This window comes from Harpia harpyja, chromosome 23, assembly GCF_026419915.1.
Source record: "Harpia harpyja isolate bHarHar1 chromosome 23, bHarHar1 primary haplotype, whole genome shotgun sequence".
In the NCBI taxonomy this organism is placed as follows: domain Eukaryota; kingdom Metazoa; phylum Chordata; class Aves; order Accipitriformes; family Accipitridae; genus Harpia; species Harpia harpyja.
Genome location: NC_068962.1, coordinates 1153590 through 1287345, shown reverse-complemented (window position 1 = coordinate 1287345; position 133756 = coordinate 1153590). Strand labels below are relative to the sequence as shown.

The window sequence follows — 133756 nt, the reverse complement described above, 5'->3', positions numbered from 1 at the left end:
GGTTAGACTGGTCTCTGTTTCTCACAGACCATGGCCCTGCAGCTCTAACCCGCTGTGTCCTCTCTTGGTAGGCATCAAGATTACAAAAGAAGTTGCCAATGCCTTTGTGAAGAGGCAGAAGAGATCCAGCCTGTATGAATGGTAACAACTCACGAGTCAGGCTGAGCGCTGGACTCTGGACCTGTTCTGAAGAGGGGGTGGGAAGGCAACAGGGCATGATGAGGCATTAATTTGTTGTACATCTATGTTATTACCTTCACCTGTTGAAGCAAAAAGGCTATAGGAGACACTTATTGATAGACAAATAGTTCTTTTTTCATAAATATCCTTTCGAGAGCTCATAGCTGGACTCTGATATTCCTCCCAGGCAGGAAGACAGTACTAGCTGTCTGGGCTAGCCATGGGGACACCAGGAATCAAGTTAGAAGCCGCTCTAACCTGTAGGGTCATCAGAGCCAGTTTCCAGGATAATGAGCATCACAGAGCCTTGGTCATTGCCTCTGGCTCCCTAGAAAGGAAGCAGAGCTCTGTTGCAGGGATGACGATCGGTCAGAATGGCTGTTCTTTCTGAAGCTGTAGATCCTACATCCATTTGTGCAGAAATCCTAGGCACAAAGATTTGGAGAAATCCTAGCTATAAACATTTGGAGAAATTTGAGGTCATCCAAGAATGTTCTCATATGTTTCCTGGAAGAGGTTGTTAAGCCACCGTCTCACGTAGGCCTGTGCGAAAAGAATTTTTGTTCAATCCGCCTTTGGACTGCAAGGGTAATATTGTTTTTTAGATAATAGAAGATTGGGATGCCCCATCTCTGGAAGAGAGGATCAGAATATTGTAGCAGAGGAACTGGGTGATGTTGAAACCTGCAGTGATTAAAACCAAGATGAAAGTCAGTAGTAGCAACTGTACTGGCTGTACTGACTACCCCCTTACAGGTGAGGCATCATAAAAGTAGCTTCTGCTATAAGCATTAATCAGGAAGGACTGAGGTAGGCAGACAGCTCAGGGTATTATTTGATTGTGAGGTAGGGTTAGTCTGGAAATATGGATGCAACAAATGGAATTCAAGGGTGCTGCAGGGTATATACCATACAGAAATAAAATAACAATTAATGAGATACCGGTGGGACTTCTGTAGCATTGTGTACAATCATCAGGGAAGATTAACCAAACCTGGGACAGGAGCTGAGAAGGGCATCCAGGGTGTATAGCTGGGACTAAAAGATTTGGGCTTGCTTAGCCTGGCAAAAGAATAGCTGAGTGGGGACAGTGTTGTGGTCAACAACAGAAGTGAAGATGATTAGAGGAAATTCCTTAAGCTAAAGCAAAGTAGTGGCTAGCAGGAAAGTGAGCAGAAACTGGGAGCAAATAAAGGTAACCAGGTAATAAATAAATAAATAAATAATCAAACAACAACAACAAAGATTATTGGGTATTTGGGGAATGAGATTGGGGACAAAAAAACCCCAACACTAAATGCTTCTGTGGTCTCCTTTGATGATAAAAAACTCAAGAGCAATTGTTTTGAGGTGGGTTCGGTTCCAACTTTTCCCAGCATTAATCAAGTAGTCTATTCCCACGTAAGTAGATGTTTAACTTACCATGAGAAGTCCCCTGTTGGGGCACCCTGGGGAATCACTCTTCTCATGTTAGTGTCACGGATGTGAAACCTCTCCAACTGCATCAACTGAATCTGCAGAATGGCATCTCTCTCTTTGTCCACTCCAGGTACTCTGAGCATTACAGAAATCCAATGGAGCAGATGCATGAGCGTTGTGAAAACTACCCGCCCTGTGACTATCTCTCTGACCAAATAGGATTTTCCATGGCCTACAACCATTTCTTTAGGAGATACTGAACATGGGATGGTCACTTGGTTCATTTTGCTTGGGACCACTCTGAAACCCCCAAGAGAAAGAAGGTTGTGGGTGGGAAGGAGGGAAGAAAAACATCTAGACTGGGCCCTCCTTCCGTTGTCTCCCTAGCCAGCTGGAACACCAAGGCAATAATTATCCCACTTATTGAGCTTGCGTTAGCTTTCTTCCTTTCATCAAAAATGTTTCTTTTCAGTCATCTTTTGTGGTATTTTGAGTTTCACTAGAAATGGTTGAGAAGAATCTGTCTTACCTCCTTCCATTTGAATCCCCATGATGCAGTAGGTGAAAAGACTGTGATTCCTCTCAAGAAAATCAACACATGCCTTAGAAACATAACAGGACCTTTTGTCCTCTTGTACAAAATGCAGCAGTATTATAGAAGGAGAATATCACAACATGTGTAAAAGTGATGGATCTGATCCCGGGATGCTCACTGGGAAGAAGGCAGAACAGCTGCCTCCTGGTACAGTGACTGGGAAAGTTCAGTATTTTCAGGCAGTATAATTACCCTAAATATGTGCCAGTGTAGGATCATTTTGTAAAGACGGAATTGTGGAAATACTATTACATAGCCAGAAATCAGGTTCTGGTACACTCTGCTGATTATTCTGTCACAAAATTTGCCTGTATAGCAACAACAGATAAATCCCCAAAGGTGTGTTTAAAGAGTCCTTTTAGATGAGCTCTTCCATTTGTATGCTGCACTCAGTGAGTGTCTGTAAAAAGTAACGTGGAAATCTCTTGTTGTTTTTGTTACAATTGGTTTCTGGTGAAACTGAATATACCCAAGCAGAACAAAAAAATAATCTGTTCCTCTCTGATGCTTTAGCACTGATACTTGAAAGTAAAAGTGTCTAAATGGCTCCAAAAAAAGCAAAGAAAAAAAGCAAGAAACTTCATGAAATAAACAAAACCAAAATCAGCTCAAGGATGGATTGAAGTTGGATTAGCATTTGGTTTATTCAAGGCAACTTGTATCTCTTTCATGCTTATATATATATATATAAAAAGTGTATTTATATACATATCCTCTTCCCTCTGCACTACTTCATTCTGTCCTCTGCTGTGAATATTATACCTTGGCAACTTTCTGCAGCGCCTCCCTTGATGTGCTCTGTCAGCTTTTCTTCCCTGAGAGGTGGATGGCAGATCCCGTCTCCAAGGACAGGGACTGCTGACCTTCAGGAGACTGAGAAAGACCGAGTGAATCTCTCTGGTTGCATGTAAGCTGGTGCAGCCGTCCCCAGCTGCTGACTGCAATAAATACTGCTTATGTAAAGCAGGTTGGTGTGCTGCTTCTCTCTGTTCCTCTGTACAGCCTTTATCTGTGGTTAGGGATGCCCAGAAGATAAAGCCTGCTTTTATGAACCTTGAAGAGCAGGATCCAGGTGCGTGAGGCTTCCGTCTCCCCTCCTGTGCCCCGGTGTGAATCCGAAGTGACTACACTGAAATTCAGGTCACGGTCCCAGTACACGGTGACAGTGAGGGAGAGGAGGGCAAGGCTCTGCCCGATTCACCATCTACTGACTTCAGCAGTTCTCTGAAGGACCTTGCCCTGAAGTAAGGACACGGGTTAAGCCCAGAGATGCCAGTGTGAGTGTGAGCATCTCTTGTTTGGCAAGCTGCTATGACTTTCACTGGCTATGCTGACCTTGGCCAAGGAGAAGACAGTTAATAAGTACGTCTGCTTGTCTTGGTCAAACACCTGGGACCGGTTCTCCTATGGGCATAAACTGATGGGGCTTCACTGCTCCCAGCAAAATTCTCTCTGAATGCCATCTAATAAAAATGAACAAAGGGCTCATTGAAAGCAGTGAAAATTTTGCTGGAAAAAATACTAGAGAGATTAGTGAAATCCTAATATCTGCCATACTAACAAGTCAGGGGGTTTGTTGTTGTTGTTGTACAGAATTGTTGGCACAAAAAGAAAATGAAGCTTCCTGTCTGTATTTGCATCTTTCTGTTAGTTTTATATTTTTCTCTCCCTTTCAGTAAATATTTTTTTCAGGGAAGTTGCACACGAAGACCTCAATCATGTCATCTGCTCTGTGCCACCAGATCTCTATATGGGCTGAAGTCAGTACGACCTTTGGGGATCTGAGCGCACAAAACACGTTACAAATTGAATGCGGGAATGGAGGGACTCGATTTTCGCCTGCTTAATGCAGATTCAAGTACCCCTAAAATCCTCTGCTGCCATCTTATGGCCATTGCATTTATTGTATTTAATAATACACTACGTTGCTTTTCAAGCATTTGAAAATGCAAATGTAAGCGAGTGGGCTTTCTTCCTCATTCACTTCATCCTACAACATACACTAAGAGGCCAGGAGGGAAAAAATAGGGACATAATCTGCAACTGGATTATATGCAGCTGAATTGACATTTTAGTGGGGCTGGTCATTCCGATTGTCAAGTTCCCACTGGAGCCTGTCACAGTTCAGCTCCTTTTTGTCTCCACACAAACAGGAGAGGAGATGCCTTTGAATAAAGTCACAAGCCCTTCTGTGGTCTCACTTTTAGAGGCTGAAGAACCACTTTCTGAAATACAGCCCAAGATGATAGAGCAATTCCAAGAAGAAGTAGATAGGCTGCATTTATCACTTTGCATCAGCCTTCATGCCATCATCTCGTATCACCAGTGGCTGCACATATTGTCAGCAGCATTAGCTGGTGCAGTGTAATAGATCACTTTGAAAGCAACCCTGTATGAGACCTTCATGTCATCTCTCACTCTGTTTCAGCAATACTTGGCAAATGCTCTCTGTCCACAGAATCCAAGCAGCTGCACAAACTTCTCTTTTCTCAGGGAATCGCACCGTGTCTGCAGGTGCCCCCACTCACCCAGCCTATCACTGGCAGGCAGTGGAAAATGGATTTCACTTCTCTGTAGTCAGAACAAGGCCCTGACACCTCGTCTTGGCTCTTTTTCCTTGCAGAAGAGTTATCAGAGGCCATGGGGCTTTGCAGGTGAGTAACTCACTGCCATTATTTGGAAGGGTGACTGGAAAGCAGCTACTAGAGAGGGGTTAGTCTCAGTAGAGAATCTGTATTTACACACTCATTCTGGGTATACCCAATGTAAACAGCTCAATAACAGTGCCACTCTGCAGTGGTGGAAGGGTAGGATTGGCAGCAGATTATTAGAAACCAGAGGGAGGTAAGGAGGAGGACAGTTACGTTATCTCTGCTTCCAGATGGGATCCCAACCTACCCTGCATTTCTGTGTTGGCTTTATCAGAGCTCTGCACTTCTTTAAAAGGGCTTTTTAAGCTCTTGACCAGGGAGTGCTCTCCACCTCATCCTGACACATCACTCCCCAGGAGAGAACTGCCTTAGACTTCTCCAAGCCAGGATTTTCTTCCCTTTGCAAGAAGAACACCAGATACCTTGGAATTAAGAGAATGATCAAGGTGAAGGACATCTAACCAGTGGGAGCTGGTGCAATCAGACCCTTCCTTATGGATTGTGGGCACACTTCTACCAGTAAACTGTCTGTTTGGTTTGATTAACAACCTCTGAATTGCTGTAAGAATCTGGTGAATGATCTTTGGTTGAAGAATTGTCACCAAAACCTGAGTGCAAATTACAAACAGCAGAATTTTCCAGTTCAAGAAAAAAAGGAAAGAAACAGATGTAAATGACCTCTACTTGAGCTCAATGTTCTTTACAGTGTCTTGGGTGGACTCTAGGATGCCAGTGCTGGTGGCCAGCCTTCTGTTGCTGATCTCCATGCAAAGGCTGGTAAGAGGGGGTAAACATTGTTCTTTTTGTGAAATTGCTCATCCTACTGAGAAAAGCTTTTTTTTTTTTTTTTTTTGCATTTGAAACGTATTCTTTAAGGAGCTCTGGGTTCAGCTTAAACTCTTCTGCTTTCGGTTGCTCTGGTCAATTTCTTACCTGTCCTAATTCCTTTTAACTGCTTGGTTGGAAATTTCCTCTTGTTTGGAGCCAGGTAGTTTCCCAGGGTGTGTTTGTGAGTACATCTCATGGAATTGTTCCTCTCCTTTTCCAGCCAGTCTCAGTCGAGGCTCTGACAAAAGCAGTGTGTTGTTGGATAGGACAGTGACAATATTGCTCTATTATTTGTGGCTGCCTTTTAGCTTTGTCTCAAAGCAATTATGGTATCAAGGAGAAATAAACTGCATCTCTGTATAGTTTATGGGCCAGTATAACTTGAGGGGTTAATAAAAGTATCAATCTGATTATGCGTAGGTCGAATATTTGAGATGACGTGAATATCTACATGTAGAATTCAACTATCAACCGACTACAGTACTTGACTAGTCTACTAGGAGATCAAAAAGCAAAAAGAACAATGTCATAACTCAGAGCATTTCTTAGGTCTTATTACACCAGGTTTTTATTAATTAGAAATGCTAGAATCAGATAATTAGTGTGTGTCATGGTTTAACCCCAGCCAGCAACTAAGCCCCACACAGCCGCTCACTCGCTCCCCCCCCTGGTGGGATGGGGGAGAGAATTGGAAAGGTAAAAGTGAGAAAACTCGTGGGTTGCAATAAAGACAGTTTCATAGGTAAAGCAAAAGCCGCATGCACAAGCAAACCGAGGAATTCATTCCCCACTTCCCATGGGCAGGCAGGTGTTCAGCCATCCCCAGGAAAGCAGGGCTCCATCATGCAAAACGGTGACTTGGGAAGACAAATGCTATAACTCCGAACGTCCCCCCTTCCTCCTCCTTCCCCCTGGTCTATGTGCTGAGCATGACGTCCTATGGTCTGGAATAGCCCTTGGGTCAGTTGGGGTCAGCTGTCCTGGCTGTGTCCCCTCCCGACTCCTTGTGCCCCCCCAGCCTGCTCGCTGCTGGGGTGGGGGGAGAAGCAGAAAAGGCCTTGGCTCTGTGTGAGCACTGCTCAGCAGTTAAAGAAAACATCCCTGTGTTATCAACACTGTTTCCAGCACAAATCCAAAACACAGCCCCATACCAGCTACTGTGAAGAAAATTAACTTTATCCCAGCCAAAACCAGCACAGTGTGCCATTTCATAGATAGGGTATATTAGAGGTTATTTTCCTGTTATAGCACCCATTTGTGTAAATCCCTACTCATGTGTTTAATGTTTATTTACATGACAAGCCCAGCTGGCCTCAGTAAGACAAACTGGGTGAACGAAAGTTTTGGCACAGTGCTACTATATTGTAGTACTGAACATCATTCTCTGGAGCTGAAACACGTCCAAGAGGTATGATGAGACAGGAGGAAGAAATTCACCCCTGAGATGTGTTCAGGCTGCACTGCCTTGAGCATGTTGTTTTGCTTATTCTTTCTCTCTTCAAAACCACTTACTAATCATGAGCACAATATTGAAATAAATGGACCATGGGTCTGTCCTGCAGACTTTATACCCCCACCCTCTGAAGAGCAAACTCTCCTGAAGATTTTAATGCTACTAATCCACATAAAAGAAGAACTCTGGTAACCTAGCTGGCATATGCCTGAGGTGGGGCTTGGACAATAACCTGAGGTTGCTCAGGAAGGGCTTGTCAAAGATGCCTACCTGCTGTGCTTGCTCTGCCAGTAATGACAAACAGCAAGAAGAGGGTAGGGAAAAACCTGGTTTGCATCCATAGAGGTACACAAAAAGTTCACACTTCTGATGCTAATCTTCCTTTGCTTTTATGTTGCAGGTTGTGTCCCACCTCATGATGGATATGGCTCTGCATTCCTTTGATGACCAGTACCTGGGATGCAGAGAGCAGGTGATGGAAGAACTGGAGCGAGGAGACTATTTCCAAAAGGAAATAGCTGCTAACAAGGACTATTTGAGTCTCTGGAAGAAGGCTCAGGAAGCTTTGTTAAAAAGCCCTGTAGGTCTCCTGAGGGAGATGCATGAGAGCCATGCCATAGTCCTCATGGCTTACACCATGAACTCTTCCCTGCACTCTCAGCTGAACTGGGCCACATCTACGGCTGGAAGCTCTCCAGAGTACTACAGACACAACTTCAGTTTCAAATATTTTCACTTTTACCTGACGACTGCTATCCAGATAATGAAGCAATGGCAGAGCAGCAAGGAGAGCATGGGGAAACGTAAGTGCTACCGGGTGCACAGGGGTGTGAAAGACTTATATATTGAGGCCATGGTAGGTAGCAGGGTGCGATTTGGCCGTTTCACTTCCACCTCCCACCTCTGGAATGAAGCACGGAAGTTTGGGAATGAAACTTTGTTCACGGTGACAACCTGCCTGGGAGCAGCTGTGCAAGGCTTTTCTTACTACACATCTGAGAAGGAAGTCCTCATTCCCCCTTACGAGATATTCCTCGTCAAAAGCTTCTTTCGGACACAGCACGGTAACCGGCTGCATCTGCATTCCGTGGGGAACTACAGCAAGTACCAGTGCCAGCTCGTGGCAGGTATTGTATACAGCCTTTCATGCGGGGGGTGCAGAACAGTCCGGTCCCAAGTACCCCAAGCAGCCCTCAGCAGCTGCACCTACATGGGGCAACACTCAAGGCCAAATCTGTAGCTTCCCCGCCGTGTTTGCCTGCAAGAGGCACATGAACCAGTTTTCATCCATTTGTCATGAAACCTGGGAGCACCCCACAGCTGACTAAAGATGAATCCCCCTGATACATAGCAGGTCTCAGGGTTCTTTGCAGCTTCCATTTATCCCATCTGCCATTGCAAGGATGTCATAGGACACAGGCATGTGGGTCCCCAGCATTCCTACTGCAAGGGCAGATGAGATCTGAAGGCAGCTTGATTTCAGATATTTATTCCGGTGGCTTGCAAGGCTGCCACACTTCAAGCGTCAGGACAAAACTATTGCTGCTTTAGTTGTGTGTTGTCTCCTGTGGCAGAAGGGATGAAAGGTATCCTTTGGCAAAGCACACACTGTAGTGTCCTGGCTACATAGATAACTGTTGTACTGAAGACCTCACCAAGCCTGTTCCACAGCCCTGTCCTTCTGTGAGTCCACCACCAATACAGGACTCTTGCTTTTGTCTTTCTGAGCAATAGTGTGTCAATGCAACCTTTAAGCACAAAATAATCATTCAGGAGTGAGAGTTTGTGCCTGGACCTGAGCCAAAGTAGTAGGTAGACTTGAGGAAATGGCTCTTCTGGGCAAAGGCTGTGTTAGCAAGTGCAGGAAGTTTTAGGCAGCCAAAAGGGGTCTAAATGACTGCTCTCTTGACTTACTTTCAGCTTCAAGAAGCAAGAACAGCGGTTCCACTGCCCTCGCCTCTGCTGTTCTTCCTAGCATAGTTGGAGTTTTCCTGTGCTTGGCCCACAACAACTGATTCTCTGGCTGCATCTAGATATATTCACTGGAACAGCGGGCAAGAAGAATTCACAGGCAATGAGTCTCTGGAGTTCCTGTTGTTACAGAGGTTTCAATCCTCCCTTTGCTTTCAGCTGCAGCTCTCCAGCTGAGACTGGAACATTCAGCCTCGTTTATCAAAACAGGCGTTCCCTGGACCCATTCAGGCAGGAGGGCAGTTATCCATGGTCTTTCTGAAGAGTAGAGCAGTGACGACCTTCACTGTAGGCAGCTTTTCCCTTAGGCATTCAGGAAAGACACACATGGACTTTGGACTCGTTACAGATCTCTTAGTAGCTTTATTTTTAGTGAGAAAGAGTCTGTCTGTGGGATGCAAAAGGCACCATGGCGGTAAAGTTGAGCGGGTAAGTGTGCAGCCTTGCATATCTCCTTTGAGTGCAGGGTCCCAGGGGACAGTAAAGTCAGTGGCTGCTGCACGGCGGTCTTTCCCTGCTGCATGACCTCCTGCGCCAAAGCCATAGCTCTCATCTCAAGCTGACTGTCAGCATCTCGCACATGGGGGACAGAAGCATGAAGCTGCCTTGAAACATGAACTTAGCAGCGGAGGATCACAACACTCGTCAGGCCTGTCTTCAGCTTTCATGCTTGACTTCAGCATTTTTTCTGAAAAACTCAGGCAGATCCTGTGTTCATAACAGTACTCTAGTGGCTGATGAATACATGCTGGTCATTTCACACCGAAACGAAGGAGAGCCTGTGGAGCCCACTGCTGTCTTCTTGGGTGTTGGATGTGACTGAAATTCATTTACCTGCCTTTCTACTTTGCTGGTCCGCAATGTCTAATGCTGGAGGTTGAATGAACATCACAAATTGGAACTGGAACTTCTGGTTTAGCTATAGACTCCTTTCACTTTATGCATTCATTTAGCAGTTCTGGAGCCTTAGACACCCAAGCCAGAACAGCTATGAAGTTCTCCCATCTCCAAAAAGTAAGTGTGGAAATGATAGGAAACATTTTCTGCCTGCAATTCCCCTTTCCAACATGCCTTGCTTGTTTCTTCACCCCCCCGTCCCTCACCCCCACTGACACTAGCCCTGGGCTGAGGCTACAGTCACAGAGGTTACCTCACTGGTCCAAGGAGACTAGTCATGGCGATTTAACTTTGCAGTGGAGTCACCAAATAATTGAACTGAAACTCACTGACACATTTCACAAATGACCCCAGCTTTCAGCCACTGCTGACCTTGGCAGGAAGCTGGAGTTCTGTACTCACCATCCCCTGTGCAAAACAGTAAGCGACAAGTAAGCTATCCGAACAAGATCTGAACACGAGGGCTGCACAAGTTGCCCATCAGCTGGTTGGTCAAAAGTAAGGACAGCGAAAAGCACCTGTGTGAACTGCTCGACTCTCAGAGCAACTCCATATAAGCTTGGTGCTGCCATTCCTTTGGCAATCCTGTGGCAAGGAATGCAGAATTTAGGCACGCGAGAAATATTAACATTAGAAAGGTAGGCATTTCAGGAATTTGGATGTCTTCAGGTTTTAGCAGATTAAATGGAGGATTTTGAGGCTCAGCATCTTGTGTGTCAGATTTAGGCATCTGTAATGGCAGAGGCCATCCTCTAATCATCTAAAACCTAGTAACATGTTCTGTGAAACTGAACTACTGTCCCTGAAATCCTGAGACATGCTTGCCCAGGCAGCTAAACCAGATTTAATACAGAGCTGTTTTACTATTAGCTTGTTTTCTATCTATATTTCATGTTACTTTCTTGTTGCTCTTGGTTTATTAGTGATTTCAAATAATAAGTTGTCAGAACTTGGTTTTGCCCCCTAAATGCTCAAAGATACTAAGCCCAGATTTCAAAAAAGATTAAAAGACTAGAAGCAGCTACTGCAGATACTCTTGTACGTGTGTTCAAACATGCTTAAACTCTTTCCTATGTAAGAATTACAGGAATCAAGATGGATTTCTGACACATCAGCACATTTATGTCTCTTGCTGCTTATCTGTTATCACTGGAATGCAGGCTTCAACCATTTTAACAAAGGTTTGGAATGCTTCACAAGGTGGCTTCAGCACCCTGAAAGCCTCCTCTAAGTAGTCAGCTGCTATTTTCAGGCTTTTCTTTATGGATCTGTGTCCTCCAAGGATAGCCTGTAGGAAAACAAGAAGTGAAGAGGAGGAGGGTAGGGAGCGAAGCCTGAGATGTTGTGATGTTCCACTCGAGGAGGGGCTGCTTTCTGTGGTACTTGGTGTCTCGTTTTGTTGCAGCGTCTTCACAATATCAGCATAGTCCATGAGAAGATCTGATACTTGGAGGGATAAGGCAGGTGAACTCAATAACTGATGAACAGCAGACTCTACTGTGTCAGGGAAATTGTCATGTTTCAACATCACTGCAACGAGTACACCCATGATACTTTCTACAACCCCCTTGTAATTCTCCTGAAGTTCCTTTACTGCAGTGATCTTGTCCTGCAGGGAGGTGATGGGACCAGCAATCTTAGCATGCAAACTGTGGCTGATGCTTTCCTGTACGTCTTTGTCTTTTGCTTCCACGGTGGCTTGCATCTCCTTCAAAGCACTGACCAGGAGCTGCAGATTCTCTTTAATGCTGAAGTTTTCTTTTACTGACATTATGGGGAAGTTGGTGCCAAGATGAGCATTGAGGAGTCGGGATATTGTGTTGGTTGAAGAGACATAGATGTACACTAAGTCATGCAGATTCTGGCAGGCCCTGACCAGCCTGTCTTTATCACTCTTAAAACCAAGGCGGGCTAACATTTCTGGAGTGGGGTCTGACTCTGAAACAGAGGAAAACCAGAAGACACAGGGGAATAAAACTGGATATATTTTCAGCTAGAATGTGACGTTTCCAAAACTAATATCACAGATTATCAACCCACCTGACACACCCTCCCCCAAGCCATTAGTTAGAAAAAAACACAGAAAAAGCTCTCTGTCAGCCTTTGCAGGGGTCTTACCAAGCAGGCCAGCAAAATATGGTGTAAACAGCTGCAAGTATCTTTACTGCGGGAAGTATGACTCTGACCTTCAGCACGCAATCTCAGAAGCAGTGGAAGTGGTGTAAGTGAATCATTCTTGCCTTTTGGTGTTTATTGGTAAATTTATGGGAGTCCTAGCAAACAATCTACTTTATCCTTAGAAATATAATCCTTCAGTTTGTATACACTGGTGGGTCTACACAGAATTAAACTCATATTCTGGAGAGGGGGGAATAGACACAGCAAAGTCAGATGCATCAAACATCTACATTCAAGAGGCAAAGCAACTGAAGACTGAGTAATGCAATGTTTTGTCAGGCTACAGTTTCCCATGAAGTGACCCATATCTGTCAGTTCATACAGTGGCTAGATGTTGCAAGCATCCCTTGATAGGTGGAAGCACAAAACATTCTCCTTGCTTGGGCTCCCATCTTGCTACTGTTTTGACTGCTAAGGAAGTTATGTCCTTCTGCTTGCAACTAAGAGTTCTCCCAAAGCCAACTGCAGGTGCAGTCCTGGGATAGCATGTGGCTGAGGGGCTGCTCCTGATGTTGCATTTGCTTATGCCAGAGCCCTGGAAAGCCAGACTGGTTGCAGTAGACAAGTTTCATCAGCTATTGCTGTGGTTCGATGTGCAGTTAGATGTGTCCAAGCAGTTGCACCTTCCCATCCCACTTCGTGCTTTTTAAGGCTTTTCTCTCAGTGCTCAGCTCAACACTCTGGCTCTTCCTCCTTTCCCTTCCCGTGGCAAAAGTGGTCTGAAATTGTGTGAAATGGCAAAATTGATTTTAGCCTCCACTGCTGTTCAGCCAGAGCTGGCTCTGGGGCTCCACACCACTCCTTCCACTCATGGGATCAGAGGAGAGGACCTGGCAAATTGCAGCACAGAAGGATGACAGGCACTCCAGATGAAGTCCTTCCCTCAAACTTAATAGGTCTGAAACAATAGCTGTTAGTCTTCCCTAAAGACCCAGAGTAAAGCAGGAACAAAACTGCTTGCGTATTGTTTAAATGATCTTCTGTCATGTTCCAAATGATAGTGACTCTAGAAGGGAAGAATTTGCATACACTGCAAAACTTGAAGACCTGAAATCAGTTTCCAGCCTACAGAATGTGACACAGAGGCAGCTGCCAGCCTGATCAATTCAATTCAGTCCAATATTGGAAGAAGTATTTCAGGACTACATGGTATTCTCAGTTAAGAACAGGAGTCACAACTAATTGACGACTGCAGAAATGTAATAGTTAAATCATTAGTGTTCTCTCTCAGCTCATCTCATGCCTACAGCTCTGAAAACAAGGAGAGTTTGGTACTCTGGCTCAAATACAATAGGTCAGCTTTCAGGGGAAAACAAGCTGGCAATTGCAGAGTATTCATTTGTCCTGGTTTCAGCCCAGCCGGCAACAAAGCACCACAAAGCCACTCGCTTACTCCTCCCCCTCGGGATGAGGAGGAGAAAATATAAAGAAACGCTTGTGGGTCGATACAAGGACAGGGAGGGATCACTCACCAATGATGGTCACGGGCAAAAGACAGGCTCAACTTGGGGAAGAAACAAAATCAATTCAATTTATTACCAATCAAATAAAAATAAAGATATTAGGAAGTAAAACCAAACCTTAGAACACCTTCCCCCCCTCCTTCCTGGCTCAACTCCACTCCCAGTTCTCTCCACCTCCTCCCCCCCAGTGGTGCAGGGGGACGGGAATGGGGGTCGGGGTCATTTCATCCCACCTTGTCTCTGCTGCTCCTTCCTCCTCAGGGACAGGACTCCTCACTCGTCCCCTGCTCCCACATGGGGTCCCTCCCACAAGAGACAGTCCTTCACCAACTTCTCCAGTGTGGGTCCTTCCCACGGGCTGCAGTTCTTCCCAAACTGCTCCAGCGTGGGTCCCTTCCACGGGCTGCAGTCCTTCAGGCACAGCCTGCTCCAGCGCGGGCTTTCCCATGGAGTCCCGGCCATCCTGGGGGGCATCCCCCTGCTCCGGCGCTCCTCCTCCCCTCCTTCTTCACTGACCTCGGTATCTGCACAGGGGTTCCTCTCACATTCCAACCTCCTCCCCTGCTGCAGGTTCCCCTCTTAAATCTGTTCTCCCAGAGATGTTACCACCATCGCTGATGGGCTCGGCCTTGGCCAGAGGCAGGTCTGACTTGGAGCCGGGGAAGCTTCGAGCAGCTTCTCACAGGAGCTGCCCCCGCAGACCCTCCCCTGCCATCAAAACCCTGCCACACAAACCAAAACATCATCTTATGCTTGATCTTTTACTTTAACCTGAGAACTCATCCATTTTCTACTGGGGAGGCAGCATTCATGACCAGAGCCTGGTGGGCAGCAGGTCCATCTTTCTGAGGATCAGAGCATGAAAGATGTCTAGCTTGGATGAAAGCAGAAGTACAAGCTTGTCTTGCTGGGACAGACAAAGCCTGTTTTCACTGTCTGTGGTATTTGTTTTTCTATTTGTGCAGGACTGTTCAACTTTTCTTTCATAATTCACAGATGTACAAAAGCAGTCATGACAACAATTCATTATTTCAAGGAATAGCTTGATCAAATAGTATATTGTTTATACTTATAAACAATAGAAATTTATAAATCCCAGTACAAACCCTAATCCTGTACCTGTATGAATGAACAGTGCTGTCCAAGATGTTTTAAGTTCTGAGAATGGCAAGTAATACCATTCCCTTTCAGCCATGGCTGTAGGTACCTGTGATGGTACCTTTGACGTAGGCAGGAGGATTAGTGCTGTACCTATTACCTCCAGGAACAGAAGGCCTTTGGAGGATCTAACCATTGGGAACTAGCATTAAATAAACTGAAATCTGTTAGAATTGGAAGGAAGGCAAATGGAGGAAGAAAATAAGATTAATTTGGGTAAACAGCACACAATAGAATTAATGATGAACAGGCAGGCAACAGGACCCAGCTGAAGGCCAGCCTCTGGATCCCCAACTCATCACATGCTACTGGAAACCACCAGAGGAACACAGGGAAAAGAGGATGAAATCACTGTCCCATACACATTTCAGCTGATTGCAGAAGCACTCGGACAAAATCAGGTAGGCAGTCTAAATGTTTAATTAGAAAAGCTTCTGGAGAAAGTCTCCCTGGAGCTGGAGAAATAGTCAGAAATATGGAAATGTATGTGGCCTGCCTAACTCTAGAAATCAAATGTAAAAACTAGCAAAAGTGTTAATGTGAAGAGTAAAAGATAATTTTAGCATTAAAAGACATAAAATCTAGAGCAGTTATAGGAAGCTGAAATACTCATGCATAATGAAGAGATGCTAAAAGTCTCCTGCACACCTGTCTAGTACATAAAATGTTTGTTGAAGTGCTATTCCTCTTAGAACATTTTGTCTTCTCAGTTTCTACAAATAAGGAAAACTAAATGACCTTTCAACAAAACATCACTGGAGTAGAAATGATCTAATATCACACTGACTCAGAGAGCAAGCCAGCAACATCCCTGAGGCAGGACTGATATGAAATCTTACCTTGCATTGACATGGCTTTATGTTTCCTGAAAATCACAAACCTTTACTGTATATGTACTTTGCTCCCTCCAGCTTGAAGAAAAAGAAAGATGTGTTAAAGAGTTTATTCTCTTGACAGAGCTACAAGGTAAGTGGCTGAAAGAATTGTACAGTACTGTGCAAAATACTGTGGGAACAATTCTCTTCAGACTGGCTTGTATTTCAACACTGAGACTAAAAGTTGGCTAGGGGACTGTTGAAATCATTCTGTTTTTCTACAGGGATCTTGTGGGGAGGGTGTGTTTAGTAAAATACAGCTGGGTCAGTGTCAGATGGTTTGCAATTAGCAGATAATGCAAGAACTACAAAGGACCAAAATGACACAAAGTTATAGTTATCTTTTTAAGAAGGAAAATCTAGCTAGTCCCTCCCCTACACATAACTATTAGTAGCTATAACTCTGATATGTAGCCACCAACAGCAAGAAGAGGTTTGTCTTGGAAAAATGCAAAGCACTGCATAAAAGTGGCCCAGATTTGCAATAAGAGGGCCAAGAACGCATAAGTACCAACAAAGAAACTAGTCATCCTACTCATTCATAGTTAGCCCCTGTTGCAAAGTAAGACATATGCATTTAAGTCAAAATCGTGCAAAGCATTTTTACTTTGCAGCTGGTGATGTGTTAAAGGGAAGTGGCACAGAGTTGGTTACAGAAGCCTAGTGATAAGGAGTAACTCCATGAACACCGGTAATTCAGTCACTTTGGACTCTGTATGTTGACATGCACGTAATGAAGAAAAATGAATTAAATATGCCCTTTTGCTGGCAAACGAGCGACAGCTCAGAGAATAACGGTGCCCATAAGGATTAGACACAAGTGTTTGGGGTGGAGGAATCACAGAACTTAAATTTCATGCTCTGGTCTGTACAGTGGTAAGGGACGGCCAGATTCTGTTCAGGCGTGTCCTAGGAGCTTGGTGAGCACCTCCTGATATTACCTCCACGCAGGACTCCCTGGCTGTGGAGGGAATGTGGTTCCAAGCTGGCGCCTGCTGCTCCGAGGCAGTCTGCCATCACAGACATCCTGCTGCACCTCACGGTGCTTACACGGCACGCTGAACATCACGGGGCTGTCGGCAGCTGCTCGATGTTCACGGGTGAAAAAAACAATGGGGAATCGATTACGGAGTTCGGGAGGTGAATAAACAAAGAGGGAACGGGGGCTAAATATCAGGCAAGGAAACACAGTGGGAGGTGTGTGTAAGGTGATATAGGTTAGGATGGGTTTATTATAGATAATTTTACTATCCTCTGTGAATTCCCAAGGTGAGTTTATTAGTATAAGCACAGAGTGCCAATATTAGTAACATTTTCTCTCAAATGTGAGGAGAAATAAGCTACACTGGTATAAAACACCCTTGTGGCGATACAGACTGTGCCCACTCCACCAGTCATCATAGTTGTTGAAAAATTACATGTCACTAACTGAAAAAAATAGGCTGATACAGAAGTGTGTCTAGAATAGGCCTTTCATTTCCACAGCTTATTTTAGATTTTGCTGATTAGATAAGATTGTTCCAATGTTTAGTGAACTAGTTCAGCTTCTACAATCTTCAGTTTCCAAGGTGAAGAATGATCCATTTTCATTTTACCAATCTGCTGATTACATATTTGTTAGCTGTTTTTGTTGCTCTGAGTATGTCCAATGTCTCATAAGGTCCTTTTCCAATCATTTGGCTAAAGATCGAAAATGGGAATTAAGATTTCTACATTTACAAGCTATGCTCTGGGATTTGACTTGCTGAGTGTAAAAAGAACCAGTGAGGCAGAGACAAGGGACATTTCACTGCTCTTGAAGCGCTACGGTTATGGGTGTTGAACCGAGTAAGAGATTTCTTTTCTCTCTTGAAGTAGCCTATTTCTGAAGAATGGCGCTGAGTGACCTCCTTTACCCAGATAACCCCAAGAGAAGGCAAGAACTGATCCTTCTGCACCAGGAATTGCTTGATTGCATGTCCACAAATTTCCGTGCAACGAACGAGCTGGCTGGAGTGCTGAATGAACACCTGGGCTGTACCATTACCCACATTCAGATGAGAGAGCACAGCACTGTCAAGGAAAACTGTGACATTATCATTCAAGCGATGAGTGAGATTCAGCATCAGGTACAGAAGATTGATAGTGACATGAAGGAAAAGCTAGAGCCTGTGCTGTACCAGAAGCTGTATGACATCAAAGAGCCCGAGTTGGAGAAAATTGCAATAGCTCATAAAGTTTTTTCCATTGTTCTTGGAGAAGCGACTTCAACAGCTGGGATGGTAGCTATCAAACTTCTTGGCTCCAATCTTATAACTCTCACTGTGAGCAAGCTCGTCAGTCTCCTTGCGCAGATCGGGGCATCTGTTCTCGGGGGAATCAGCATCACCATTCTCGGGCTTGGCATTGAAATGATCCTCCACGCCATCCTGGGAGCCGTGGAGAGGAATCAGCTTCTGGCAGCTGTGAGAAGCTACGAGAAGCACCTGGCTGAGTTTAAAGCAGCCTCAGAAAAGTACCAGCGTGCCATATGGGAAGTGACTTCTTTGGTGAGACAGCAGGTTCAGTGAATGAAGCCGGAGTTCTCTCTCCTGCTGTGACAGTGGCTGCAGCAGCTACACCTGCAGAATCCTTTTTGATTTGTAATGGTAAATGAACTACTGATGGCTTTTTTTCTTATTAGTGGCAGCAGAGCAAGAGATGTGACAGATCAGGTAATTGGCACTGAAATATATTAATAGGTAACAGGCTTATAGGTGCTTCTGGGAGGCAACGCTTCAAATACTTCACACCTTTCCTCCAGTTATTTTCTGGAATGCATTGTAGATAACCTTGAACTGTAATTCATGCTAGTGACAATAATATTCATTCCCGGAGCTGTAGTGGTGAGAAGGTGTGATTTTTCTCTTACTGTGTTTCTATATCAAAGATGGCAACATGATGCGAGGAGACAATTTCATCAAGCCCGTCCGTGTCATCACTTGGAGGGCTCATCAGGACAGCTGTGGATGCGAATCTCTTAGTGTGGATTAGTGCTAAATCTGGTAGGCTGAATTCCCTGTTCATTGAACTGCTTACAAGGACTAGCTGAAGCATATTTAACTGATATTTCCTGTCCCACCCCTGCCTAAGGAGCCAGCCAGAGATCTTCTTTAAATAAACTCTAATCCCAATAGATTAGCAGTTAAGAGAAGCATGGGCCTACAGGCAAACACGCATAACCTTGCCCCCAAACTGAGAGAAACCAGCTACAGTGTTCCAGGCATGCCTGGCTGTGAATAACCTCTTATGCTCAATAATGCCCTGCTCCTGTCAACCCACAGGTAAATATTTCTGTGCAGAGTTGCTGCTCTGTTGATTGGAATGGGATTATACACACGTACAAGTGTCTGTAGGATTACAGCCCTATTAATGCACTAAATTTATTTTCACATGCTTTACCCAGTCCCACCAATGTGGGACTGCCAAGAGCCTGCTCAGATTCTGCACTTCACAATATGTTGCCAAATGTCCTTATTTTTGAGATTTTAAAAACAAAGCTGGAGGCAAGAACATGATTTGCAGTCTCTTGCTCTGATTTGCTGTGGTTTGCTTTTTTTGCTTTGATATTTGAAAAAAAAAATTAAGAATTAATAAAAAAGTACCTGAATATTGTAAGACCTCTCTTTCCTGTACTTGGTTTGCTTTTTTTTGTTCTGTCTGAAAAACCAATCTTAAACCAAATCATGAAAAAAGATTAAAATCTTCATTACAGATGCAATTTATAAATCCTTTTTTATCTCCATGATAGACTAATCTAGTAGGATTGTGTATAGGTTCCTTTTTTAGTACCAGCTTTCCCCATACTAAAAGCATACTCGAATTCATACTTGTTTATTAATATTCAATATTAGCAATGTTAGATGATTATATTAACTAGGTCATGCCTGTGAAAGTAAAAAGATGGGTGAGATTACAACAGGGAAGCTCTCCATTGGCTTCATAACCCTTCCATTCTGGGTTTTGGTGGGTTTTTTTGTTTGTTTTGGTTTGTTTTTTTTTTCCCTACTGTTCCCACCTTTAATCATCTTTTCTGACTCCTCTTTGCTTTTGTGCTCAAAAGCCACTAGATGGCAATGAAGCTGCTAGCTCTCAAGCAGTTCTGCCAGCCATCGAGGAGAAAGCCCAGGGTCCAGGAGCAGGGATGGGTGCCAGGGACTGACAAACTGGGACCAGCACAAGCCATAGACTGGGCGATGTGGGTCAGGAGAGGCAATTCAGAGGAAGCAAAAAGCACTGCCTTGCCTCACACAAGGTATTGTGGTGGGTGACATGGTGACCTGAGACACCATTTCTCTAAGACGTGACATCTCCCGTCTCCTGACACGAGTGGCACTCAGTTTAGAGGTACTTGTTTAGAGGCAAGAGACTGTCAATCAGCAGAACAGCAATATTTGAGTGTTGGAGAGGCAGGAGTCCCTGGCTCCTGCTGACTTTCTACATGCCAATGTACATTCTAATTTAGGAAGAAAAAACACCAGCTTGGTACATATCTTTGCGAGTTTGCCAATCACTGCTGTACGAGAATAGCGGAGACAAATAAAAACAAATCTCCTGCACTTTTCAGGCAGTTTGTCCACATTTTCTTGAAAGCAAATTCGAAGCAGTGTCAGGGGAAGTGGGATACGCAATGAGGAACATAAAGATATACAATTTCTAGTCACCTCTTGATAGATCCTTGTTCCTGGTGGGCTTAAAGGAAAGCTGGCTTGCCCGCGACAGCAGGGCTGGCGGGTGTCCTCGTGCCCATGAGACGTTGGAAGATGTTGAAGATGTTGGAGGCTGGCGGGCGGCAGCCTGTCCCTCTGCTCATGAGGTAGGAGGTTGTGAGGTCACTGGGTCCGGGCCAGCATCCCCAGCCAGCTCGGAGGGCCACCCATGACCTCATAGAGGGGTATGGCAACATCTAGCCACAACAAGGTGGTTTTGAGGTAGAAAACCTGACGATCAGCTTGGGACCTTCCCAAACTCTTTCCCCCCAACTCTAGCGATAAGAAAATCAATGGGATTTACTTGCATTACCGACAGTTATATACTTGAACCGACCAGCTAGATGCGAGGGAGAGCACCCGGTGGAGCAGAAACAGCTTAGCTCTGTTCCTGCTTGGCAACTGAAACTCTGTCCCACAAAATAAGAAATAATTCCTGCTCTCTCTAGCCCTCTGACCAGTCTTACACTTGGTCCTCCAGAGATGCCATAACCGGTCTGGGGTTAACCAGCCTGCTGATGCTTCTCCTCTGGACTCCCCGGCGCTGACCCTTGGCGTGACAAGCGAAAAACGAAGCGCCAAGTGAAAAACGTGAGCGGTCCGTTGTCCCGCACGCCAGCTCCGGGTCAGCAGACGTCGCTGGGAGGAGGCCGCTCGGGCTGCGGCAGTACGGCTGTCCCCACCGAGCCCAGTATTGTCACGGCAGAAGACCCCGTGCCCCGCGGAGGAGCGGCCAACCTTCACAGCCTGGGCTGTCCCCCTCTCTGGTGACCACACACCAGGGACGCGCGTGGCCACGGCGTCCCCATCGCACCCCCTCAAGCATTCTCCCTCTGCTCAGGCGGTTGTTCTGGACGAAGGATTAAGGATTAAAACTGTAGAATATGGGTGTTCCCAACAAGAACAGCCCCAAAGGAGAAAAGAAACTCCAACAGCCTAAGCTGCTTTCAAACCTGGGGTAGAAACACTGGATGGTTGCAACCAAAATCTGCCCTGCAGCACGTTCTTTCCGGTAACAAAAACAATATAAAAGAGCAGGCCAAGGCGGGGAGGACTCGGCTGTGTGCGTGGTTTGCAAGACTCCCTCAGGCGCCGGCAGATCCCGAAGCCCTGGCTCTGAGGACGCTCCCGGGCTGGCCGTCTGCTAACTTGGATTTTGTGCAGTTAATGCAATGCGCGGCTTACAGCCGCGCTTTTACCCACCCTGCCGCGATCTTTCATAAAGTTCCCAGTTTGCCAGCTAAATCTCCATTATTTGAAAAAAAGGGAACGAGATCCTGTTGCACGGCATGTTCGCCCCGGGCAGGGGCTCTACAAATCCTGCTCAGAGATCAGACCACCTCTGCTCCCAGGTGGGAGAAAAACGTCCGTAGAAAAGTAGGCATACTACAGAAAAGTATGTCTACTTTTCAGAAGAGAGAAATAATTGTGGATCCCTGGGGTTCTTGGTATTTTAAAAAAAATATATTCTACTCTCTGAGGATAAGCTAATCATTCCACTCACTAGGTATATTGGGTCCCCACAAACCTGCCTCCTGAAACTAATGTTATTTTGAGTAATGCTTTAAAGAGACACAGTATCCGATGCTGGTGACACATTCTTCATGCAGAAGAAATGACAACTTTTTAAGGGTCTTTAATACTTGGAAAGTGCAAACACCTAAGGAAAAAAGCACATTTGTCAGAATGAGGAAATACATTCAGCTAGAAGTAATGAGCAGAGAGATTGGGCTGATTCCTTCTCTAGTATATGTCAGATATATTTATCAACTTGCAGTATATTCTGCCTAAGATTCAAGCTTAAAAAGGAAAATTCTAGCAAACAAGAAAAGTTTTATCACAAAAAGATCTGTTAAGCTTTGGATAGCATTTTTGTTTGCAGTCAATAACTGTATTAATTTTAACACTACAACTTTTGTAAAAGATCGATTTTGCTTTAGCAAATAGAGGGACAGGTTCTGTAATGTTAATGACTGACGTTGAACCCATCAAACAGGCTGTAACGTGCCATTACTTCTCTGCAACGTCATTAGAAATTTGTGCAGAAGGAAACTGGTGTAAGGTGAACTTGTCATCTGTGCGTAGAAAAACGTCCCTCCCGCACCTCCCCTCGCCCGATAATTCTTTAAGCCTGCACCCACACTTTATTGCCTGCCCTCTCCTTATTCACAGGCATGCAACAGGTATCCAAGGGGACGTTCCATCTGCCTTTATCCTGGTTCTTCATCTGCCTGGGGAATTTTGCTGGGAGAGGCACTTTGGGCACAGAGGCACACCAGTTCCTACCGAGGGTTCACCAGTTTCTGCAAAGCGGGTTCCCAGCTGCGGCCCGACCATAGAGGGGGGGCCTCCGAGCGGGAGAGAAAAGAGCAGCGGAACCATAGAGTCGGAGAGGGCGCGCTGAAGCGCCCGCTTCCGGAGCGCGGTTCCGCGCGGCGCGGCGGTCGCGCTTTACGGCGGCGCGCCACTCGGTCCCGGCTCAAGATGGCGGCGGGGCCGCGGCGGCGAGGAGCGCCGGGGTTGTAGAGGCCGCTGCGGCGGGAGGGAGCCGGGCCGCCCCGCCCGGGCGGAGGGGTGAGAGGAGCGGGACGGTGCTGGCCTGGGAGGAGGAGGAGGAGGAGGAGGAGGAGGAGGAGGAGGAGGAGGAGGAAGGCGGCGGTTTTGCGCTCCCGCCTTCTCTTCCTCCGTCGGGGGAGGAGGGGAGGCTTTCGTGTGCCTCATGGGAGGCTTTCTGCCTCGTTCCCCAGTGGCCAAAATATCGTAAATTTAACGGTTGGGTTTTTTCCTCCTTCGGCTGTTAACTTGTTGCGTTGAAGCGCTTTGCGTTGTGTCCTAAGAGGATTTGGGATCGAGGTTTCAGAAGTTTCTTCTCTTTCCCTTTACCCTTTAAATGTTAGGAATGTGGGAAATACGGGATGGAAATGCAACTCCTACCTCTGTTTGGTGAGCTTCCCACCTACAGAAGTGATAGTGTCTTGCAAAAAAAAAAAATCAGTGTAATCTTGTGAGTAGGAGGTATGTTATTGGCGATCACAAATCATGGGGTGCTCTTGCAAACAGCAGGCCAACTGTGAGCGTAACCCGGTAGTGTGAGCCATGAGCAGGGCTCTAGATTTTTACTAGTCAGTGCATTGAATATGGCCAGTGCTTGGAGCTTGGTAGGAACACCTTAGTGGTTTAAAAGTGGCACTTTCTGTAATTAGGGAACAAGGATGCACATGGCGACTGCAGTGAGGCTGCAGAGAACTTCGGACTGGACTTGTGAATACTTTCACTTTGGTCACGATCTCTGTGGATGCAGCACGGTGACTAGAAAGCTGCATCCCGTCCCCTCCCAAATTTCAGAGGATGTTTTAGATTTTGGGGTGGAATCTGTTGTGTGTTGTGTTTTTTGGTTTTGGGTTGGTTTTTCTGGTGGTGTTTCGGCAGGGAAGTAGGGGTGGAGGTGGGGGGAGATTAAAGCTGTGAGAGGCACCATCCTTGGCTGTAGTTTGGACACTTATGTAGTTGTCTGTAAATTGAAGAGATGTTTAAAGATGGGAATAATCCTTTCCAGAGTAACTTTTTCTTCTCCGGTCATCATAACACAGCTTGCAATATTACTGGTGGAGGTAGAGAGCGTAAGGGCAGTGGTCTATGGGGAGGAGAAGACGACATGGATGTGTGCAGAACAACTGCTGATGGATACAGTGGGTGTTGGGGAGAGAAATCAAGGGTAGCTTAAAAGCCTGAAGAAGGGAGGAAATTTGTGGGAAACATTTGAAATAGAAAGGAACGGAAAGGTAAAAATTGGAGAGCTCTTATGAGAGTAAATGAAAAGGTAGAATGGCTCTGATATGCTCTTAGAAAAATCGAATGTGTATTTCTCCCTCCCCTGTGCCCCTCCATAGTGTAAGCAAGAAGCTTCTTGGTTTGTCTTGGAGTCAATAATAACAAACTAGTTGATTAGTTTAAAACAGGTACTTAGTAAAGTAGTAGTAAGTAGGTACTTAGTTAAATAGTAGTACTTAGTTAAAGAAGGGTGATTTTTGATGTGAATGCCTGAGCCTGTAGTAGTGTTTGAGGACCTTACAAGTATTTGAGGTTTTTGAGGGAGGAACCTGCTGATACAGAGAAGAGAAATAAGCATACTTGAGCTACTGGTGCATAGGACCTGAAACCATGTCATCTTTTCCAGGTCTCTCCCTCTTTTTTTAAAGTTTTTTTTTCTGAGGCAGAAGGAAAAAGGTCAAAATGGGGCGGAGATCCACATCATCCACCAAGAGTGGGAAGTTTATGAATCCCACGGATCAGGCCCGTAAGTATCTGTAAAAGCTAAGCAGATGGGAATGGGGGGGGGGGGGGGTGGCGATCCTAGGGAAGCAGATAAAAAGCTTTCTCTGAGGATAAGATCTTCACTTGTGAATCGGAACTGAGTTTCCCTAACTTGAAAAATATTATCTCAGTTTTGGCTGGTATAAAAACTTCTGAGGAGGCTGCTTGCTTTCATGCTGTTGCTTCTCTGAGTATTTAACTCTTAGTTTTTACTGTAATTATCAGTGTTCAGAGGTATTTGTACTTAGCTGTTGGCTAAACTGCAAGCTGCTTCTTGGGACGTAGTTCATCTGTCCGAGGCTAGAATTTGAGGAACGTGTCAAATTTTGCAGATGCTCTGGTTAGATGAGGGAGTTGTCTAACTGTTTTTCCCTTTTGGTAACATGCCAGATGTTACCAATGCTAAGCAGATAAAGAAAATCCAGACTTCCATGGTGAATATGCTTTATTTCAGATATATACTCAAAGCCTACATATTTTTAAAGTGTGTTGTCTGTTGTTGACTCCATTTCAGCTTCTGGGCAGCAATCCTTTCATGACCGCACATATGACTATGACTTTTGCTGCCTGTTGTTCTTTTTATATAGAAACACCCCTGCTTCTCAGAGACTGCTATAGCTTCTTTTCTTTCTGTATAACACACATGAAATAGCAATCTATTTCATGCTGTATTTCTCTCTTACTGCGGAGATGAGTTAAGCAGTTACAGTATGTCGTGGTTTAACCCCAGCCAGCAACTAAGCACCACGCAGCCGCTCACTCACTGCCCCCCCCAGTGGGATGAGGGAGAGAATCAGAAGGAAAAAGCTAAAACTCATGGGTTGAGATAAGAACAGTTTAATAGAACAGAAAGGGAGAAACTAATAATGATAATAACAACAATAACAAAATAATAATAATAATAAAAGGATTGGAATATACAAAACAAGTGATGCACAATTCAATTGCTCACCACTCGCTGACCGATGCCCAGTTAGTCCCCGAGCAGCGATCCACCCCCCCAGGCCAACTCCCCCCAGTTTATATACTGGGCATGACGTCACATGGTATGGAATACCTCTTTGGCCAGTTTGGGTCAGCTGTCCTGGCTGTGTCCCTTCCCAACTTCTTGTGCCCCTCCAGCCTTCTTGCTGGCTTGGCATGAGAAGCTGAAAAATCCTTGACTTGGTATAAACACTACTTAGGAACAACTGAAAACATCAGTGTTATCAACATTCTTCTCATACTGAACCCAAAGCGTAACACTGTACCAGCTACTAGGAGGAAAATTAACTCTATCCCAGCTGAAACCAAGACACAGTCTTTGTAAAATGAGTGAACTGTTGAGAAACAGCGCTAGTCTTGATGAAGGAAAGGTTCCTCATAGATTTGATTGTCTCTTTCAAGTTGTTATTTTCTCTTTTCCCCTCCTCTCTAGGGAAGGAAGCTCGGAAAAGGGAACTAAAGAAGGTAAATAAAGAGATTGGGAACGTTTACTTGGCATTCCCTGTACTATGTATCATGTCTGTGATTGTAATGGGCCATGGCCGATGAATAGACTACAGATGTTTTGGTTGATATCCTAAGATTGACTTTGGAAAATAATAGTCCAAACAAGTAGTTTAAGAAAACATAGTAATCTTGTTTTGAGTAACAATATCTCATCATCTGCTATTTTTTAACTTGTGAAGATTACAGCTTTTTGAAACATTATTGTAAGTACTTGGGAATTAAAAAAAAAAAACCCACCACCCAATAAATAAAACAAATAAACCACCCAAGATTCACATACAGTAAAATACACTAAAAAGTATACCTTTTGTCAGTTGATTACCTTATTGATTGTATTTGTCTTAATTGGAGTGAGTGAACTACAGAAGCATTTGTAAATGTCAAGATAGTGGAATTAAAATTCCCAGAAGTTTTAATTACCTTTGCTGCTGATTTGTGCCATGGTTAATATTTGCAGGGCATTTTGAGGCATATTTTTTTCTGCAGAGTGGGAATATTGAGAGGGGTGTTTGTATTTGGTACAAATGTTCTATCTCTTTCTCCTGTGACACTTCTCTGATCTGCTTGATCTCTGATCTTAGAACAAAAAGCAACGAATGATGGTACGGGCAGCTGTACTGAAGATGAAAGATCCAAAGCAGATTATCCGGGACATGGAAAAACTGGACGAGATGGGTGAGTGAGAGGTACCAGGTGTTGGACTTAGGCAGTGGTTTATGTAGACGCATAACATAGTTTTAAGGGACAACTGTGACCTTAAAATAGAGTAACCTTTTTCCTTTCCTGTTAGAGGGGAGATTCTGTGACTAATTGGGGATTGATTATGATTTGAGGTGATGTGGTGCCATCAAAGATGACCTTTTTTTTTTTCCCTAAGAAGATGGCTGATAAAAAGAATGAGTAGTGTGCCTGGTAGTAACTTAGAGTTGAAGGAGGGGATTGTCATAAGGCTGAGGACTTCCTGAAAATAGGGATTGGAAGTTGTTTGCTTTGAAGTTGTTTCATTCATCACAGTTATGCAGTAGAGTAACTTACAAATTTTTGAGTTGTTTTTTTGCTGTCTTGGCTTAGAGTTTAACCCAGTACAGCAGCCACAACTTAATGAGAAAGTGCTAAAAGATAAACGCAAAAAACTCCGTGAGACTTTTGAGCGTATTTTGCGGCTCTACGAGAAGGAGAATCCTGACATCTATAAAGAACTGCGCAAGTTGGAAGTGGAGTATGAGCAGAAGAGATCACAACTCAGCCAGTATTTTGATGCTGTCAAGGTAATGCTTATTATTTCAGGCTTGTAACTGTGATAGTGTATACTCTGTCTGCTTGTTAGGTGTGACTGTTACGAAGGAACTTTATAAGAGACGAGTGTATATGTTATATGGCCCGTGTTAAGTACTTATATTAATTTGCATAGTATCTCCAGTTACAGCATTTCAGCAAGGACAGCATGGGGGTTGTCAAGTCTGTATTTGTCTCTGATAAACTGATTTCATGCAACGTGAAATTAGAGGGGAGAGGGAAATTTATGTTGCAAATCAGCAATATCAGAATTTATTTTCTTTATTAAAGAGAGAGCGAGCCTGTGGGTGTGCAGTTGATATTTCTGTGAATTTCTGCTAAATCTGTTGCTGGAAATAATGAGAATCCTTTGGCAGTCCTTTAAAGAGTTTTCTTTGACATTCTTCCCTACCATATTGGAGAACATAATGTTGCCCAAGTGCAAGTATCTCTAAGATTTTTTTTTTTTCCTTTGGAATATGCAGCAGCCTGTGATTTGTGCCTTCCGGATACTTAAAAAATACAGGCATACTTGTCTGCAGCCTCTTTGCTTTGGGGAAGGTCTAAAGGGAGGTGGAAACCTGACTGGGTTTTAACTGAAATACTAAAGCCTTTAATGGGTGTGCTGCATGTGCTTTGTTTTGCGTTGAAAGCTTTTACTGTTGACGGTTTCCCGAATGTCTTTCATGGACTGCTGCAAGATAACATGCCCTAAGAACAGACACCTTTGGCAAGTGATGGCAGGTCCCATGTGTTGTGTACTCTGAAAGGTAATGAGGTTGTGCAGTAGCTTCTGTGGGAGTAACCCATTCTCTATTTTTCTTTTTTTCCCCAGAATGCTCAGCATGTGGAAGTGGAAAGTATCCCCTTGCCAGATATGCCGCATGCTCCGTCCAACATCCTCATACAGGACATTCCCCTTCCAGGGGCCCAACCACCTTCTATCCTCAAGAAGACATCAGCCTATGGGTAAGCAGAAAAAGAAACTCGGAGGGGGGAGTAAAGAAGGAGCACTCTTATTACTGGGGAGGAGCTAGGGGTAGAAGCAGAGGTAATAGTGACCAGCAGAAATCAGGAATTCTGTGTGAGTGAATTGTACTTTCTTTTAACCAAAGCCCTTTTCAATCTTTCCCTACTATTGCAGGTTGTTGCTTAAATTGCTTTGAGTAATACACTATGTCTTCTAGCATTTGTCTTTCTGCATATCAGTAAAACTTAAAGCCCTGCCACTTTGAACATAAATGCCCCTTAAATTGACATATATGTTTTTTTTGTCTTGCTAGTATATTCAGTTTAAGCTTCTAGTTTATTTGTTTATCAGGTTTCTCATTCTAGTGCTAGTTCTTTCTATTTCTTTCTGAATAGCCTTCTGTTTTCACCAACTTTGTGATTGCTTCATTCTGCTTCTCTGGTGGGATTCAATCCTTGTTGGTTTTTTTTTTTTTTTCAGTCTTCTCTTCAGTTGCCTTCTGAGAAGCTTGCTTTTCTCTCATCTTCAGCAATCATGTCTTCCTATGAGGTTGTAAACTCCTTGGGACAAATCTATACTTTATAAATGTTCATGTTTCTTTTTAAAGGCTGCTGTCTAAGCAATGATGAGAGAAGGCTAAAGAATTTTATTAAGTGCATGTTTGGTTTCATTTGTTTGTGTTCCTACATTTCTCATTTCCTTTATTATTTCCAGACCACCAGTTCGGTCCATTTCTGTACTTCCTCCTCCTGGGCTTGGTGTTCCACGTTTACCTCCAGGCAGGAAGCCCCCTGGACCTCCTCCAGGGCCACCCCCACCTCAGGTCCTACAGATGTATGGCCGTAAAGTGGGTTTCACCTTGGAGATGGCTCCTCGAAGGCGAGAAGAGGAGATTTCTTACAGTTCTGAAGCAGGTAAGGACTTACCTATTCCTGTCTGGGGTTTTCCTTGACCTCTCTGTTTTGCTATGGATAGTACTGCCGTGAACTTAGTGTGCCCTACACAGGGTATTCTCTGGGCAATATTGGTGTTAATACTACTCGAAGGACTCTTCTTAAGTGATTGATTGCACTTCTGAGGTGATTCTGGTGTATTTCATAGTATCTGCAATTTTGTTATCAGCTATATTTTTAAATATTGAAACTTCTAATTACAACTTTCAGATTTTTCTTTTGTTAGGTTGCACAGATTGGATATTTTCCCCATGTACTCTTAACAGTGCTGAAACATTGTACATATTATCCCTTAAAAAACCCCAACCATTTTCAGAGAAGTCTTCCTTTAAAAAAACCAAACCCAAACCACAACCAAAAAACCAACAAAAACCCCCTCCACCCCAAACCAAAACCACAACAACAAAAACCCCAGCCAACCCTGGGTATGCATTTGCTAGGAAAACTTAGGTCCTCCTTTTCACACAGGTACTTTATCATCCCTAGAAACTTTTGTGAACGGGTAGATCAGCTTTATTGCATACCAGAAAGCATCAAAGTATTTAAATGGTGAGCGATTGCTGAATAGAAGTGAACTAATGAGTTGCAGATGGGAGTTGCCTTCACTTGTTTGCTGTGCAAATTAACCAGCTGGTTAATAGAAAATCTTATAAATAAGACTCTCCAAAATACTCTTTAAGAATATGTGCTAAACAGTAAAGGGTTGACAATATGCCCATGCTGTTGCTAGGGGGATTTTTCTAACTGTAGACATACACTGGTATGAAAGACAGAATATTTTGTATTTGGAGTTTATGCATTTCCTAATACTTTGCTTCCTGCAGGACAGCGAGGGCATGATGATGATATGTCCAGTACTAGTGAAGATGAAGGTTATCCTGAGGATATGGATCAAGACAAGCATGATGAGAGTAGCGATGATAGTGACAGCGATAGGTCAGATGCAGACAGCGAAGGCGAGGACTTCCTGCATCGTGATAATGACAAGGAGAGGGAAGGTGGTGAAGAAAAGAAATCAGGTATGATGGGAAGTTACAGACTGGGATTTGATTTTTCAAAAGAGAAACACTACTTAACAGAGTTTGTGTCTGTTTTCCTGACTGGGAGGAAAGTAATTTGTTTAGCCAGCTAGCTCTGTTCTAACTCACCTAAATTCCAGCTGATGAATTTTTATTAGTGAACAGATCAGAAGGAAACTAGAAGTGAAGCGTCTTTCAGATGAACCTGTTCTCTTAACAGTTAAGTTAACTTGGTAAGGTCACTAGCCATTTTTCACCTGAAGCATTGATTGGCAGGGTACCCTACAAAAATTAAGCCTCAGTGTAAAATATACTCACTCTTTAGTGACTTGAACAACTAAGACAACTAAATTTCATACTACTAATGCCTTTGGATAATATTTTTTTCTTCATTCCTTGGGGGAGACCAATTGATAGAGAATACTAGGTTAGCAAAACTTCAAATAATCAGGAACACCAATGTTAACTCTTATGTAAGGAGCATCCTTATGTAAGAATGACACATTATCCATACCAGGTAGAAGACTTAAATCTATCTGATTTTTATTATTTTCTTCCCACCTCCCACCACCCTTGTCCATGCTTTGCTTTCCCCAGGTCATAGCGTACGGTTTGCAGACATGCCTGGGAAGTCACGGAAAAAGAAAAAGAACATGAAAGAACTGACTCCACTCCAGGCCATGATGTTACGAATGGCAGGTGAGTGAGATGGATGTAAGTGGAGATATGCCATTAGGCTTCCAGTTAAGCTTTCTCTGGTAGGTTTACTTGGTTGGCACAGTTTTTATTTTATAGAGTAAATGTTTTACTCTACAATGTAAGCTCTGCCATGAGTATAAGCTGTGGTTAGGTATTTGTTGGGTTTTTTAGTCTAGTAGTGTGTGTTTTGCATAGCAGAGTTGAAGTTGTAGTAGCAACTTAAGGGGTTTTTTTTGATGTACTGGGATTTTTTTCTTCTTAATTTTATCTTGCTTTTAAACAATCGCTCAAACGAAATACGAACCTCTTGGTGAAAAAGGAAGGGCGAGATTGTCTGTGGGCTCAGCCTGTAACCTGTAAGGATTTGTACTCCCTAAAAAAATCCTTTTGCAGAAATAAGTTAACCATAGAGTGAAAATATTTTGTTTGTTTTGTTTTTTTTTTTCTTAGAAAGGCACCCCAGTATCTTTCAAAGACACTGGAGTTCCTTGGACATGGGGATTATGTTTATTTTGAGGTCATGTTCCCACTTCCATTCCCCGCCCCCCCCCCCCCCGCAAACTCCCACAAACCATAGATCAAATAGCTGCAGTTCAAGTTGGTATAGAAGTTTCACCTCCCACAGGAACACATAGCTCTTGGTGGCAGAGCTCTATCTAGAACTGTGATTTTTTTTTTCTTAAATTTTTTTAATTTTCATTTTCTGTTTAACAGTAAGATGTGATCAATTTTCTTTCCTTTGCAGTAAGGTTTATCTTTCTTTTTCTTTTGTTTTGCGTGCTCAAGTTTCTCTGAGGTTCACAAAGATCCCACCTGTGGACTGATTTTATAAGTATGTCTCCATTTCCAGGTCAGGAGATTCCAGAAGAAGGGAGAGAAGTGGAGGAATATTCAGAAGAGGAGGAGGAGGAGGAAGAGGACTCAGAGTCTGAAGAGACATCACAACAGCAGCAGCAGCAACAACTCAGTGAGGAAGCTCTTGCAGAGACTGGGTCATCTACTGCGACTTCCCAGGCACAACAGCAGCAACCGCCTCCGCAGCCTGTTCCTCCAGCTCAGATACAGGCACCTCCTATGCCTGGGCCACCTCCGCTAGGACCACCTCCGGCCCCTCCGCTGAGGCCCCCAGGCCCACCCACCGGCCTTCCTCCTGGCCCTCCGCCAGGTGAATACTTGATTTACTCTGGTTTGAAGGATGCAGGCTCTCGGCTCTCAATTAAATGCCAGAGCGAAAAATTCTTTCACTTTTAGCTGTTCAGATTCTAACAACCTCACCTCAGTAGCTGTTCTCTGCTATTGTTTCATTACGTGGGGAAGAGCCCTTTTTACAGGTGGGAGAAGATACTTGACTACTATGAAGAAACTTTCCTTTTCAGTCTAAAAACTGCTGCCTCTTTTTGATTTTTTTTTTTTTTTTTTGTTTTTGTTTTAGAAGATCTGTTTAATCTGCCAGCTGGCTAGCATTAGAGCAGCTTTCAAGTTCCTGCTGAGGATCTTCAGTATTAGCCAATAGGATAGTTTGGGGTTTTCTTAATCATGAACTAAATTTCTCTTCACTTGTGTGCGTGCTTTCAGGAGCTCCTCCGTTCCTGAGACCTCCTGGCTTACCAGGACTGCGTGGGCCTTTACCTCGACTTCTACCACCGGGCCCTCCGCCTGGGCGACCACCTGGCCCTCCCCCAGGCCCCCCCCCAGGTCTGCCCCCAGGTCCTCCTCCTCGTGGGCCTCCTCCTCGCCTGCCCCCTCCTGCCCCACCAGGTAAACTGTTCTGTTTGCTTCAGCGCCAAATCTGCTTTATTTTCCCAGTTTTTGCTGTGGTGACCAAGCCAGGAAGTATAAGGGGTTACTAGTTTGCCTTTGTTCCTGTCTCTGTAGCTGCATTGTGCTGTATCTTTTTCTATGTAATAACAAGTAATTCCATACTGCTGTGTGTAGTTTGGTAGCAAGAAATCTGTCTTCAAAAAGGGAGTTTCAGAGTTTAAATCTCTGCTGAACTGTTCTGAGCAACCCAGGGGTGCTATAATGGTGCTTTGCTTAAGTTGGAGATAGGGATGGTTTTTTTTTCTGCATGGTCATACATTTCTGATGACTCTGAAATTCCTGTGGGATGGATCATCAAGAAACTTTATTTTCAGATTATAACTTCAAAATTTGCAAGGGAGCAATAGGCAGGCTCCTGTAGCTTTCGAAGACTGAGGAGCAGCAGCATTTTCAACCTGGTAGTTGGTGCAGGGTTGAAAACTTTTCTTCTTTTTTTTTTAAGCCAGTGCTACTGCATCTTGTTGGGTGTTCTTGTTTTGTTTTTCCTTCTTGGCTTTCTGAGCCTGTGCACTTTTTTGACCAAAGATTTTAAGGCTCCCAGGTGTGGAGTCAACTCATGCTTTCTTTTCTTCTTACAGGTATCCCTCCTCCTCGCCCAGGCATGTTACGGCCACCTCTGGTGCCTCCATTAGGACCTGCCCCACCTGGGCTCTTCCCACCAGCTCCCATTCCAAATCCTGGGGTACTGAGTGCCCCACCCAGCTTGATTCAGCGCCCCAAGGCGGATGACACCAGTGCAGCCACCATTGAGAAGAAAGCCACGGCCACTATCAGTGCCAAGCCGCAGATCACTAACCCCAAGGCAGAGATCACTCGCTTTGTGCCCACTGCTTTGCGAGTGCGCCGGGAGAATAAAGGGGCTTCAGCTGCCTCCCAGAGAAAACAGGATGATGAGCCTGCTCTCCCATTAACCAAAGCTGCCCCTAAGGCTGGATCATCTGCCCCTATCTCTGTACAGACAAAGGATGATGTGTATGAAGCCTTCATGAAGGAAATGGAAGGTCTCCTGTGACCTGTCATAGTCCTAGTCAGCTTTCCTGCCCCTCTGAACACAGATCAGACCACCGCGGAGGGAGGAGAAGGAAAGGTCCTCCTGCAAGCAACGAAAGGGCTCGCATGACAGGGAATAGTTCCTTACCCAGAGGTTAACTTGCCAGTATGCTCTGCATAGAGACCGCTGCAGATGAGGTGTGGCTGGGGACCTCCTTTCAGAGCTAGCATGTCCGCTTGGTGGAAGGAAATTAAAGAAGGTCATGCTGCTTCCCCTCGGGTCCTCCCCCTTCCTTGGAGGGAGTTAATGGTACTCTGGGGAGGGGGGCGTGGGAGCGGGGGGTGACTATGCTCTGCCTGAATCCCTGCACATCCTGAATGCTCTGGTGAGGGTAGCGGAACAGGTTTTTAAGGAGCCGGAAAAGTGTTAGCAGCATTTCATACGCATATGGTTGTCCAGTTTTTATTTTCTGTACTGTTCTTTTCTGTAAATATTTTATAATCCTGTTTTTTAGTTGCAGTGAGATTGATCAATCATCTTCCAGGGCAGTCAGGGAGGTAATTTGTTGCATATACTGTACACTGGAATTTTGCACCCTATCCCCTTTATGGTCATCTTGATGGCTTTTCATCGGCCGGGGAAACTTCATTTTGTCTTGTGAAAGACAATAAATGTTCAGTGTATCAAAATACTGGTTTCTGTGTGATTTGTCTAAAACTAGTATGTAGGTGGAAGGGGGGGAGGTTCTTTGCTGGCCTTGGGGGAAGATAGAGGAAGATTCTGAACCTCAGAAAAGAAAAGCAATAACTATGTTATAAATAATATATGCTTTTTTAGACTGAAATTCTGCTATATTCTTGTTTTTAAGTTCCTAAATATGCCTTTCAACCTTTGTTGATAGCTAGTAGAAACTTAAGTCCTGAAATACTACTAATAATTACAAAACAATTTTTTATATACTCTTATTGAAAGGTTTACTTCATGTCAAGCAGCAGATACCCACTGGATGCATCTTGGACAGGCTACCTTAAGTGAAAATTGGTAAACAATTTGAATTCTAAGAGCTTGACAGATAATTTTACTTGTGGAAAGTCTCTGATTTCAAATTCTACGAAGTTGGTGCTTTTAAGTTGCAGACATTTTTAAAAAAGGACTTTCACATTTCCAGCTTAAAGAATTTTTCTATTTTGGCAGAAATATTCCTTTAGCTTCATCCACTGTGCTGACAGAGCCAAATATTCCAATAACGCTTACCACATGCAAGAAACAAATCTTTATTCTCATTTGAAACGGACTGCAAAAACTGTTGGGATCTTGCAGACAAGACCAGTGGGATCAGTTGTGTTGGCAATAAGTCTCTCCCGAATGAGCTGCTTCTTCAGAGAGATAATAAATATTTCAAACATGCAAAGTTTTGTCTGGAATGCTGAATTTGGGTACAAGACCTAATACTAGTAGTTAGCTATTTATGTAGGTGCCTTCATCCTGTTAAAAAAAAAAAAAAGTGTGAGTTAGTGTTGCATGATATAGTATGAAAGAGATTGGGAAAACTTCATTGTCCCTGTTGAAGAGCTTGTGTTGAGTGTCTTAGTGATTTTAAGAGCGAGTCCTCTAACAATGTATCAATTTCTAGGTGACTATATCCAGACTCACGGATATTTAGATTTTTAATAAAGAGAATTTATGTTAGGCTGCCAGATTAGGAGGTATCTCAAACAACACCTTTAGTTAGCTATAAGCCTCAGACTTAGCTGAATACTCAATGTTTTGAGGGTAAATCTGTTTTAAGGAGACAAAATTATTAGCTACCCAAAATTACACTTGAAAACTTTGATTCTGTTTTCACAAATTCTGAACACAAATTGGTTTGTACAACAGTTCTCTTCCTGGTTCAGGAGTTAATTGCAGTTGTGTCAGTAGTATCTTAAATCTTTTTTGCTTTAGTTATATTTATGGAATATCGTCTTTATATTTTAGCTTTTTAAAAAAATGCATTTTTCTCTTTATTTGTTCTTTATTCTTTAATAAGTGAAATGTGTGAATGGTGATTTTTGGGGGAAGGGGCATCATTGTGGTACCTCTGACCTCAGTTTAATAATAGTATTGGCCTTCCGTCCCAGGAAGCAGCCTGAGGAGAAAAGGAACTGTGTTATGGGGTAAGGACCTTTCTTAGAAGGGAGAAAAGAACACAATAGAAAGCTTGTGGCATATTCAGCCTGAGGAAACAATTGTGTATTTACCTTATGATGGCACTGGTCAAGGACACAATCCTGTAATGCCATCTTCTCTACAACTCCAGAACAGATATTCTCAGCTCTGGACAACTGGTAGCATTAACCCAGGCCAATTTGTTTTTATTTTTGTATTGTGGTCATACAGAGTTCTAGGATTCTTCTCAGTAATACCACCTCCATCCTGTGGTCACATTTTTCATCTGTGGCTCTGAGTAGCATTCACAGAAGAAAAAAATGATCGTGGGGAGGAAAAGGGCTGGGAGGGGTCTGAGCCACAGAGAAGTGATGTGACTTGCCCAGTGCATTGTTGAAGATTAGTGCTGCATAAAGATGGAAATAGGAAAAGACTCCTGAGATTAGTTAATTTGGCATAATCCACTGAATCACACCACTAAGGAAAGATGCTTCCTAAATGTTACTGAACCCTCAGAACATGGACTTGGTCTTAGTTACCCAGAAATAAACAAGTTGTGACAGTACTTTGTGTGTGCTGTGAAGTTCTCTTTATTTTGCCTCGTTTGTAATCCTCCTGCGGTGACTGGCATACGCTGAACAGCTTAGATCAGAATTCCTATTATTATACCCTTCTGGAAAGAAGGATGTAGGTCTCTTGATCTCCAAGTTGCAGAGCACAGATGAAATGTTGTCTTGTTTGTTTGTTTGGGGTTTTTTTTTTTCGTAGGCTATCATGGATGGCCTGGTGGGAGTCATGTCCTTGTCTTTCCCTGAACTATGACAATGCTAATATCCGGAGTAAGCAGCAAAGTCTGGCGCACGTACTTCTCCCTTCACTGTAGTTTTATGACATCTGTATCATAGGATCAGGGTGCATTGCAAAGAAGAACCACACGTTAGAGTACAAAAGCATCAAGGAATGAAGATGGGAACAAAAAGTCATGCAGAACTGGAATTTAGGGAAACGAGAGCAGACTCCTACGCTGTGGGGAAAATGGAGGAAGAGCCTGTGTGCAACACCAGGGTAGCAGAAGGATGTGGTTAAGTCCAGGGTGCAGGCTCCTTCAGTGCTTCGGACAAGGATAGTGTCTGCTCTTGCTCAAAATGTACGGAAGAATGAGAAAAAGATGTCAGGGAATAAAGAGAAACCATGGGTAATTAGAGCAAAGGAGGAAAAATGAACAGGAATCTCTTTGTAAGACAGGGCCAGACTGTCCAGGCAAACATCCTGAACCTTGAAGACGTCACTTCAGCTTATTGGTGCAGTGAGATGTTCTCCAGCTTGAGTAAAAGTGTGACAGCCTGACGTCTAATGCTCTGCTGAACAGCCTTGCAAATAGTACCGTATTCATTTGATTACAGTAATATCCGAGTAATTTGTCTCCAGAATCAGCCAAATTTCCCATGTTACGTGTTCCTGCCTAGTTTCTGCACCTATTGGTAGTGCTGGGTTGTGAACGTTCCTACGGAGAGGAACGTTTCTCCTTTGTAACAACAATAATTTTTTTTTTTAAAAAAGGCAATCCTGTGGTAGTATTTCTGAGGTCCTAAACACAGGATGATTTCTAAAACGACAGCGACGGCGTCAGCAGAGGTTCCCCCCCCACCCCGTTCCCGGGCGGCTCCGCTCTCCCGAGGCAGGCGGGGGACACGCTTCCCGAGAAGCTGGCCTTCTGGAGGGCCTCTTGGGCTCAGCGGCGGCTGCTTCGCCCGGCCGAAGGGAGCCGCGGGGACCGGAGCCGAGGGGGGGGTCTGACCCGCCGCTGCGCCGGGACGGCCCGGCCCGTTCCTCCCCGCTGCCCTCGGCGGGCGGGCGGGGGCAGCTGGGCGGGGAGGGCCAGCCTCCTGCTCGCCCATTGGCTGGATTTGGATCCGCGGCGCCATTGGTCGGAGCGAGGGAGAGCGTGCGACAACCAATCAGCAAGGAGGCCGGGGTGCGCGGGGAAGCTATAAAAGGGGGGGCGGGGGCCGCGGGAGGCGCAGCGACGCGCGTCTCACGTCAGGGCGAAGCGTCGGGAGCGATGTCCGGCCGCGGGAAGCAGGGCGGGAAGGCGCGGGCCAAGGCCAAGTCGCGCTCGTCGCGGGCCGGGCTGCAGTTCCCCGTGGGCCGCGTGCACCGGCTGCTGCGCAAGGGCAACTACGCGGAGCGGGTGGGCGCCGGCGCGCCGGTGTACCTGGCGGCCGTGCTGGAGTACCTGACGGCCGAGATCCTGGAGCTGGCGGGCAACGCGGCCCGCGACAACAAGAAGACGCGCATCATCCCCCGGCACCTGCAGCTGGCCATCCGCAACGACGAGGAGCTCAACAAGCTGCTGGGCAAGGTGACCATCGCGCAGGGCGGGGTGCTGCCCAACATCCAGGCCGTGCTGCTGCCCAAGAAGACTGACAGCCACAAGGCCAAGAGCAAATGAAACGGACCTGAGGAGCGTTCCCACCTCAAAAGTAACCCAAAGGCTCTTTTTAGAGCCACCCACTTCCTCAAAAAAGGAGCTGCAGATCCTAACAACAAAAAAAAACCCCAAACCCCAACACTTTTTATCATTTTTGTATTTGAAAATGTTTGTTCATTTTCTTTAAAACCAACATTACAAAGTAACATATTGCTGGTAAATGTGTCCTAAAACTAACCAGGTTTACTCCCTGTGAAAAGAATCATTTTGCTCTGGCAAAGGTGAGAAAGACACAAAGTTGATGATTTATTGCAGGAAGGAACCCACGGCCCCCCCAGGCCTCTCCTGTGTCAGCTTGGCCCGGTGGGAAGTTGAGGTCACTCAGGTCTTTAAAAACCCCTCTGAACAACCTTCTGACCTACAGACCTCATCTTCATAACAACAGGCATTCTGAATTCTTAATTTTTAATACAATTTTGTCATGGCTTTGAGCTGCTGTGCCCATTTCCTGCCTGAAATCTGAATGGGTTTGAGAATAATTGGTAATCACTGGAGAGGCAATTTGAGGTGAAAAGGACTGTTGCCAGTTTTCATCCTACCTTATAAATAGTGCTGAACATTACCATAAAGATGTTGAAATAGAAACAGAAAATCAGTGGTTGTGGGTCAATAAACACGTTTTAATAATTACCCATTTGAAAACATGAAGTATGTGAATCATAACATCATACAAAATTTTAGTACCACTGACAGTTACAATAACAGGAGGTAACAAGCAGTTTGCAGGCCTCTGGCAAAACAAAGGGTTGTAGGCAATAATGAATATATCAGAGAATACTTCTTTTAATTCTCTGTACTCTGAAAAATAAAATGCATTTTTTTAAAATTTATTTAAGCACGTTCTTGGTAAAGTGCAGATGAAGACTTTCCCCCTCTTGCTAGCAGCCGGTTGTTTTACTATAGCAGATACATCAGTTGGATAAGCCCTTTCTAATATTACTTCCGATGCCGGAATCAGTCACTGGACAGTAAAAAATGGAATATTTTGCTGTCTGCTGTGAAAGGGGAGTCCCAGCTGATAACTCGAGCAAGTTTTATTGTGTAGAAGCATGGAAAAATCAGCAGCAGCAGTGTCTCCTTAGATAATGATGACTCAGATTTTCACCAATCAAGCTGTATCAAAATAAAAACTCTGCTGAATTATAAAGTGATAGGGCACTGATTATAATTATTAACAAAAACTGGCCTTGTTAAGTTCTTATGTCACCCGATTTATTAAGAAAATACATATTTCTATAGCAGAGCACGAGGGAACCATGCCTGTATTGTGCCCACTGAGCAACACAGTACAAGCTGCTATGCTGTAAAAAGTCATCTCCTTCTGGGGCACAAACAGCCCTTCACGGCACTTTAATCTGCTTCTTGCCTTGTTGCATAATGCACTAATTTAATTTATTTTAATTATTTTGAAAGGGGTAAAGGATTTTGGACAAAGAAGCTAATTTCTAATCCATATTCAGTGCTCAAGATGAGCCTGTGTTACTTCCTCCTCTTTGAAATCAATTTGCCGTTAAAATACCGACTCCAATCCCCGATTTTCAGTTCGGATCGGGAGAAGACCCTTTGAAGAATAATAATTAGTTACTCTGGAGATTCGGTTGCCCACGTCGCGGATTTTATTTAGAAGGAAAAACAAAAGTTTCTGTCTCCCGAGGTCTCTCCAGGTCCAGGACTCAGGGTTTATCGCCTCTTTTTTAACTCACCCTTTGCCTCCTCGAAGGGAAACTCGGCCGAGGGGAACAACAGTCTTCCTTCTCCACGCCGCTGCGAACCGGGGGGGGGTCGGGGGCAGAAATTCTGCTAAAAACCGGCTTTTTTGCCTCCTAAGAAACACAAACCGAGCGGGGCGAAGGGCCCTTTCTGCCGTGCGGCGGGGCGGGCTCTGCAGCGCACCAATCACCGCGCGGCTCCGCTCTATAAATACGAGGCCGCCGACTTGCTCCAGGCCCAGTGGTTCCCCCGAGCCGTGGACGAGGCCGCCGCGATGTCGGAGACCGCGCCCGTTGCCGCTCCCGCTGTCTCTGCTCCCGGCGCCAAGGCCGCCGCCAAGAAGCCGAAGAAGGCGGCGGGCGGCTCCAGGGCCCGCAAGCCGGCGGGCCCCAGCGTCACCGAGCTGATCACCAAGGCCGTGTCCGCCTCCAAGGAGCGCAAGGGGCTCTCGCTCGCCGCGCTCAAGAAGGCGCTGGCCGCCGGCGGCTACGACGTGGAGAAGAACAACAGCCGCATCAAGCTGGGGCTCAAGAGCCTGGTCAGCAAGGGCACCCTGGTGCAGACCAAGGGCACCGGCGCTTCCGGTTCTTTCAAGCTGAACAAGAAACCGGGTGAGACGAAAGAGAAGGCGACCAAGAAAAAGCCGGCGGCCAAGCCCAAGAAGCCGGCGGCCAAGAAGCCCGCCAGCGCCGCCAAGAAGCCCAAGAAAGCGGCGGCGGTGAAGAAGAGCCCCAAGAAAGCGAAGAAGCCGGCGGCCGCCGCGGCCAAGAAAGCGGCCAAGAGCCCCAAGAAAGCGGCCAAGGCAGGGCGCCCCAAGAAAGCAGCAAAGAGCCCGGCCAAGGCGAAGGCGGTGAAGCCCAAAGCAGCCAAGCCCAAGGCAGCCAAGCCGAAAGCGGCCAAAGCGAAGAAGGCGGCGCCCAAAAAGAAGTAAAACGCCTGAGAAGGAGTTACAGAGTCTAGTCATTTAAATAAACCCAAAGGCTCTTTTAAGAGCCACCCACTCAGTCTCGAAAAAGAGCTGGAACGCTGCGGTAACGGTAGTAGCAAAAGCAAATCTTCACACGGTTTTAGCAGGAATTCGTACGGAAAGAAAGTTAACATTTTCAAAACGTGCGCGTTCGGTACAGCCTGCGTGGGAGACTCGGGCTTCCTTAAAGCGGAAATGTTTCCCTACGTGCAATTCGGGAGACCCGCGATATCGCCGGCGCTTGCTCCGCCCCCCCCCCCCCCCCCCCATTGACCGGCGCGGCCGGTCCCGGCGGAGCAGCGATCGCCGCGGTGCCCGGGGGAGTTTAAAAGTCCCGCGCTGGGCCGGGATTGGCGCCTTCTGCCCCACCCAGCCCCGCCCCTCCTTCCCGCCAGGCCCCGCCCACTCGGGCGGTGACGCCCCACCCCGGGGAGCGATCGCCGCTTGCTCCGGGACGTGCGGCAACAAGTCGGGGGGGGGGGAAAGGGGATCGGGGGACCGGGGACGCGGGGGCCGTGTCCCGGCTCTGCCTTTGCCCCGCGGAGGGAGGCCGGCGGCACGGCTGCTGTGGCGGGGTGGGAGAGCCGGGGGCCCGCGCTCCCAGCCCCCGGGTACCTTGCCGACCCCCCCCGCCAGCTTCATGCCCGTAACTTTTTTTTTTTTTTTTTAATAAAAAAGGGAGAGAACCAACTCCTGCGCAAGTTTGGACAGGGGCGTTTTAAACCGGAAAACCCCTCGGAAATAAAAATCCTTCCCTGTTGCCTAATTGGGTACAGACAGGTACTTCCACTGAAAAAAGCCACAGTGTTGGGGGCGCGCACTGGAACGTACGGCGAAAAAATAAAAAAGAAACCAAGCTACAACTACGACTGGAAGACTTGCTTCAGAAACTGCTTTCAAAATACTTATTAGTCCCTGAAAGGGGCAGAAATACGATTTTTTTATTTCGTAGGTATAGTGTACAGAAAGCCAGTTCTTAACAGCATCTAGGATTTTCTACCGGATCTATCCGGTAAGAGAAATTAAAACCCTTAGAAAGTAAAAGGACACCTACCTTCCCCCGCGGGACTCCCGAGTTCTGAACAGCGAGAGCTGGTAAAGCACTAGGACAAAGTTGCTGCTGCTGTTTAGCCACGTTCAAGACCAGAGACAATAGCACGTACTCATTTCTTAGTTTTAAAAAACCAAGTATAACTCTGCATGCCGAGCATAGGTGTTACTCGAGAGCCCTCCGCTTGAAAATTAACATTTCAGTTATCTACAAACTGAGTACTTAACTCTCCAGTGATGTGCAAACGAGCAGACTATTCACGTACCTCCCGAAAAAAAAAAAGTAATTCAGCCCTTCTACTTGAAAAACTTGGTGGCTCTTAAAAGAGCCTTTGGGTTAGAACTGAGGATCCGGGAGACGCTCTACTTGGAGCTGGTGTACTTGGTGACGGCCTTGGTGCCCTCCGAGACGGCGTGCTTGGCCAGCTCGCCGGGCAGCAGGAGCCGCACGGCCGTCTGGATCTCCCGCGAGGTGATGGTGGAGCGCTTGTTGTAGTGCGCCAGGCGCGAGGCCTCGCCGGCGATGCGCTCGAAGATGTCGTTGACGAAGGAGTTCATGATGCCCATGGCCTTGGACGAGATGCCCGTGTCGGGGTGCACCTGCTTCAGCACCTTGTACACGTAGATCGAGTAGCTCTCCTTGCGGCTCTTCTTGCGCTTCTTGTCGCCCTTCTTCTGCGTCTTGGTGACGGCTTTCTTGGAGCCCTTCTTGGGCGCGGGGGCGGACTTGGCCGGCTCGGGCATGGCCACAACTCTCAGGTTGCTCTGGAGCACCGGAGTGCCCGATAATGCGATTACTCCCGTATTTATAGGGACCTTATGCAAATCCCTGGCCTCAGCTATCAGCGCCTGTATTGGATAAGGGCGCCAGTGACATCACTCCCCGTACGAACGGCTTTGTCATTGGTCCTTTTTAAATCCCACGCTAGTATTGGTTAATCATTCCAATCCTATCAACCAATCACAACAAGCTCTTTCAATCGCCCACTTCGGTGGTGAAGCTCGTCCTCTGCGCTCTGGCCTCGCCCCGCCCCCGGGGTCACCCCGGAGCATCCGGGCTCGGTGTCTCCGGCAGCTGCTTCCTCGGGCGGGTCTGTAGGTACAAAGTGTGGTTATCGGTAATTTCTCCACAAAAAAAAAAAAAAAAAAAAGAAACCTAGAGAAAATTGCAAGGGGTTTTGCTACTCTCTTTTTTCCTTCAAGGAGAAGTATACCTGCATACGTCATGTAATAGCCTGCATTTGTAACAGCCACAAGTTAAATAGAAAAGGGAAAAATGACAACCAGAAAAGATACAGAGGCTCTGGAATACTAAGCTTTGTTAATTGTGTTTGGAATTAATTCTTCTGGCCCACAGAACATGGCTTGTTTTTCAGGACTCTAAATGAGATGGAAGTTCTGACTTAATTTGTAAGTTGAAAGAATGTGGACTTCTTTTGGGATATATTAAAGATTAGATTAATTTGTTTAAGTTAAAACCAAGATATTCCTGGTAATAAAAATAAATCGTGGATTTAAAATTGAATTTTGAATTTATTATGAATCAGAAATTCTGGCTGTTTTCTTGTTGACTTAATCGTGCAAGAAGAAAATACAATTGTTTAAACAGACTAAAATGATTTTATGGTATTAGGAACTCTGATGTGCTAATTTTTTTTATATAATAGAGGAAGTCTTGTTTAATATAGTGTTAGCCTGTATGTTTAGATAAAGGGTAATAATTTTTTTAATTAAAATGCTGCGTGGCAACATTATAAATTACAGTTATAAATTCATTCATCAGTAAATTAGAACACTCTAATCCACTTTTAAAGGGATCAATTTAATTTGTGGTTGAATGAAGCTAGGACTGGACAGTTTGCTATCATATAGCCAGTGCTATAATGAAGCTGTTTCCTTTTGGAACCCTTAAGGGCCAAAGTCTAGACTTTCTTGGTAGCAGAGGAGACGGATGGCACAGGCACATACAAGAAACCTATCTAGCATAGGTAAATGTAATTTAAGTGGGTGAGACTGCTAAAATCACAACAAACCAATTGTTCAGGGAGATTTGTAAGGATAGTGAGAGAGATTCCGGACACTGGTAGAAGAAATAAAAAGATCTATCACCTTACCAGGCTGATTTTGCTTCTTGTTTTTTTTCCTTTTACTTTGCTGGGCAGAGTTCTGGATGCACAACTATTTCCAGCCTACGTCCAAAATAGTACTGCCTGAAGAAAGGGAGCCATGTGAGGAAAGCGTGGGACCTTTCTCCTTCCCAGTGAGTAACGCTTGCTTGCAAGTGCTTCTGCTGTGCTTAACACCTAAACTGGGGAGACAAAAGCAGCCACCCGTGTTGAGGAGAACAGCTTGGTGCTGCCTCTGTGATGCTCTCTGGTTTCGTGTCCATCCCCCCCCCCGAGCCCTGCTCCTCCTCATCAGGAACAGAGGTGGGGTAGGTGCTCATCCATCTCCATTTGCTCTGCCTCCCCTGCAGCTGCCAGTAGCAACTCGATCAGCTTGGAGAAAATCTAGTAAGACAGGAGGGCATTGTATCTGCCTTTTAAAGTGAAGAAAAGTAGTTTTCTCTTTCAGCAAAGCAAGAAGAGAAGCCAGAGTGGCCCACCGCTAAACATTTAGCTCCCCACATATGCTGTGAACCTGATGAGTTTATTTTGGCATAAACATTACCTGGAAAAGCAGTTCACTGAGAACACCTCTGCCTGGTAACAGGACTTCTCTCATGAACGTCTGAGAAAGTCCACAACCTGACATGCAGCTCCGGGACAATGTGGTGTAGGATCTCTGGTTTTGTCTCCACAGTAGCAGACAAAGGCTGTTGCTTTTGTTACACTGCTCTGAAAGAGAAAATGTAGAATAACACAGGGCAATCTCAGCAATGTGAAGTCCATAGATCAGAAAGCAGAGGCATTAAAAAAAAAAAACCCACCCAAAACCCCAAACACAAAAAATAGCTTCTGGACCCCCACCCCCCCTTGTTAACCCTTTTAAGTCTATTGATCAGTTCCAGACAAAAGCGACAGTTGGTCCAGGTCTTAGAGGTTCTTAGTTCTAGCAAGTTTTGTAAAAATCGGCTATGGAGTAGAAAGACATCCTCCATCAAGGAAAGGTGGCTACTGTGAACTGAATAGCTACTGCTTGTTTTCAGCCTTCCAGCTGAAAAATGTGTTAAAACACCCACAAAACCAAACCCTAGCCCCCAGAAATAAACAAGCAAACAAAAAAAAAGCAGCAGCTGAATAATAACTGAAGGCCAGTCAGTTCTGGTGTGCATACTGCCCCTTCAGAAAGAGGTACAGCCGGAGAACGCTGAAGGCAAAATAATTGGGGAGAGGAGTAGGGAGAGATTTAGAAGTTTATAAATGGAACTCAAGTTCTTGGAAAGAACTGGTTGTGGAAACCTTATCAATCATGGCAGAAGAGCTGAGTTTATTGCATTGTTTAGACAGTCAGGATATATGGAAAAGGAATCCAGACATTCATATTTCTCTCAACAGTCTAAAATAACCATGTTCACTAAAGGAAATGGATGGAAACTTCATCCATCCCACTTCAAAAACAGTGGAGTTTCCAGGGAGTGACCAAGGCTTTGGAGCATCCAAAAGAAATAGTCCTTCAGAATCAGGAAACCCAAGTGTGATGGGCAGGAACAGAGAGAACCCTTCAAGCACAGCTCCAGAACAACTCGAGGATGTCAGAGCTTGAAGGAGCCACCAGCCTATTGTGTATTATCAAACACTATAAACTGTGGGACTCTGTCTTTTCCCCCTGGTTGGTGTACCTCCTCCAGGTGAACAGGTTGTGCTACATGCTGACAGCTTTCTCCTGTTCAGGTAACTGCTCCATCTAGAAGTTTCTAGGAGGCAATGGGGAGACATAAAAGCAAAGCTGTGGTTAGTGTTTTGCTGCTACAGCTCCTGGGTGAGCTCTGCATAGATTTTCCTGAAAAATACTCTTTCTTATTCTGAAATCTCCAGTTAGAAACATATATATTTTTTTCCTGTCTGTGCTTGTTGCCTAAATGGGCTTCAAGAAAAAAAAAAAAAAAGGAATTTATGAGTAGTATCTTGGCTCCAATTATCCCTCCTTCTGCAGCATCTTCAGTCAGAAATGCTGGAGGACCACTTATCTGGTAAGAGAATGTCAGTCACCTGTGTATTATCTTTGGCTTACAGAGTATACCTTGCCAATGCCAAAAGCTCCTGAAAAACAAACCAACAAAAAACATTAACCAAAGCAAACAAGCAGAGACAAAAAGACAGACTTTTAAGAGTGGTAGGGTAAGAGTTAGAGATTTAGATTCGTTTCTGAACATCACTTCTTTTTAGTCTCACATATTTCTCTGTGTGGAGCACAGAGAAAAGAACCGAGGAGAAGTACCCGGGAAAGTTATAAAACAACTAGACCATTACAGAAGATACTTAGCGCATAGCATTTGGGGTTATTAGAAACATATTGATGATAAGGCACACCTGCCTAGCAGTTGTGATCATTTTGGAAAATTTCTAAAGTGCATGATTTACATTAGAATCACATTTGAGAAGTCTGGTTTTAAGGTTATAGGTAGCTACTGTAGACATTTTATGTGTTGATACTGAAATATGAAACATAATTGTATTATATGCTGCATACATTGCATCTACTGCTGCGAGTATTCTAGCTTGGTAAATTGCTGAGTGTCACTGTCATCTGAAGACCTTATCACTACTTAGAGAAACAGTAAATGTACAAGTCGTATTTCTACAGCATAAACTAACTGTACTGAAAAAGCAACAAGCTGAAAGGGAAGGATAAAGGGGGGAGAGAAAGTTGCCATGCAGTTTTTTAAATAAATGGCTTTTGGAAATTTGAGATTTCTAAAGACGATTAAGATGAGGTAACTCGTTAAAATGATGTTTTTTTCCCTCTGAGTGCAGATGTAGATGACAGCTGGTAAAACATATGGTTTGGGTCCAAGGCTATGTGAAGGGAAAAACCAGCAAAAGAAATACGTTGAAATATGATGTGTCAAAAAAGAGTAAGACCATGAAAAATGCACACACACATGCCACATTGTTAAAAGCACCAGAAACAATCTAGGTTTTTTTCATGGGCATATTAACAAGATACACAAATCAGTTCCTTCAACAGCACCTCGGTCCCGTAAACAAAAAAAATGCCGCGCGATCACGCAGTTAAGGGACCTGGGAGACAAGGGCTTAACCCCCTACAAAAAATCCAACGTGTCGTCCACACGGAAAAACAATTTAAAAATGGAATGACAACTTTACTCAGCATTCGTTATAAGCCAGCGGATTTACGTGGGCACAGAGACCATCACGCCCGCTCGAGTCCCCCCCCACGCCCGGCGGGGCTCTTTGTGGGAGCGCAGCGAAATGGCGGCGGCGGCGGCGCGGGGCGGGGCGGGCGGGAAGCGGCGGTCCCGGCCCCGCCGCGCCCATTGGCTGGATTTTGCTGCAGACCCGCGGCCGGCGGGGCCCGGCTCCCCCACCGGCACCGAGCGCCGCGGCGGCGGCGCCGGGAAGCCGGGCCGTGCGCGGCGGGAAGGAGGGGGGCGTCCGTCCGCGCTCCCGGCCATTTGCTCCCGCGGCGGCCGGGGAAGCCGGGGCCGGCGCCGCGCCGCCCGCCCCCGTCCCTGCCCGCAGGGGGAAGGGCGCGGAGAAGAGCCCGCCCTCGCCCTGCCCCGCCGCAGTCCTCAACCAGGTCGGGCCGCCGGCAATATAGAGAGGCGCTGGCGCCCGTTCCCGCCACACGCTGCCTGGGTGGAGCGCGGCGGGAGCATGTCCGGCAGAGGCAAGGGCGGGAAGGGGCTCGGCAAGGGGGGCGCCAAGCGGCACCGCAAGGTGCTGCGCGACAACATCCAGGGCATCACCAAGCCGGCCATCCGCCGCCTGGCTCGGCGCGGCGGCGTGAAGCGCATCTCGGGGCTCATCTACGAGGAGACGCGCGGCGTGCTGAAGGTCTTCCTGGAGAACGTGATCCGTGACGCCGTCACCTACACGGAGCACGCCAAGAGGAAGACGGTCACGGCCATGGACGTGGTCTACGCCCTCAAGCGCCAGGGACGCACCCTCTACGGCTTCGGCGGCTGAACTCGGTTCCTGGGATAGCTTACGTTTCTAGAACACAAAGGCTCTTTTCAGAGCCGCCCAAGCTTTCAAAGGAAGAGCTTTGATCGCTGTTCGTGTGCGTGTCGTTGTCTCGTAGTTGCCATGGGGTTCGGGGCGGAGGGGAGGGGAGCAGAGGCTGGGCTTTTGTTGCAGTCTGCACCTGTAGCCTACGGGTCCTTCCCCAGCCCTCCCAGGCTCAAACAGGACGGCGTGCAACGGGAAGAGGGGAACGAACGTCCCGATCGTCCCCCGAGAAGAACACGAGGGGGACGCGTGGGGCTCCCTGGGTTAGGGGAAAACATTCGGGTTCTGAAAGACAGGTGCGTCCTTTATCCACCCCCCCCTTCTGCTTCCCCGTTCTCCTCTCCCGTCCCGGTCCTTCTTCGAAACGCGAACGGAAGAGGCGGGCAGGCAGGCGAGGAACACCGGGGGCGAGGGCTCCTGCGCCAGCCGCTCCCCCGCCACCGGCTTCAGCGCGGCAGCCTGAAACGCGAAGCTCGCGAAATGGCGGCACTCTCCTCTCTGCCACTCGGGGGGCGGGACAGAAGAGCGGGAAGGCGTGGGGGGGTAGAGCACTCGCAGCGCCCCAGGGGCTGCGCTGCAGAGGAAAGAGGCCGCGAGCCCCGCGCGAAAACGCCTTCCCTTACTGCCCTGCTGCTGCTGAAGGGCTGCCCGGTCTCTACAGCAGACACCGCTCTCGACTCCCCCTCCTCCCACCCCACGCCAGCAGCGTGAAGCGCGGAGCCTCAGAACTGCCGACACAAGCAGGTCAGGGGTGGGGGGGACCTGTTGGTGTCCCACGCTACCTGCTACTGGCAGCCCCGAACCTCCCGCAGCTATCCCAGACTCGGCGCTGCCGTGAGCACGCACAAGAGCGCCCGGCACAGACTGGGCCCGCGCCCGCCCCCAAAAAGCAGAGACACAGCTCTCTCCCGTGGCCACGTGGTGGCTCTTAAAAGAGCCTTTGGGTTTGGTGGTGGCAAGGCAGGAGCCTCAGGCGCGCTCGCCGCGGATGCGGCGGGCCAGCTGGATGTCCTTGGGCATGATGGTGACGCGCTTGGCGTGGATGGCGCAGAGGTTGGTGTCCTCGAAGAGCCCCACCAGGTAGGCCTCGCTCGCCTCCTGCAGCGCCATCACGGCCGAGCTCTGGAAGCGCAGGTCGGTCTTGAAGTCCTGCGCGATCTCCCGCACCAGGCGCTGGAAGGGCAGCTTGCGGATCAGCAGCTCCGTCGACTTCTGGTAGCGCCGGATCTCGCGCAGCGCCACCGTGCCGGGCCGGTAGCGGTGCGGCTTCTTCACGCCGCCCGTGGCCGGCGCGCTCTTGCGGGCCGCCTTGGTGGCCAGCTGCTTGCGGGGCGCCTTCCCGCCCGTCGACTTACGCGCCGTCTGCTTCGTGCGCGCCATTCTCTCCCCTGACTTCGCTCACTCAGTGAAAGAAGCAGCGTTCTCTTACGGGTCGTATTTATAGCGGGTGGAGGCCCCGCCTTCTCGTCTCTGATTGGTCGGAAAAGCGAAGAATTTAATTGGGTAATTCGAAACATCCTGTAAGCACGACGGTACCGCCCCGAGCCCTAGCCCATTGCAAAGAGAAACAGTGGTGGTTTTTTCTTTTTCTTTTTTTCTTTCAGGGAAGCCTGAAAGGCTTTTAAAGTTTTATTTCTCTAGTGTTTACTACTTCTGTTTTTTACGTGAGTTGCTTGAGACTCTGAATTGTGCTTACCGGGTCTACGTTGTAAGTATATTATGTGATAACATATGTGGCTATCTACTAGAGAGCTAAAGTAGTATTGGAGTTTTAGTTTTGAATTGTAAGTAAAGCATTCAATTCCTCCCGAAATACTTCACCAATTAACTTATAACGGTTACATATAAGTGACCGACCTTTTAAATACTTAGGTTTTATTATATAAATGTAAAAAAAAAAAATCAGGATTGTCTTTCTGAAAATTGTGGAAAATACGTATATTTTGTTTCTATAAACCTTTGGTAACAGACTCCTTTTGCAAACTCTGTGAGATGAATTAACTTGATGAAGGGCAAAATTAATAAGAACAAATTGTTAACAAGAAGATAAATCGTTTTCGAACAAAGTCAAAATGAAAACATCAGGCCTGTACTCTAAGTACTAAAGAGCGCTCTTCAGCACAGAGGGGGTTAACGCGGGATTTTCAAATCGGCCCAATGGGATCGGCCCTTTCCATCAGCCAATGAACAAGCAGCGCTAGCTATAAAAGGCAGTCCGGGTGGGGCGCGTTCAACAGTGCGCTGTGCTCAGTCGTGTGCTCGTAGGAGCGAGAAAGCGAGCGGTAATGGCGCGCACGAAGCAGACGGCGCGTAAGTCGACGGGCGGGAAGGCGCCCCGCAAGCAGCTGGCCACCAAGGCGGCCCGCAAGAGCGCGCCGGCCACGGGCGGCGTGAAGAAGCCGCACCGCTACCGGCCCGGCACGGTGGCGCTGCGCGAGATCCGGCGCTACCAGAAGTCGACGGAGCTGCTGATCCGCAAGCTGCCCTTCCAGCGCCTGGTGCGGGAGATCGCGCAGGACTTCAAGACCGACCTGCGCTTCCAGAGCTCGGCCGTGATGGCGCTGCAGGAGGCGAGCGAGGCCTACCTGGTGGGGCTCTTCGAGGACACCAACCTCTGCGCCATCCACGCCAAGCGCGTCACCATCATGCCCAAGGACATCCAGCTGGCCCGCCGCATCCGCGGCGAGCGCGCCTGAGGCTCCTGCCTTGCCACCACCAAACTCAAAGGCTCTTTTAAGAGCCACCACGTGGCCACGGGAGAGAGCTGTGTCTCTGCTTTCTGGGGGCGGGCGCGGGCCCAGTCTGTGCCGGGCGCTCTTGTGCGTGCTCACGGCAGCGCCGAGTCTGGGATAGCTGCGGGAGGTTCGGGGCTGCCAGTAGCAGGTAGCGTGGGACACCAACAGGTCCCCCCCACCCCTGACCTGCTTGTGTCGGCAGTTCTGAGGCTCCGCGCTTCACGCTGCTGGCGTGGGGTGGGAGGAGGGGGAGTCGAGAGCGGTGTCTGCTGTAGAGACCGGGCAGCCCTTCAGCAGCAGCAGGGCAGTAAGGGAAGGCGTTTTCGCGCGGGGCTCGCGGCCTCTTTCCTCTGCAGCGCAGCCCCTGGGGCGCTGCGAGTGCTCTACCCCCCCACGCCTTCCCGCTCTTCTGTCCCGCCCCCCGAGTGGCAGAGAGGAGAGTGCCGCCATTTCGCGAGCTTCGCGCTTCAGGCTGCCGCGCTGAAGCCGGTGGCGGGGGAGCGGCTGGCGCAGGAGCCCTCGCCCCCGGTGTTCCTCGCCTGCCTGCCCGCCCCTTCCGTTCGCGTTTCGAAGAAGGACCGGGACGGGAGAGGAGAACGGGGAAGCAGAAGGGGGGGGTGGATAAAGGACGCACCTGTCTTTCAGAACCCGAATGTTTTCCCCTAACCCAGGGAGCCCCACGCGTCCCCCTCGTGTTCTTCTCGGGGGACGATCGGGACGTTCGTTCCCCTCTTCCCGTTGCACGCCGTCCTGTTTGAGCCTGGGAGGGCTGGGGAAGGACCCGTAGGCTACAGGTGCAGACCGCAACAAAAGCCCAGCCTCTGCTCCCCTCCCCTCCGCCCCGAACCTCATGGCAACTACGAAACAACGACACGCACACGAACAGCGATCAAAGCTCTTCTTTTGAAAGCTTGGGCGGCTCTGAAAAGAGCCTTTGTGTTCTAAAAACGTAAGCTATCCCAGGAACCGAGTTCAGCCGCCGAAGCCGTAGAGGGTGCGTCCCTGGCGCTTGAGGGCGTAGACCACGTCCATGGCCGTGACCGTCTTCCTCTTGGCGTGCTCCGTGTAGGTGACGGCGTCGCGGATCACGTTCTCCAGGAAGACCTTCAGCACGCCGCGCGTCTCCTCGTAGATGAGCCCCGAGATGCGCTTCACGCCGCCGCGCCGAGCCAGGCGGCGGATGGCCGGCTTGGTGATGCCCTGGATGTTGTCGCGCAGCACCTTGCGGTGCCGCTTGGCGCCCCCCTTGCCGAGCCCCTTCCCGCCCTTGCCTCTGCCGGACATGCTCCCGCCGCGCTCCACCCAGGCAGCGTGTGGCGGGAACGGGCGCCAGCGCCTCTCTATATTGCCGGCGGCCCGACCTGGTTGAGGACTGCGGCGGGGCAGGGCGAGGGCGGGCTCTTCTCCGCGCCCTTCCCCCTGCGGGCAGGGACGGGGGCGGGCGGCGCGGCGCCGGCCCCGGCTTCCCCGGCCGCCGCGGGAGCAAATGGCCGGGAGCGCGGACGGACGCCCCCCTCCTTCCCGCCGCGCACGGCCCGGCTTCCCGGCGCCGCCGCCGCGGCGCTCGGTGCCGGTGGGGGAGCCGGGCCCCGCCGGCCGCGGGTCTGCAGCAAAATCCAGCCAATGGGCGCGGCGGGGCCGGGACCGCCGCTTCCCGCCCGCCCCGCCCCGCGCCGCCGCCGCCGCCATTTCGCTGCGCTCCCACAAAGAGCCCCGCCGGGCGTGGGGGGGGACCCGGCGGTCGCGGCGTTCTGGTCAGTCGGTGTTTTCCACTTGGGAGAGGTCACTGTGGGTTAACGTTCCCCGGGGCGTAGCCTTTCCATTTAGGAATAGCTTTGGAGCCGTGAACGGTTCCGGCAGACCGAGTTGGCAGCTTTACCGTTTCGGGAGATGTCGGGTTTTGGTGGGGGTTTGTCAGTATCACGAGTCCAAGGTACGCGGCCTGCTGCAGTGTCTCCCGGGGACACGACCGGTGTAGAAAGCCCTCAAACCCTGCGTGTGCACACACGCTGTTTTAATTTCTCCCTGTGACTTAGTATTTAAATTTACCGTGAAATATATTTGAGGGTATTGTTACTTTGTTCTTGAAAGATCGTAAAATAAATGCTATTCCAAACATTCACTATTTACCATCTCTTTCTTGTCAGGCGTTTTTCCCTGGTTAATTATATCTGTGTGAAATACAGAGGTTTTATTTTTCGTGTTTGGTTGGTCAGGTATCTCATTTTGTTTGATTACCCCCCCCCCGCTATCTTTTCCCTACTTCCTAATGGGTCCTCACTCCTATAATGCTTCCTGATGATGCCAAGTTTTTGCTTGGTAATTTCACAGCCGTTTCCCTTTGAGCTGTCACATTTTTGTTTCATTGTTTGTCGTTCTTCATCCGTTTTTCTTGAAATAATTTTCACTCTCTCTGGGGCTTTGGAGGGGGGTGTTTGGGGGTTGTGGTTTTTTCTCTTTACAGTCTACAGACTTCTAGTATGTATGTTATTCAGCTCATATTTGGCTACTACTTTGATAAGTCTATTTTCATGTGTAGATAGCCAGCTTTGTAGTGTTTTTTTATCAGCCTTTATTAATATCACCCAATTTAGTTCTACAGAAATAGCAAAGGCACACTTATTTTTGCTTATCAACCTTTATGGTGCTATTGGTACAGGTGAAGGTCCTCAGTTTATATTAGAATCACTGTGCCTTTGCACACTATTTATCAGTTCACTTACTGTTTGAGAAAGAAAAATTTATATTCAGCCCTTTTTTCTCCCCCATTTACTGGTTACAGCATGAATAGAATACAACAGAAATCTCAGTAAAGCTTCTGCATAACTATAAAGTGTACTCCTCCTTGCCTATTACTTCTCTCACTCTCTAATATCATAGACATTTTCCCTGGCAGTAATTAGTGTGTTTTTCCCTCTATTTGTCTAGATTCAAAGGACCTCTTTTGTTCTCTTCAGGACTGCTGAAAGAATTATTCTCCCCTTCTCATCTGGCACATTTGGTTTTAATAACGTAATTTTTTTGCATATCTTTTCTATAGCTTTGCCTTCATTTCACCTCATGACTTCAAATGCTTTAGGTGTTAATATTGTTGTAGATTATCCACTTAATTTCATTCTTGTCACGTGGTTTAGTGGGAATAAGTATTTTGCCTTGCAAGCTGCCCTATTCGCCTCCTATGCCTAGTGGGGTTGAATGTTGATTGGTACTTTGTCAAAAGGTTGCAATCTCTTTTAGCATCCACTTCTCGTTTCTTTTTAGTTCACTAGATCTATTTTTGTGGCATTTATTGTGTGGTTAATATTTTTCCCATGAAATGTAACCTTTGCTTATTTTTGCATCATACTTTCTTAATCCTTTTAATATTAGACTTCTTTAAATAAACACCTTTTCACCCTTATCCAAGGTCCATTACTTCTTAAGAGTGACAACCCAGCTGAAGGACCAAAACAGCTAACAATGTAATTTGTTCCTGACCTAAGCAATATCTTAACTTCAAAAGGGAGAAAAACCACAGACGGTCTAAAGCCTGAATTTTAACTGTGACTGATTTTACACAGAATCTTTACAGATATGATAGCAACATACAGGCACATAAATTGCTGTATTACAGTATGCTTGGGTTATTTGAGGAAATAGTATTCTATATTTCATGATTGTTAAAAGTCAAGTTATGCTTACCCCATTTTGTCTTTACCAAACAAAAGAACAGAAAGTTTAATTTTCATGTTTTTATTTTAGCATAATGTATGTGTGTGGTATCTTTCTAAACCTTTCACTGGCAGCTGTAGGTATAAAATAACTGTGTGTATATTACTGAAGTGTTGGGGCACTCCTGAAAACAGACAAATTTTAAATACAAGGGGGAGCATACATCCTGTTTACAGGAGCTCAAACCTTTCAATGTTCTGGAAAAGAAGGAAGGAGCTCTGAGCAATCTGCACTGATTGAACTCTGGAGTAACACTTCATTTCCTAATATGACATCTTGGTCTTATATTTTATGGCTAGTGTTCATCCTTCACTCCTATGTGGATTTTGTTACTAAAGACCAACAAGTGAGTATATGAACTACCCATTAATTATTGTTTTTTCTTTTTTACAATTCAGCTTTTCCCATTAATCAAGACAGTATGTGGAGGGTGAAAAATTCTGCTTGCCTCTTCCTGATCAGGGAGCCTTGAGCTTGTTTCCCATGATGTGGGAAGGCAGCCAGGGCACACTGGAGTGAAGGAGCAGGTTGGGTGAGGGTGGGAAAGAGCAAGAAAATGACTCGACTCCTCTTCCCACTCTAGGTATGTCATAGCAGATCGTAGCGCTGCTCTTCCCTTCTGCATGAGCTTTCAATCTCTCATCCTGCCATCCCTGCTAATACTCTCCTGGCCTTCCCAAGATACAAGCATCCCCTTGAGGAGGCTCTTGAATAATGTGAATTTCAAAATTTGTTTTCTCTTCAGTGATCTACTTTTCTTTGGGGTTTTGAGGAAAACAGTTTAGTTATCTGAAGGAGCTGCTGATCTCTCAAGTAGATCTGCCAGCACATGTATTTTCAGTTCAATAGGAGAATTAATATCAACTTAGAAAGTCTCTGTGGTGTATTTTTTAAACCAGCTAAAAGTATTGGGACAGAAATATTGCAATTTGGAGATACAGATTTGCTGCTTCTCCTAAAGCAGAAGCTTGTGGCAAACGTGCTATTTTACTTAGGTGAAAAATTTGTGAAGGAAAGGAATAAAACTGTATCATCTTCCTAGGGAAACATAAGTGTTCTTGGAGCATAATCATGTGAAGTGGAGAAGTCCAGCTAATCACGGAGATGGATTTTTGCCTAGAGTGACAATCAACATGATGAAAACATTACAGAAGTTATCTAATTCCCTGAAAAAAAAAAATTGTTTTGAGTTGCATCACAAGTTTAATTACAGCACAAGCAAAATTAATGCTCTGTGCATCCTGCTCATATAGAGACTCCAAGCTGTCAATCTCTGCACAGGCCATCTGCCAGGAAACAGCAGACAAGGCCCATTGGCATGACTTGTGGTTATCCCCTTAACAGAAATGCCACATTTCACACCTGACAGCTCCATATGCCCCTAAATTACGGCTGGACTGTCTGAGTTTTGGTCAGTTCAGCCCTAGTTTTCATTCGCATTCACGTGGACTAACCTGAGGCGCCTGGCCCCTGGACTGACTGCTCCCCGCTCTGCCCCAGGGCACAGCAGGGTTTGCGTTTGCCGCCGGGCTCTACTCACAGCCGGCGCTGAAGGCTCCAGCTGGTGCATTCGGAGTCGCTTTCCTCCAGGTGGAAGCTGGAAATCAGCATGGATCGTGGCAGCTCCTACCCCAGGAACAGCGGGGTCTCTCTCTGACAGAGCTTTATAAACCTCACTAAAATCATAGATGTACTTGTTAATTAGTGACTCTTAAAAGTGTTACCTTTTCAGGCATTGATGTGTTTATGCAGTAACCCTCGCTGGTTATCCCCAAACTCGCAGAGATGGACGAGGGATAGCTTGGGCTGAAAGCAAAAATAAAATGCACATAGGAGAAAGTTACAAAGTCCTTTACAAGGTAATGACCTATTTTTTCTCCATTTTTCAATGTATAGTAATTAAATATTCATCTTATTAGTATTATCTTGATAATGATTATCCTATGCTGCTGTTCTCTGTGATACTGTCCTTTTACACCTCCAGCATATGTGCATGCATACACACAAACACACGCACACATCTAATAAGAAATTTTCTGTCGAAATCCCTCCCCCAGGTAAAAAAAGATCAGAGCCGCTCTGACGCAGCAGCAAGGTCCTTCAGCAGTTAACACTGCGCACGTACAGTGAGTGTGCGGGACTAGCAACTAATGGGAACTTCACCACCTATAGAGGCACATGGACTTGGACTTCTGGATTGTAATGGGTGGTGGCAAATCAAGCCACCCTTTTGGTGATAAACAAGATCTCCATTTGCCTGACCTGCAACAGTGCTCTTGCCATGACCTTTATGACATACACATCTTGGGCTCTCCAAGCTTTAAGGGTTTTGGATGTCACTAAATGAAAATAAACTTCAGCCTCCTCATTTTTTCACTTTCTTTTGACCATAGTTTTCAGTTTCACTGCCTGTCCTCCTGCCCCTGGTCCCTGGCTCAGTCTTCAGAACTGTCTCGTCACCATCCTCCACCTTTATTGTACCCTCCAGGTTGATCCTAATTAAAAAATCCTCCTGCATCTGAAAACAATAAATAACTAAACAAATAATTTGTTCAGTGCTCAGAAGCACTAAAAGGAAAATAATGTGAATGTCAAGAATCACCAGAAGAGGAACAGAGAGCAAAGCAGAAGATATTGTATCTTTGTACTGTTGTAGCATTTTCTGGAATATCTGCACCTTGAGTACTGTGCACACTTCTGCCCTCTAAATCAATGAAAAGATGTAGTGCAACTGGAAAAGAAAGTTCTGAGAAAAGTGATAGAGATGATTTAAGGTCTAAAATAGCTTCCCTACTAAGGGTACTAGGACACTTTCAGGACAGAGACAACTATTGGATAAAGAAGTTCTTACTTATCTTTAATATCTGTAAGGTCAATGGCTAAATCTATCAAGTTCAGTGAGGTCCGATCTAACTATAGTTACTAACCAAAACATTACTGGCACCAGAAAAGCTGCCTAAATATTGTAAATGTAAATAAGTAAATGGACTCCTTATCTCTACAGACTTTTTCCAGATGAAAGAGAAGAGATGAAGGTGATGAGCCATCTCTCTATAGAAGTCAATTCTGGAGAACACAGCTGCTTGCATGACTGTGAGCACTTCCTAACATTGGTATTAAATAGTTCCCACCTCTTAAAGACTTCTACACTGATCCCTGGTGGTATTAGCTGCCATTCAATTACATGCACTTGCTGAGGATCAGTTTTGTTTTCCTCACAAAGTCAAAAAACCCCTCCAACAACCAACCAACCAACCTCCCCCCCCGCAAAAGCTCATATTCATTTCACTATTTTTTTCAGGGATTCCAGGTTATTTAGCACCCTGGTTTGTACAGACCAGGAACCGCCTGTTCGTGGTTCTCTCACAAACTACTTGTGGAGGCAATAAAGGAACTTCCATGGCAGGAAGAAGCTGCAGTATCTGTAGAAAGAGGGAAGGACTTGGTTTCTATTTTAAATCCCTCCCCACACGTCAAGAACAATATTGTTTGTGTGCAGAGACCTGAAAGAATTGATTTCTTAAAGAAGTGATATATAGAAATGCCATCTGGAGACGCAAAAGGTTTATCTGCATCAGTTCAGTTAGTACAGTAGACCTGTTTCTGTACCGTGCAGTCACGAGTTAAGTTTCTTAGGACAGAATGACCAAGGGTGAAAATGCTCTAATGATCACAGGCTCCTTATAGAAGTAGCTTACCATTCAGGATGGCCCGTTGTGCTCTCAGTCATGAAGTCTGCAGAATCAAAATAACATTTTCTAACAGAGCAAGCTGGAACCCCGACTGTTCCTTGCTTGATTTTTTTTTTTTTAAACCGTGGGCAGCAGCCACAGTATAAAAAAAGCACAGTTAAAATGAAACCAACAGCCGATGGAAGAAATACCGGAGGTATTCAATACGGAGGCCGGTTTTAACAGCAGCCAGGGCGGGTTGCTCACCACTTCAAGGCGGTGCCGTACAGCAGATTCCCCTTCCTCGCCTGCGGATTAACGGGATGGGAACGACTCGGGGAGGAGAGGGGCGGGGGTGGCGGAGAAGGGAAGAGGAGGAAGAGGAGGAAGAGGAGGAAGAGGAGGAAGAGGAGGAAGAGGAGGAAGAGGAGGAAGGAGGCAGGGAAGCTCCTTCCCGGGCAGGATTGGTCAGAAATTGCTGCAGCGGGGCCGGGCGGTGCCTGGAGCCGGCCCCCCCCGCGGCGGTCGGGCGGCTGCGGCCGAGCCTCGGCTGCTTTGTGGTGCTGGGCCGGGGAGGGGGGGAAATGCCCCAAACCCATCGATTCCCCCGGTACTCAGCTGTGCCACAGTAATACTAGAAAGAATCTGTGAAGGTGCAAAGAGGAAGACGTCCCAGGAATGACCTGTGCTTTATGGCAAGCTGCTATTTTGTTAATACTAGATACACACGGAGCGTTTATTGTTGCTGGCAAATGCGGGTTTCTGCCGTGTTCCTACAGCTATAATGCAATTGGCTTTCAGACTTCAATCCTGTCATTCAAATGTCCTGAATGTCAGCATCAGTGCGCCTCTGAAATTTTGTGAATGGAGACACATGAGTTTCTTTCGCGTTTACCAATGTCTAAGTTGATCCTGTACTGTGTATCTGAGGGGAATAAACAACAATATCAATTTTTTAAACCTCATTTGCTGTCTAAGCAAGCCTGTTTTCAAGGGAATATGAAAAGTTAATTACTGATGATATTATTCAAAACGTTTCTATACATTACACCAGATTTGTAAGATACTCCTACTTGATCGTATTATTGTTTGCTATGTATAGCTGCAGAAAGGTACTAAAGGAACTAAATTTTTAAGTGAAGGCATTTGAGAGTAATCTATGAATAGACCTGTAAGTGTTTAACCTTTGTATAGACTGTGTCACATAAATGTTCAAATAATTTTTACAAAGAACAGCACACAGTTGGAGATACCCTCGGTAGCAGGCAAATAATTCTATTCATTTTTGTTGGCAAATGTTCTTAACGTGCCTACACTTTTTGTAAATACAGTAGCCTAAAGCAACTTCTCTTCCTGAGGCGGGGGGAGGGGGGGGGGGGGGGGATAAAATTCACACCTTCCTGTAAGACTGAGGAAGACTGCTAAGTACCAAGGGAGTTTGGACAAGGACTTTATGCTGTCCACAATCAGGTCATTCCAGAGCAAATCAAGCATAGTCTGTTTCAAGAAAAACATGAATAAGACTTTTTGAAGGAAAAGAACATTTAGGGACTTTTCCAATACACTGTTTTCACTATGATAAAGTTAATGAAATGTGAATGTTCTTTTATGACTTCATTCTGTTCTACTTGTTTGCCTGCAAACTTGGGAAATTTCTACAACTGTGCATGGGGTTTTTTGTTTGTTTGTTTTTATTACCTTGCTTATTATCTTCTAGTGTTTTATGGAGAAACAGAAAACTATTAAGTAACTACAGGTTGAATAACATGCTTTGGGAGAAGGCTGAGAGATTGCACTACCTATGCTATAACTAGTACTTTAAAGCATAAGGATATACTTTGTGTGGACTTAAAGGTCAAAAGTAAAAGTCATCTATGACACTAAATGTTTTTTTCACGACCACCATCAACTGTGATGCACTGTGCTTAAATCTAAAGCCTTCCTCCTTTATGTAGAAATCTGAGAGGTTAGGCTGTCTGAATAGTTGGAAAGAAATCTGAGGAAGGATCCAGATTAATTAGAAATTCAGCATCTGAACTGAAATAAAACATTGTTATTAAAGGACACTTTTTAAAGTCTCATCTGTCACATAAGTAAATAGGTGTTATACTCCAATTCTCTCCTCTATTTTAATATATATAGGACTTTTATTTAACTATGGTATGCAGACAAGATAAGTTCATTTATAACAAGCATAGTGACATGAGGTGGAAGAATATATTGCCTTTCTATGTTAAATGCGGATGCCTGGTCAGGAGAAACAAGGAAGAGGAACTATATGCAGTAACTGCAGGAAAATATTCCAGTCATTTTAGCTAAAGAAAAAGAGGATTTGGTATACAGAACTCATCAGTTTGCCTGTACGAATAAAAACATGCTAAAAAACATCATGAAAACACTGTTGGTGGCATAGAAAACAGAACATCAGTCATAAACTGCTATAAAAGGAAACTGAGCTCTTTATATGCAGCATTTCAAGGGGGAAACATGGCTAAAAAGGCAGAGAACAAAATGGTAAATTTTGTGATTCATCATTACTGAATGTAACTAGTTTCTAGTGAGGAATAGAAAAAAATAATACTTTAGACTAGATTTCCAGCTGTCCATATCTCATTTGAAAATAGAATGTTAGAACACCTGTGGTTTTGAGTGATTTTTCAAACATCAGTGGTGAAAAAAATCCTCCTTCCCTAATTTCCAAGAGAAGCAAAACAGACACCCTTCCTTCTCAGGCACTTCAGTATGAGCATTGGTCCTGAAAAGAGACAAATGCTCCTGCCTCACCCTGTGTTTCCGAGGGCAAAAATGAAACCTGGGATGCCTCTGTTGCGAAACATGGGATTTTCAAATGGCCCAATGAGGACCTTCTGCAAAGCAGTCCTCTGCTTCAGACCCAGGTAATATTCCCGCCCCCCCCCCAAATATCCACCAATAGAAAGTTTTTTTTCTTAATATACTACATTAAATAAACTGAGATTGTTAAACAAAAAGTAATCCTTAAATGTTTTAAACCTAGTTCTAAGCCTCGAATTTCAGCATGGCTACTAATAAAGTCCATCTCTGAATAGTAGGTGATCAGTACTTAATACTACTTCTTTGAACAAGAGAGGGCTGATAAAAAGGAAAAAAAAAAGTCCTCAGCCCGTTTCGGGGAAAAAATAAGAAAACCACCAACGACCCCCCCCCCCCCCCAAAAAACCCGAAACCAAACCAACACACCTTGAAAACTGTGTAAGAAGCAAGTACAGTTTAAAACAATTCCTACGATTCTCATCTTGTTTCCCAGCACCACTTCAGCCAGGCACTCCAGTGTTACCTCTCTCTGCTTGAAAAACATTTTCGATTAACGCCTTGCCACAGTGACTCACTCCCCCGCCTCCCGAGGGAGGACACTGCAAAAAGCAGCAGTGTTCCTCGCCCTAGGTCTCAAGGGGCACTTTTAAAGAACAAAGAAAACACGCACACCTCCCCCCCCCCCGCCCCAGCCCGGGGCTCTCAGCTCCCGGCCGTGCATTCCTGCCTCCCCTTCCGCTGGTTTTGTTTTCGTCCGCACACAACACCACCGAAAGAAAAAGCAATAAGATCCTGGTTTACCTATATCTGCCTAACAGAGGCAGGAATGCAGTGTCCCTTCCAGTAAAAGAAAAAAACCCCAAATCTGTTCCGAGGAAACAGAGGGCAGAGAACCCTTCCAGCGGGACGGACTCCCCAAGACACCAGTGGCAGAGAGACTCCTCCCTATAAATACCGGCCTCTCGGTGATTATCTTGATTTCTATCCCCTGATACTCCCTTTCTCTCCTTTTTTTTTTTTTTTTTTTAAACCTGTGTCTGACTGTGTCCAAGACTACTCGCCGCTTCGGCCCCCGCCTCCAAGAAGCCGAAGGCGGCGGCGGGCGGCTCCAAAGCCGGCGGGCCCCAGCGCCACCGAGCTGATCACCGAGGCCGGGACCCCCTCCACGGAGCGCAGGGGGCTCCCACGCTCAAGAAGGCCAAGGCAGCAGCGAAGAGCCCCAAGAAGGTGGCAGCTGCCACAGCCAAGAGGCCCAAAAAGGTGGTACCAAAGAGCGCAGCCAAGGTGAAGAAGGCAGAGCCCAGGGGGCAATGCTGTAAGAGGAAAGGAAACTTTGACAGAAAAAAAAAACCAGCGCTTTTAAACGCCACCCACACTGACAGAATGAAAAAGAAAGAATTGAAACATCAGTTCAAGTCTAGACTGGTACGCGATGGTGCCCTGCCGCACGTATATACGACTTTCCATAGCGCTGCTATATGAACCCATGCGCTATGGAAAAGTACACTTGAGCGTATTTTGGTTTAACTCCCGATCCTCCAGTACGATTTCCAGCCCGAGCAGGCAGAAGAACAGAGCAGCCACCACTCAAATGAAACTCGGGCTCCCTTTACACCCGTGGAACGGGGCAGCGGCGGCTGCGCCGGGAGAAACGCGCGCCCTGTCCCGCCCCGCGTTTGAAAACCGCGCGCTACCCTCAGATTGGGCGCCGGCGGCCACGCCCCTCGCCGCGGGAGGGCACAGAAACTCCGCCCCCTCCCCTCCCGCCACAGCCCACCTCCGCCGGGATTAACGCTGCTTCCCCCCACTGAAACCATGGAGCGGAGAGCAGCGAGCCCACCCCTGCCGTGTGCTCATCTCCCCTCCCCACACCACGCTGCGGTGACTGACCCCAATCTAAACCGCTGTCTTTTATCGTTTTTTTTCAGAAAACGGAAGCTGGGAAACGATTACATAACTACGTTAACTTCTTAGAGAAAGAAAAATGCAGGGACCTGCACCGATCAGCAAAATATTAAGTTGAAGGAATATATAGGAAGTTTATGTGTCAGAAACCTTCCCTCGATCTCTATAAAGTTTCCAGAGATAACAAAACACAGTTCCCAGAGAAGCAAGTATCTGTAGGCTCGGGTGTTCCTGCTCTTTCAGGGAAGATGTGGGTGGCTCTGAAAAGAGCCTTTGGGTTGTTTGTTGGACGAGTTTTACTTGGCTTTAGCCTTGTGGCTGTCGGTCTTCTTGGGCAGCAGCACGGCCTGGATGTTGGGCAGCACCCCGCCCTGCGCGATGGTCACCTTGCCCAGCAGCTTGTTGAGCTCCTCGTCGTTGCGGATGGCCAGCTGCAGGTGCCGGGGGATGATGCGCGTCTTCTTGTTGTCGCGGGCCGCGTTGCCCGCCAGCTCCAGGATCTCGGCCGTCAGGTACTCCAGCACGGCCGCCAGGTACACCGGCGCGCCGGCGCCCACCCGCTCCGCGTAGTTGCCCTTGCGCAGCAGCCGGTGCACGCGGCCCACGGGGAACTGCAGCCCGGCCCGCGACGAGCGCGACTTGGCCTTGGCCCGCGCCTTCCCGCCCTGCTTCCCGCGGCCGGACATGTCTCAAAAATTAAAAAAAAAAAAGAAAAAACAAAAAGCAAACCCGCGTAAAAGAGTAAAAAACAACCTGCGGGAGCAGAAGAAATGCGGTAAGAGCTGCCACCCTGCCTTTTTATCCCTTCCTTCTGGCCTTCGGTGGGACTTCTGATTGGCGGAGGCTGCGATTGCGAAGTTAACCAATGGGAAGACAGATGAAGTGGAGACCAATCGGAGGTGCCAGATGGTTTGACATCACGAAGCCTGATTGTCCAATAGACAAGAACAGCCTTGAGTCATCTCATTTGCATACCGTCCCTATAAATACGGGGGTCGCCGCTATTGTATTTACGTCGTTCCTGCAGTAGACAGGTAGCGACAGGCTTGTAAAATGCCGGAACCAGCTAAATCCGCTCCTGCTCCGAAGAAGGGCTCCAAGAAAGCCGTCACCAAGACGCAGAAGAAGGGTGACAAGAAACGTAGAAAGACTAGGAAGGAGAGCTACTCGATCTACGTGTACAAGGTGCTGAAGCAGGTGCACCCCGACACGGGCATCTCGTCCAAGGCCATGGGCATCATGAACTCCTTCGTCAACGACATCTTCGAGCGCATCGCCGGCGAGGCCTCGCGCCTGGCGCACTACAACAAGCGCTCCACCATCACCTCGCGGGAGATCCAGACGGCCGTGCGGCTCCTGCTGCCCGGCGAGCTGGCCAAGCACGCCGTCTCGGAGGGCACCAAGGCTGTCACCAAGTACACCAGCTCCAAGTAAATCTCTGAAGGATCGTCTAACCCAAAGGCTCTTTTAAGAGCCACCCACATTTTCAGTAAAAGAGTCGTTCACACTGATTCGATTTGGTGAGTGGTACTTGTATTTAGCAGTGTTTTTGTTCCCAGACTAGGATATTTTAATAGTAGAGAAACTGTCATGTTAAAAGTACCGGGAATGATTGGGATGGTCTTTGTGTGTGCCCTACCCCGGCTGTTTATTGGGCAGGTGTATAAAAAGGCCGTTAAGCACCTAATCGAGTTCTAAAACTACTGAAGTTTTCTTTCCTTATTTTAGAACAATTAGCTGCAGTAAGTACAGAGAAACATGCAGGGTAGTTTTTAGTTTGTTTCCCCCCCACACTGTTCTGGTATGAAATAAAGCTTTTGGGTTTTTTTTGTTTGTTTGGTTGGTTGGTTTTTTTAACTGCTTTATTCTAATGCAGTTTATACCTTTCCTAATAAAATGTTGTCCCCTTTAAACATTAGCTGTCATTCTCAACCGACTTGGCCAAAAGCCAGGGCAGCTTGTTTACTCAGAGCTCCGTAAGGATTAGTCTGTGAACGTGGGATATTTGGGAGACAACAATTCATGAAATTTATCGTGCCACACGCAGCAGAAGTGAAACGGTATAGAGAACAATATAATTTCATTAGTCCCAGAGATTTGGTATGGATGTGACGTAGTTTTTTTTGTGTCATCTCTGATGCAGAATAAGCACCGCAGAATAAAGTGGTTCCTCATAGGTCCTAAGTGACAACGTAATCGGAAAATACAAGTAAAAAATAAGGGATGCTTAAAAAAAAAAAGTGAACCAGAGCGCTTTATCGAACTTCAGGTGGTACAGGATTGGGCAGGGAAGGCTGGTTTTTCGAAAAAGCCTTTTGCAGGGGGGCTGAAATCCCGGCTGCCCGGGACAGAGGCGGCGATAAAAGCGTCTGCTGCGGGGCCAGGGTAAAAACTCCGCGTCCGCCGCCGGCCCCGCTCGGCGGGGCAGAGCCGAGGGAGACGGGAAACGAGACAGCGCGGGAGGGGACTGCGGCGCGGGAAGCGGCCGTTTGCCGCCCCACGCCGGACGGCGGGCTTTTCAAATCCTTCCCATTGTCCAATGGAATGTGTGCCTTCCCGCTAGCCAATCACAGGGCGGTGATGGCTATAAATAGCGGGCCCGGCGGCCGCTCTCTACACAGATCTGTGTTGCTTCGTTTTCGGCGGCTGCTCCGGGGAAGATGGCGCGCACGAAGCAGACGGCGCGTAAGTCGACGGGCGGGAAGGCGCCCCGCAAGCAGCTGGCCACCAAGGCGGCCCGCAAGAGCGCGCCGGCCACGGGCGGCGTGAAGAAGCCGCACCGCTACCGGCCCGGCACGGTGGCGCTGCGCGAGATCCGGCGCTACCAGAAGTCGACGGAGCTGCTGATCCGCAAGCTGCCCTTCCAGCGCCTGGTGCGGGAGATCGCGCAGGACTTCAAGACCGACCTGCGCTTCCAGAGCTCGGCCGTGATGGCGCTGCAGGAGGCGAGCGAGGCCTACCTGGTGGGGCTCTTCGAGGACACCAACCTCTGCGCCATCCACGCCAAGCGCGTCACCATCATGCCCAAGGACATCCAGCTGGCCCGCCGCATCCGCGGCGAGCGTGCTTAAGTTTCTAACAAACGGATCTCTCAGACTACCGAAAACCCAAAGGCTCTTTTAAGAGCCACCACATAGCCACTAAAGAGAGCTGTAAACTCTTAGTCTTGTGTGGGCAGCGATGTGTTTCCATGAGCTTTTCGGGCAGCTTTACAGTGACGAAGAGCCCATATCCCGCCGAGTAAGTACCAAACAAAACGCGTACTTCACTTTTCAGAGGGGTTGAAAATGATTCTGGCCGTAGCAAAACGGCATGGTGTGGTTAACTCCAGCTGAGGTGATCGTGCTAGGGCAAGTCTCCGTTTAGGGTCAAAATTCCTTTCTACACGTTTTCTCTGACAACTTCCTTTTTAGCTGGTAAGGAAAGTTTTAACCGGGGGCTTTCCTTTTCTGAAGAAGATATCCAGCTCTAAAAGATTTGTATATATTTTTAATCTGTTTGGCTGTATGTCTTGAAAGTAATCACGCACAACACCTTTAATTTGTGAAGGCGAGACTTTACAGAACTCTGCGTTCTTGGTTAGAGAAGATGTGTTCAGAGTTAACGCTATTGTAAATTGTCTCCTACTGTGCTGCGTTTACTTTATGTTCTTATGGTAACAACATTACGGTTTATTGTCTCAACAGAAATATTGTTTTCCTTTCCAAACCCCCTTTTTTTTTCTTTTTTTTTTTTTTTTTTGTGGGGGTTTTTTATTTCTAAAGGTGCAAGGGGTCCGTTCCCGCCTGCTCGGTAGTTTTCTCACTGCTTTATCACTTGTGGTCTGTCCCTGTCGTGAGCGATGTCCCCCGGGTATCTTCAGCCCTTCTCAAGCGCTTTTATTTTATTCCTGGGTAAGCGTTGTGTTTTCAGAGAGAGCTGGGGGTAGGGCAGTGGCAAGGGTAATTTCTGCGAGTCCCGTTTTCAAAAGAGGTGTGCTTTTTGCTGGTGTTTTCTTGGGGACACACTCGTGGCATCCTTCATGGTTCTGGGTATATTCTGGGTATATCTGGTGTGAATGATTAGAGATGCCTATTTGGATCAATTTTCTCCATCTGTATTTAGGCTCCCAAAAATATTTGCTGAACTGAGTACAGAGGAAGTGTTTTCCAAGCAGTATTAGTGATTAAAAACTTGACATTGAGTCCAGAATTGTGCTTAAATGGAGGCTCTTCCCTATCCATCATATTTGGTGATTTTTGTGAACCTACCTGGAAAACGGGGTTTCTCCCTGCCTGTAAGTTCAGCTGCACAACCCCTTGCTCTCCTACTCAATAAATCTGCAATTGGTGCCTGGAAAATTTAGATTCCAAAATTATCTCTGACTTTCCATCGCCTTTCAATTATTGTATTTTTTTTATACTGTAGGCCGTTTTATGTAATTTGGGGCGCTTGCTGTTCAACTGAAGTATTGGAAATAATGTCTTTTTGTTTTTTCAATGCTACAAGTGAGCAACCGTGCCTTTAAGAAGTGGTCAGATTGAGCTGACTACATCCTTCATTTAAACTCAGAAACAAGGAGCCATGGAGAATTGCGGAGATAAAATATTTCTTTTGGAAAGCCTAAATCTGCAAGACTCTTGGTTTTCTCTTAGCTGCTGATACGCTTCATCTTAGCAAATCTTCCTGTCTCTGTGTCAGGAACTTGGACTCTGCAGCAAAATCTGACCAATCAAGAGCCTCGACACCATTTTCTTTCCCTTGTTTTTCTCACTTTCAGCCATTTTCTGTTACTTAACCTCGGAGGGATGGGGGGGGGGGAAGGCATCGAGAATAGTACTTTGGGAATTAAGATAGTCTATATGATTCCCCCTCCCCATTTGTTCATTGACATAGGATTCGTGTTTTTCAGTACAGATTTTTTCTTTGTAATAGATGATTACCAGTGAGATTGCAGAAATGAGTCTTAGTGAAAGCAAACTCATTTCCTGTTACTGTCTGGGATAGTGAGAGATCTATTTATCTAAGCCTGTTTACATATGTTTATGATAAAATTATTTATAATTAAATCCAATAAAATAGCTATTTTTATGTTTTGTATAGTGGATCTTTAGTATCTTATATAATCCAATGGTCAGAATACTTAAATTCCAGCAGAAGTTTAGGTAAAAAATAACGGGTTTTTGCATGTTCAAGAAATAAATTATTTTTGAGGAGTGAGACAGGGAAACAGGTTTTTATTTGCCTTAATCTCTATCATTTTTCCTCTAGTCTTTTGAAGGCTGTGGACTGTTTGACTAAATACAGTATTATTTGGACTCATTCTGAGACTTGAATGCTTGAATTGTGAAAAACACTAACACTCTATCAGCTGAGAAGGAAACAGATGTGCAAGGATCTTTGCAGGAAGGGTGAGCTCATATAAACTCTAAATTATAATGCCTGAGTCTGAAGTAGTTTTGGGGTGTTATATGTTATGAAAGGACACTAATAATAACTTACCATAGCTTGTCCTAGTGGACTAGCTATGCAGTTAGGAAGAATTTACTGTGTGGATTTTGAAGCCTGTAACAGCTGCAGATGGTTGCAGTAGTGATATGGGGAACAGTGGTTGACTGTAGCTTATAGAGTGGGCTTTGCTCTTCCCTCCTTACACAAGTGATAAATCCTATCTGGAGTGCCATCAGTTTGCATATGGTGTTGAATCACTTCAGTATAAAAGAGCAACAACAGAAATCCCAAATCAGATGTTGGTTGGGGAAAAAAAAAAATCCTTTCATAAGGTATGAACAAGAACTGCTATCATGAGTATTTAAGTTGGGTTTCTTGAATGAAGATAAACTACTTAAAGACTTGAAAGACATCCTGTACTTGCTATAAAATTCAGAGGAAAAACTGATTATCAGTTAAGACTGATACAGAATAGATCCTGGAAGGTGTTTGCTAAAACAAAACCCAATCACATCAGGATTTAGAAATAAAACTGAATTTGCCATACACAGTTTATTTGATGTAACATTTCTTCAGTCTAAGACACACACAGGTGACTTGGTGCAAGATCTCCTGAGTCAAAGTGAGAGTAAAAGTGGAGGCTCCTCTGGTACCAGCAAAGTCCAGGAGCATTTCTGTTCTTTTTTGCAGGAGAGCCTGAGCTAATGAATACTGCCAGGTAGAAGCTGGCTCTGAGCAAGACCAGTCTGCTGACTAGCTGAGGACTGGTTTGCAAACCGCTGGTGCTTTGCCCTTGTGCCTGTTGGTAATCATATAAGGTGCTTTTGCAGGTGATTTTAGATGCTCATAAGATATTTGGCTAAGACCGTTCCTGGCTGTTTAGCTATCCTCTGTGAGTGATCTAGCACTGTGTTGGTATGATCTGGCTCAAATCACTGCTTGGAAGAATGTACTTCCTATCTGTCCCATGGGTAAGATAGAGCATAACCACTGATGTCCTTGTGAAATACTTCCTTTCATCAGAAATAAATAAAAGAAGGTCTCATGAAAGCATCTTTCTAGAACAAAAATATTTGAATCAGCCCTACTTGACACTTACTAATTTCTGAAAAACTCTGAATAGATATATCCATATGAAAAAAAAGAGGTGAGGTTTTCATTTGAATTAACTATTGTAATGTAAAAACTTTGTAAAGGTGGTATGGTGGCTTCTATGCAAACCAGTATCTAAAGATAAATCCTAAACATCCTATCACATTCTTTTCATTTGCAAATCCTCTTCAGGGCTGCTTCATAAGTGAATCGCCTGTTGGTTACAGTCTTCAGTAATCACAAACAGTGAAGTCTGAGCTCAGCCAGCCTGGGCAGTACTGCCTTGCTGCCCCTCTTCTCTCTCTTCTCTCCCACTTTTAAGTCATGTTGTATCTTCAGCTGAGTATAAGCATCTTTCACACTGTAGATGTACAAACGTCGTTGTCACAACAGTATGAACATTTGCTAAGTTTTCATATTATAGATAGGTGAGCTTTAGGAAGTACTGTTTGTCAGCTACTATTTTTATGGATTTGTCTGCTGGCCACCATAACTTGGTCTGACCCTAGGATGCTGCTGATTAACGTAAGGTCCAAGTGTAAAGGTTTCCAATTGGTCTTTCAGTTCTCAGGTTACAGCTTGAGCTGGGTGCCTCCAAAGAGGGACCTCTACAGTATATCACACCCCTCAGTTATACCCGTACCACCCAGCACTCGATCCCCAAGTCCAATCACTTAATTTTGGTCAGTGGTCTTGATTTGTTATTGGTTTTCACTGTTGCTGGGCTGGCCTCCTTCTGAAGCTACCTCATTCTCTTGGAATTGTTTCCTTGGTCCTTATCTTATTCATTCGGCTCCTATCTGAGAGATTCAGCTAGTTCTGTGTTAACAGTATTAGTATTATCGAAAAGTTTACTCTTGGTCAGCTCCTGTGGCCTAAGGCTTCAACTACTTTAGCTACTAGTGCTAAGCTACCAATGCTAAATGAGACTATTCAGAGAGAAGAATACAGTTAATCAAATTTCTTCTATAACAGTATGAAGCAATAGTCACATGGGAAGCGCTATTCTCAGCAAAGCTGTTACTGAAGTAAAAATGACGAGTAATAAAAAGGCAATCTATTCATGGAACATAATATATAAACCAATGCAAACCAAATTTGATTAAAAGCAGATAGTGGATGAAAACCGTAAGCTCAATTTGATACCTTGGCTTTGAGAGACAAACTCTTCTAACTATAAGGTGGTGGTGTTATAGTGCTCTGTATATTGTAAAAGATGCATTGCCCTAGTTCTAAACTTGGGTCCAACAAGCATTTCAATGCCTTTTAGAAAGTTAGGAAAATATACTACAGCATAGACCACAAGAACCGTAGCAGGTACTACTTGCCAGCACATAAAGTTCTTTGTAAAGTTAGAGTCCAGGAGAGGAGATCTTTCTAGCTCCTTTAATCTCCTTTATCCAGGAACACTTATTGCTTATAGGACAGCACTGTGGCAAATTCCCTAAGTATCCAGGTTGCAGTCTGTGTGAAAACTCTCACACTCTGTAGGAGTGTCTTAATTTCCTAGGTGACAGTACAGAGCAGCAGTGTTACAAAAGACACCCTCCTGACTTCTGGAGAACACTTCACTATTCTGTAACTGCTAAACTCTGAAGCCTTAAGCTCTTTCAGGAAAGACTGGTGACCTTTACAACTCTGATGAGTACTCATACAGCATTAGTAACTGAAATAGTGAGATGGGGAAAAAATTCAGATTTGTCCAAAAATGTGAAAACCCACATATTCCCAGAACTCTGGAAATAGGCAGGATGTGCAAGCACCAGAAAGAAGAGCAGAAGAATAGCTGTAAGTATGGGGGGTGTCAATTGCACCTGGGTACTAGGTAATCAGGATCTCAAAATATCTAGCTGCAGCTCATCTGGGACACCCAGGCTGTGAAAACTGTGGAGCACAAAGCAAGGGACAGTATAAACTAAAGCAATTGAGAGGAGAGGAAGATAATGATCAGCCCTGGACCAACAAGGCATTCAGCTATGGAGACAGCAGTTGGTGAGTCAATCCTGATGGTGGCAGAAGTGTTAGAAGTTGGAGAGACAGAGGAATAGAATTGCTGTTAACTTCTAAACTCCACAAGAGGCCATTTGAAGACGAGCAGGTTTTAGCCAACACCTCCCTTGCCCTGGAGACCTGCTGAGGGCTCACAGCAAGCATTCCTTATCCTGCCTGTCACTGCAAGCAATACTGGCCTGCCCACTTGCAAACTTGGTCTTCTAAGTGTGTGTTAGGATGTGTGAGTGAAGTAACTTTTGCTTTAAAATAAAAATGCCTTCCCTTCCTTGTAAGTTTTTGCACTGTGCTTTGCTGCAGCACATCGATGTTGTTTTTTGGTTTTTTTTTTCTTCTTAACGTCAGTTAATAGTTAATCATAGAGAGACAACTATTTGTTACCCAGTTCCCGGGCAGCGGTAGTGTATGGCTTCAATTCCAGAACTGATTCTCTGTCTTGCAGTCTGTTTTACCCCCAAGCACTGTGACAAGTTTTTAGCACAGGACTGGGAAGAAAATGTGTTACTGGGCTTGATCACCACATCTTTATACATCAGCAAAGACTGTACTATGCTGTGCTGTGTCTGATGCATGTCTGGAGATTAAATGTAGTCAAGATATTAAAAAAGCTGCTCAAATCTCCCGTGTATCTTTTTTGCTGCTCTCTTGTCTGTTTATCCTGACCCACCACTACACATTTCCTAAGACCTTCCAACATTTCCTTGCATGCCTGCCCCATATCATAAATATTTGAGATAGTTATGGGCATCCCCTTTCTCTCTGCACCTGTGTCTTTGCATGTTATCCCAAGCACATCACTAATCCATTAGGATGGACCAGTAAAGCTATACAAAATGCTGGCCTGTAAGAGCTTCAATCTGTGAGGCCATTAATAAGGAAGAAATTGTTCCAGAGGGCACATAAGATAATTTTTTGAGAAATGTTCAGTATGCTCCTGTGGATTTTAGCACAGTATGCCAATGTTGTAATGTACATGTGGATGCAGAGCTTAATGTATGGTGTAAGAAGCATGACAGAAAAGGGAAGAAGGTTTCTGGGACACAGCCTTTCAGGAACAGCCAAAAATAAAATGTAAAACTTTGTTTCAGATGCTGATTCAATGAGCTGAGCTCTGAACATTTTCAGAATTAATTCAGACTGGTAGTCCATGAAAAGCAGTTAAGATCCTAACTCCACCAATGCAATGATAAATAACATTTGAGAATTTCTGTATGCTTTTCTGCAGTCAACCAGCTCATTGTCAAAATCACTATCACACTGAGATTAAAGGACTTCCAAGCAAAGAATCATGCTAGCTACAATTTAAGTTTGTTATATGGTGAAATAAAAATGTTAAGAAAGCTTTTTTTCTTCTTTTTTTCCTTTTTTTTTTTTCCTTTTTGTCCCTTTCTCCTAAATGAATTATGGTGCTAGTTGTTGAAACTGAATGTTATTTTCCTTAGTTGTGCCAGTTTTGATCTTCCCATTACTTCTCCCAAACAGGGTAACCTGACAGATTTTTTTGTTGTTGTTGTTCTGTTTTATTTTTAGGGAAAAGGAACATATCCAGGAAAAAAAATGAAGCTCCTTTACGTGGATATGGACTAGTCCTCTTCCAGGAGAGATGATTTTAAAAGTCTAAGAGAGGTAACTACACAGACACCAAAGAAAATGCAAGGGTCGCCAATGTTTGGTGCTCTCAGGCTACTTTGGTAATCTCAGTCTAGGCCAATATAACACAGAAGTGTCACCAGACCAAACATGTCACCCCACCTCTGCATCCAATGCCTGAAAACTGTAACAGAGGCAGCAGCACTGCCAGGCCAGTTCTTGCTGTTTCACTGGTGGTTTAGGTAAGTGTGTGCAGAGTTTGAGTTCACCTTGCAGCAGCACAAGTGCAGTCTACATAGAAATATAATGAACAGCTGATCTAATGTGAAATAGTCAATACTGATTACATGTTATGAGGACTGAATAGCAATTGTATGTATATGTGTGTCTGTGTGCGTGTCTATATGCAGTTATACATTTTCAGATATCTGTAACTTCTAGGATCTTTAGACTTAGGAAGTTCTTAACTTATCCCTATAAAACTTATCTGGTTTGAGGGCCCTGGAATGAATGCCTCTAAGATCACATTAGAGGTATTTTGAAATGTGTTGTATTTAATGAGCACTTGTATACATTGTATTTTAAGAACATTTCCAAATACTGATACCTTGTATCCTGAAGAGTTTTTAGGGGGCTTGGTTTAATTTTTTAGTGGGTTTTTTTTTTTAAACATATTAGAAATAACATTTTGGAGTTACTATTTATCAGCTATTTAACTAAAAGTACAGTTTAAAGTTCCCGCTAATTCACCACACTGTCCCAGTATAGGTGCAGAGCTCCACTACTGTACTATATAGCACAGCCACCCTCACCCATGTCCCCCCGAAATGCAAAGCAGAGCTCCCAGAACTTCCCTAGGACCCTCCATGAGGCTCCTCCAGCTCTTTGCTGTTGCAAAAGGGATAGTGTTGTATCCTTTCTCCTCCTTGAGATATCTTTCCATAACTGTTTCATTTATCTATCAGTCCTATGGATGTCTTTACTTAACACTCTGATTTGGGTTTTGGAGTTGCTAATTGCTTTTGCTTTGTAAATAGAAGAGGCTTATCTGACTGGAGGCTGACACACACATGCTAATGAATCTAACACTTAATTGTACAAGACTCTAGTTTAAATGTAGGAATCAGAGCTGACTGGTGCTGTTTATAAGAAGCTGACTAAGCAGAAAAGCCAGGAGGGCCTCATATCAAGGATTAAACAAACAAACAACAACAACAAAAACCCAAAACAAATGGGCTATGACACTTCCTTAAATGCTATACTCACAATTCTGAAACAGTCGGTTGCCTAAATTATAAACAGATTCTATCAATAGATTTACACAGTTTCATAAAAGAAGGCTGAAGAGTTTTGAACAAGGTTGTCTGGTGAGGAGGGAAATGGAAAAAGTTAAAAGATAACAACAGACATTTAAAGGAAAAAACCCTGCTGCCTTATGTTTCTCTGTTTGGAAAAAGTAATATATATAAAGATACATATAAATATATACATTCACTAAAAGGATAGCAATTTTCTTTTTGCACATGTATCTAGTACACTTTCTGGGGCATGAGGGAGGGTTGGTAAAGAACTAGATAAATTACCCTAAAAATGTGTGAGCCATTATGATTAATAAATAAGAAAGATGCAGGGGGGTGGGAGGTTTGAAACTGAAACACATTTTTTTTTTCCTGTTTCCCAAAGAACTTGCATAAAATTATGCCAGTGAGGATCTTTCATAAAGCTATGAGTTCTCAGGATATGAAGACTAAATGCAAATTAAAACAGAAGCCACACCAAAAGAAAATCCCTGAAAAGTTCTTCAGGAAATTCTAATTTCTTAAAGACTTATTTATGTTTATTTTGATATTGGTCTGTTAAATGGGAAATAGATTTATTATTGCCAAAATAACTAGAAATTTGTAAAACTCTGTGCTGTTAAAAAGAAGAAAGGAAAAACCCTAAGTAGCCCAAACCATTTTTTTTCTTTTTTGACTATGAAATTGTGTTTAATCTCAGTATAAATTAGTTTAATATTATCTGTGTCAGGAAGTAAAGTTTCACCAAGTCTGCCTTAAGCCAGTAAAGTTAGTAATATTAGAACACTGATCTGTTTTTTGCTGTTAACCATTAACAATATGAGTAACATTCCTATTTTAAGAGGCATGTGTTCAGCATTCCTATTTTAAGAGGCACGTGTTTAGCAAGGAGATAACCCAGGTATTAGTGTGAGACTATTGTAATAGTTTTTTGTTTCCATTGAGGTGCTGGGCAAGAATGGGTCTCTTGCTTCCCCAGTAGGAAGCATTCCCAGAACATCAGATTGCAACTTGTGCTGCTTCCTTATGGTCTGTTCTCTTAGAAGAATTCCTTAGGCGCTCAGCTTTTCTCACAAGGGTAAAAAATATGCTTGATAGGTAAAGGCATGACAGACATATGTATGTGTTTGTGTGTATGCGTGTGCGCATGTGCTGCGAGGAAAAAAAACCAATAAACTGTTCTGATCCACAAGAAGGAAATAGTATGTTATGTTTAATAAAGGAAGAAAACCCTCTTTTTCATGAGATTGAGTGCTTCCTTCCCCTCCTCTTTTAAGCAACACGTAGAAAGACTTAGTAACAGAAACAAGCTGGAGGTCGAAGAGAACGCGGCTGGCAGAGATTATTTAAATACAGCTGGGGAAGGCCTCTACGTAGGCAAATACTAATAAATAAAAAATTAAAAAGCAACACATGAAGCGTCCAAAGCGGGGGCGGGGCGACAGCGCCGAGCGCGGCCCCGGATTGGTCGGATTTTGCCGCAGACCCGCGGGCAGCGGGGAGGAACCGGGCCGGGGCCGGGGCCGACACCCCCGCTCCTGCCACGGGCGGGGGCCCAGAGCTGCCTCGGAACCGTCACCCGCGCAGGGCCGGGCCGGGCCGGGGGAGAAGCAAACAGGCGCGCAGGCGGGCGGCGGGCAGGGGCAGCGCGCAGGGCGGCCCGAGTGCGGGAAGCGCGGGGCGGCAGCCCGGCCCCGCTCGCCGCCCGCAGAGCCGGCGGACGCGTCCCGGGGGCCGGCGCCGGGGAAAGCGCCTCGGCCGCCGCCTCGCGGGAAGCCGGCGCCGGGGCGCGCGGGGGCCGCCCGGGGGCGGTGAGCGGGGGAAAGGGCGGAGACTGCGGCCGAGCCCCCGCCTCCCCGCCGCCCGCCTGCCGCCGCAGTCCTCAACCAGGTCGGCTCCCGGGGAATATACCGCGGCTCCGCGGCGCCGGCGGCGTGCAGTGCGAGGCTGCGGGGAGCGCCGCCATGTCCGGCAGAGGCAAGGGCGGGAAGGGGCTCGGCAAGGGGGGCGCCAAGCGGCACCGCAAGGTGCTGCGCGACAACATCCAGGGCATCACCAAGCCGGCCATCCGCCGCCTGGCTCGGCGCGGCGGCGTGAAGCGCATCTCGGGGCTCATCTACGAGGAGACGCGCGGCGTGCTGAAGGTCTTCCTGGAGAACGTGATCCGCGACGCCGTCACCTACACGGAGCACGCCAAGAGGAAGACGGTCACGGCCATGGACGTGGTCTACGCCCTCAAGCGCCAGGGACGCACCCTCTACGGCTTCGGCGGCTGAACGCGGATCTCGGACCTTAACGCTGTCAAAACACCAAGGCTCTTTTCAGAGCCACCCACACATTTCACAACGAGAGCTGTTTATTACTGAATTTGGGCTTCAGAAGTGTTAAAGCATTTTTAATTCTCTGATAGTTGTTAGAGCTCCTACAAAGTATTATCCTTCTCTAAACGTTCTAAAAAAAAAAGATCCCGAGTATTGCAAAATACCCAGTGCACTAAGATCAGAGGTTTTAAATAATTTCGTTAGTGAGTGTAAACTCAGTGCAGTTTTTATGAGGTATTTAGATTTATTTTTTCTCACTAGTGGAGGCAGTACCACCACCACCGTAACTGCAAATCGCAACGATTGTGTACATACAGCGCCCAAGCTGTGACGGTTGCAGGGCGGAAGTGCCTGTAATTACGTTAGTATTTTTTACTCCAATAGGAATGGAACAATTACAATCCTCTAATTTGCATAACACCCTTATAAATAGGGGGGGCAGGCGCCATTTTCGGCGCTGTTGAGGTACAGTGAAGACCTTGGAAAGAAACTTTTAAGGATGCCTGAGCCGGCGAAATCCGCTCCAGCACCAAAGAAAGGCTCCAAGAAAGCCGTCACCAAGACCCAGAAGAAGGGCGACAAGAAGCGAAAGAGAACAAGAAAGGAGAGCTACTCGATCTATGTGTACAAGGTGCTGAAGCAGGTGCACCCCGACACGGGCATCTCCTCCAAAGCCATGAGCATCATGAACTCCTTCGTCAACGACATCTTCGAGCGCATCGCCGGCGAGGCCTCGCGCCTGGCGCACTACAACAAGCGCTCCACCATCACCTCGCGGGAGATCCAGACGGCCGTGCGGCTCCTGCTGCCCGGCGAGCTGGCCAAGCACGCCGTCTCCGAGGGCACCAAGGCTGTCACCAAGTACACCAGCTCCAAGTAAAACGGTTTTGAACTATAAACCAAACGGCTCTTTTAAGAGCCCCCACGCTTTCCTAAAAAGAGCTGTAATTGCAACTAAAGTTTTGCTCCCAGGCTTGTGAATTAAATTGTATAGTGTACATTGTATTAACTTGGAGTGATGAGAGTTCATTTTGCAAGAATGTTCTTGTAGTAATAAACAGCTCTCGTTGTGAAATGTGTGGGTGGCTCTGAAAAGAGCCTTGGTGTTTTGACAGCGTTAAGGTCCGAGATCCGCGTTCAGCCGCCGAAGCCGTAGAGGGTGCGTCCCTGGCGCTTGAGGGCGTAGACCACGTCCATGGCCGTGACCGTCTTCCTCTTGGCGTGCTCCGTGTAGGTGACGGCGTCGCGGATCACGTTCTCCAGGAAGACCTTCAGCACGCCGCGCGTCTCCTCGTAGATGAGCCCCGAGATGCGCTTCACGCCGCCGCGCCGAGCCAGGCGGCGGATGGCCGGCTTGGTGATGCCCTGGATGTTGTCGCGCAGCACCTTGCGGTGCCGCTTGGCGCCCCCCTTGCCGAGCCCCTTCCCGCCCTTGCCTCTGCCGGACATGGCGGCGCTCCCCGCAGCCTCGCACTGCACGCCGCCGGCGCCGCGGAGCCGCGGTATATTCCCCGGGAGCCGACCTGGTTGAGGACTGCGGCGGCAGGCGGGCGGCGGGGAGGCGGGGGCTCGGCCGCAGTCTCCGCCCTTTCCCCCGCTCACCGCCCCCGGGCGGCCCCCGCGCGCCCCGGCGCCGGCTTCCCGCGAGGCGGCGGCCGAGGCGCTTTCCCCGGCGCCGGCCCCCGGGACGCGTCCGCCGGCTCTGCGGGCGGCGAGCGGGGCCGGGCTGCCGCCCCGCGCTTCCCGCACTCGGGCCGCCCTGCGCGCTGCCCCTGCCCGCCGCCCGCCTGCGCGCCTGTTTGCTTCTCCCCCGGCCCGGCCCGGCCCTGCGCGGGTGACGGTTCCGAGGCAGCTCTGGGCCCCCGCCCGTGGCAGGAGCGGGGGTGTCGGCCCCGGCCCCGGCCCGGTTCCTCCCCGCTGCCCGCGGGTCTGCGGCAAAATCCGACCAATCCGGGGCCGCGCTCGGCGCTGTCGCCCCGCCCCGCCGCTGCTCCCCGCCTCGGTTCGTGGGGAGCCCCCGGAGGCACATCTCCCGGGCCGCGCTCTCTTTGTTTTCCTCGGTCGTGGCGGCTCCGTGTTTTCTTTGCCTACCCGGACACCCGGTCCCGAGAGCTGCCCCCTCCTCCGTGCAGCCCTGGGGGCTGCGCCCCGAGCGTTCAGCGCTTTCGCGTCCGCACGGAGCGGCCTGCAGGTCGGTGCGAGAGGGAGCAGGGAGCGAGGCCCTAAGCGGCCGGGAAAATCGGCAGAGAGGACTCCGGTGGGAAAACTCTTAGACCCGAAGCTCCTGTGAAAGGAACTCGGAGCGGCTGCTTGGGACCGCAGAAGGAACCGTCCGCCTTTCCCCTCTTCAGGCAGCCCCAGCCCCGCAGCGCTGTCCCATGGGCAGCGCTGGCCGCGGGGCGCCGGGCTCGCTGCCGGCCCCTGCAATGGAGCAGTGCTCCTTAACGTGCAGCTGGATGCAACAAGCGAAAGAAAGCATGACAGACATTACCAACCATGTCTGTATGACATCTCAAAAATGATAAATAAACAAAAAAATTTTCTTCAAATGAGCAATGCAGAAATTTTGCTGTGTATGTCATGCTTTTGGTAACAAACCTCACACACGTGCTGCTTACAGTATGTTGGACTGTATTTGTAAAGTGAACAAATAACTACTGAAAGAGTTAATGGGACTATATTTTTAAATTAAATGTGTTAAGATTTAAAATGTTACTTACACAGTCAGAATAGAAGTGATATAGCTATGGTACTTGCCAATTGTTATATTATTAGGATTTTGTGCACTTCAAACAGGTCTAACTTTTAAAAATTATTGATACGCTTTAAAATTTCCACAGTTGTTTATGTAATGTCATTCTGGAACATAATTCACAGAATTTAGGCAACATCTCCGAATATTTCTTGGCAGAGTATATTCCCTAAATTCAAGGGAAAAATGTGATTGAGATATTCATGTATTAAGTTAAAGGTGTTCAAAAAATTACAAGTCTTTGTTATGTTTATAATTATCACTGTGAATTCCATTTTCATTCAAACTGTTATTTTAAGTAAGTTAAGGAATTGCCACTCAACTATATACAACATGAACAGGCAAAACCAGCTATAATTTAGATTGTGTTCACTTTTTGACGGAACAGAATGAACTAAAACTGTTTATAGAGTAACCGAAAGGGGTTTTTTGCTAGTGGATCTGCCACTGGTTAGGCTGGTGCCTAACATTACCATTTGGCTCCACAGAGTTTGCTTTGTTCTTTATACCTGAAGATCTGTGTCTAGATATGTTTCCTGAGGCAGTTATAAACAAACTTCTGATTACAAAAGGAAGCCTAAAAGAATTACACAAAATCTTTCAGTCTGTCAAAATCATAATTTCTTCATAACTCTTCCTAAGTGCAGTGTGAGCATCCTAGTATAACTTTTCCCTCTAGCAGTATAACCACTGGAAGACTTGGAAAATAATCTTCCAAAGTGTCCCGGCAGAAATGAGTGATGCAGAGCCTGAGACCAGTAGATTACAGATTGCTTAGCTGCAAACCCCTTTCCCCAAAGTGTGGAGCACGTTTGATGTAATTTAATATCATGCTTTCTGGGAGGCTGCCTTGCCTCTAGGTTGCTGCAAGTGACCACAGACGTGTTTCCTAAGTGTTTCTCTTACTGACATAGTCGGTTCTGTCATGGACCAGAGGGTTTTCTTAGACAAAAATAAGTAGAGCGGAAAGAAAATTTTGCTGCTGAGTATAATCCCTAATGAAGTTGCTTTTACTGTTGATTAGAGACCAATTACTATTTGGATCATTTAGGATCCAATCCCCAGGTTATAGGTACTACATTTTCCTCATGAATTTGGACACATATTGCTAGGAGCTAAATTAGAAAGGAAATATATGCAAGCCTCTGCTCCATTTAAAAAAAAAAAAATCTGTAGCTTTTCAAGTGTGCTTTAATTAGGACAGTCACCCTAGTTCCTCATTAAACTATAATGAGGAAGTTGCATTTGCTTGTTGCAGTAAAGCAACTTCTCACCATGACTGCACAAGAAAGTACATAATTAGTAAAAAAATCATCACATCAGTGTATTATATCCAACAGCAAAGTAGCTCCTAATTTTCTTGAGAGCTTATATGGCAACTGAAATCCATATCTGTATTTGCTACACTTGTAATAGTAGTAATAATATTATGCAAACTAAAGTCATGTAAGATCTTTTTAATAGTGTACATTATCCCTAACATTGCAAACAAAGTAAAGGTGAAAAAGGATAGAAAAGCCTTTCATCTTACTTTTTAGCTATGAAATTCTAAGACTTTTGATATATGGACTGACATCATTGAGTTATCCCTATATATAACTGTGATTTGTAACATTTGAGGGAGCTTGGTTGGAGGTATTTTTGCATTACAAGTTCTTTAGAATGTGAAGGTGTATTGGAACCCAGTGATACAGCTGAGGCACCATATGGATTTCTTCTTTACTACTGTTTGTTGTATAGGCAACTGAAAGAAAGCTCATTTATTTAAACTCTCTTTGCTACATTCCTTCATCCAGCGGAATTTGCTTGAAAGCCACGAATCTTTAATACCAGTAGATTTGCCAGCACTCTCATCATATAATGCATCTGACTTACAGGACATTTCCATTTCCATTTGAGGCCTCATCAGTGTGATGGCAGCACAGGGTTCACAGCTGGTGAACCACCAGTGGCTAAGAACAAAAATAGGGAATGCTAAGAATTGGATCTAAGTGTCACAGAGGGTGAAAATCCAGTTACTGAGGTGAGCAGAGTAGTGAGTAAAGATGAAGAGGTGTTTGGAATGAAGTTCTAAAGAAAATAATGAATTTCTGGTCAGATGACAAGAAGAATTTGGAGAAATGTACTGGACTTACCTCCACACTCAGTGAATGCCAAGGCCCTCTCCTGTGGTACCGACTGATTTCCACATACAGGGGTTTGCTCACAGAGAAATCCCACTCCTGGAGACAGATACCCTCACCCCCATGGGCTTTCTCTGGTATTCCAGTGCTTTGACCCAGAGATGTGCGCTTGTGGCCCAGAAAGCCCCTCATATCCTGGGCTGCATAAAAAGCTGCATGGCCAGCAGGTCGAGGGAGGTGATTCTGCCCGTCTACTCTGCTCTCATGAGACCCCACCTGGAGTAATGCATCCAGCTCTGGGGTCCCCAGCACAAGGAGGACATGGACCTGCTCAAGCAGGTCCAGAGGAGGGCCACAACAATGATCAGAGGGCTGGAACACCTCTCCCGTGAAGAAAGGCTGAGAGAGTTGGGGTTGTTCAGCCTGGGGAAAAGCGAGCTCTGGGGAGACCTTACTGCGGCCTTTCAAAATAGAAAGAGAGAGAGAGACTTTTTACTAAGGCCTGAAGTGACAGGACAAGGGGCAACTGTTTTAAACTGAAAGAGGGTAGATTTAGAGTGGGCATAAGGAAGACATTTTTTGCAATGAGGGTGGTGGGACACTGGACCAGGTTGCCCAGAGAAATTGTGGCTGCCCCATCTCTGGAAGTGTTCAGGCTGGATGGGGCTTTGAGCAACCTGATCTAGTGGAAGATGCCCCTGCCCAGGGCAGGGGGTTGGACAAGATGATCTTTGATGGTCTCTTCCAACCCAAACTGTTCCATGGTTGCAATCTTCTGAAACACATATATGCAGGGAACTGCTCTGGAAACTATAGAAGACTTGTGATGTTAAACACAGTTTTTATATCTCGGCAGTTCTTCAAGAGAGGTGTAATTGCTGGAGATATGTAGCTGCAGCTAATGATCAATAAAACAGCGTAATGAAAACATTACAGGTCTACTCTCAAACAAAACCCTTAGGCACAGATACTGTTACCATATCAGAAAAGTCTGGTGCTCCAGACAGCTCTCTTCCTCTATGTTTCTCTCCACAAACCATCCCTGATGTCCCACTTTGGTTATGATACAGTCCTACTTAAAAGCCTCTCTGCTTGCGGGGTGGGGAGGAAAGGCGCAGGGGATAGTATCTTGCCATAGGTGATAATTTCCTTCCTCTAAGACCAGAGCATTCCTCCTTCTTCCCAGGGTGTGGGGAGGGCAGAGGTGCTGCACAGGTGGGAGCTGTGGCCTCAATGCAGTGTGCTGCTGGCCAGCAGGTGCAGCTTCTGGGAACATCTGAGCAAGAGGAATCAGCTAGACAGGCTCATAATTTATAACTGTGAATCTAAAGAGCTTTAACATTGTGCTCTTGGGTGATACTTGTGCCAACAATGTAGATTAATTCAAATATTGCTCACTGTTTACTGATGTAACAAGAGGAATAGCTACGCACAGTGAGGAAATTTAAGAGGGGCAAGTTTGAAAATCACACTTAAAACAGGAATATACCAGCACTGCAAGGAGTTTCTTCTGAATGGAAAGATTGTTGCTTTACAGTGTCACACTTAAAACAGGAATATACCAGCACTGCAAGGAGTTTCTTCTGAATGGAAAGATTGTTGCTTTACAGTGTCACACTTAAAACAGGAATATACCAGCACTGCAAGGAGTTTCTTCTGAATGGAAAGATTGTTGCTTTACAGTGCAGGTCTGACTAGTTAAGGATCTAGACTAAAATGAGACAATTCCCCTAAAGCATTGCTCGTGGTATTTCTGAATTAAACTAAGTCACAGGGAAGCTTTACATCTTTTAAAGAACACAGGCCTATAAAGGAAGACTTTCTTCATTCTTAGATGTAGTTATATGGGTTTGGGATGCTCTCCTATTTATTTTCATGCTGCATAGATTTTCCCACTTCCCCCTCAGCCTTCTAGCCACCCCCCCCCCCCCATATTTCATACCATAAGTTGTCTATAGAGTCATAAAAGATGAGCAGATTCAACATTAAGAATGAGCACTTTACCAATCCTGTTACAAGAAAAACACAAGAGAATCAACAAATCACTACAAATGCAATTAGCGTTCTTTCATTTAAAAAGGATGAGGAGCTAGAAAAATGTATCACTCTTCTCCTGTAAGAGCCAGAAGTTTTAAGAAATTGCCACAGAACATGGTTTTAGCTCTGTAACAAAATCAGCATATTAACCCTTAGCACCCAAGCACTTTTGTAAAGAAAGCAACACAACTCTTTTCTGACTGTGTGGGTGGCTCTGAAAAGAGCCTTTGGGTTATAATGTTATATTGTGAAAAGCCTGAGCAGCTTTGCTCGCTGAGCTTATTTGCTTTTAGCCTTGTGGCTCTCGGTCTTCTTGGGCAGCAGCACGGCCTGGATGTTGGGCAGCACCCCGCCCTGCGCGATGGTCACCTTGCCCAGCAGCTTGTTGAGCTCCTCGTCGTTGCGGATGGCCAGCTGCAGGTGCCGGGGGATGATGCGCGTCTTCTTGTTGTCGCGGGCCGCGTTGCCCGCCAGCTCCAGGATCTCGGCCGTCAGGTACTCCAGCACGGCCGCCATGTACACGGGCGCTCCAGCCCCCACCCGCTCCGCGTAGTTGCCTTTCCGAAGGAGCCGGTGGACTCGGCCCACGGGGAACTGCAGCCCGGCCCGCGACGAGCGTGACTTAGCTTTAGCTCGGACTTTGCCTCCCTGCTTCCCGCGGCCGGACATACTTTAGGCGCTTGAAAAACTACAACCAGACCCTGCCCGACAACAACGAGACGCTCATACTGACGCAACGTCTGCTCCCTTTTATCCCTTCCCTGGGCGGGATTAGCGCTTGGTGATTGGCTGGAAACAGTCGTCACTTATACAACCAATGAGAAGACGGATCCTATAGTAACCAATCAGCGACAAAGATACACCCCCGTGAAGGAAAGTCCAATCGAATTGTACGAGTTAGAGGTCTGGTATTTGCATAACAACGCTATAAATAGAGGGCGCTGCGGCCATTTTACCTGCTGGTCTCGTTCTGAAAGAGAGGGAAAACGTTGTCGCTATGCCCGAGCCGGCCAAGTCCGCCCCCGCGCCCAAGAAGGGCTCCAAGAAAGCCGTCACCAAGACGCAGAAGAAGGGCGACAAGAAGCGCAAGAAGAGCCGCAAGGAGAGCTACTCGATCTACGTGTACAAGGTGCTGAAGCAGGTGCACCCCGACACGGGCATCTCGTCCAAGGCCATGGGCATCATGAACTCCTTCGTCAACGACATCTTCGAGCGCATCGCCGGCGAGGCCTCGCGCCTGGCGCACTACAACAAGCGCTCCACCATCACCTCGCGGGAGATCCAGACGGCCGTGCGGCTCCTGCTGCCCGGCGAGCTGGCCAAGCACGCCGTCTCGGAGGGCACCAAGGCCGTCACCAAGTACACCAGCTCCAAGTAGAGCGTCTCCCGGATCCTCAGTTCTAACCCAAAGGCTCTTTTAAGAGCCACCCACGTATTCCTTGAAAGAGCTTTAACACAGTAACGTCTTGGGTCTTATGTGTGAAATCGTACTTAAGAAACGCTAAATAGAATTTGAAGTCTGTTAAATCACATTTATCACAGCTTGCAAGCATTAACTATCTGTTTCTGAAATCCTTCATGAATATTGTACAGCTTCAAGTAAATTCAAATGTGTTAACTATTACTTCATGGCTTAACATTCAAATACTCTTCCAATAAATGTAAGCAGTATTGTTCAGCTTTTTTCAGCCGAGATGTGAGACAGTGCATTATACTACATGTTCCATCACAAATATTTTTCAATAAATGTTCAGCAATATTGTTCGGCTTTTCTCAGCAGAAATGTGAGATGTGGTACATTATACTACACGTTCCATCACAAATAAATTCACATAACTTCTAATAGCTACGTTAAGACACGCCCCGAAAAATGAAGATGAGGGAAAAATGAAAGACCCCCAATCCCCTTTTTTGCATAGCTGTCCCGGGATAGTCTGAGCTTGAAAAATTTCCCTTCGGTATGAGAAGACAGGAAGCAGCCTGGTAGATCGGAAGACAAGGACGAGAAGTCCAGGAGAAGCGAGGCCACCTCTGAGACGGGGTAGACGCTTTGGGAGGACGAGCTGTCCGGGGACGCGTGGCATCACCGGTAATCGCGGAGCCAGCGCGGGCAGCGCTTCGTCCGCCGGCAGCAGCGCGGACTTTTCGAACTTTTCTAATCGCCCAATAAGCGGCTGCGGCTTCTCCCGTCAGCCAATCACAACCGGCTCCAGGGTGAGCTTCCCGGTGCTGCGGGGAGCTCCGCGCCGCTCTCGCTCCCTGCGCTTCAGCCGGCCGCAGGAGCCCCCGGCGCAAAGCGCTGTGTCCGCAGCGGCTCCGGCTAACCGCCCGGCGGAGCTCCCGCCGCTCCGACTGCACCGCTACCTGGCCGGCAGGGTGCGGAAGAGGACCGCTGGGAGCTCTACCCTCCTCTCGCCCCGGCAATCTCCTCCTCAAAAAAGCAGGTCGGTAAAGTCACGCAGAGATTAAAAGACCTGCCCACGACAGCGCTGCCAAGCGGAAAGGTCACTGCCAAGGAAGCGGAGGAGCCGTGCTGACAGTTCCCGGCTACGGTCACTAAGAGGTGTGGCGATCGCACCCGGGCTGTTAGGGACCGCGGCGGTTAAAGCACCGAAAGAAACCTCCCCGCCAGGAGCGATACCCGCCCTAAGCAGTCCCTTTAACACATACACCCTCTTGCGCTGCTCAAAAAAAGTCAGCCTTCAGAAAGCGTTATCGCAGGGAATGTAAACTTTATTTTTCCAAGTCTTAGCGTAATCACGGCCGGAAGTTTAGCGTCCCATCCACTCCACAGACGAACGTCCCACGCAGATAGTGGCGTGTGGGTAGCTCTGCTGCAGGCACGGAGCTCGATGACGGAGTGTATCAGCCCTTTTTGGGACAGTAGTGGGTGGCTCTTAAAAGAGCCGTTGGGTTTAAGTACTTCCACTTGAACACTTCACTTCTTGGGCGCCGCCTTCTTCGCCTTGGCTGCTTTGGGCTTGGCCGCCTTGGGCTTAGCTGCTTTGGGCTTCACCGCCTTCGCCTTGGCCGGGCTCTTCGCTGCTGCCGCCGCTTTCTTGGGCTTGGCAGCCTTGGTCGCCTTCTTGGGGCTCTTGGCCGCTTTCTTGGCCGCGGTGGCCGCCGGCTTCTTCGCTTTCTTGGGGCTCTTCTTCACCGCCGCCGCTTTCTTGGGCTTCTTGGCGGCGCTAGCGGGCTTCTTGGCTGCCGGCTTCTTGGGCTTGGCGGCGGCTGCCCGCTTCTTGGGGGCTTTTTCCTTCACTTCGCCGGGCTTTTTGCTGAGACGGAAGGAGCCGGAGGCGCCGGTGCCCTTGGTCTGCACCAGGGTGCCCTTGCTGACCAGGCTCTTGAGCCCCAGCTTGATGCGGCTGTTGTTCTTCTCCACGTCGTAGCCGCCGGCGGCCAGCGCCTTCTTGAGCGCGGCGAGCGAGAGCCCCTTGCGCTCCTTGGAGGCGGACACGGCCTTGGTGATCAGCTCGGTGACGCTGGGGCCCGCCGGCTTGCGGGCTCTGGAGCCGCCCGCCGCCTTCTTCGGCTTCTTGGCGGCGGCCTTGGCGGCGGGGGCCGCGACGGCGGGCGCGGCGGCGGGAGCGGTCTCCGACATCGCTGCAGAGACTTCTTCCTAATCAAAAGAAAGTAATTGGGCTACAGTAACCCCGATGCCTGAATTTATAGCGAAGCGGTGATCTGTGATTGGTGCTTTGCAGAGCCCGCCTAACTGTTAGCCAGGAAGAGCTTTTCGTCCTCCGAGTCTGTGTTTCTTCGGAGTTATAAATTCATATTTTTTGTAAAATGCGTGCCACGAAATCACGCCAGCTTCTTCGGGGAGCGAAGAGAAGACGGTGGACTTTCATTCGGGGGAATTTCTTGCTGTTGGGACCCCAGATGAGAGAGAAAAGATGTGTTTAACGCCGCGTTGTGAAGGCAGGGAGACCCCGGCAACGGCAAACTTTTGTTTTTCCTTCTAAATTAAAATAAAACCCGTAGATAAAAAGTCTCCCCCGTAACGCAGGCTTATTCTTTAGGGGCTTTTCTCCAGATTAGGATAGAAACCGAGGGGGCAGCTTCGGTATTTTTGTCGTAAATTGATTTCAAAGAGAAGGAAGTAACACAATTTCATGGCTGAGCTTTGAATATGGATAAAGAATCGGCTCCCTTAACCATATCTTTAACTATTAAGGATACAGTATTTCTACAGAATTTCGAGTTTCAGGAAAATAAGAGACCTTCAGAGGAATATATATACTGTTGAAAAGTGTCTGGAACTTGCCAGGGCTCTGCATTTTTTGCGGAGTTCTCTAAGTGAACAGCAAGATTTTGATATTTTTACAAATAGTCTCTGTTTACAAAATGAAGCTGTGAATGCCTAGTTAATGCATATAAATTCCGGATAAACAGCTAGTTTAACGCTTTCTCAGTTACAGTAGTGTATACTATTATTCTTTAGGATATACAGAAGTCAGAAGCAGACTTATAGGGTAAAAATTTCAATCACGTATAGATACACTAATATGTACCGTATGCTACTTAAACATTAATGGAGCCTGCTGAAGCCTCGATTCTCTCAAATAAATTAAATAATGTGGAAATTTGGCCTGCGTGAACAGAATGCTTCAGCTTCAATTTTACCTATAAATATTTGGACACAAGTTGTTGGGGTTTTTTGTCTTTTTTATTTTTTTCATAGGTTTCATAAAACCTGCCGTTCTCTTTAAAGAAAAACACTCGCCAATTTAGTTTTTCATCCAAACCCTCAGATATTTATTGAAATAATTTGCAGACAATCCTCATAAATCAGAATCAGCTTTAATTATTATGATCCCACTTAATTATTAAGCCTCACAAAGTGACAACAGAAATTAATTAAAATTTTTAAGGACTGCTAGGAATAGTTTGGGATAATTTTTGATTAAATCAGAAGAGAAAAGCCTGGACTGGCTTCTAATTAAAAAGCAGCCAGATTTTTTTTTCCTTGATTGAAAAGAACAAATTAAGCCCAAACCTAATATTTTGCCCCATTGTACTTTGTAAAAACTTGTCATGCAAAACGTCAGTGGACTGTGTCAGCAAAGAAGCATCTCTTCTAGCACACATGAATTTGAGATTCTAGAAGACAAGTAGTATGTTGCAAAAGGCCCTGGCATTTATTTTCATACATTAAATGGTGAAGACACAATTAAGTTATACTTAATAGCAAGTAGTTTTAGGTGAAATGAGATAGATTAAAATGGCAAAGATAAATGAAATACATTAGAATAATAAAAGTGAAAACAATAAACTGTCAATTTTTCATATTCTCTTTTAGTTCTATTTTTATTTTGTTGTGTCTGCGTGCAGGCCAGCTAACAAATACTTTGAAGGAGAGGAAAGGAAAAGCAGAGAAAGGGAAAAATTGGGCTTTTCAGTACCCCAGAGTGAAAGGCATACTGAAGTGGGCTGTGGAATCTGCCACGCTTCTCGTGAACGTGACGTCAGTCCCACATAAGCAACAAGACCAAATCCACGGTTGCCATAGAGTTTGAATAGGAGGAATATGTTCCTGACAGGTAAAAAGCTAGTTCCTTGTGGCAAGATGAGGGCATTATGCTTATTTTCCAGGTTAGGTGAACGGAGATGGGCATAAAGCAGAATCAGACTGTAAGTGATACAAAAGACAGAGCCGGGAAGGGTTGTCAGCTATCTGTAATGCACATTCTTCTGGGAATAAGGACTGAAAGAAGTTTAATGTGCCTTGATCTCTGTAGCTTTGACAATTTGGTGTTAGAGCTCTATGACTCTGGTTTATTACACTCAAAACTGGTCAGGAAGCTGGGAGCAGCTGGGAGCAACTGGGAGTGGACAGTACCCACTGGTGCAAGAGTGCAGTTGTAGGCCCGGGGGGGGATCCTCTTCACCAGCTCCACCCCTCTCATCCACACATCTGGGCAAGTTTCCCTTCAAGTTTGCTCTTTGTAAATCTGTTCTCAGTCCACCGGAGGAGGAGAGATTTCCTTCCCTTCCCCCCTAAACCGCTGCAGATCAGAGACGAAGACGGGAGGTAGAAAGAGATGGGAGAAGAGCCCACAGAGCTCGCTCCCTAAGTAGCGGCAGTCACTTGAACTCCATCCACAGCACGTAGGGGTTGCTGTCCCTGCGCTGTGACAAGTTTTAAAGGGACAAGATCGTCTCTGTTTTTATAAGGAAAGCAGATGAAGAAGGTTGTTATCTGAGGATTTCGAAGAGCAGAATTTAGGACTTCTCCCACATTTAGTTCTGGATGCGTCCGTGTAAATCTGCATGTCTTTTAAACAGTTCCCTGCTCCCTATTCTGAGCTGCACTTCTGAAGTTCTTTGCTTTTCCCTAGTAGTCTGAGGCACTGGAAGACTTGGCAGCTGGCCTCCGGCATTATGTGTCAGCATCCTTTATTGTATCTATTCCTCAACCATCACACTGGCTCTGTTCTGCACAGAGAATTATTCCTGGCCTACTTCTGAGCAGCGACAATTTTCCTGGTCTTACCAACCATTTCTACAAAAGGCAATCTTTTTATAAAGAGGAAGGCTTCACAGCTAGGAGGTGGTGTGAAAAGGGAAGGCTTTGCTAGGGTTATTCCGCTCCCTCCGGCCCCAGCAATGACATTTTCTAATTAATTGGATGAAATAAACTTGTCAGAAGCTTTGAACAATTTTCAGGTTTGCATTGCTGGAAATAGCTGTTAAATGCAACACTGGATCAAATAACAATTCTCAGTTTTGAGAGACATCAATCACTATCTACCTTACAAGTAGCATTGATATTGCCTGGGGTGTTTTACAGATAAGAGAAAAAGACAAAGCAAAGCAAGCATCTCACCACATAACTTAGCAAATCAGTGGTAGCATATGGAACAGTTTTGCAACCTGACAGAGAACATTTCTTCCTGCCAAGCAACATTACTTCAAAAAAAATTTTGAGAGTGAGCTGGTAATAAAAATTGTTTGCAGTTCCCATGTGAAGAGACAAATATCTAAATATGATTCTTTTTATATTAAATTTCAATCAAACAGCAAAGATTGAATGTTCTCCCGGTTTTCCTTTCCAAGCACCCTGTCCAAATGCAGGCTCTGTTTATCTCCTACTCAGGACCTCAAACCAATTTCTTATCCCTCCTTAAAATGCATATCTTACTTCCCCAAAGCAGAACCTTCTTTCCATGCATCATCACACGACATGCCCCAGCTTCCTTCCTTGTCTAGCAATATAGGTGCTACTACAGATTACAGAAGATCCTACAAATTGCCAGTGTATTTTCCAATGCAAGGATCTTCAAAACAAAAATAGTTCACAGATAACACAAGAACTCACTCCTAAAACTGTATAGCAGAGAAAACACTTGACTTTTTTCTTATCAAGACAGAAGCTCCACATGGAGGAGAAACAGATAGACATTAGACAAATAGAGGCAAATTAGACATTCAGACTGCAGGAAACAATCCAGATAAGATGATTAGCCAAATTTAGCTGAAAGCCTACACTCATTTAATTACAATTACTATTGTTAGCCTGGTGAAGACCCAGAGAAATTACAAACTTTTAATTGAAGCATGATATCTTCTTGACAAAGAATGATTTTGCAGACATTCAGGTAATCACTCTAAATATTAATAATAAAAACACAATACCAAGGTCAAAAGACATTAGTCAGGTCTCTGGCATGCTGCAACTATATTGACAGCGCTGATTCAGCAATTGTAAAGTTTATATAGTAGGGAAGAGTTAAGATGTCAAAGGGCTGTCAGTAGTAAAGAAGGCTGTATCTTTTTAGAGACATACTTCAACTAAGCTAACAAAAATATAGTGACGAGTATTTCAGTGTTAGGGCAATCAGACCTCCTAAAAAAAAAGTATCTAACTAACACCTAATGCAGTAGGTCCTACCCCCATGCTCAAAGAAGGGTCAGCTAGAGCACGGAGACACTACACCTTCTCTGGGCAGCCTGTTCCAAAAAATTCTTCCTTATGTTTAAGCAGAATTTCCTGTGTTTCAGTTTGTGCCCATTGCCTCCTATCCTGGGCGGTACTGAGAAGACTCTGGTTCTGTCTCCTTTCCTCCCCCCATCAGCCATCTGAACACATAGATAAGGCTCCTCTGAGCCTTCTCTTCTTCTGGCTGAACAGTCTCAGCTCTTTCAGACTCTCCTCATATGAGAGATGCTCCAGTCCCTTAATCATTTTTGTGGCCCTTTGCTGGTCTCACTCCATTTATGTCCATGTCTCTGTTGCACTGGGGAGCCCAGAACTGGACCCAGCACTCCAGATGGGTCTCACCAGTGCTAATTGGAGGGAAACTATCATTTCCTTCAGTACTGTTTTGCAAATACTACCTCTCCAGGTTAATTTGTGAAACCTATGTGATTAACCCTGAATGGCACTCCTGCTGTTTTTTAAATGTTGGTAGTTAAATAAAGGTAGCTTCAAAAAACATTAACTCTCACACAGCCCTTAGTTTCAAGGCTTGTCAAGACTAGTTTGAGCTACCCTGACTTGGCTCAGTGATCATGTTGTCCATGACTGTAGGAGTTGTTAAGGCTAGTTGGGGTCTCAGCAAAACTGCCACTCTAAAAAAAAAATATATCTACATTCTAGGGTGATTAAAAGGTAGGGAGAGGTGACTCTCCTGCCTGACATACCTGCCAAGTATTTGCCAACCAGCAAAAAAGAAGGGCTGTGCATTTTAATAAATCAGCCTCAAAATCTTCTTGTCTGTCCAGAAAATGACAGCTTAAAGCATCAAAATATTCCTTCCAGCTTCTGAAAGCCTTTGGATCAGAGATCCTCTTTTAATCAAATTTTACATCTCTCCATGCATCCCTGGGACTGAGAATTATCATTAGTAGTAATAGTAGTACTACACATAGGAATTCCAGTTATAAGCAGGATTCTGTTCTACTATGTTATGTAGACAAATTGACTTTGTATTATTTTCAGTTGAAGAAAAAGAGGAAGTGGGTAAATGCAGAAAGACAAAGAAATATAGGGACCTGCAAGTAAAAGCGAGGAAATGTAACCCTACCCGTAACTCTCACTGAGTGCCTGGAAAAAATTGAAATGTGATATCTGAACCTATGTTACATGCTGTCTATTCTCCCAGGTGCACAACAGTCAAATGACAATTCTTTTTTTGTGAGTCAGATTGCAAACACTGATTCAGTCAGAGATAGAAATTGAAACTAGGCCATCAGTATAGAAAATCTACGTCCTACCCCTTTAGTGTCACTCAGGATGTACATGTTAGTAGATGCCATTTCCTAAGCTATCAAAGGTAGTTGTAGCCCTTCATGCTGAGTGAAGGGAAATAGGATGCTGGAAGCTTACCTGTGATAATACGCAGTAGACCCAGCTGTGCACCGAGCCTGTGCAGGCACACTGTTACTCTCAAGGTATCTGAAGAATATGTGCAAGAACTATGCACATAATAAGGCATTCTGGATTACAGATTTATGCATTGCTCAGGTTTACAGACTCAGCACACCCTGGGGAAGGAATAGCTCATTGATATTGAGTTGTACTAATTACCAGTTCAGCCAAATTCAAGGAAGATATGAATAAACCCAAGAATTTTTAGCACTCAAAACAGACATCGCTTTGTAAGACATAAGGGAAGAAATTAAAACCGTGTTTAACCGGCTTGCTCCAAAATTAACTTTAGAAAGAGTCTCAGCAGAGGATGCAATGCTTCCATAGAGCTGGCTGATACACTGTAGATTTTCTCTCTGTTCCATTTTATTTCATTTTAGAAAAATATTAGAAGTGAAACCAATAATCAGGGAAACTTGGTCTAGCGCACACACACACCCCATCCCCCTGGGTAGAAAGTTATATTTAAATGTTTATGATTGTCAACTATGAAATTAAAATGCTGTGTCAAAGAGAGTTCTTCAGGGATCAATCCTAGGCCTGGTATAATTTTATTTACGATCTGAATTATAGTCTACAGGGCCTGTATAGAAGTGCTACGGGTACCAACAAGCAAAGAAATGCTAGAATGATGCAGGACAATTTATGTATTGAAAAATGCCTGATAAATTTGAGACACTGTCTTCAAAAATGTGTAAGATACTTCACCTGGAAAGAAATATAGCAGTTTTATAAATATTGGACAGTAGCAGTTGACTAGCACCTGAGTAGATCTGGATCTTCAGGTTATAGTTATAACTTGACAATGAATCAACAACAGTCGGTTACTAGGTATTAGGAAAGGAACACAGTGACAACATCTGCAAGACAGATGAACAAGATCTTCCTGTGTAGTCAGGAATGGTATAGTCTCACTTGGAGTTTTAGGCCTAGTTTTTAGTACTGAACTTCAGGTAATGAGAAGTGAACAATAAGAGAACACATGGAAGAGTGCAACAGTACTTAGCAGAGAGGTCTAGGAACTATTCCCTAATGGAAAGGCACATACTGTTGGAGTTCCCTGACTCAGAGAGAAGGCTGAAAAACCAAAGTTTCTTCTCAAACACTTAAAGCATGAAGAGGAAGGCAGTCATCTTTCCTCAGTGTACATTGTAGGAAGTACAGGAACTAATGTTCTTTGCTGCAGCAAGTTAGCAGTAAGGAAATAATTTCTAATATGGAGTAGAAAATTTTACTTGGGAAGATAGCAGGGTCTCCAAGAATCAGTGAGACTAAGCAACTATCAGAAATAAAATAGGTTTTGTTGACTCTTGATGATGGGTGGAGGGCAACAAAAATTACTGATGTCTAATTACTAGTAATTATCACAGAACTATAGATTAGAGAGTATCTGTGTAGGCAAGGGAGGAGTGCTGGATGCAATACACTTTGCATTTAGTAATATTTTTGGAACCATCTTCCATAGCATTCTCATTTGGGATCTGAGGGAGTACGGGCAGGATCAGCAGGCTGTTAGATGTTTGAAAATTGTCTGTAGCACAGGGTCAAAGGGCTGTAGTTAACAACTTAGTGTCTGCGGGCAACCAGTAAAGAATGCCTCAGGGCTGAATACTTGATATCATTTGGTGTTTTCTGGAATGACCTGGATGATAAGAGAGAAGGTAGCCTTAGCATGTGTGGATGATACTAAATTAAAAGGGTAGACAGAGTCAAAAGTAAGACACTCAGTTAAAAGGAACTTTAATAAACTTGAGGTATGGGCCAAAAGAAATCTTGCACAATTTGTCAGAGAGAAGTGCAAAATTCTGCATCGGAAGCAGAATAGCTACTTGCATTGGCACAGGCTGGGAAATGACTGGTCTGACCCGGACAGGGCCTGGGCGTTGTGGTGGCTTTCTCAACTGCTGCATCCTTAAAGGCAAGCCTGCTGCTGTGTCCAGAGCCTTAGCATAAATAAAACCCTGTAAGCAGCTGGGGTTTCCAACTGAAGTATTTGGTTTTCTAACCAAGTATTGCTGTAATAAAGACAAAGCACAGCAGTAGTGTCTGGAGACACCGACACAATGCACGTCACCATTTTCCAGACTTGGCTTCCTCCAGAAACACACAGCCCAAGACAAAATTCAATACATTCCTACAGGGATACCCACAGTAGATTCATTACTTGGAAAACTATGCCACCGAGAGACTGTTTGGACAGGGCAGTACTTCAGCTGCTGTTAAGTGCTTACAACTCTGCAAGAGTTGGCCGAGTTCAACAGCAAAACTTACTGCCCAGTAAGCTTACCGCAGGAGCCCAGGCAAGGAGAGGAGCTGATCAGTCTCAGATGTGCAAGAAAGATTGTGCTTACAATGCTTTCATGATACATCTTTCTAGCTTAATCAACGGTCAATGAATCAGAAGACCTGCACTGCTTCAAATGCCAGTTTAGAAAGCAGAGTAAGGATTTAAGAGAAGCAGTCACGCATCAGCTGTGGTTGCCAAATAGCTGGTTTGCTGTTTGCTATCCCTTACTCGAATGCAGGAGCAGATTTGCATGGTGTGCTATAGAGCTCCGAGCTCCATGGGCCACTCTGGTCCTGGGAAACCACCTGGAGCACTTGTTGGAGAGGTCCTTTGGTGTCTTCCTGGAGGAAGCCCAGAGCCAAGGGAGGAAAACAACATAGGCAAAAGGATGCCCCTGCCCCCGATTGCAGGTTATTGACCCTGTCCCTTCTTTCCCATGTCCTAAACCAGCTTCACATGAGGAACTGGTTATCTTACTATCTTCCCAACACCCCAGCCTGGAGTTCCTCCAGCCTTTCTTTGTAGACCTACTCAGCTGTACCAGCTCTTCAGTGAGCCTGCAAGACTGCAGCTTGCGCATGGTGTGGTGGGGATGAGGCCCATGCAAGCCTTCTCTTTCCAAGGTAGACTGAGACACACCACACTCACTACTCCAAAGGCATGCTAGGCTGGCCATGAACAGCTGTTCTGACAGCTGGTACCTTGTTGTGTGAGAGAAACACCCCAGAAAGTGTATTTTTGTGATTCTAACAAACAGCATTGCTTTGAAAGGAACCCTGAAACATCTGGCCTGGTGGGGAGGAGGTGTGAGTGGTGGCAGGACCATGTGAGTGTTTGGGTGTCGGTGCCTGCCAAGTACAACATTCCTTCGGAAGTGCGTGTGCAGTGTCCCTTCCTGTGATCCGCTGTTGGAGACTAATCCTGTGACGTTGTTTTCCATGAGGAAACAGCATTCAGCTCCTGCTGGTTTGCAGAGCAACCCAGCAGTGACTCAGACAACATGTACTTGCCCACAGCCGGCATGGGGCAGGGGAAGCGAGATGATTTCTGGAAGATTTTGCCCCTGTGTGGATCATCTTCTGATCTGTAAGAAGCCACTCTCTGTGCAAGGCAAACTGCATCCTCAAAGGTCAGCCCAGGCTGCTGACAGAGGTCTTTTCCTGATTTATCAGTCCCTGTGTAATTTCTGGACTTGGCAGCTAGAATAAGGTTGGAAACAGTCCAAACCAGGGCTGCAGCCCAACCTCTTGTATCTCTGACTGAGGGGGAGCCTTTAAATAAAAAGATGAGAATGGGGCTCTCCACCTCTGACTGTCTCATCTGGCAGGAAAGGGAGAGGGGAGAGATGAAATTAGTTATCAAAGTACCAATCATGAAACTAAATTCATGACCACAGTCCCCCCAGATCTCTTGGCATACCTATCAAATAGATAGGTATGATCCACACACTGGGAAGCTGATAGCTGTAACATTTCAATGTTTAAACATTAGGTGACATTGTTTGCTAGCCTTACTTAAGCAGCATAAACCACTTCTGCAACTACGCTACTTCCAGGAGATTCCTTCCAAATGGCAAATCCACATATGCAAACATTGACTTGGGCCTCAGCCTCAAGATAAAAGCTTTCTGTGCTTAAAATATTTCTTACCGAAATCACATGGGCTGCTCAATCTCAGTAAGCACAGCTTTGTAGCATGGCTTACATGCTGAACTGAAGGTCGGGTATGTGGGCATGGGTATACAGAGAATGAGGGCCACTGGGGTAGATTTAGAAGCCTGAAGCATGCCAAAGAAGTCAGATCTTGTGCAGTTTACAGTCTTACCCACATGTAGAGACAGGTCCCAGTTGACCACATCTCTGTGCTGTCAGAGTTCAATACTCTCCGACCAGGTTCTTTTAGATATTACGCATGAGGAGAGTTTAATGTTTAATATCAAATATCCTTATTGAGCATATTTGGCATTACATGGGATTTTGATTTAGCGAAGTGAGAAATCGCATCACAAGCATAATATAGCATTTGGAATATACAGATGAATCACAGCGCAAACATGATTCTCTTTACTGGTCTCTCTATGCTTATCGACACAATGCTGGGCCTCCCCAGTCACTGGGAAGGAATATGCTGGTTGAAACCATCTCAAGCCCGTTGCTCTCTTCCAACTTTGATTTATTTGTTGTCCAGTTTTTATATTTTATATTGGGCTGAGCCACATATACACTGCTCCCCTGTCACGCTGGTCTGGCTTGCTCAGGAGGACGTTATTCTTTGTTAGGTGTCTGAGGGAACCTGAGGATTCACTGGTGCAGCTGTCTTACCTAAAACCATGGTAACCCTCCAGTGTCCCTGGTGTTGAGATAAGTGCAGTTTTCTTTACTGTACATTATTCCCCAAGCTCATTGCTTTTTGTCCTTCTCTTCCGAGCTCTCCTCCACTGTGGGGGTGTGCCGGTCTGTCAAAACTGCCCAGGTTTTCAGTACAAGGGAAGTTTGTTTCTTTCCCGCAGATAGTCCAGATGAGATCTACTATGTTTTCAGCACGGCAGATCACAGGAGCATGATAATAGTGCAAAGCAGGGGTCTGTGCAATGTGTCTCATTCACAAAGGACAGATTGCAATTCCATTTTTCCTTTGAAAGTGGCAGAGAATATTTTGAAAAGGGAAATAAGCACCAGCTGCCAGTGAGTGGAAAGCACAAGGAATATGAAAACCTGTCCAATACTCATACAAAATTCAAAACTACTAGTTTGAAAAATATTAATACCTTTCCAGAAGTTTATTCACATATATTCTTACAATATAGTGTCTGACAGTAAATTTTTTATGTAATATTGATCTAAAACTTGAAGCCTGAAGTTCTATTAGCATTTAATGAGTTATGTTTTTTAAGTCAGTATTAAATTAATAATTACATATTCTAATTACTCACCCTGAGGTTATCAGTACAGACACAATACCCTACAGGAGCCCTATCTTATTGTGCTAGACTTTAAACACATATGAAAAACTATCAAATTAATTACCTAGAGGATGCAAAACCAGACTATAAGCAAGGTAGCTGAAAACTTACAAATGGAAACCAAAAGCTGAGTGTAAAAATCATGAGTATAGACAGCATGTATTCTCAGTACACTAGAGGCTTAGTCATTTGCCTCTATCTCACAGAATTAAATCTGGCTTGATTCCATCTTGTTGTGAATTTGTGTTTAATCTACACATGTGCTAAAAGAACAACATTTTAAGTGGTCTTGCTTGAGCACTGACACTAGTAGGTATGGGCAGGGGTTGGGTAGCAGAAAGGGAGGGGTATTGAAATCTGGTGTTCTGCCGCTAGTGAGGCACTAGTAAGTGAAGAAAAGAAAGTAATAATTAAAAAAACCCCAAAACTATTCTGGAATCCTTCTTTAGGCTAGTTACAGCAGAAAAGGCTTGAGTTTGTTTACTGTTTTGTGACCTGTTAGTTCTGTATAAACAAGAACTGTAGCAAGCATGATACATTTTTTAAGCGCCAGTATCATACTCGGCTCACTTGTTCACTCCTCCCAGGAAGAGAAAGGAGTTATGCTTAGGACTACACAAAATCTAAGGAGACTCCCCATTACACCTATGCATTCCTCTGCACCTCTGCAGCAGGAAGCACAGTTGCTACAGCCTAGGTAAAAGCTGTGAAAGCCTCTGCTAGTTGAACAATAGTAACTGGTTAGAAGAGTTCAGTGATGGTTACTTCATATTAGAAGAGGGGAAAAGCAAAGGTCATTCCCATGTTTCTTAATATACTCCTTTTCTGAAGTGATGCAGACTAGTTAGGGAGAAGAAAATTTTGATGTAAATCATATTTGTCATCATCTTCTGAAAAAAAAACCCAACTCCCCCTCTTCCCCCAAAAACTGATGCTGAAAAAGACATAGATTTGATATTGACCATGAAAACATCTAGGGACAGTATTAGAAACAACAGTCGAGATAAGAGGATAACGAGCTCCTCTTTTAAGCTTTTAATATGACCGTAGAGAGCAAAACACTCCTTTGGTTTTATGATGGAATGGAATTCCATCATTATTAAATAGACTGAGGGAAGACACTCCTTCCGAGTTTAGTAGCACCATAGAGAAAAACTACTTAGCATATGTTCTAACATGGCACAGTTTAAAAGAGTATGTAGAAATTATGTTTACATTTCCTACGTAAAAGGACAGAAGAAAATCAAATTATAACACTCCCAACTTTTTTTCCCCCCAGAAAAAAAAAGAAACCAATCTTTATGTGATAGTCTAGTAGTTATTCCAGCTCAGGATGTTCTTATAGGGTGACATTTGTAACATCCTTAGACAAGGATTGCTCCTTACTTTCATAAATACTAACTCAGAATCTTCTCTGTATCCACTATAGATTTAGACCCATAAAACAACAGCTAAAGATTGAAAAGCTTGATCTGCAGTACAAAAGAAAGGTGATTTTCTTGCTAAATAAGGTAGCAGAAATTTAAATCTATAGTTATACTAAAGCATATTTTGTAAAAAATAAGGAAAAATCCCCACAGCAGTAACTCCAATGGAGCAAAATTAGGAAAAGTCACAATCTAATATAAAGGCAATAATATAAAAGAGATTCTATTCCACCTTCTGGTGCTTACATAAAAAATTGGTTATGTAACAATGGGAAGAGAGAATCAGTCTTCCCATTTCTTAAATGGGACGTGGAAAGCAAAATACAAACCCAATGTATTAGAAAGCCTGACAGCACAGATATTGTGGAAAATTCCCTAAAGCCAGTAATAGATTTCAAAACATTAACAATCCTGAAAGTTTATAGAACTTTGAATACAAATAAAGCAAAGCAGTTAATGAACAACAGCATGAAAATAATGAGAATTTAAAGTAATTCAAAGAAACCTCGGTCACTGCAAGAAAATAAAATACAGACACATATGAATAGCAAATGGGTTATACAAATCCAAGGAGGAGGAAAAAACCTTTCCAATCGCTACGAACATGTATGACGTTGGGATTCTTTTTTGGGGGGAGGGTAATGTTTTCTTTACTTCGTAGACTCTACAGCACTGTTTCACAGGTAACGGCAGGCGATGTTCCATCCCGCTCTGTGACGGAGGCAGAAAGAACTGGCGGGAACCCCGCCCCTCGTCGCTGCAGTCCCCAACCAGGTCGGCTCCCACCGCATAAAAGCCGCCGCGCCGCCCTGCTCCGGCTACACTCCTTCTCCGGAGCTGAGCGACGGCAGCATGTCCGGCAGAGGCAAGGGCGGGAAGGGGCTCGGCAAGGGGGGCGCCAAGCGGCACCGCAAGGTGCTGCGCGACAACATCCAGGGCATCACCAAGCCGGCCATCCGCCGCCTGGCTCGGCGCGGCGGCGTGAAGCGCATCTCGGGGCTCATCTACGAGGAGACGCGCGGCGTGCTGAAGGTCTTCCTGGAGAACGTGATCCGCGACGCCGTCACCTACACGGAGCACGCCAAGAGGAAGACGGTCACGGCCATGGACGTGGTCTACGCCCTCAAGCGCCAGGGACGCACCCTCTACGGCTTCGGCGGCTGAACACCTCTTCGCTCCCCGACCGACCACCTCGAGAACCCAAAGGCTCTTTTAAGAGCCACCCACTTAATCTGGAAAAGAGTTGTATTGCTTCAAAGTTGCTAAAAGGAAAGCTATTTCCTATAAACTTTGTTTCTGATAATTTACTGCGTCTTTTGTAAGTTACTATGTAGGTAGTTCTTACGATTAAGCACCTGGTAATTAAATGTATATTGTTAACAGGTTAAGTAGATATTAAGTAAGTTAGTAAAACTCAAAGCTATTGATTTCAATATCAGTGCAATTAGAATTCAATGACTTTTTTCGTTTATTCCCTGAAAAAACGAGCTAAATAGCAAAGCACTATAAACTTATACTGTTTTGAGCTGGTGAGCTGGCCGGGCTCTGAGGCAGGTACACATAGCCCTGTGGGCATCTCTCCCAGTCTGTTTTTTCCACTGTTTGAGTAAACAGTAGCAGTAGATATGTTTTTAAGTTATGTTATCCCTGTAATGATGCTCTCAGCACGTAGAAATGTATGCGAGCAGGGTGGGAGGTGTCACAGCTGGTCACCCCCTGAGCCCCTTGTCATAAAACTTGAAATACTGCAATGATCCCAAGTCCGTCGTCTGACTGCTTTTTAGGGAGCTGTCCGTTATTCTTTGTGCATCCAGTGAGTTGAAGCTTAGGAAGCTTTTTCTTTTAATGGCTGCTGAAGCCAGAGCAGTTCTCTGTATCAAGGGTCAGCAGCAGTTTTCCCTTCACCTGACAACTCCTCTGCTCAGGCTCTGAGGAGAGCTCTCCTGGCTAGCAAAACAGCAGAAAAACAGTAGAAAAAATGGAAACGGACTAGAAGTTTGTATTTCAGCAAGCAACAGCCTGGGAATACTACTTGGGCTGAAAGAAATTTAATCTTGTTGAAAACACTATCCCTTGAACTATTGCATTTTCACGTGAATTCACCTCAATCTAAAAGCATTTGTCATACCAGCTATGGTATTACTTTCTACTATTTCCAGATTAAAGTTACTCTAGGTAAAAAACAAAAACCAAGAGCAGCAAACAACTCCCTGCCCCTGCCAAAAAAAAAAAAAAAAAGCCCCCCCCACCCCAACAAAAAACCACCATCCAAAAACAAACCCCAAGCCCCAAAATACCGTTATAAGGAATCTTATCGATGAAACCCTGTACAACACTTATGTTTCAAAGCTCAAGCCTCAGTGAATTAAAACAAAATGAACGTGAAGCTTCTACGCGTTCAGGACAGCAAAATTTACAACTACGCATTTCCCTTTTGAACACTTTTTATTACAGGTTTTCATTTTCGAGATACACTATAAACAATTGCTACAATAAATATATAAAACCGAAAACAAGAGCGCCGAGTGCAAGGCGGAGGGAGGGTGAGGGCGGTTGGCGAAAAGGCGCCCTTCCGAGGCGCGCTTTTCGAATTCGAAAGTATCCAATCATAACGACGTGTTGCTGCCAGCCAATCAGAGGGGCGAGCATGCTATAAAAGCCGCCCCGGCAACGGAGCGGTGTCTTTCCGCGGCGGCGGTTTCAAGAGGCGTTTCGGGTCTCTCGGAGCGATGGCGCGCACGAAGCAGACGGCGCGTAAGTCGACGGGCGGGAAGGCGCCCCGCAAGCAGCTGGCCACCAAGGCGGCCCGCAAGAGCGCGCCGGCCACGGGCGGCGTGAAGAAGCCGCACCGCTACCGGCCCGGCACGGTGGCGCTGCGCGAGATCCGGCGCTACCAGAAGTCGACGGAGCTGCTGATCCGCAAGCTGCCCTTCCAGCGCCTGGTGCGGGAGATCGCGCAGGACTTCAAGACCGACCTGCGCTTCCAGAGCTCGGCCGTGATGGCGCTGCAGGAGGCGAGCGAGGCCTACCTGGTGGGGCTCTTCGAGGACACCAACCTCTGCGCCATCCACGCCAAGCGCGTCACCATCATGCCCAAGGACATCCAGCTGGCCCGCCGCATCCGCGGCGAGCGCGCCTGAGCCTCGTGCCGCGGGCCCCCCCTCTGTCATCCTTCATTCGCCCACCCTAAAGGCTCTTTTAAGAGCCACCACATTGCACAGGAGAGCTGTAACACTGTGTTTTTTGATACTTGGATACAAGACTAAATCCTGAAGTTATTTTAAGGTAGTGTAAATTTTTTGGATTGTTACATAAGTACTAATGCTAGCATTTAGTTTGTTTTTCCCCCACCCTCCCTACATCTGAGCTCATCTGTTTTCTCTGGACTCTGTTGTCAAGAGGCCTTTGGAATCAGATACTGCTATTCCAGTGAAAACATGTTTATAAGCCTTTCTAAGCAGTTGTTTCAAAATGTTTGATTTTTTGAGCAGACTGTTACATGCTGTATAGGGAGGGGCTTGGAAATGTCTAATTGACTATACAGAAAAAGTAACTGTACAAATTGGAAAAAATGCTCAGACAAGGTAAATGAAAAATACTTCAGTGATGGTGGTAAGAGCTATAATTAAAAAAAAAAAAAAGAGTAGGACAAAACCTATTATAATCCCCCGCACCCTCCCCAGACTTGATGCTTCCTGTAAAATATTTTGCAACAGTTTTATGGAGCAGTGTGGGTTTTTACTTTTAAGCAATGTGGAAGGCATAACCTGAGTTGGCATTGGGGAAAAAAGCTTCAAACAGCTTTTTACTAAAGAAAAAACACTGTAAATTTACTCTACCATTGCTCTTACTAGGATATACTCTAAAAATCCTAACATTGTATTTGATATCTGAGAGCCCTACCTCTCTTAAGTATGAGATGAATAAAACTAAAGTGCTAAGAAGATAAGCCTTATGCAAAGGATAAAAATGGGAAATTCAATAAATTAGTCTAATTGTCATTTATAGTCTCAATTTTATTTGCTTGCTTTATGACTTTGAGGAAAGGCTGGAGCAGAGGACAAAGGACATCTTGGTAGAAGTGAAGAGAATCTGGTGGGTGTTCCTGGGAATTGTCCCCTCCCATTTTCCAAATAAATGGAGAGCACTGGCACAGGGGAAAGTTTTGTGGCTTTTGGGGGGACCAAAACAGCTGAGAGAAAGGAAGCAGCTGTCAGGCCTTGGCAGCTTTGTAATCAATGACAGGCCTGGAGGAGAAATACACTCATATGGTTTTGAGAATTGAGGACAAGTGTTTTGTGTTTGATGATAAAAAAAATAAGGTGGAGGCAGTAGAGGAATCCACAGAAGGATCAGAAGGTCAACGTTCACTATAGTTCAGTTGATTCAATACAGTTTTGTAGTCAGGAAATTACAGTTGGTCTCTAGTTCAATTTCTTGGTTGATTGTGTCAAGTCTTGCAGACTCTAGCTGTTTTAGTATTTCAGAGAAGTCACCTTTTTTTATTCATTGACAAATAAAACATTCAGATTCCTATGGTTTTTGCTTCTTTGTTGTCACAACATCTTTTCCTCTGCCCTTGATAATGCTATCTCGCCTGTCCAATACCTTTCTGTAAATATGACCAGCCAAGTCAGTCTGAAATAAAAATTCAGGTATTTGAGTATGGCATGTGGGGAACCCTGCAAGAAGTTTCATAGGGTGTATTTCTGAAACACTACACAGAAGGTAAAGCATGGTAGATACAACTAACAGTCACAGCATAACAATGTAGGTATGAATGTATATACACATATGTGTACGTATGCTATATGTATAGACACACATATATATGGTTCTCCACTCACAAGTTTTAATTCTGCTCAGTATCCATCCACCTGTCTTTCCCAGTCACCTCTAACCTAACAACACCTGTCTTTATCCATGTGGTTTATTTTTTGTGGTTCCAAGAATATGGTTGGTTGTTTAGGCTTAAACAGCTATTTAAGAAGATCACCCAGAGACCTGCCCCAAGGCTGGAAAAATTATGAGTGGCAGAGTGTGTGGGGTAGTATGGGCAAATGGTCGGTGGGCATCTCCAGTATTTTGGAACTGCACTCTTGAACAAATGCAGAATCCTGAAAAACTAGTGCAACATTTGGGAAAAGTATGCTGTCACCCCGATAGTTCCAGGGAGACACAAATCACTGCAATGTCCTGGGGCCTGGCCCATTTCTATCAAGCCCCATTCACCACTATTCAGTACCCTCAAGGGGAAGGGAAGGTCTCTGGATCTGACAACAAAGTGACAGGCACTGCGGCCAGTCCATCCCCCACAACAGGCACTGTGGCTGAACCAGCCCATACCAGTATCAGTTGCCCCCATACAGAAGAAGGAACATACAAAAAAAAAAAAAAAACCAAACCAGTTCACTTAGTGAAAGATTAAGATGAACCAGGGTCTTTCTCTTCCCCTCTGCAACTGAAACCAGAACAGAAATACATAACCTTATTTCCAAAATTTTGTATTAATAATGGTAACATATCTGGACAAACTTGATAGTTATTCCTGTGTACAGTATTTTTCAATCATAGTTTCTTGGCCTTCTTAGGTATGCTTCTGTGCTGTGAGAAAGCAGCCTCACACGCCTTGTCTTTTCAACATGATCATCCATCATTCTGAGGCCAGCCTCAAAACCGTTTTGAGACACATATTCTTGCTCCTGGAATTAATGATTGTTAAAACAGACTGCCTTAGGTGGGTTCAACAGTAACACAATTCCAATGAGTTGCAGGAAGTTTCTGCTCTTGCCTAGACCCAGCCAGCCTGAAGAGTTTAAGGTGCAGAGTTCCTGAGCTTGGGCCCGTCCCAGAGCAAGTGGTTTGTCCCTGCCCCCTTCTCCCTGAAAGCTGTTTTGCTTTCCGGCAAAGTCATAGTGATGTAAAAAACTCTATTCTGCCTGATATTCTCTGCTCACCGTCCTTTAATATATTGACCTCACCTCCCCCCCCTTGAATTTTTTTTCTCCTTCCTCACCCAGTGTTCATAAAGTGCCTGTTGCTCCCCTCCACTGTTTGCAAAGCACACTGGTGAATTGCAGAGCAGGAAATTTAGAGCCATGTGGGGTTTATTAAAGACAAAAGTTTATATACAGGCAATATAGTAAAATAACAATTAAAAAAAAAAAGAGCTAGGGCCATAAAATCAAATGCTACAGTCTAGAAAAAAGGAAGAAAACATTGTTATTTTCAGAGCGTGCCCATTTAGAAACTGTTACAGCTCTTTTAATTGTGCATGTAGTGGCTCTTAAAAGAGCCTTTGGGTCTGCGTGGGCTGCCTCGGTGCCTGCCGGAACCGGGGAGGGGCTGCGGCGGGAGGCTCAGGCACGCTCGCCGCGGATGCGGCGGGCCAGCTGGATGTCCTTGGGCATGATGGTGACGCGCTTGGCGTGGATGGCGCAGAGGTTGGTGTCCTCGAAGAGCCCCACCAGGTAGGCCTCGCTCGCCTCCTGCAGCGCCATCACGGCCGAGCTCTGGAAGCGCAGGTCGGTCTTGAAGTCCTGCGCGATCTCCCGCACCAGGCGCTGGAAGGGCAGCTTGCGGATCAGCAGCTCCGTCGACTTCTGGTAGCGCCGGATCTCGCGCAGCGCCACCGTGCCGGGCCGGTAGCGGTGCGGCTTCTTCACGCCGCCCGTGGCCGGCGCGCTCTTGCGGGCCGCCTTGGTGGCCAGCTGCTTGCGGGGCGCCTTCCCGCCCGTCGACTTACGCGCCGTCTGCTTCGTGCGCGCCATCGGCAACGGGACACAACTCCCGCCTCGCCAGAGCCAGAAGTGAATGAAGGGAGCTGCGCTGCCCCCCTTATTTATAGCGCCTCCTCGTCTCTGATTGGACGAAAGGAAGCGCGACCTCATTGGCTACGGTGGGAATCCCAGCCTGGGCCCAAGGAAGAGGAATTCGCCGCTGCCTGCACCCCCGCTCTCCCCCACCGCAACCCCGCTCCGAGTCACGGCTCCCTCGGGGCGAGCCCGAAGCCTGCCGGCGGGCATTGCAGAGTCAGCGCTCGCATCCCTTCTGCTTCTCTGGCTTTCCCTCTCCGCCACGCTGCTAACATATTAAGTGCCGTGTGGAGGCTCAAATTCAGCAGTTGTTCTTAAAGCGCGAATTATTTTAATAATCTTTTTTTTTTAGTGGGCTGATTACAAAAGAAGAAAAAAGTTCCTTCACAGCCATACAGAGCTCCCTCTTACAGTAACAGGCGCATTATTCCCAAAGCCTCAAATGAAACAGCTTAGTATGTCAAAACACAGATACAGACACTTTAGAAACCCTGTAATGCAAGTTTGTATCCATAACAAGCATGTAACGAGCTATAAAGATCGAGATGCATCTTTTAGGCTATTTTTCTCATAGTTTTCTTTTCTTGAGGAAGTTCGGCACAGTATCATCAAGTAAAATTTGAGAATACTTAGACAATTAATTTTTGTGAAATTAAGAGCTTAAAAAGGAATATGGAATTACTCTATTATTTAATTTGCCCCTACTCGTTAAGGCTGTGTGAAAAACAGAAGTGACAGTAAGTAATTATTGATCGCCCTTGTTTGCGAGCGGTCAATAACTAGCGATAGTTTTATATAAACCCGAAAAACTGGTTTTGCAGGTTTTTTCCTCTGGTGGTGAAGGAAATAGAACACCAATACTTTAGAGGCGCGTCCCGGAGGGGAGTATTCCCTTTATGAGAGAACAAAAGTCTTTGCACAAGGCTTCTTCTGACGCATTTACTTGAAATGTGCTGCCAGGTAGGCATTTTCATTCATGGTCCACACCCCCACCCCCAATATTTACTTTGGAAATCTAATATAGATTTACTCCTGAAGTAGCTTTCAAAAAGAAAAAAAACCCATTGACAAAGAACTGAACACAGGTTAGAGTAACAAAAAAAATTTATTTTGAAATGTCAAAAAGAAAGCATTTATTTCAGAGCGACTTTCATATTCTTCCCTAAGTGATAAATTGGTTTCCCTTTCTTCCTTGCAGTTGATTATCTACCCTCAGTTAAATGAAAATTTCAAAGTACAAGACATTGAATGCTCCAGATAACTATACTTATATCAGCAAAGTTTAAAAAAAGGAAAACATTCTAGTTTGATTTCAAAGAGCACTTGAAATTATTTTTAGTGCGGTACATGTTTGCAAGGGAATTTAAAGAGTACAGAAAGAAACAGGCATCTTTCACACAGCAAAACCATCTTTACCAGTAACAGCAAAGTTAAAACATTAGATCCCATCTTATCATAAGATCTTTTTACAGCACTGCATAATCGCTACTTTTAATAAGCTTTGGGAATTGGAGAGCAGATGCTTCAATTGTCCCCTCAGAGAAAACAATGTTACAGCTCTTCTTAGAAGGAAGTGGGTGGCTCTTAAAAGAGCCTTTGGGTTCTCGAGGTGGTCGGTCGGGGAGCGAAGAGGTGTTCAGCCGCCGAAGCCGTAGAGGGTGCGTCCCTGGCGCTTGAGGGCGTAGACCACGTCCATGGCCGTGACCGTCTTCCTCTTGGCGTGCTCCGTGTAGGTGACGGCGTCGCGGATCACGTTCTCCAGGAAGACCTTCAGCACGCCGCGCGTCTCCTCGTAGATGAGCCCCGAGATGCGCTTCACGCCGCCGCGCCGAGCCAGGCGGCGGATGGCCGGCTTGGTGATGCCCTGGATGTTGTCGCGCAGCACCTTGCGGTGCCGCTTGGCGCCCCCCTTGCCGAGCCCCTTCCCGCCCTTGCCTCTGCCAGACATGCTGCCGTCGCTCAGCTCCGGAGAAGGAGTGTGGCCGGAGCAGGGCGGCGCGGCGGCTTTTATGCGGTGGGAGCCGACCTGGTTGGGGACTGCAGCGACGAGGGGCGGGGCTTGGGTCTCTCCCCTCCGGATCTCCCCGCGCTCTCTACCGCGCGCCCCGCTCGCAGAAAAACTGCGGGTTCCGTGCGAGTTTCCCTTCCCGCGGCACAGGCGGTTCGGTGTCGCTGCCCTTTTCCGGTCCGTTCGTTTCCTCCAGATAGGAAAGACAGGTCTGTGTGTATAACAGTTTATATAATTTTTAAAATCTTTGATACGTCGTAATCATTTAGATGTAAAACCTCGATCATAGAATGCTATCCCAGTTACTGAATCACTTAAATTACTCTTTGAATTTTTACTGTAATTGTTATTTTAAATTACGGGTATGTGTTATGTAGTGCAATTTCACCTTCTTGCATTGATTCTCACGCGTGGCTTCAGTGTTTTAAACAGCTGCTCATCGTGGTTTTATTAATGGAGCATCTTGCAGCAAAATCTGTCCAATAGTGTTTCTGATAAATTCTACCCCTCCTTGAATTTCTTTCTCATCTCCATTTCCTGCCTTTTCTGAACGTTTTTTCAAGGAGAGTTTAGCAGTAAAGGTACACTAATAGAGAGTTTAACCCTTACGTGCTCCACTTTAATTTTTTTAAGGTAAAACGGTTGGTTTGGACAAATATTTTTACGGTACTTTCCATTCTTGTAGTGGCATAGACAGCAATGTGGCTTTTTTTTTTTTAAAGAGATTGAAAAATTAAATACATAAAAAGAAGGGTGGTTTTGTCCTTCAGGGGAAGGTATTCAACTCTGGGTTTTCTTGCTTTCAGGCAGGAAAATCTTCTGAGGTTTTACTATTGAAAACAAGAAACAGTATTTAACAAAAATCATTCGGTCATTTTCGACCTGAAAATGATCAGGAAGGGTGAAAAAAGTTTCCAGTATTGAGGGTTTGCTGCCCTCTCATGGACGTTGTTTGGTTTTTTCCCCTTACAAGATGGGCGGCTTTATATAATGTATCCTTTCGTAAAGATACAATATAACATAAAACAGTAATCACTCTCTATCTTCCCATAGGCCACAGATACAGATGTTGCATCTGCTAGCAGAGAATTACCAAGTTCTTGGGTCTGCTAATCACTATCAGGAGAGCAGGATGGGATCTTGCAGTTCTCCTGTTTTTTCTTTTGTTGCTATTAATCACTGGAATCAATAGAAAAAAACACCTGAGGAAAAACTGTTCCTCTGTTTTCTTATCCACTGAATAATACAAGGCTGTATGTCCATGTCGTGGTTTAACCCCAGCCAGTAACAGCACCACGCAGCCGCTCGCTTACTTCCCCCCACCCAGTGGGATGGGGGAGAGAATCAGGGAAAAAAAAGTAAAACTCATGGGTTGAGATAAAAGCAGTTTAATAGAACAGAGAGGGAGAAACTAATAATGATAATAATGACAATAATAATAAAAGCATTGGAATATACAAAACAAGTGATGCACAATGCAATTGCTCATCACTTGCCAACCAATGCCCAGTTAGTCCCCGAGCAGCGATCCACCCCCCCAGGCCAACTCCCCCCAGTTTATATACTGGGCATGACGTCACATGGTATGGAATACCCCTTTGGCCACTTTGGGTCAGCTGTCCTGGCTGTGTCCCCTCCCAACTTCTTGTGCCCCTCCAGCCTTCTTGCTGGCTGGGCAGAAGTTGAAAAATCCTTGACTTAGTCTAAACACTACTTAGCAACAACTGAAAACATCAGTGTGTTATCAACATTCTTCTTATACTGAACCCAAAGCATAACACTATCCCAGCTACTAGAAAGAAAATTAACTCTATCCCAGCCGAAACCAGGACAATGACAGAAATTCATCTAATAAAGTGAAGCAAGGTTGGAGCTGAGTTCCCTCTCTTCTTCCCTCCCCGATGATTCTTTAATGGCTTCCCTGTCTTCCATATGTCTTGACATAGCTTCCAGGAGGATCCGTTCCACGGTCTTACTAGGCACTGAGGTGAGGCTGACTGGTCTGTAGGTCCCAGGGTCCACTTTATTATCCTTTTTAAAGATGGCTGTGATATTCCCTTTTCTCCAACCTCTGGGACCTTCACCTGGCTGCAATGACTTCTCAATGATGAAGAGTGGCTTAGCAACTACATCTGCCAATTCCCTCAGGACCCTGGGATGCATCTCATCAGGCCCCACAGACTTGTGTATGTTCATGTTCTTCAAATGGTCTCAAACCTGATCTTCTGTGATGTGAAGGACTGTTCCCCCAGTCCCTGCCTTGAGGTTCAGGGACTTGAGAGATGGGGGAAGAGAGATTGCCAATGAAAACTGAGTCAAAAAAAGATGTTAAGTACCTCAGCCTTTTCCATGGCAGTTGTTACTAGTTCTCCTGTCATATTTATTGTGGGGGAAGGGAGGGGCACATTTTCTTTAATCTTCCTTTTCTGAGAAAAAAGATTTCTTTACTGCCCTTGTGTAACTTGCTTTTCGTGGCCAGGTATCTAGGATTTGTGGGATAGTTGTCACATGGAATACTTACTTGGCTTTTCTTTGACACTGGAAAAGAGGAAATATGTCTGAAACACACCCCCTTTTAACGAAAGAAGTGTCTTGCCTCAGGAGTGCACAACGTCACCAGATCTGGTCCTGAGAGGAGAGAGATGCTGATGATAGTAAAATGTGCTCTGACAGAAGGAGAAAAAATATTTAAGGAGTTAAGAACCAAGTGGCCAAGGCAGCCAACCAGGGAATGGGCACAGGGTTCTGTTACGAAGACGGTAAATCTACAGCAGAGAAAATGGAGAAGCAGGGAAGAAGTGGCAATGGCAATGTGCATTTTTACTAGGGCAGTTACATACAACTGAGCGTGAATATGCAGTATGCAAACCCAGTCAGTATATGCAGCCTTGGTTTACAAGTGCCAGCATACGCTGGTTGCTGAAAGAACAGGAACTCTTTTTTTTTTGTGACTGGTGCAGGTCCTGACCTATGTTTTGTTTATTTTTGTTTTCAGTGTTTGATGAGAACAATAACCCTATTATTATTTTTGTCTCTTTCATTTTTTCCACAGCTCCTGGCAGCCCAATCCTGAAATCATTGAAAAGCAAACCCTGCAGTCCTTGGGAAAACCAAGCACTGGGGTTTCACTGATGTCCCAGCAGCAGGCCTGCAGGAGTGATGAACAAAACTTGCATGGGAATGGAAGTGCAAAGAGATCACAAAAAACAATCTGCAAAGTGAAAATCAGAATAAAACACAGCTCCAAATCCAGAAAGAGTTGCCTGAAATTGAGTATGAAGAGTGAATGGCAATCCCAGGAGAAGTCACACTGATGACTTTGTTGTGCTTTGACAACACACATTCTGGAGAAGAGGGATCTCAAATCCCCACAGAGAAATGTGGCTGGTATTCCCCAGTGCCCAGCACCGGACTGGGTGCATTGTAAACTAGGTCATAAAAAAGAAACTTGTGGCAGAAAAGCTCTACTGTGTAACCTTGCTAAGTCAAATGTGTCTAGGTGAAATTCTGTACCCGAACCCAAGCTGGCCCAAATCTATACTGCCATGCAAGCAGCTGACAACAGGTCTGGTGTTAATGATATTCATATCACACTCTTAGTTTTGGGGACTCCACACCAGCTGTCCCAACCTTCCTGTCCATACACTACAGCTGTCTCCCCACTCAGCTCCTTCCTTTTGAGGACCTGTAAACTTAGTCTTAAAATGTAGATATTTACATCTCTCCGTTTATTCAGCCCAGGATACTATGAAGGGCTTTTTCTTTGCTTTATTCAGCTTAGGGTGCTCACTACTACCGAGGATATGCAACAACAGCATATCCTTATTTTAAACATCTTTGCGCCTGAACTAACATCGTTCAGCCTTTTATTGAAGACCAGCTTCCAATTTTCTGTAACAAATGCAGAAGATTTTTTTATAATAGTAGTGGAATAGTTTCACTTGAAATAAAACTCCAGCTTTGATGTTTTTATGAAGTGAGCCTTTAAGAGAGACCTCTTTATTGTTTTTCAAAGACATACTGAGGCTATGCAGAATAAACTCTTACTCTCACATGACAACAATTACAGTAAAAGACAGACACACACAAAAAGCACAGGAGTAACAGAACCCACTACCAGAGAACAAAGAGGTAAAGAAATATATATACAGAAATTACCTGGTTTTGTGGTAATCTGACAGGCAATCTGGCTTTGTGGTGACTAACGCCGATGAAAAATTCTGTAACCCCATTATACAAAAGTGTTCATCAGTACACAGTGATTTATTGTTCTGTGAGGGAGTAACTTTACTTCAACAGAATTCTTGTCAGGTTGCTGAGAGTCTGTTCTGCTATATGTAGACCTTTATCTCACTCATGGATTCATTTGCCATTATTTTCTCTCTCCATTTCTACTTCTAGTGCTGGAACATCACAGACTTTTGATATTTATTTACTTTACTAAATAAGTAAATCTGTGAAATAAAAAGTTGACCCTATGGAAGAAAAAACAAATGAAGGCAGGTCTTCCTTGTTATAATTTCCAATTCTGAACCCATTTTTTTTTACCTTCCTCCAAATTTTTGAGCAGCTTAGCATTTAAAATCATAAAGTGGATACTTGTGTATTCTGTCAAAGCATAGCCACTCACTAAACACCACCTTTTTTTTGCCTCCTGTTAAGCCACCTCCTCTTTGACCACCAGCAGCTCAGTTCTCCACATCAAATCATTACACAGAATTACTGTTCAGCCTGATTCCAATTCAGTTCCCAGGTCAGAACTATTCACATACGACAAAATGTGTTTTGTGCCTGAGATCTTAAAGCTCTGCTTACCGTATTACCTGTGTTCCAGGCAGTGGTATTCATGTTCCTTAGAGTCTGTAGGGTGGGAAAATGTCCATGCAGTGAGGGCGTTGTAGAAATTTAAGAAATCTGCTGTTCATCTTAGAATATGCATTAGTCTGAGCAGTTTGCAAATATGGAACAAGCTAGGGACATGAAATAGCCTATATAAAAAGTTCAGTAAATAGAAGCTGCATGGCCATGGAGATGTCCTGGGAAAGAAATTAATGCCTAGATATCCAAAAAGGATGTCATACAAGAGTGAGATATGTTCCCTCTCCACTGCAATCATAAATCACACGCTTCAACCTCAGCTCAGCACGTTAGCTAGAAATTTGAACCATGACAGCAGAGTAGTATCCCCTGATTTTTCCTTAGGATATCAACTTCTCTTATGACCAGAATAGGAAACTGCTCCTAGGAAGCTGGAAAGTGGCCTGTTGAAGATGATGTGGGGCCCTGAGGGACACACAGTGATCGAACACTGTGGCAGTGACTCAGTAATTCAAGATAAGCTATTTCTGAGGGATAATCAGTGTGGAGTTGTGCATGCTCAACTGAGATGAGCTGGCATCCACAGGGCTAGCAGTGCACAGGCTAAGGGGGAAGAAGGATGAGAAACAATGAATTAGGGGTACTGACTGATACGCCAGTGTGCAATTGGCATAGACATGACATTACATTTGTCCCTGAAAGCTGATTTTTCTCAGAGCACTCTTGTTCTTTGTCACTGTACTCACTTTTTCCAGTTGGGAAAAAAATTATCCAGTGGGTATCTATGCTAGGCTACCCAGCTCAGCTTTACAAGTTTAGTGGGATTTTTTGGTTTGATGTTAATTTTTTTGCTGTACTGGACAATATATCCACTAGAGCCTGTACAGAGTCCGTTCAGTGTTACTGCATACACATACACTTCTTGTTTGTAGTGTAGAACGATCTCTTACATTATTTGGCAGCTATCTCCAGCTAAGGACTATAAAGTCCATTCAGCTGAAGCCACAGCTATGTACTCTTTGCTTGTAACGGTATTTTAGACTGGTATTATTGTACATAGGCCAGTGCTCTCCATCACCACTTGTGTTCAGTAATGCACTGATTTTCTAAATCTCAACTACTGCAGTAGCCAAGGTAGGTAACTGCTCCAACTGAATTTTTTTAAAAAACAGTTACAATAATTTGAGTTTTCCCCCTTACCTCTCAGAAAAGGGAAAGAAGCGCCCTGATGCCTTCTCCAAGCGAGCAGGGAGGGTAAGTTGCAACAGGCCAAGAGTGAACTGCCGTCATCACTCCGACTCATTCCAGGGGCTGAAATGTTTATTCCAGGGCCATCCCACCGAGGTCAATTCAATTAGCATGGATATGTGTGATACAGTTTTGCCCATGCTACTGTAACTGGGTTTTGCCTTTTTGGGCTCAGCTGTAAAAAGATAAATTAAGCATGAATATCACGTTTGCTACAGCAGCGTACCTGCTGTTTGACCATACCCAGTCAAAATCTACTCCCCTCTGACTAGTTGTAACGGGCTGGAAAATCGCAGTTGACCCACTCTCCTCCTGTCAGAGCACCTAGTTGGGTGAAACCCTTTGAGAATTTGTGGGTGTGACTCCCAACACCCTTTGCTTATGATAACTATGAGGGTCTGGTAGGCACATCTCCAACCCAAACAGGGGCCCAGGCATGTGAGCTCAGGAATTCGGGCTGTCGGGGTGAAGGGATATTGCCTGATAATTTCAGAAAAAAAAAGTGGGATATGCATGCAGGTTTGCATGTTATATAGAGGAAGAGGTCATAAACCCAAGCGAGGGGGGGTGGCGGGGGGGGGGAGATGCGCAGGAGGCTCCGACCCCCGCGGGTTCCTACCGCTCCCAGCGTCTCCGTTGCCAAAATGAGCCCCCGGCACCTGGCCAAGGACCGGCGGGCAGCACCAAGGACTTCTCGCAAGGCTCCTCGAAATACCCGTGTCCTGTCGGATCCCGCTTGTCCTCCGATTTCCAGGGAAGGGACGAGTTTGCAGGGGACAGAAGTGGACTGGGAGTGAAAAAGCCCACGGGAGGGGCAGCGAGCACGTACCCAGGAAGTTCATAAACCTCTTCCGCCGAGTGGAAAAAAAAAAAAAGTGGGGCGGCTGTTTAACCCGAAAACTGCTGTACACAAGAAAAGCCCGAGAATCGCGGCCAATCTCTGCGCAGCGCGGGCTTTTCGAAACCGGTAAAGCTCCGGGGAGCGGGCGGGAGCGCTTCCGAGCGCGGCTCTTCGCCCCCGGCTGATCGAAGAGAAGCTACGGGGAGCTGCAGCACACACACACACACCCGCCGTGAGCGCTGCCCGACTTCCACGGGGACTTTGGGCTCGCACCGGTTTCTTGCGGCTAACGGGAAGCTGTTTGCACCCACGCCCGCCCGGCTGTGTTGAAAGGAGCCGCACAGCGGTGAACGCTGCTGCGGTGCCGGCCGGCACCTGTGGGAATAAAAGCGAGAAAGTTTGTGCTCTTATCGGAACCACCTTGATTAAGCAGAAGAGTAGTGCTGAAGAACAGAAATAAAGATTACACGCACACGCACACCCACACAACATAAAGAAAGCGTTTCAGCTCTTATTGGGAAAGCTTGGGTGGCTCTTAAAAGAGCCGTTGGGTTTATCTGCAAGGCAGACAGGATTTTTTCAGGACGATCTATTTCTTCTTGGGCGCCGCCTTCTTCGCCTTGGCTGCTTTGGGCTTGGCCGCCTTGGGCTTGGCTGCTTTGGGCTTCACCGCCTTCGCCTTGGCCGGGCTCTTCGCTGCTACTACCGCCGCTTTTTTGGGCTTGGCAGCCTTGGTCACCTTCTTGGGGCTCTTGGCCACCTTCTTGGCCGCGGCAGCCGCCGGCTTCCTCGCTTTCTTGGGGCTCTTCTTCACTGTCACCGCTTTCTTGGGCTTCTTGGCGGCGCTAGCGGGCTTCTTGGCTGCCGGCTTCTTGGGCTTGGCGGCGGCTGTCCGCTTCTTGGCGGCTTTTTCCTTCACTTCGCCGGGCTTTTTGCTAAGACGGAAGGAGCCGGAGGCGCCGGTGCCCTTGGTCTGCACCAGGGTGCCCTTGCTGACCAGGCTCTTAAGCCCCAACTTGATACGACTGTTACTCTTCTCGACATCGTAGCCGCCGGCGGCCAACGCCTTCTTGAGCGCGGCGAGCGAGAGCCCCTTGCGCTCCTTGGAGGCGGACACGGCCTTGGTGATCAGCTCGGTGACGCTGGGGCCCGCCGGCTTGCGAGCTTTGGAGCCGCCCGCCGCCTTCTTCGGCTTCTTGGCGGCGGCCGAACCCTTGGCCGGGGCCGGGGCGGCGGCAGCGGCCACGTCGGGCGCGGGGACGGGCGCGGTCTCGGCCATGGCGCCTCCCGCCGCGTCCGCGCGAACAATAGCGGCGCCGGTGCCGCCGCCCCCTTTTATAGCAGCGCGGCGGGAGCTGATTGGTGCCGCCCGCCCAGCCCCGCCCCGCCGCCCGCCGCCGCGCCCGTTGTGTTTCTTCCCGGTCCCAAAAGGGCTTTTTCTTCCCGAAATTTACTGCCGATGCACCCCGTTTCTTTGCGGGCGGGGAGGGGGGCGCCTGTCCTACCAGCTAACGGAGTTTCCCCTTGGAAGGAGCAGAAATGAGGGGAAAGTGACCCCAGAAACTCCGCGGCGTGGAGCCGCAGAGACCTCGGGAGAGAGCAGCTTTCGTTTTATCTTTTAAATTAAAATTTTACCACCGGCTGAATGGGCACAGCCGGCGTGAAATCTTGTGCTTTAGAAGGTCCGCTCCAGCACAGGGCAAAAACCAGAGTGGTTTGAACGGTTGGTCTCGGGGTAAATCGAGATTAAAGCCGTGCAAGTAACACAGCTTCGCCCCGCGGTCCCGGCCGCGCCTGCAGAGCTGCCTGCCTCGGCCGAGCCGCTCCCCTCCGAAATCCCGTAATCCCGCTCGGTGTCCGTTCAGCGACCGCGGTGTCTTAGCTGATGCCTGCTGCGGAGACGTCTGTGCTTTAGCAGCGGGTGTGAAAGCCGATGGTACTTCACGCCAGGTTCAGTACTTCAGTGGAACAAAGCACCGACCGGCCCCTCTGAAGGCTGATGTTGTGTCATTGCACCTTCAATGTCGCCTTAACGAAGTCGCTTTCGTTTGTTATATTCAGGAGTCGGGATAGTTGCAATCGCAATGTGTCGGGCTTTAGTCTGACAACGTGTAAAATGTACTTGTCTTTGCACCGCGGTTTGTTAAAATTGATTGGGAAATAGAATCTGGGGTGTGATGAAGTTTGAACTGGACGGGGAGTTAAAGCTGAAAACTCGGTCCTTTGAGGGCGTGTTCGGTAATCAGGGCACTGTATTAGGCAAAACTAATTTCTTTGTTCTAATGAATGAATGTTGCTGTTGTAAGTGCTTTGATAACAGCATGTGGTGATTCACCGCTTTCCTCCTTTCAGAAGTAAGATAAGAATTTAAACCTTTTCAAGAGGGTTCCTTCCCCGGTCATTGGCAGCTCCACATTCTAAACAATAGATGAATTCTCACTTTCTTCCTTCGTTTTCAATGGCATGTTGCTTTCTTTTTAATACGAAACAGTTAACAGTCTGCCTGCAATAATGTTGTGTTTCATACACTAGGTACCAGGCTATTACCCGCTCCTAAAAACGGGTGAGCAGATCTATTCAGGGCTAAAAGAAAGTGTAACAGGGTGCATGAAATGCTGGTACAACGTAGAGTTCCCGCTGCTTGGGACTGTGAGAACATACAAATATGCTTATTTGAGTCTCCATGTGACATTGGAGAAATGTATGATCACGCGTGTTTAACTGAAAATGCTAAAGGGCTGCAATCAAAGCAAGGACTAGATTTATTCTACTGATTTTACGTACCTTTTTTTTTCTCTGCTTGGAGGTGAAATGTGGGAACAAATACAGCTTTGTGAGGTCTCCCAGCGAATGCATTTCAGCCTGTAAAACTAAGGTAAGTACGTGTTTTGGGTGATCTGGCTGCGGTAACGAGCGTGACAGGACTGCAGATTGTGAGACTGCAGAACCGTGTGTTGTGTACTGATTAAACACAAAAATTGGAAACTAATTTAAATACCCATTTTTTTCTGATGGTTATTTCCAATAATGGGGGAGGATTAAAGTCCTCAGTGACATGAATGAACACTACCAGAACTGCTGACACTCTGAGGAAAATATTTTTTCTAAACTAGTAGCAGTGACCCCATGGTAAGAAAGAACGGAGAGTTCAAGTACTCCCAGAGGCAGTGAAGCTAACATATTGTAACTCTCTAGTCCATTGATATCTGTATATGAGTGGTTTGTCTGTTTCAAGCTATTCACATTTAATGGCGGCTTTCTGTCAATTCTCTGGACTCGTACAACAAGGAATATTGTCATCCATCTCAGTCTTTGAAAGATTCCTAGTAATTTTTTTTTTCCCAAATTCTTTAAGGCAGAAACGGACTCTGAGACTCCTGGAAATAAAAGCAGAACTTTCACTTTTTGCATTCATTTTCATGATTGTTTCTTGACTTACTTGGAAACTGGAAAGTGTTTAGAGATTTGATTCTGATCTCTCAAGCCCGTCATTGCTCCATGTAAGATATATTTCTGTACACCGGAAATCATCCCCATCGACTATGCGAGAGATTTGTGACCAAGAAAAGATAGATTTGTAGTATCAGCCTGTGGGTTCTCATATGAAAAAAACATTATGATCTTCCCTACAGCGTAGGTCAAATCAAAGATAGGGAATAAAGCAGAAGACAGGAAGGGCAGACCTGAGTGTTGAAGCAACTTGCAGATCATTTGCTTCCCTCTGGCTCTTTTATTCAGCTATGTTTTGCTTTTGGCTGTTCAAGCATAATATCCTAGAACTATCCAAGTATTTGGATTAAAAGCTAGTAAGTGGATTTTAGTTTCTCAGCCACTGTAGTCTAAAACTTAATTTTTCAGCCACTGTAGAACATAACCCAAAACAGAGAGCATGTGCTCAACACAGGAACTTGGTGCAGTTACACAGGTACAGCAGGAAGGCTTCCCCAGGCTTTGATATTCCATTATTTCTTCAGGCAGAAATTGTATTTGGGTATTGCCACTCCATCCACCTTTCCTTAATTTTTAGAATTAGCAAGTGTCAATAAAAATACTGAAACATTTTACTAAAATATTGTTACTTTCCTTCCAGGAAATAAACACTTTTATGAATTAGCACAGGCCTATGAAGAGATTCTACCTGGAATTGCTTTAACAGGTTACTAGGAAATGAAATGAACCATTGACAGGAGAATGTAATCGGTTCTGATTCTGCATCAAAACCCCACACCTACTTTGGATCAATTCAACTTTATGGAGACTGCTTACTGAAAGTGGACATCTACCCTTACTCCTATTCCAAGGAAGAATGGGGTAGGTAGTAGCACATGATTGTTGCCCTGCATTTTAATGCCCTCTTTCAAAACTGTTGGCAAGCACAGGTGTCCTAACATTCAGGAAATCATGAATCTCTGTTTCTTTCTGCTTAAAAGTCATAGGCTCCCATTGTTTTTTCTCTGCCTCTCCTAACATTTATTTTCCTGAATTACTAGGCCATTAAATATGCCCTACAATAAATGTTGATGCAGTATTTTCATTATCACCATGCACAAACGACCAGCAGCTAATTTCTTCACCATTAATTATGGCTTCCACAATGATGAGGGTCTTCCTTGGTTGTAGGTCAATCTTAGTTTATTCTTCCAACAAATTTCTGGATATAGGCCGTAGGTCATGGTGAGATATGCACTACAAAATGTTCAGAAGAGTCTGCATTCCACATCTGAAAGACATCTCAAAATCCTGGTTTTTTTTCATACAACAGAACATGCCACATTTTCAGGAAATGGAATCATTTTTAAATCACAGGCATACCATTCAAATACAGATGAAAATTACTTCTCCATCTTCCAGCCTTTGTCTTCTAGCACTCTTGAAAGGATGGAAACCCTGCTGCTCAGCACACAGAAGCTCCAAGGGACTGGAACTTTTCGTTTATCTTTTTTTCTTATATGGAGCAAGAGCAGTTTCTGACACAGCATTAACTAATGGCTGACACAATACTAATGGCTGCTGCTGGAGCTGGCTTAGTGGCATAAAGGTGAGAATGATGAGAAGGAACAATTTATGCTTAGTCGACGGCACAGATGAAGTATGGGCTAGAAAGAATCATTTTCCAGGTTGCAGATTCCCAAAACTGATTGAAGAATGAAGTGACCCAGAGTGTTTTTCTAAAAATCTTGTTAGACCTCCTTCCAGAATTGCAGGCTTAGGATGTGAACGGGACCTTCTTTCCCACAAGCAATTGGCACTTACTGCCCTTTGGAAACTCCAGAGATGTCACAAGTAGATAAAGTTTTGGTATAGCAGTGAGGGAAGGCAAGGACGTTTGTGAAACTCCTTATGCACTTGGAATTTTTTTTTCTTTTCCTCCATGATGCAAAAGCAGTACATGGAGTTCCCCAACTCCATTGATAGCAGTTAGCCTAATTCTTATTGCTGTGTAACAGCCCAGGCTCTGAGGGTTACTTTAGACCCATCTCTAGGTATTTCTACACTGAAAGGAATGTGTCTCTGCCTGCTTCAAAGCCTATTAAATCAATGCTGTAGTTTTAACATTTGAAAAAAAAAATTAAAAGAAAAATTTGTAACATAACAACATAACAGGACTTTTTGTTTTCTTTCACTTTCTATTACACTAATATAAAATGCTGATTGCCTCTTCTGCTAAAAGAGAGAGACTTCCATTTCTCCTCTAATTCTTGAAGCTCCTCTTGTCCTTTAATACCACGGTGATGAATCTTTAAACTGAGCATTTACATAATACAAGAGAATGATTTAGCTATAACCTAATGGCTGTAAACTGACAGTGGAACAAGGCAAAGCTGTCAAGAGAGCTTCCACCCAGTTTTTGGTGCTTGGAGTTTGTGAGTAACCCCCCAGAATTCAAGGGACAATGTGTCCCAGCAGCCTAAACCCTGCTGCTTTGTTATTTTGTGAAGATTTTAACCCTTGCACACATAAGGATATTATCAGGTGAATTCTTCAGCACACACCGATGTAGAAAGAGTGGGTGAAGATAATCAGACAAGTCATAACTGAGTGGAAATGTAATTCAGAAACATGTCAAATACGACATGCGCAAAATATTACATTCTAAGGCTTCACGTATTTGAAAGCATTTAGGGGCATATACAGGAACAAAGGCCAGGGCAGACATTTCAAAGTGATTTCTGTTGTTTGGTGCAGTTGGGAGTAATTTTGAAATTCAGTTTACAGCTGACATGCTCAAATTACACATTTTCAACGGTGGTCCTCACTGACGAAATATAAAGAGGTCAACTTCATGATTGTAACATATCTGTCATGTTCATTCCATGTATAAATTACCTATCATCAAAAGATCTAGAAATTATGAGTTAAAGGATTAGTGCTATGCACAAAGGAAAACCAAACCAAAACCAAACCATGAGATCTGCACTCATTCTTGGAAATAATTACTACTTGCTGATAGGGTAAACAAATGTTGATATGCAAAAGATATATATGTTGTGCTGCATGCATAGCAGTACAGTAATATTACAAATATTCGTGATAATGCTGTGAAAAATAGCAACAACAATTGAAAGTCCAAGAGAGGCTTCTAACACTTATGTCATCTTGTCGATACAGTGATGAGAAAATGTTTAAAGAAAATGAAGTGGTGCCGAGATGATGGCAGGAGAGAATAAGACCGGCGAAGTCAAGGAAATTAACTCCCAACCCTGCCAGGTACAGGTGTCCCGGGCGACCGCTTGCCGACCCTCACCAAAGGTCAGCGGGCGCCTCAAGACGGCCGACACCGGCCGTACGGGCGCGCTGGGCCGCGATCCACCGAGGCGCTTCAGACAGGGCCCCGCCGCCCAAAGAAAGCGGCGGCCGCGGGACCACCCTCGGCCCCTCAGAGAAGGAAGGTCTGCGCGCCGTCGCCCCGCCCGGAGGGGCAGATGCCGGGAAACGGCGCTTCAGGGGCCCCGGGGCCGGGGGAAGGCGAGCGAGGCGGAGGCGGAGGCGGGGACCGGCGCGGCGGAGCCGTGCGGGACCCCGGGGAGGGGCCCGAGAGCAGCGAAGGGCGAAGGCCCCGCCCCGCCTCGGCCCGCCCCGCCCGCGGAAGGGCAGGCCCCGCCCCCGCCGGCCGAGCCCGCCCCTGCTCCCAATCAGGTCGGCTCCCACCGCATAAAAGCCGCCGCGCCGCCCTGCTCCGGCCACACTCCTTCTCCGGAGCTGAGCGGCGGCAGCATGTCCGGCAGAGGCAAGGGCGGGAAGGGGCTCGGCAAGGGGGGCGCCAAGCGGCACCGCAAGGTGCTGCGTGACAACATCCAGGGCATCACCAAGCCGGCCATCCGCCGCCTGGCTCGGCGCGGCGGCGTGAAGCGCATCTCGGGGCTCATCTACGAGGAGACGCGTGGCGTGCTGAAGGTCTTCCTGGAGAACGTGATCCGCGACGCCGTCACCTACACGGAGCACGCCAAGAGGAAGACGGTCACGGCCATGGACGTGGTCTACGCCCTCAAGCGCCAGGGACGCACCCTCTACGGCTTCGGCGGCTGAACGCCTCTTCGCTCCCCGACCGACCACCTCGAGAACCCAAAGGCTCTTTTAAGAGCCACCCACTTTTTCCTTTAAAAGAGCCTTGTCGCGTTGCTCAGCTTTCCCGAGTGGTTGCCACGTTTCTGCTCCCTTCCTTGCCCCCCGTCCTCCTTATCATACCCCCGTACCCCCCTCCCGTTTTTCTTTGCCGACCTGCAGCCGGGCTGGCGAGCCTTGCAGTCCTGTGTTTCTGGGTCTCTGTCTAGCGCCCTGCTGCCCCATCGTTTCCCTTCCCAGCTCTTCTGCCTGCTCTTTCCTTTCCGGCAGCCGCTTTCGGAGGAGCTTGCTGGGGCGCTGCCCCCTGCCAGGCGAGCGCTCTGCTACTTTGCGGCTCTTCCCGAGGCATTTACCGACGCCCAGAAGTCCCTGGAAACCGCCGGGGCCCTGCAGGGCGAGCCTAGAGCCTCTCTCATCCGCGGCTGTGTGCGGAAAAAACACGGGCCGAGGCAACAGCCCCCCTCCTGCCCCAACAAAAGAGAAATAAAAAGACGGAAAGCAGCGAAACCCGGCTGCGTCTCGCCGAGTCCTCTACTGCAGGGCGGCGCATCCTTCGCTTCCTTCTGCCCGAAGCGGGGAAAGGGCCGTGACCACACGGGCTTCGCCTCAGGCGGCGAAGCGTGGAAGGGAGCTCGCTCTCGCGCGGAAGGCTGGGGGGGCTGGCGGCCTCCCACAGGAGCCGGGCCCCGCCCCGGCGGCGAGAGGGTTAAGCGCCCTCGCTCTTTGAAGAGCCCGCGCGGGCGGCGATTGGCTCCGGGCGATTCCGCGCTCGCTCGGCAGAGCCAGCGCTCCGCTCGCCCCAGCACAGCCCCCGCCCCGGGCACCGCCCGCTCGGGAGAGCAGCGCGATCGAGCCTCCGCCCGCTAGCCGCTGCAGGGCCCGCGAGGAACACGCTGGCTTCCCGGCCGCTCATAACTGGGCCGGGCCGGGGCGGCTACAGAGGGGAGACACCCCCCACCCCCCTTCTAACGAGCCGACCCTCCCCCGAGGAACACGCGCACGCCGTTCCCCGGCCCGCCGCGCAGCAGCATCTCCAGCTCCTTCGCGAGGCTGTGGGTGGCTCTGAAAAGAGCCTTTGGGTTTCGCTTCTGTGCTCGGGGCGCTCCTCCCAGCCCGGTTCACTTGCTCTTGGCCTTGTGGCTCTCGGTCTTCTTGGGCAGCAGCACGGCCTGGATGTTGGGCAGCACCCCGCCCTGCGCGATGGTCACCTTGCCCAGCAGCTTGTTGAGCTCCTCGTCGTTGCGGATGGCCAGCTGCAGGTGCCGGGGGATGATGCGCGTCTTCTTGTTGTCGCGGGCCGCGTTGCCCGCCAGCTCCAGGATCTCGGCCGTCAGGTACTCCAGCACGGCCGCCAGGTACACCGGCGCGCCGGCGCCCACCCGCTCCGCGTAGTTGCCCTTGCGCAGCAGCCGGTGCACGCGGCCCACGGGGAACTGCAGCCCGGCCCGCGACGAGCGCGACTTGGCCTTGGCCCGCGCCTTCCCGCCCTGCTTCCCGCGGCCGGACATCCTCGCTCTGTCGGTCGGTCTGTCTGTCGCTCCCTCGCTCCGCACTAAGCTCCCGCTGCCGCCGGAGAGAAGCAGGTGAGTTACCCGCGCCCTGCGGCCCGCCCTTATATCCCTTCCCTTTGCGCGGCCGGCGGCTCCTGATAGGCCGAGCCCCCGGCCGGGGAACGCGCACCCAATGGCCGAGCGAATCCCGTCCTGGCCAATAGCGAGGGGCGCAGCTCCGAAAGGCCTCCGCCCTCCCTCTCGAGGCGGCCAATGACGAGGCGGCAGGGGCGGGATTCGGCAGGCGGCTCCGCCCGGAACGAACGATCGCTCCCGCCGCCGCCCGGACCCGCGGGGGCCGCGCCGCGCCGCGCCGCCCCGTATTTGCCTGTACTTTCTCGTTGGTTTGGTTATTTTTGAGCAGCTGGGTCGGCAACGTGCGCGTTGGGAGGCCGGAGCTGAGGAGGGGGGAGAGAGGAAGAGGGAGGCGCGGTGGCTGTGTCAGCGAGCGGGAGTAAAGGAGGGGAAAGGGGGGGAGGCGGTTACCGGGAGAGCCGAAAGGCGGTACTCCTCCTCCCCGCGTTGTTTCACGCTGGGTCTTTTCCCCGCGGGAAGATTTCGACCCTTTCCAACACCGGGTCACCCCGACGTTTTCCGGCCTTTCAAAACTGTACACGGCTTCCGTGCATCGGACAATCACCACAGCTCCCTCCCTTCTGTCCCGCCCACCCCAAATGCTGAGGGGAACACTACTGGAACATGATTCATTCAGGTGAATTTTAGGAATGCTTTATAGAGTAATATAATTTTTGAAAAATAAAACTTGTGCAGCAGTGTCACAGCTCTTTCATTGTGTATGGAGTGGCTCTTAAAAGAGCCTTTGTGTTGGTTAGAGTACTTTCTCAAAATACGTGGCAAATTTCCAAACCGGTTTATGCACGCTCGCCACGGATGCGGCGGGCCAGCTGGATGTCCTTGGGCATGATGGTGACGCGCTTGGCGTGGATGGCGCAGAGGTTGGTGTCCTCGAAGAGCCCCACCAGGTAGGCCTCGCTCGCCTCCTGCAGCGCCATCACGGCCGAGCTCTGGAAGCGCAGGTCGGTCTTGAAGTCCTGCGCGATCTCCCGCACCAGGCGCTGGAAGGGCAGCTTGCGGATCAGCAGCTCCGTCGACTTCTGGTAGCGCCGGATCTCGCGCAGCGCCACCGTGCCGGGCCGGTAGCGGTGCGGCTTCTTCACGCCGCCCGTGGCCGGCGCGCTCTTGCGGGCCGCCTTGGTGGCCAGCTGCTTGCGGGGCGCCTTCCCGCCCGTCGACTTACGCGCCGTCTGCTTCGTGCGCGCCATCGCTCCGAGAGACCAAGAACCTAACGGCGAACGACCAGAAGCAGTGACTGCCGCCCGGTAGTCGCGGAGTATATATAGCGCTAGTGCCTTCTCTGATAGGCGGAGGACTACATCCTGGGTGTCATTGATTGGTGGATTCGAAGTTTAAAAATCCCGCCAGGGGCAGATACCGCCCACCCACTTCAGTCATTGTTCTGGCTAGGGACCGCTGCCGCCTCAGCAGGCCGTTCCTTTATCACTGTGTAGTTTTTCCATTTCTGGAAACCCCTCATGCACTATTGATTTCAAAATCTTTTCGGCATTGTGCGAGTTAATACTTAAGACTTCCATTTTGAGAGATTTTATTCATTTCACTCTGTAATTTTCCTTTTTTTCGAGTAGATATTTCTGTGCAGAGTTAAGAATGATAAATTTTCACTGGAAGATACAGAAGCCTTTATTTAAATACTTTAAAACATTTCAGAAACAAACAGTATATAAAAAGAGAATAGAGAGGAAAAAAAATGGCAGTTGAAAAAGAAAGAGGTGGAAGGGGATAAATAAAATTGAGATATTAGAAAAAAAACGTTTCATAAAAGAATCAAAAAGATTCACCCCTTTTACTCCCTATTTCTACTAGATGAACACATCAACGGTGCTGAAGTTTTAACTGCAATCGGACAGTGACTGCCGAGACCGGGTTCCAGTAGTGTTCCCCTCAGCATTTGGGGTGGGCGGGACAGAAGGGAGGGAGCTGTGGTGATTGTCCGATGCACGGAAGCCGTGTACAGTTTTGAAAGGCCGGAAAACGTCGGGGTGACCCGGTGTTGGAAAGGGTCGAAATCTTCCCGCGGGGAAAAGACCCAGCGTGAAACAACGCGGGGAGGAGGAGTACCGCCTTTCGGCTCTCCCGGTAACCGCCTCCCCCCCTTTCCCCTCCTTTACTCCCGCTCGCTGACACAGCCACCGCGCCTCCCTCTTCCTCTCTCCCCCCTCCTCAGCTCCGGCCTCCCAACGCGCACGTTGCCGACCCAGCTGCTCAAAAATAACCAAACCAACGAGAAAGTACAGGCAAATACGGGGCGGCGCGGCGCGGCGCGGCCCCCGCGGGTCCGGGCGGCGGCGGGAGCGATCGTTCGTTCCGGGCGGAGCCGCCTGCCGAATCCCGCCCCTGCCGCCTCGTCATTGGCCGCCTCGAGAGGGAGGGCGGAGGCCTTTCGGAGCTGCGCCCCTCGCTATTGGCCAGGACGGGATTCGCTCGGCCATTGGGTGCGCGTTCCCCGGCCGGGGGCTCGGCCTATCAGGAGCCGCCGGCCGCGCAAAGGGAAGGGATATAAGGGCGGGCCGCAGGGCGCGGGTAACTCACCTGCTTCTCTCCGGCGGCAGCGGGAGCTTAGTGCGGAGCGAGGGAGCGACAGACAGACCGACCGACAGAGCGAGGATGTCCGGCCGCGGGAAGCAGGGCGGGAAGGCGCGGGCCAAGGCCAAGTCGCGCTCGTCGCGGGCCGGGCTGCAGTTCCCCGTGGGCCGCGTGCACCGGCTGCTGCGCAAGGGCAACTACGCGGAGCGGGTGGGCGCCGGCGCGCCGGTGTACCTGGCGGCCGTGCTGGAGTACCTGACGGCCGAGATCCTGGAGCTGGCGGGCAACGCGGCCCGCGACAACAAGAAGACGCGCATCATCCCCCGGCACCTGCAGCTGGCCATCCGCAACGACGAGGAGCTCAACAAGCTGCTGGGCAAGGTGACCATCGCGCAGGGCGGGGTGCTGCCCAACATCCAGGCCGTGCTGCTGCCCAAGAAGACCGAGAGCCACAAGGCCAAGAGCAAGTGAACCGGGCTGGGAGGAGCGCCCCGAGCACAGAAGCGAAACCCAAAGGCTCTTTTCAGAGCCACCCACAGCCTCGCGAAGGAGCTGGAGATGCTGCTGCGCGGCGGGCCGGGGAACGGCGTGCGCGTGTTCCTCGGGGGAGGGTCGGCTCGTTAGAAGGGGGGTGGGGGGTGTCTCCCCTCTGTAGCCGCCCCGGCCCGGCCCAGTTATGAGCGGCCGGGAAGCCAGCGTGTTCCTCGCGGGCCCTGCAGCGGCTAGCGGGCGGAGGCTCGATCGCGCTGCTCTCCCGAGCGGGCGGTGCCCGGGGCGGGGGCTGTGCTGGGGCGAGCGGAGCGCTGGCTCTGCCGAGCGAGCGCGGAATCGCCCGGAGCCAATCGCCGCCCGCGCGGGCTCTTCAAAGAGCGAGGGCGCTTAACCCTCTCGCCGCCGGGGCGGGGCCCGGCTCCTGTGGGAGGCCGCCAGCCCCCCCAGCCTTCCGCGCGAGAGCGAGCTCCCTTCCACGCTTCGCCGCCTGAGGCGAAGCCCGTGTGGTCACGGCCCTTTCCCCGCTTCGGGCAGAAGGAAGCGAAGGATGCGCCGCCCTGCAGTAGAGGACTCGGCGAGACGCAGCCGGGTTTCGCTGCTTTCCGTCTTTTTATTTCTCTTTTGTTGGGGCAGGAGGGGGGCTGTTGCCTCGGCCCGTGTTTTTTCCGCACACAGCCGCGGATGAGAGAGGCTCTAGGCTCGCCCTGCAGGGCCCCGGCGGTTTCCAGGGACTTCTGGGCGTCGGTAAATGCCTCGGGAAGAGCCGCAAAGTAGCAGAGCGCTCGCCTGGCAGGGGGCAGCGCCCCAGCAAGCTCCTCCGAAAGCGGCTGCCGGAAAGGAAAGAGCAGGCAGAAGAGCTGGGAAGGGAAACGATGGGGCAGCAGGGCGCTAGACAGAGACCCAGAAACACAGGACTGCAAGGCTCGCCAGCCCGGCTGCAGGTCGGCAAAGAAAAACGGGAGGGGGGTACGGGGGTATGATAAGGAGGACGGGGGGCAAGGAAGGGAGCAGAAACGTGGCAACCACTCGGGAAAGCTGAGCAACGCGACAAGGCTCTTTTAAAGGAAAAAGTGGGTGGCTCTTAAAAGAGCCTTTGGGTTCTCGAGGTGGTCGGTCGGGGAGCGAAGAGGCGTTCAGCCGCCGAAGCCGTAGAGGGTGCGTCCCTGGCGCTTGAGGGCGTAGACCACGTCCATGGCCGTGACCGTCTTCCTCTTGGCGTGCTCCGTGTAGGTGACGGCGTCGCGGATCACGTTCTCCAGGAAGACCTTCAGCACGCCACGCGTCTCCTCGTAGATGAGCCCCGAGATGCGCTTCACGCCGCCGCGCCGAGCCAGGCGGCGGATGGCCGGCTTGGTGATGCCCTGGATGTTGTCACGCAGCACCTTGCGGTGCCGCTTGGCGCCCCCCTTGCCGAGCCCCTTCCCGCCCTTGCCTCTGCCGGACATGCTGCCGCCGCTCAGCTCCGGAGAAGGAGTGTGGCCGGAGCAGGGCGGCGCGGCGGCTTTTATGCGGTGGGAGCCGACCTGATTGGGAGCAGGGGCGGGCTCGGCCGGCGGGGGCGGGGCCTGCCCTTCCGCGGGCGGGACGGGCCGAGGAGGGGCGGGGCCTTCGCCCTTCGCTGCTCTCGGGCCCCTCCCCGGGGCCCCGCACGGCTCCGCCGCGCCGGTCCCCGCCTCCGCCTCCGCCTCGCTCGCCTTCCCCCGGCCCCGGGGCCCCTGAAGCGCCGTTTCCCGGCATCTGCCCCTCCGGGCGGGGGGACGGCGCGCAGACCTTCCTTCTCTGAGGGGCCGAGGGTGCCACTGAGCAGGGAGCCGGCGGCTTTGAGTGCTCCGCGTACCGTTGTTAAGGTCATGCTGACCATGTCTCATTAGTTCTGAGGTCACATTGCAGGGACTCGACGGTAGTATTGAGAACCGGCTGTTAAATGTAAGAACTGACAGGTCCCCTCCGTGGCCTTATGCTGTGAAGCATCAGGAAAATAACATCTATAAACATGGGGTTTTTTTCTAGAAGCTGGCTATGCCTGACTCTCAGATGACAGCATCACTGGTGAGTCCACAAAGGGCTTTTTCAGCATAGAACTGGAGAAGCCCCTTTATTTTCTATCCTGTTGTCTGGAGTGTTTCTTCATATTAAGTCCCAGACATCCTGGTCACATTCAGGAAGCATTATATTTCCATTTAGATCACTGCTACTAACAGGATAAAAATTATGTATGTCAAATGCACAACCAAAATAGCTACTTCAGCTATGTGCGTGTGTACCTCCATGTTTTCAAAGGCCTGACATCATTATGAGTGGATAGATACTGTTTATTTCATATAACATGTTTTCCTTTCACCAGTGTACATTGCCAGTGACAACATTTCTCTTTGTTATTTTGGTATGATTCATAACTCTGAAAATCAGTCATCATGACTGTTAAATCCACCCCTCATTTCTGCTGGCTATCCTTGCAGTCTTCCTTTTCATAGCTCAGGGCCCACTGGGGTATGAGATTAGCATAATTCCAATACGGAGAATTTGCCTGTGCTTATCATGGCTGAATACACACGTCATTATCCACAGAGACAGAGGAGAGCCCTTCAAGCTGAAGGTCTCAGGGAGATCTTTGTGAACTCTGACAACCCTTTGTCTCGCTGACATTGGCATTTGGTTCTGCCTCAGTCACAGTGACTCCAGGAGGGAAGGTCTGTGTGAGTGATGGGATCCAAAAATATAATGGTGAGGTAATTTTTTCCCAGGATCTTTCAGTTCAGATATTTTATATAGGAATGTCTCTGCCTGGCCCTGAAGACTCGATTTCTTTTTCACTGTTCTTTCAAATGACTTGCCATTCCCTCTGCTTGAAATATATTCTCTTCAACTCTCTTCAGCTACAGGAAAAGGGGTTCAGTTCACTCTCTTTGCCACTTTGTCCCACTTCATCTACACCATAGAAAGCATATTTTCCAGCACCATTTTGTAACACACACAGACACACTGAGGACACTTAAGTGTATATAAATGAGATTCTCCTCTATGGAAGGGACACACTCACTGTAGTATACATGTCCATCACCCATTTGTCTCTCTACCACTCTCACTGTACCTGTTCCTCAACCTTTTATAACTTGTCATGCTAAAGCCACATCCTAAAGCATGAAAAATTAGAGATGTTATGTCCAGAGAAAGCAATCAATAAATACACAGGAGAAAAATCCATTCAAAGCTCTCCAATTCAAAGATACCCCCTGGACCTGGTGAATCCCTGGCCTACAAATCACTAGGACCTAAGGCATCATTTTGATGAGATATCAGCTATTGTTATTACACTCTTTTTTTTTTACTGGCCTCTGTCACAGATGGGATATTGGCCCAGATGGAACTTTCCTGTGAATTACTCTGTTCTTCCAGTGTTATGACCATAAGTGTCCATCCAGAATGCAATTCAAAGGGCAGCACAATCTCAGGGCTGCCCCACTCATATTGCCCATTCATTTCTCCCCACTCAGGATCCATGGTGATATTCCTAACTGCAGAAACACATTCTGCTACTACACTCTGTATTCTTCATCTGTCCTCTCCCAGACTTACGGACTGTGTGTCCCCGATACTAGCCCAGTAGAGCTAGTGTCTCCTTTAACACTGAAGAGACTATAACCAGATGACCCTGCTACCCTAGGGAGAAGAAGATGACAACCCCCCTGCCCAAAACCCCAGAGCTAAGACCATTCACCATGCTAGAAGAATAAGCACGTTGTAAAACGAAAAAAAGAAAAACATAAATCTGAACAATTTTCAAGTGTAAGAACCTTTTATTTTCATTAGTGTCAAATGCAAACAAACATTCCTGTCCTCATCCACTGATGTGGCTGACAGCGATAACCCTTGAAATCCTTTCCATGTACTCAAGCATGTCAAGGCCTTTTTTCTTCTAAAGAATTAACAAAACAAGCACAAATTACACCTTTGCATCCACTTAGGTTTTGGTTCTTTTTTTCTTTAGTTTTTTTTTTTCTTCTTTTTTTTCTTCCTACAAGATATTTGTACAAAGGAACGTGCAATAGATCTGGACAGTTATTATCAGAATTACCCAAAACATTTAATTTATTGATCAGCAGGCCCTTTTCTCAACAGCTTTGGGTAATTTGGGCTATTAAGTTTCCTTTCTTGTAGGTGTCTCCTATTGCAGTTTGGGTAAACCCAAAACCCCAGCTAGTTTCTCTTTATTTACCACCTCCATACAGCTGGACACAGGCTGATCCCTGCTCTTAGCTGCTCAGTGCTGGCCTTGTGTGCTGATCTTGTCAACCATGCAATTAAACGTAAGATGTTACAAACTACTAACCTCAAACAGCACACAAAAGTGAAACCTGTTATTCTACTTCTTATTTCATGCACGAATCAGCCAAAACTTGATTGCATTTGCAGTGTCCAAAACAGAAAAAAACTATGTCAGTGTCCTGGTTTCAGCTGGGATAGAGTTAACTGTCTTCCTAGTAGCTGGTACAGTGCTATGTTTTGAGTTCAGTATGCAAAGAATGTTGATAACACTGATGTTTTCAGTTGTTGCTCAGTAGTGTTCAGTCTAAAGTCAAGGATTTTTCAGCTTCTCCTGCCCAGCCAGCGAGAAAGCTGGAGGGGCACAAGAAGTCGGCACAGGACACAGCCAGGGCAGCTGACCCAAACTGGCCAAGGGTGTATTCCGTACCACGGGACGTCCCATCTAGTATAGGAACTGGGAAGGGGGCGCGGGGAACTGCCGCTCGGGGACTAGCTGGGTGTCGGTTGGCGGGTGGTGAGCAATTGCACTGCGCATCATTTGTACATTCCAATCCTTTCGTTGTTGCTGTTGTCATTTTATGAGTGTTATCATTATTAGTTTCTTCTTTTCTGTTCTATTAAACCGTTCTTATCTCAACCCACGGGTTTTGCTTCTTTTCCCGATTTTCTCCCCCATCCCACTGGGTGGGGGGGAGTGAGTGAGCGGCTGCATGGTGTTTAGTTGCTGGCTGGGGTTAAACCACGACAGTCAGGAATACCAAGATTTAGACTTAATACACTTACTACAGAAGCCAATCCTTCTTTCTGGGACCAGACCATACAAGGCGGGTTGCAGGCAAAATAGGTGAAATACATTATTCTTGAATGTGCCCATGGTGTGTGTATATATATATATATATATATATACACTCTCATGAGCCTGTGAAGCCAGATTCCTGAATTCCTAACTGTCTGACAGCAGGAGTACTGAGTGACTGGCCTCATTTGTATATTGTGGGGAAATCTGGGCACCAGCCGGCCCTTCCAGTGTCCTTGGCAGTCTGGATGACATCCTAACCAGGGACAGTACCACTCTGGCACCAGCCCATGGAATGCACAGCTGCAAACCACGTAGTGTAAAAAACATAAGCTACAGCACAGCACTCTTACACACTGAACAACTCTTCAAAACTTTTTTGCTCCCTTCTATGGGAAGACAGCCAACCTATATTGCTGGCACCCAACTGCTACCTTGCGGTACTCCTGCTCTAGAAAGATGGCACAAGCAGCCTTATCTGGAGCCAGTATCTGCTTCACCCCCACAGCTCTGAGGAAAACCGGCAAGGCAGCATCACTTAATGAGAGCATCTTCACATGGTGTGTGACACAATGCTTTGGCTCTCATCGATGGCAGAAGTCCAGCCTACACAGTGTCTGGGTGCCACCATCACTGCCTGTGTGGCAAAAAAATGTGTTGCCTGCTAACCCAAATGGACCTGGAAGCTTGTCACATCAGCGCCTGGGGTGTCACCAGCCAGGGAGATGGCAGATTGCAGGCCAGCTGTGCATGCACTACGTGCCCAAGGACACTTTGTCCCTCCATAGG

General features: G+C 46.8%; 26 protein-coding genes and 3 long non-coding RNA genes across 35 annotated transcripts in view; 15 read left to right on the top strand and 14 right to left on the bottom strand.

Moving 5' to 3' along the window:
* LOC128135685 (osteocalcin-like) overlaps positions 1-3160 on the top strand; it is a 7205-nt gene extending 4045 nt beyond the window's left edge. For 2 of the 3 annotated variants that reach the window (XM_052774752.1, XM_052774753.1), the window contains exons 3-4: positions 72-141; positions 1730-3160. In XM_052774752.1, coding sequence (XP_052630712.1) covers positions 72-141; positions 1730-1859 — 200 coding nt within the window. In that variant the 3' untranslated portion in view covers positions 1860-3160. Of the gene's footprint in view, positions 1-71; positions 142-785; positions 937-1729 lie in introns of all 3 variants that reach the window. The other variant, XR_008233203.1, reaches the window with a different exon arrangement.
* Positions 3161-5133: 1973 nt separating this feature from the next.
* ART4 (ADP-ribosyltransferase 4 (inactive) (Dombrock blood group)) lies at positions 5134-11108 on the top strand. The gene is made up of 3 exons (XM_052774496.1): positions 5134-5622; positions 7527-8253; positions 9047-11108. The coding sequence occupies exons 1-3, from the start codon at positions 5539-5541 to the stop codon at positions 9139-9141; spliced, it is 906 nt and encodes a 301-aa protein (XP_052630456.1). The 5' UTR covers positions 5134-5538; the 3' UTR covers positions 9142-11108.
* A 3947-nt stretch (positions 11109-15055) lies between these two features.
* Positions 15056-19304, top strand: SMCO3 (single-pass membrane protein with coiled-coil domains 3). Of its 4 annotated transcripts, XM_052774498.1 has the most exons (3): positions 15056-15194; positions 15705-15759; positions 17526-19304. In XM_052774498.1, the coding sequence occupies exon 3, from the start codon at positions 17540-17542 to the stop codon at positions 18215-18217; it is 678 nt and encodes a 225-aa protein (XP_052630458.1). In that variant the 5' UTR covers positions 15056-15194; positions 15705-15759; positions 17526-17539; the 3' UTR covers positions 18218-19304. The 4 variants fall into 4 exon arrangements, with proteins under 4 accessions (XP_052630458.1, XP_052630457.1, XP_052630461.1 ...); XM_052774497.1 differs by lacking the exon at positions 15056-15194 and having other exon boundaries at positions 15520-15759; positions 17523-19304; XM_052774501.1 differs by lacking the exon at positions 15056-15194 and having other exon boundaries at positions 15528-15759.
* Positions 19305-22815: 3511 nt separating this feature from the next.
* Positions 22816-34617, top strand: WBP11 (WW domain binding protein 11). 2 transcript variants are annotated; one of them, XR_008233135.1, is made up of 13 exons: positions 22816-22969; positions 24573-24692; positions 26127-26158; positions 26782-26875; positions 27272-27468; positions 28311-28444; positions 29160-29359; positions 30223-30417; positions 31015-31116; positions 31967-32281; positions 32692-32874; positions 33516-34066; positions 34109-34617. XR_008233135.1 is itself a non-coding variant. In XM_052774595.1 (12 exons), exons 2-12 carry the CDS (start codon positions 24629-24631, stop codon positions 33947-33949), a joined length of 1950 nt encoding a protein of 649 aa, XP_052630555.1. In that variant the 5' UTR covers positions 22816-22969; positions 24573-24628; the 3' UTR covers positions 33950-34617. The 2 variants fall into 2 exon arrangements, 1 of the variants encoding a protein (XP_052630555.1); XM_052774595.1 differs by having other exon boundaries at positions 33516-34617.
* A 3504-nt stretch (positions 34618-38121) lies between these two features.
* On the top strand, positions 38122-38543 carry LOC128135669 (histone H2A). The gene has a single exon (XM_052774738.1). The coding sequence runs from the start codon at positions 38139-38141 to the stop codon at positions 38526-38528; it is 390 nt and encodes a 129-aa protein (XP_052630698.1). The 5' UTR covers positions 38122-38138; the 3' UTR covers positions 38529-38543.
* A 1988-nt stretch (positions 38544-40531) lies between these two features.
* LOC128135694 (histone H1) lies at positions 40532-41286 on the top strand. The gene has a single exon (XM_052774766.1). The coding sequence runs from the start codon at positions 40552-40554 to the stop codon at positions 41206-41208; it is 657 nt and encodes a 218-aa protein (XP_052630726.1). The 5' UTR covers positions 40532-40551; the 3' UTR covers positions 41209-41286.
* A 1318-nt stretch (positions 41287-42604) lies between these two features.
* Positions 42605-43099, bottom strand: LOC128135474 (histone H2B 1/2/3/4/6). Its single transcript, XM_052774450.1, has one exon. It carries the CDS (start codon positions 43036-43038, stop codon positions 42658-42660), a length of 381 nt encoding a protein of 126 aa, XP_052630410.1. The 5' UTR covers positions 43039-43099; the 3' UTR covers positions 42605-42657.
* Positions 43100-47950: 4851 nt separating this feature from the next.
* On the top strand, positions 47951-48474 carry LOC128135481 (histone H4). Its single transcript, XM_052774456.1, has one exon. It carries the CDS (start codon positions 48075-48077, stop codon positions 48384-48386), a length of 312 nt encoding a protein of 103 aa, XP_052630416.1. The 5' UTR covers positions 47951-48074; the 3' UTR covers positions 48387-48474.
* Positions 48475-49378: 904 nt separating this feature from the next.
* On the bottom strand, positions 49379-49819 carry LOC128135459 (histone H3). Its single transcript, XM_052774433.1, has one exon. It carries the CDS (start codon positions 49806-49808, stop codon positions 49398-49400), a length of 411 nt encoding a protein of 136 aa, XP_052630393.1. The 5' UTR covers positions 49809-49819; the 3' UTR covers positions 49379-49397.
* Positions 49820-52046: 2227 nt separating this feature from the next.
* LOC128135480 (histone H4) lies at positions 52047-52538 on the bottom strand. Its single transcript, XM_052774455.1, has one exon. The coding sequence runs from the start codon at positions 52445-52447 to the stop codon at positions 52136-52138; it is 312 nt and encodes a 103-aa protein (XP_052630415.1). The 5' UTR covers positions 52448-52538; the 3' UTR covers positions 52047-52135.
* A 294-nt stretch (positions 52539-52832) lies between these two features.
* On the top strand, positions 52833-60515 carry LOC128135489 (uncharacterized). Its single transcript, XR_008233093.1, has 6 exons — positions 52833-53096; positions 54092-54175; positions 55051-55457; positions 56627-56733; positions 57879-58437; positions 60263-60515. It is a non-coding gene; the product is annotated as an uncharacterized LOC128135489 (long non-coding RNA).
* Positions 60516-63498: 2983 nt separating this feature from the next.
* Positions 63499-63944, bottom strand: LOC128135465 (histone H2A-IV). The gene has a single exon (XM_052774440.1). The coding sequence runs from the start codon at positions 63927-63929 to the stop codon at positions 63540-63542; it is 390 nt and encodes a 129-aa protein (XP_052630400.1). The 5' UTR covers positions 63930-63944; the 3' UTR covers positions 63499-63539.
* Positions 63945-64250: 306 nt separating this feature from the next.
* Positions 64251-64754, top strand: LOC128135470 (histone H2B 8). Its single transcript, XM_052774445.1, has one exon. The coding sequence runs from the start codon at positions 64297-64299 to the stop codon at positions 64675-64677; it is 381 nt and encodes a 126-aa protein (XP_052630405.1). The 5' UTR covers positions 64251-64296; the 3' UTR covers positions 64678-64754.
* A 2886-nt stretch (positions 64755-67640) lies between these two features.
* Positions 67641-74029, top strand: LOC128135488 (uncharacterized). The gene is made up of 3 exons (XR_008233092.1): positions 67641-68633; positions 71622-71757; positions 73306-74029. It is a non-coding gene; the product is annotated as an uncharacterized LOC128135488 (long non-coding RNA).
* Positions 74030-76599: 2570 nt separating this feature from the next.
* Positions 76600-77066, top strand: LOC128135485 (histone H4). The gene has a single exon (XM_052774461.1). The coding sequence runs from the start codon at positions 76628-76630 to the stop codon at positions 76937-76939; it is 312 nt and encodes a 103-aa protein (XP_052630421.1). The 5' UTR covers positions 76600-76627; the 3' UTR covers positions 76940-77066.
* On the bottom strand, positions 77002-78458 carry LOC128135484 (histone H4). Its single transcript, XM_052774460.1, has one exon. It carries the CDS (start codon positions 78431-78433, stop codon positions 78122-78124), a length of 312 nt encoding a protein of 103 aa, XP_052630420.1. The 5' UTR covers positions 78434-78458; the 3' UTR covers positions 77002-78121.
* On the top strand, positions 77484-77864 carry LOC128135479 (histone H2B 7). Its single transcript, XM_052774454.1, has one exon. The coding sequence runs from the start codon at positions 77484-77486 to the stop codon at positions 77862-77864; it is 381 nt and encodes a 126-aa protein (XP_052630414.1).
* A 5379-nt stretch (positions 78459-83837) lies between the features above and the next one.
* LOC128135462 (histone H2A.J) lies at positions 83838-84870 on the bottom strand. Its single transcript, XM_052774437.1, has one exon. It carries the CDS (start codon positions 84563-84565, stop codon positions 84176-84178), a length of 390 nt encoding a protein of 129 aa, XP_052630397.1. The 5' UTR covers positions 84566-84870; the 3' UTR covers positions 83838-84175.
* On the top strand, positions 84856-85626 carry LOC128135475 (histone H2B 1/2/3/4/6). Its single transcript, XM_052774451.1, has one exon. The coding sequence runs from the start codon at positions 84894-84896 to the stop codon at positions 85272-85274; it is 381 nt and encodes a 126-aa protein (XP_052630411.1). The 5' UTR covers positions 84856-84893; the 3' UTR covers positions 85275-85626.
* Positions 85627-86608: 982 nt separating this feature from the next.
* Positions 86609-87545, bottom strand: LOC128135455 (histone H1.10). The gene has a single exon (XM_052774429.1). It carries the CDS (start codon positions 87498-87500, stop codon positions 86835-86837), a length of 666 nt encoding a protein of 221 aa, XP_052630389.1. The 5' UTR covers positions 87501-87545; the 3' UTR covers positions 86609-86834.
* Positions 87546-100774: 13229 nt separating this feature from the next.
* LOC128135487 (uncharacterized) lies at positions 100775-123312 on the top strand. The gene is made up of 4 exons (XM_052774463.1): positions 100775-101087; positions 102463-102500; positions 102676-103024; positions 122893-123312. The coding sequence occupies exons 1-4, from the start codon at positions 100801-100803 to the stop codon at positions 123203-123205; spliced, it is 987 nt and encodes a 328-aa protein (XP_052630423.1). The 5' UTR covers positions 100775-100800; the 3' UTR covers positions 123206-123312.
* LOC128135460 (histone H3) lies at positions 106171-106741 on the bottom strand. The gene has a single exon (XM_052774435.1). The coding sequence runs from the start codon at positions 106716-106718 to the stop codon at positions 106308-106310; it is 411 nt and encodes a 136-aa protein (XP_052630395.1). The 5' UTR covers positions 106719-106741; the 3' UTR covers positions 106171-106307.
* LOC128135483 (histone H4) lies at positions 107880-108747 on the bottom strand. Its single transcript, XM_052774459.1, has one exon. It carries the CDS (start codon positions 108709-108711, stop codon positions 108400-108402), a length of 312 nt encoding a protein of 103 aa, XP_052630419.1. The 5' UTR covers positions 108712-108747; the 3' UTR covers positions 107880-108399.
* On the bottom strand, positions 110162-116124 carry LOC128135490 (uncharacterized). Its single transcript, XR_008233094.1, has 3 exons — positions 115457-116124; positions 112113-115012; positions 110162-110619 (listed from the first exon to the last, which is right to left on the bottom strand). It is a non-coding gene; the product is annotated as an uncharacterized LOC128135490 (long non-coding RNA).
* LOC128135454 (histone H1.11L-like) lies at positions 116176-116974 on the bottom strand. The gene has a single exon (XM_052774428.1). The coding sequence runs from the start codon at positions 116955-116957 to the stop codon at positions 116268-116270; it is 690 nt and encodes a 229-aa protein (XP_052630388.1). The 5' UTR covers positions 116958-116974; the 3' UTR covers positions 116176-116267.
* Positions 123313-124320: 1008 nt separating the features above from the next.
* On the bottom strand, positions 124321-124749 carry LOC128135466 (histone H2A type 2-C). The gene has a single exon (XM_052774441.1). It carries the CDS (start codon positions 124747-124749, stop codon positions 124360-124362), a length of 390 nt encoding a protein of 129 aa, XP_052630401.1. The 3' UTR covers positions 124321-124359.
* An 801-nt stretch (positions 124750-125550) lies between these two features.
* On the bottom strand, positions 125551-126086 carry LOC128135486 (histone H3). The gene has a single exon (XM_052774462.1). It carries the CDS (start codon positions 126072-126074, stop codon positions 125664-125666), a length of 411 nt encoding a protein of 136 aa, XP_052630422.1. The 5' UTR covers positions 126075-126086; the 3' UTR covers positions 125551-125663.
* Positions 126087-127494: 1408 nt separating this feature from the next.
* Positions 127495-127923, top strand: LOC128135468 (histone H2A type 2-C). The gene has a single exon (XM_052774443.1). The coding sequence runs from the start codon at positions 127495-127497 to the stop codon at positions 127882-127884; it is 390 nt and encodes a 129-aa protein (XP_052630403.1). The 3' UTR covers positions 127885-127923.
* A 1008-nt stretch (positions 127924-128931) lies between these two features.
* LOC128135482 (histone H4) lies at positions 128932-129376 on the bottom strand. The gene has a single exon (XM_052774458.1). It carries the CDS (start codon positions 129348-129350, stop codon positions 129039-129041), a length of 312 nt encoding a protein of 103 aa, XP_052630418.1. The 5' UTR covers positions 129351-129376; the 3' UTR covers positions 128932-129038.
* Positions 129377-133756: the final 4380 nt, after the last annotated feature.

What these genes read in the sequence shown, in the direction of transcription:
- LOC128135475 (XM_052774451.1), top strand. Translation starts at nt 84,894, where the DNA reads ATGCCCGAGCCGGCCAAGTCCGCCCCCGCGCCCAAGAAGGGCTCCAAG.
- LOC128135470 (XM_052774445.1), top strand. Translation starts at nt 64,297, where the DNA reads ATGCCGGAACCAGCTAAATCCGCTCCTGCTCCGAAGAAGGGCTCCAAG.
- LOC128135460 (XM_052774435.1), bottom strand. Translation starts at nt 106,718, where the DNA reads ATGGCGCGCACGAAGCAGACGGCGCGTAAGTCGACGGGCGGGAAGGCG.
- LOC128135459 (XM_052774433.1), bottom strand. Translation starts at nt 49,808, where the DNA reads ATGGCGCGCACGAAGCAGACGGCGCGTAAGTCGACGGGCGGGAAGGCG.
- LOC128135694 (XM_052774766.1), top strand. Translation starts at nt 40,552, where the DNA reads ATGTCGGAGACCGCGCCCGTTGCCGCTCCCGCTGTCTCTGCTCCCGGC.
- WBP11 (XM_052774595.1), top strand. Translation starts at nt 24,629, where the DNA reads ATGGGGCGGAGATCCACATCATCCACCAAGAGTGGGAAGTTTATGAAT. An exon ending in TTCTTACAGTTCTGAAGCAG is followed by an intron (nt 29,360 to 30,222) that starts GTAAGGACTTAC and finishes TGCTTCCTGCAG; the next exon opens with GACAGCGAGGGCATGATGAT. An exon ending in CATGATGTTACGAATGGCAG is followed by an intron (nt 31,117 to 31,966) that starts GTGAGTGAGATG and finishes CTCCATTTCCAG; the next exon opens with GTCAGGAGATTCCAGAAGAA.
- LOC128135481 (XM_052774456.1), top strand. Translation starts at nt 48,075, where the DNA reads ATGTCCGGCAGAGGCAAGGGCGGGAAGGGGCTCGGCAAGGGGGGCGCC.
- LOC128135483 (XM_052774459.1), bottom strand. Translation starts at nt 108,711, where the DNA reads ATGTCTGGCAGAGGCAAGGGCGGGAAGGGGCTCGGCAAGGGGGGCGCC.
- LOC128135487 (XM_052774463.1), top strand. Translation starts at nt 100,801, where the DNA reads ATGTCCGGCAGAGGCAAGGGCGGGAAGGGGCTCGGCAAGGGGGGCGCC. An exon ending in GCGGAGGGAGGGTGAGGGCG is followed by an intron (nt 102,501 to 102,675) that starts GTTGGCGAAAAG and finishes GGTCTCTCGGAG; the next exon opens with CGATGGCGCGCACGAAGCAG. An exon ending in CTCTGCGCCATCCACGCCAA is followed by an intron (nt 103,025 to 122,892) that starts GCGCGTCACCAT and finishes GAGCGGCGGCAG; the next exon opens with CATGTCCGGCAGAGGCAAGG.
- LOC128135485 (XM_052774461.1), top strand. Translation starts at nt 76,628, where the DNA reads ATGTCCGGCAGAGGCAAGGGCGGGAAGGGGCTCGGCAAGGGGGGCGCC.
- LOC128135465 (XM_052774440.1), bottom strand. Translation starts at nt 63,929, where the DNA reads ATGTCCGGCCGCGGGAAGCAGGGCGGGAAGGCGCGGGCCAAGGCCAAG.
- LOC128135669 (XM_052774738.1), top strand. Translation starts at nt 38,139, where the DNA reads ATGTCCGGCCGCGGGAAGCAGGGCGGGAAGGCGCGGGCCAAGGCCAAG.
- LOC128135455 (XM_052774429.1), bottom strand. Translation starts at nt 87,500, where the DNA reads ATGTCGGAGACCGCTCCCGCCGCCGCGCCCGCCGTCGCGGCCCCCGCC.
- LOC128135468 (XM_052774443.1), top strand. Translation starts at nt 127,495, where the DNA reads ATGTCCGGCCGCGGGAAGCAGGGCGGGAAGGCGCGGGCCAAGGCCAAG.
- LOC128135486 (XM_052774462.1), bottom strand. Translation starts at nt 126,074, where the DNA reads ATGGCGCGCACGAAGCAGACGGCGCGTAAGTCGACGGGCGGGAAGGCG.
- LOC128135462 (XM_052774437.1), bottom strand. Translation starts at nt 84,565, where the DNA reads ATGTCCGGCCGCGGGAAGCAGGGAGGCAAAGTCCGAGCTAAAGCTAAG.
- LOC128135484 (XM_052774460.1), bottom strand. Translation starts at nt 78,433, where the DNA reads ATGTCCGGCAGAGGCAAGGGCGGGAAGGGGCTCGGCAAGGGGGGCGCC.
- LOC128135454 (XM_052774428.1), bottom strand. Translation starts at nt 116,957, where the DNA reads ATGGCCGAGACCGCGCCCGTCCCCGCGCCCGACGTGGCCGCTGCCGCC.
- LOC128135479 (XM_052774454.1), top strand. Translation starts at nt 77,484, where the DNA reads ATGCCTGAGCCGGCGAAATCCGCTCCAGCACCAAAGAAAGGCTCCAAG.
- LOC128135482 (XM_052774458.1), bottom strand. Translation starts at nt 129,350, where the DNA reads ATGTCCGGCAGAGGCAAGGGCGGGAAGGGGCTCGGCAAGGGGGGCGCC.
- ART4 (XM_052774496.1), top strand. Translation starts at nt 5,539, where the DNA reads ATGTTCTTTACAGTGTCTTGGGTGGACTCTAGGATGCCAGTGCTGGTG. An exon ending in TGATCTCCATGCAAAGGCTG is followed by an intron (nt 5,623 to 7,526) that starts GTAAGAGGGGGT and finishes TTTATGTTGCAG; the next exon opens with GTTGTGTCCCACCTCATGAT. An exon ending in CCAGTGCCAGCTCGTGGCAG is followed by an intron (nt 8,254 to 9,046) that starts GTATTGTATACA and finishes ACTTACTTTCAG; the next exon opens with CTTCAAGAAGCAAGAACAGC.
- LOC128135480 (XM_052774455.1), bottom strand. Translation starts at nt 52,447, where the DNA reads ATGTCCGGCAGAGGCAAGGGCGGGAAGGGGCTCGGCAAGGGGGGCGCC.
- LOC128135474 (XM_052774450.1), bottom strand. Translation starts at nt 43,038, where the DNA reads ATGCCCGAGCCGGCCAAGTCCGCCCCCGCGCCCAAGAAGGGCTCCAAG.
- LOC128135466 (XM_052774441.1), bottom strand. Translation starts at nt 124,749, where the DNA reads ATGTCCGGCCGCGGGAAGCAGGGCGGGAAGGCGCGGGCCAAGGCCAAG.
- SMCO3 (XM_052774498.1), top strand. Translation starts at nt 17,540, where the DNA reads ATGGCGCTGAGTGACCTCCTTTACCCAGATAACCCCAAGAGAAGGCAA.